The sequence below is a fragment of the Loxodonta africana genome, chromosome 18 (assembly GCF_030014295.1).
Source record: "Loxodonta africana isolate mLoxAfr1 chromosome 18, mLoxAfr1.hap2, whole genome shotgun sequence".
NCBI classification, from domain to species: Eukaryota; Metazoa; Chordata; class Mammalia; order Proboscidea; family Elephantidae; genus Loxodonta; species Loxodonta africana.
In genome coordinates, this window is record NC_087359.1 from 34,222,994 (window position 1) to 34,345,319 (window position 122,326).

General features: G+C 49.5%; 6 protein-coding genes and 1 long non-coding RNA gene across 13 annotated transcripts; 4 read left to right on the plus strand and 3 right to left on the minus strand.

Annotated features, from left to right (window-relative positions):
• Positions 1-17,958: 17,958 nt before the first annotated feature.
• On the plus strand, positions 17,959-44,580 carry ZNF385C (zinc finger protein 385C). Of its 2 annotated transcripts, none has more exons than XM_064271083.1 (8): positions 17,959-18,208; positions 36,603-36,751; positions 38,778-38,888; positions 41,247-41,412; positions 42,229-42,522; positions 43,082-43,278; positions 43,604-43,714; positions 44,178-44,580. In XM_064271083.1, exons 1-8 carry the CDS (start codon positions 17,959-17,961, stop codon positions 44,409-44,411), a joined length of 1,512 nt encoding a protein of 503 aa, XP_064127153.1. In that variant the 3' UTR covers positions 44,412-44,580. The 2 variants fall into 2 exon arrangements, with proteins under 2 accessions (XP_064127153.1, XP_064127154.1); XM_064271084.1 differs by having other exon boundaries at positions 42,232-42,522.
• Positions 26,848-36,281, plus strand: C18H17orf113 (chromosome 18 C17orf113 homolog). 2 transcript variants are annotated; one of them, XM_023553696.2, is made up of 3 exons: positions 26,848-26,904; positions 31,584-32,320; positions 33,580-36,281. In XM_023553696.2, exons 2-3 carry the CDS (start codon positions 31,778-31,780, stop codon positions 35,062-35,064), a joined length of 2,028 nt encoding a protein of 675 aa, XP_023409464.1. In that variant the 5' UTR covers positions 26,848-26,904; positions 31,584-31,777; the 3' UTR covers positions 35,065-36,281. The 2 variants fall into 2 exon arrangements, with proteins under 2 accessions (XP_023409464.1, XP_064127150.1); XM_064271080.1 differs by lacking the exon at positions 26,848-26,904 and having other exon boundaries at positions 27,057-32,320.
• Positions 44,581-45,525: 945 nt separating the features above from the next.
• On the minus strand, positions 45,526-52,324 carry NKIRAS2 (NFKB inhibitor interacting Ras like 2). 2 transcript variants are annotated; one of them, XM_010594458.3, is made up of 4 exons: positions 51,746-52,324; positions 48,459-48,566; positions 47,803-48,044; positions 45,526-47,184 (listed from the first exon to the last, which is right to left on the minus strand). In XM_010594458.3, exons 2-4 carry the CDS (start codon positions 48,550-48,552, stop codon positions 46,945-46,947), a joined length of 576 nt encoding a protein of 191 aa, XP_010592760.1. In that variant the 5' UTR covers positions 48,553-48,566; positions 51,746-52,324; the 3' UTR covers positions 45,526-46,944. The 2 variants fall into 2 exon arrangements, with proteins under 2 accessions (XP_010592760.1, XP_003414281.1); XM_003414233.4 differs by lacking the exon at positions 51,746-52,324 and adding an exon at positions 49,563-49,699 and having other exon boundaries at positions 45,528-47,184.
• Positions 52,325-52,417: 93 nt separating this feature from the next.
• On the plus strand, positions 52,418-80,148 carry DNAJC7 (DnaJ heat shock protein family (Hsp40) member C7). Of its 3 annotated transcripts, XM_023553695.2 has the most exons (15): positions 52,454-52,548; positions 56,278-56,436; positions 63,449-63,537; positions 64,293-64,417; positions 65,000-65,113; positions 65,649-65,723; positions 69,680-69,798; positions 70,687-70,840; positions 71,373-71,537; positions 72,381-72,472; positions 75,433-75,506; positions 75,866-76,012; positions 76,229-76,381; positions 77,200-77,262; positions 77,641-80,148. In XM_023553695.2, the coding sequence occupies exons 2-15, from the start codon at positions 56,408-56,410 to the stop codon at positions 77,676-77,678; spliced, it is 1,437 nt and encodes a 478-aa protein (XP_023409463.1). In that variant the 5' UTR covers positions 52,454-52,548; positions 56,278-56,407; the 3' UTR covers positions 77,679-80,148. The 3 variants fall into 3 exon arrangements, with proteins under 3 accessions (XP_003414280.1, XP_023409463.1, XP_064127151.1); XM_003414232.3 differs by lacking the exon at positions 56,278-56,436 and having other exon boundaries at positions 52,418-52,548; XM_064271081.1 differs by lacking the exons at positions 52,454-52,548; positions 56,278-56,436 and adding an exon at positions 52,625-52,645.
• Positions 79,168-86,563, minus strand: CNP (2',3'-cyclic nucleotide 3' phosphodiesterase). Of its 2 annotated transcripts, none has more exons than XM_010594455.3 (4): positions 86,430-86,563; positions 84,068-84,734; positions 82,015-82,154; positions 79,168-80,656 (listed from the first exon to the last, which is right to left on the minus strand). In XM_010594455.3, exons 1-4 carry the CDS (start codon positions 86,430-86,432, stop codon positions 80,207-80,209), a joined length of 1,260 nt encoding a protein of 419 aa, XP_010592757.2. In that variant the 5' UTR covers positions 86,433-86,563; the 3' UTR covers positions 79,168-80,206. The 2 variants fall into 2 exon arrangements, with proteins under 2 accessions (XP_010592757.2, XP_010592758.1); XM_010594456.3 differs by lacking the exon at positions 86,430-86,563 and adding an exon at positions 86,254-86,414.
• Positions 86,564-86,717: 154 nt separating this feature from the next.
• On the minus strand, positions 86,718-121,656 carry ODAD4 (outer dynein arm docking complex subunit 4). Its single transcript, XM_064271085.1, has 12 exons — positions 121,412-121,656; positions 119,600-119,731; positions 119,216-119,366; positions 118,289-118,350; positions 117,881-118,046; positions 116,285-116,509; positions 115,870-116,077; positions 103,920-104,006; positions 99,602-99,798; positions 96,385-96,485; positions 91,409-91,493; positions 86,718-88,850 (listed from the first exon to the last, which is right to left on the minus strand). The coding sequence occupies exons 1-12, from the start codon at positions 121,523-121,525 to the stop codon at positions 88,306-88,308; spliced, it is 2,073 nt and encodes a 690-aa protein (XP_064127155.1). The 5' UTR covers positions 121,526-121,656; the 3' UTR covers positions 86,718-88,305.
• Positions 95,495-106,267, plus strand: LOC135228086 (uncharacterized). Its single transcript, XR_010318347.1, has 2 exons — positions 95,495-96,689; positions 100,361-106,267. It is a non-coding gene; the product is annotated as an uncharacterized LOC135228086 (long non-coding RNA).
• Positions 121,657-122,326: the final 670 nt, after the last annotated feature.

The window sequence follows — 122,326 nt, forward strand, 5'->3', positions numbered from 1 at the left end:
GAGCCTGGGCTCAAACCCATGTTTCCTCCTCCCCACAGTCAGGTCTCTTCCAGGGCCATGTCAAGCTGCTCCTTGGGCAAAAGGAACCATAGACTGCAGTCATTTCTCTGCCCTCCCTACATCTCAGCCTCATCCCCCTTCTCCTCCATCTTCGGAGACCTGGGATCGAGACCCCCAGGCCCTGTATTCCCTGTTAGGAAAGGAGTGTAGGGGCAGGTAGCATTCCTGTGACCTTGTTCTGAGATCCACTGTCCTAGTTAGCAGCTTCCTGAGGGGAGAGCGACACAAAAAGCTTTTAGAGATGGTTTCAACCATCTGGATGCTAATTGGGGATGTGACTGTCCCTAGGTTGAGGCTGGGGATAAGCTATTCCAGGTCCGCAGGATGAGGTGTGGGGGTGGGGAGGCCAGAAGGGGGATCAGGAAGTTTCCCCAAATAGCCTGGCCAACAGCCAAATGAGGGAGCCAGGCTGCAGGGGGCAGCCCAGCTAGGGGGGCAGCTGGCCAGTTGGCACATAGACCTTGACCAAGGGGCAAAACCGAAGCAGGACTAATTTTGTCTCCTCTTTTCTCTCCCACTGAACTGGGCTTCCCTGGAACTTGGTGCTGTGAGTACGGGGGGGATAGAGGTAGAAAAGCATGTCTCCACCCTGACCCTCTCCTCTTCCAGGGGCCCTGTAAGTCTCTACTCCCCTGTCCACTGTCACCCCCAGTGACAATGACTTATTCATTCATTCAGTAAATGAATGAGCACCTACTAAGTGTTAACATTTGCTAGGCCCTATCCTGGGGATTCAGGAATCTCTGGATGGTACATTTAAATGCTCTGCTACTAACCTATAGGGTCACTATGAGTCGGAATCGACTCAACGGCACTGTGCTGGGTTTGGGCTACTAACCGAAAGGTTGGCCTTTCGAACCCACCCGGAAGCACCCTGGAAGAAAGGCCTGGTGATCTGCTTCTGAAAGGTCACAGTCATGAAAACTCTGTGGAGCTCATTTCTACTCTGCGTCACATGGGGTTGCCATGAGTCAGAAACTCACTGGCAACTGGAATTTTTCGACCCTGGGATTCAAGGAGAAATGAGATAAGATGCTGCCAGTGGGAGGGAGAGAAGGTAGGAAGGAAATCTACCTTCGGGTGGTGATAAAGGAAGGCCTCTCATGGAGGTGATATTTCAGTATCAGCCATGAGAAGGGGGTGGTAGGAGTCAGGAGGAACAGAGCACTCCAGGCAGAGAGGACAGGCTTTGGAAGGCTCTGAGGGGAGAGAGCACTTGCTGCTCCCAAACCATAGAAAGAGGCCAGTGTGGCTGGAATATCGTAGGCAAGGTAGGGAGTGGTACAAAAACACAGTGGAGGGACACAGAATATTTTGACCTGGATATTTTGACCCCAAGGATGTTTTGAATGCAAACATTTTAAACTAAAACACACCAACATGGAAGGTTTTTTACAGAAAGTATTTTCCAGTTTGAACTATATTTATCTAAGTTGATTCTTTGTTCAGATTTCCACCCCTCCCCCCGCTACAGTTAAACAAATGTCTATTTTTTCCTTCCATTTTAATTTTATGGAAATGACTTTCATAGGGATCCATTCTGTATAAGTTTTGCTGCTGCGGTTTGACCTGTCAGGCAATTTGGGAGCCACCAGCTCCTGACCCTAGTCCCTGCCACTGTGCGTCTGCCCAGCCGGTTTATGGGAGATTTCAGCGTGGTCAAGATTTGACTCATCAGTTGGTCCATTTTAGTCAGTCACGAGTTTCCCTCTCTCCAGCTCTAGCCGCTGTCAGTGTCACTTCTACCTGTCATATTCTTAGGTGAAGAGTTCATGTCGACATCTCAGTTAATCTGTGGGAGGGATCTGGTGGGGGGGTGGGTTGGGAGAGGAGACAGGTTTTGGGGGAGGTGGGTAGGGGACCAATCTTCCTGGCTGGGGTAATGATTCTCCTGAAGGAGATGCCTTTGGAGGTTTTAGGCAGGGGAGTGACATGATCAGATTTGACTTTTTAAAAGCTCATTCCAACTATATGGAGACAGGGGGGATGGGAGCCAGTGAGGAGGCCAATATGCCAATCCAGATGGTGAAGAGAAGTAAATGATTCGAAGAAAGCCTAAACCCGTTGCTGTGGAGTCGATTCTGACTCATGGCGACTCCATGTGTTACAGAGCAGAAGTGCTTCCTAGGTTTTCTTGGCCTTAATCATCAGGCCTCTCTTCTGTGGTGCTGCTGGCTGGGTGCATTCAAACCACCAACCTTTTGGTAAGTAGTTGAGTACAAACTGTTTGCAACACCCAGAGACCTATGAAGAAAGATTAGGGAGGTAGAAAGGACAGGGTAATCCCTGTCCCAATCCCCAGGATCCTGGCATGGCCCTCCCCAGCACCCAGAATGACCTTACTGTCATCCCCCATATCCTCAGCTCCTACCCCTCCTTTCCTCATAGTATTCAAGGCAGCCCCAAGGCCTGGACACCCCAGAGTGTGGCCACTAGGAGTTTGTACAGGGTGGGGACCAGGAACTGGGGTGTTTTCCTTGGGGCTCCCTCCCATCCAGGCTCCTGACTGAATGTGGCAGAGGGGCAGAGGAAGTGGCCAGGGATGCCCTGTGAGGCGGAGGGGGGCGGGGGGGCCGCGGGGGATGGCTTTTGGATCTGCCTGCCCTGAGTCACGTGGTCGGAGCAGTGAGGGCAGCCCAAGACCTGGCGGTGAAACAGACCCAGACACAAGGCGCTTGTCCAGCCCATGGCTCCGAGCTCAGGGTGTGATCCTGGGCAGGGGCACAAAGGGGCCTCTGTCCGCATGGCCACCGTGCCCATCTCAGCTAGGCTGAGGGCCTAAGGAGTGAGAGGGTGGGCCTGGGGGGTGCTTGAAGAGGGAAGTAATACAGATCCAAGTGTCAACTGAGGCAAGTCAGTTCCTCTCCCTGATCCTCATTCTCCTCACCTGTAAAATGGGATCTTAATCCCAAGCCCAGCCTCTCAGACCTGGCACATCGTCAGGATGCAGGTCGTTGACTGACTGACTGAGGCATCAAGGCACCTTCCTAGAATATTTTTTAAATTTTATTTAACAAATACATATAGTGATTACCATGTGCCTGTTTGCTAAACACTTTCCAAATATTGACCATTTAAGTCTCATAGTGACTCTCTGAGAGCAGAGGTAGTTCAGTAGTAGAATTCTCACCTTCTGTGTGGGAGACCAGGTTTGACTCCTGGCCACCCTCTGTTAGTGGAGGCTTGCGTGCTGCTATGATATAGAACAGGTTTCACGGGGAGCTTCTGGAGTAAGATGAACTAGGAAGAAAGGCCTGGCAGTCTACTTCTGAAAATCAACCAATGAAAACCCTATGGAACACAATGATCCAATCCCCAACCAATTGTGAGGATAGCACAGGACTGGGCAGTATTTCATTCTGTTGTGCATGGGTCGCCATGAGTTGGGGGCTGACTTGAGAGCAGCTAACAATAATGACCCCCTGGATTCCTGGTGGCACAGTGGTTAAGAGCTTGGCTGCTAACCAAAATGTCAGCAGTTTGAATCCGCCAGCCCAGTGCTCCTTGGAAACTCTATGGGGCATTTGTACTCTGTCCCTTAGGGTCACTGTGAGTTGGAATCAACTGGAAATTAGTTTGGTTTGGTTTTTAGGAGAGGTATTATTATTTTTATCTCTATTTTACAGATTGGGAAACTGAGGCACAGAGGTGCCCAGGTGTCCAGGAGCAGAGGTGGCAGAGGTGGTATTTGAACCCAGGCAGTATGGCTACACTATGCTGCTTCCAGAAAGAAAAGGATGGGGGTCCCTTAGGCCAGGCACCTGAAGACTTTTGTTCACAGTTGGATCCCCAGAGTGTAGGATGGGTCTGGTATAAGCAGGTGTTCAACAAATGTTTACTGAATGAATTTATTGAGCCTTTCCTCTGTGCCAGGCACAAAGAGACACACTCTCCTCATACCATCTCTTAATCCTCCCAACAACCCTATGGGCCCCATTTTACAGATCAGAGAGGTCCGATGGTCCAGAGCCCAGGCTTTGTCCCGTGCCCAGCACTGCCCCCTATGAAGGAGGCCTTTCAAAACCAGCTGAAAGGGTCCAGGAAATGCCCCAAGATGGGCTGTGTCAACACTAGCCATGCCCTGCAGGTGGGGGATGGCTTCCCACAGCAGAAGTGGGCCATGGCCATTCCACCATCTCCCTCAGCCAATGGGCTTCCAGGTTCTCCCCTCCCTCTGACTCCTGCCCTAGGTAACCCCGAATTTTCAGGGTCATCCTCAGCCTTCTGAAGTTGGGATGGGTTAGGTTCAGTTTCTCAGACTGAGAAGGGGAAGGGACCCCAAGGCCCAGTGGGGTGGGCTAAGGTGAGAGGATCCTGCTAGACAAACCAGCTAAATAAAGCACCAGGAAATTAAAGGTGGGTCAGTGAAACTCAAAGATGTTAATTTCTGCAGGGTTGATCCTGGCTGGTAATCAGGGCCTCTCCCAGCATCTTCTGAATGCCGCTCTTTAAGTAAGAGGGAAGGGAGCCAGGGTCCCAGTGAGGACCCCTAGGCCGCTCACCCTTTGCCTTTCCTTCCACCGGGCAATATGGGAAGTCCCCCCAATAAGATGACTACCATCTGGACTGTTGCCATTGCGGCTGACATTGCAGGGGATGGGGCTACCTCTGTGGCTGGGCACCCCAGTTCCTAGCCTCCTTTCCTCCAGCTCCAGCCTCTTCTGCACACCCCAGACAGCTCTGCTGAGCTGGTGAGGAGGTTGAAATAATTTCCATTGCGCTGGCAACAAACACAACTTGGATACTGTCCGGAGCTGGGAAAGAATGGGGAGAAGGCTGGCAGCTCTAGGAGGCAAGATGGTGGGCAGGAGGGGAGGAACTTAGCCTGGACAACAGCATGGGCACCCTGGACTGGGAGAAGGCATCAAATTCAAGACATTTTTGGAATTCCACCCAGACCCATTTTTCTTCCCTCTCTTTTTGCCCCATTAGTTTCCAATACACAGCTGTGAGGAAGTTCTTTCTGCAGTCTCATCACTGTCCCTCCTGCTGTAACTAATGATGTTATCCCTCGTATTGAGATGAACTTTCACAACTTGCAGGGTATTTTCTATATGTCCTTTTTTATTAGTTATTGTTGTTAATGTTATCCCCATTTTACAGATGAGAGAATTGGGGTCCAGAGAAAAGAAGCACAAGTGGCAGAGTCATAATGTGCATGTGGTGTGTCTTATTCCAAGTTACTCTTCAAATTATACCCCCCCACACACACACACACTCGCCCCTCTCCCATGGCTCTTCCCCCTTCTATTTCACCACAACTCAGAAGCAGCCCAGACCCACCCCGGCAGGTCATCCTGCCCATTCCCCTGCCTCTAGCCTGGCACAGTGGGACCTCCGTCTGGCCTGTGTCTGGATCTCTGCTGGCCATGGTCCAGGACAGGGTGATGGTGGCAAAGTTGGTGAAGTCAAGGATGTCAGCTGCTGCTGCTTCTTTTTGAGCAAAGACTTTTAAAGGTTAATGTGATAATCTCATCCTGATTACTGCAAACTGAGGACCTCGGGGCTGTCCAAAACTCTATTACTGGCCTCACACGGGGAGGGGGAGACTTAACTGGGCCCTCCCAGCTGCTCTGCCCTCATCCTCATTCTCACTGAAAAGAATAGATGCATTTTAGTGGAAAGGAGGTTTTTCTAGATTGTGGATGATTCAGGCTACCTACTTGGAGACCTGGGCCAGGGCACCCCAACCCTTCCCTTCTAGGTTTGAGAATTTAATATTCTAGAAACATGCCACCCATTAGTCTGATAGTGAGGGCCTACTGTGTGCCAGGCACTGTGCTAAGGAGGGACCAGGCCTCGGATGGGAGGCTGGGCAAAGGGCACAGAAAGTCAGCCCAGCCAGGGACCCAGGAAGTCATCACACCCCCCACCCCATTTCACTGGCTGGGTAACCAAGGCCCGTTGCCGTTGTCTCCACATCACCCCCACTCAGAAGGAAACCAATTAGCACCGTGTCTGGTTCTGTGTTCCCAGCGCCTGTCTCATTATTTGGGGATTTATGTCCCGGTCACTGTGAAGGACGACTGTCCAGGTTTCCATTGGAGGAGCCTGGCCAGAGTTGGAGCCTGGCGGTGGTGGCAGGAGGTGGTGCCGTCCTGCTTGGGGCAGGATGGGGATTTGATTTCAGGGGGATTTGCAACCAGTGGGGAGACGCCCTGGGCACATGGTGGCTCTGGGCTATTTTAGGAGGCCAAAGACTGCTCCCACGGGGGGAGGGGGGTCACAGTGGACTCGAAGCCCATTAGTGAGTCCGCCCTTTTGGTGGGAGTGAAAGGAACCATCATGGATGGAACAGACTGACCCTGGGTTGGGGCTTCTCCAACTCTCCTGAAACCCAGGGGCCCAGAATTACACTGTACCTCCCACCCCCATCTGGGCTGTGAGCCCAATAGGAGAAGTGGGTGGATGGGCAGGGGTCCCTGGCTCCTTGCCTAGGCCCCTTTGCTGCACACTTTGCACAGTGGGGCCCTGGCTGTAATTATGATGATAATGACATTTATTATAATAAGCCTATGTCTTTGTAGAAGTTGTATTTATTGAGCACTCTGAAAAGGCTTCGTGGGGCAAAGAAAAGGGCATAGCCTTAAAGCCAGGCACACCCGGGCTCTTGTTCAGTACAGGTCACTCCCGAGCTGAGTAATGTTGGTTGCATAAGTCCCTTCACCTCTCTGAGCCTCAGTGTCCTTGTCTCTAAAGCAGGGACCAGGAGCACCTAATTAACAACGGTTGTATTATTAACAGGGCACATATTATGTCATGCACCCTGCAATGTTGTTAGGTATTGATTGCTCTGTTTTTCAGATAAGGCAACTGAGGCTCAGAGAGGGAAAGTAACTCACCTAAGCTCACACAGAGAGAGGTGGAACAAGAAGTCTGATCCATTTGTTCGCAGCACAATGAGAGTTGAGTCATTACACAAAAAATCAGCAGTGCGCTGCACTGGTTGCCTTTGTGTGGCAGGCACTGTTCTAGGGCTGGAGACTCATCCACAGACCAGACAGAGGAAGAGGAGATCATGGGATGAGAATGGGCAGCAGTGAGGCCTGGAAAGGCTGAATGGGACACTCAGTGGCTTTATCTAGGCTAAGGGTCATTTTTTACCTGGGGGGAGGACAATGACTAGGAGGCCTGTATCCTGGGCGAGGGGGAGATGGGCAAGGGAGTCCCAGCACCATGTGGCACCTCCAGCTCTCCATATTAGGAAGAGATTTTCTGCTTTTTCTTCCTCCTCACACCACCTTTACAGGGGAAAAAGTCACTGGGCATATTGGGATAAGGTCTTTAGAGGCACCATGGCTTAGCAGAAAGAGAGCTTGGACTTTAAAGTCAGCCAAAGTGGTTCAAATCCCAACTCCATCACTATCTAGCTCCTATCTAGCTTTTGACCTTCAGCCCAAACCCACTGCCATTCAATCAATTCAGACTCATGGTAACCCTAAAGGACAGAGTAGAACTTCCCCATAGGGTTTCCAAAACTGTAATCTTTAGAGAACCAGACTGCCACATCTTTCTCCTGCAGAGTGGCTGGTGGGTTCGAAACTCGGACCTTTCAGTTAGCAGCTGAGCACTTAACCACTGCACCACCAGACCTCCTTTGCGTGACATTGTTTGGGTAAATTAACCTCTCAGAGCCTCCCTTTCCTTATCTCCAAAACGAGGGTAATACGGACCTTACAGGGTTATTGTTATTGTTAGTTGCTGTTGCGTCAGTTCCACCTCATGGCAACCCCGTGTACGTCAGAGTAGAACTGCACTCCAGAGGGCTTTCAAGGCTGTGAGCTTGCAGAAGCAGATGGACAGGGCTGTCTTCCGGGGCATCTCTGGGGGGCGGGTTTGAACTGCCTGCCACCGTTTCAGCTAGTAGCTGAGTGCTTAACTGTTTGCACCAGCTGGGTGTTATCGAGAGAGTAAAATGAGTCAGTAAAGGTGTGGAAAGGCCCGCAATACATGGCAATGTTTTGTCTGGATGCGTGGCTGGAGTTTAGGGATGTGTTATTCCCAGGTATCTAGGTGAAGCCACGTCTTTGTGGGTGGCACTAAGCTGGGGAGAGCTGGCACCTGTGGTCCTGCTGAATGATATCAACAGGCTGGGCACAACGGGAGAGCCAGCAAGCCTGACATAAAGTCTGGTATTCACGGCTCTAGAAATCACTGGCTGCTCTGGGACTGGGGGGACAGGGGAGGAGTCCGAACTTACCAGTACATCACATGAAAACAGTCCTAGGGGGTTTCATTGTCCCTCGGCTCTTTAGAGAGCTAACTCGAGAGTGTAGGAAAGTTAACCAGTGGGCAGCATAGATAGACGACAAGGTCAAGGATGGCTGGGAGGGGGATGGGGTGGGATATGACTGAAATGATAAAATGCCTGGAAACCATTTGTTCAGCAAATATGTGTTAAGTTGTTTAATTAGGGTCAGTTGGCCACATTGACACTGCAGTGAACTACTGGGCAGACAAGTAAACACAGGACCGGGACTGCCCTTGGGGGCTGCATCTAGTTGGGGAGCTGGGGCAGGGATTTGGGGGCAACAGTTCAACACAGTGTGATAAGTACAGTGTGGGACCCATGTAGGAGGGGCATCCATATCTTTGAAGGCTTCCTGGAGGAGCAGACCATGTCAGGGGAAGAAAAGTTGAGAAAAACGTGCTTTTTAGCGGGGAGAAGAGGCCTCTCAGGAAGCCCCTGCCAGGCGGGTTTAGCTGGCTGTGGACGGCAATGTGTGCTTCTTCGGCACCGCGAGGGAGCAGATCTCGGACCAGAGGGTGGGCAGCACAGGAAAGCAGTTTAGCCCCCTATATTGATCAACTTTCTAGCTGTGAGAACTATCCACCAATGGAACAGGCTGTCTCATGAGGCAGTGAGCTCCCCGCCATTGGCGTATTCAAGCAGAGGCCAGAGGGTAACTGGTCAGGGCTGCTACAAAAGGGACAAGTTGACCTCTAAGATCCCTTCCAAGTCTGAGCAACTGCAGTTTTCCATGGACAGACTCAGGATGTGGACTGGGACAGCAGAGGTGTGACCGGATCAAGTTAGAGGTGGGGTGTGCTGTGGGGATGACGAGGCACACATGGTGTCCCATGACTGTCGTCCCTGCCCTGGATTTATTTTTTTGGAGGGGTGGGGAGTAGCTACTTCATTGAGATATAATTCACATACCATACAATTGACCTATTTAAAGTGTACGATTCAACATGGTTTTACTTTTAAGGTGGAAATGAATTCATTTAGTCATTCAACAACTATTTATTGAGCACCTATTAGGTATGTGGAGTCCCTGGGTGCTACCAATGATTGATGCACTTAGCTGCTAACTGAAATGTTGGAAGTTTGAGTGCATCCAGGCATGCCTCAGAAGAAAGTCCTGGAGATCTACTTCCAAAAAATCCGTCATTGAAAACCCTGTGGAGCACAGTTCTCTGACATACACGGGGTCGCCGTGAGTCAGCATTAACTCCATGACTATATATATATATATACATATTTTTTTTTTTAAATATGTGTGCATCAAGCTTTGCATTGGAAGCTTTGGACATCTGGAAAATAAATGCTCTGTCCTCATGGGGGAGACAGAAAAATGCCCAAACAAAAGAATTACAACTGGGGAGATAGATGCTCTAAGAGGGAAATAACCCGGGGGCCTGGGCCAAGACTAATGAAGCTGGGGGAAGAGGGCTGGGGAGGTGGCATTTGAGCTGAGGCCTGAGCAACAAAGAGACAGCCCTGTGAAGGTCAGAGGAGCATTCTAGGCATAGGGAACAGCCAGGACAAAGGCCCAGAGGCAGGAGTGAGTTTAGGGGTGGGAGGAACAGGAAGAAATGCTGGAAGACTGAATGGTAGCCCAGAGCCCTGCCCCCATGTTTGAAGCCTCACTGGGGCTCCCCACCAGGGACTTCATCGCTGCATGGCCTGGCCCACAAGAGGCCTACACCCAGCACGAGGTAGCGGGAGATCCATCGACATCTTTGGATGCAAGAGCCATTTCTGTCCCCTTTCTTTGGCTCTTAGCCTCTTAGGCCGGTATTGCCTCCCCCAGTAACGGAGAGGTGGCAGGGCTCTTAGGAGGTCATGCCAACACCCCGTGCCTTGGCTGGGTGGCTTACCCCACTTTGGTGCACCTACCCCTACATACCTATAAATGACCCCAAGCCCCACACACCAGTAAATGTCCTTCGCAGCCCCACACACCTGTAGATGACCCCCCCTCAGCCCCACACACCAGTAGATGGCCCCCCTAGCACACACTCCAGTAGGTGACATCTTCTAGCAGGCCCTCTGGCAGTCTCCTGACCTCCAGAGCTAGCTCCTAGGAACAAACAATCTAGAGTCTCCTGTTTGCAGCTCACTTCCTGTGTGACTTTGGGCCAGTTACTTAAAATCCTCAACCTTTTGCTTCCTGGTCTGTAAAATAGGGATCAATCCACACTGCGAGGAGTGGTTATGAGGATTGAATACAATCCCTGCCTGGCACCCAGTGGGTGCCCTGTGAATGTCAGCTTCCTTCTCCCTGAGGTCCGGAGAAGAGAGGCCGGCTTACACATGGTGGGAGGGAGATCACAGTTTACCGGTGGCTGGTAGCCAGTTTAGGTCCTTCCCCAAACCCTGGGACCTCTGGGGACCCACTGGTCCTCAGAGCCTGGCTGGCCAGGGGTATAGAATAGCCTCACCAATGGACCCAGCCCTTCTGCCCGGGGAGCCCCCGGGACTCCCACGGCGCAGCCCCTCTCCCGGCCCGCGGCAGGCCTGGGCCCCGCTCCGGGTGGCGCGGCTCCTGGCACCTGCTTCGCGCCGGGCCGCCCAGGGGCGGGCTCGGGAGCTGCAGCGGCTGCCCCGGGACGTGCGGGGCCGGGGACTCGCCAGCCAGGCACCCCTGGGAGCCGCCACTCCGAATCGCCACGGGCAGCCCAACGCGGCCCCGCGGGTCCGGAGGGCTCCTCAGGTAGGCGCGGGCGCCGGACCCGAGACCGTACGCCTGGCTCCACATCCCCCGCCCGCGCGCGCGACGAGGGCGAGCCAAGGGAGGGGGCCCGCGCGCGGTGGGGGCGTAGGTGTCTCTGTAAGACCCTGGCCCACTTTGTGTATAGGGAAGTTGGGGAACCAGAGCGGAAACTAATGTTGGGCGGGGCGGGCGGGGGGCGGGAGGGAGGCCGGCAAAGGTGATGGCAAGGACTCCCAGATCTCATTAGGAGCAGGGAGGATGACACCCCTCCACACCCGAGTGAGGGGACCATTCTCTCTGGAGACAGGGCTCGGCCAAGTAGCCCACCTTCTTTTCCTAAATAGTTGAGAGAATCCAAAAGCAATCCACCCCTATCAGCTCAAGAGGTGGAATAGAATGGAAGGAGTGGGGGAAGGAAGAGTCTTGTCTTTTTGAGGCCCGCAAAGAGCACATCTGCCACACCCCTCTGCCCTCACCCCATCATTCACGGTCATTGGAGGCTTTCCCACCTCTCTCCCACCCCTCACCCCCCTACTCCAAGCGGAATGCCTCCTATTCACCCAGAGGAATAGGTGGGACCTTCCTGGCCTTAGAAGGAGGCAGCAGTCTTCCTTACCCTCCCGCTACCCCCCTCACCCCCCAAACAGCCCCAGGACCTCTTAACCTTCCTCCCTCTGGCTCCTAGGACTCATTGCCCCAGCCCTGACTTGGGGGTGCTGGCTGGTGGGGCCCCTGTAGACAGTGAGTAGGGTTTGGGAGGAATGACCCCTCTTGGTCCTATGGGATGTTGGGCTGGGAGAGCAGGCAGTGGAGCAGGCTGAGCTGTGCAAGGATCCTGAGCTGTGTCAGGGGCGCAGGAGGCAGGGGTCTCCTGCATGCTGAGCTATCAGGGCTAGAAGACAGGTTTCCTAGGGCTTGCCTAGCAGCAGGGACAGGAAAAGGGGATACGGAGGCTAACACCCCTCCCTAACCCCCACCACCCCCTTAGAGGCAGCTGCTCTGTGTGGCCATTGTGAGTCCTGCAAGGAGACATGCAGGTTAGGTAGCAAGAAGCACTTCTTTCCTCAGGGAGGCTTGAGGGCCTTTTGCGGGGGAGGGGGGGGACTCACAGCCCAGGGGAGGCAGCCCCCATCTTTGGGGGTGTCAGAAGGGGATGAGGTTCTCTGGACCACCCAACCAACAGGGTCCAGAGGACAGAGCAGACTGGGGAAGGGGAAGTTGGCGACAGTGACCTTATCACTGGACCATCGCTCTCCCTCACCTCCTATGCCCTCTCTCTCTCCCTTCTTTGGAGCTGACGTGTTAACTTTCAGCACCTCTTGGCCCGCTCACTTCTGAAATCCCTAGCACCCAGAAGTCTCCAGAAGAAGGTGACAGGCTTCCTCTGTCACCACCGCAGAAGGAAACACAGATGTGGCTGCCTTGGGCTTGCCCATTGGAAACTCCCACCTGGCCCCTGGCACTTGGACCAGCTGTGGCCCAAACCCCAGGGCCTCCTGCTCTGCCACTCAGGAGCATGCTGAGTGGAGATTGGCCTGGCCTGACCCCACTCAGGCCATCCACTCCTCTAGGTGGAGTCTCTGGCTCCTCTGTGGGGTCTCAGGCTGTGATCCTGGGTGACTCCAGCTCCATGGGATGACTGGGGTGGGTGGCCACACACTGAGGTGCACTGTTCTTACTTCCTCAGCTGGGGAGAGGGTAGTGGGGAGCTGATAGGGAAGTGAGGCCAAAATGCTCAGTGGTGACTCCTCTGGGGCACTGAGGAAGCAACAAGGCCCAGCAGTGCTTACAGTGTGCTGGGACAAGAGTGTGCAAGGTCTTTCTTCTCCCAGACACTTCCATCTGGAGCTGGGTCAGTGGGGAAAAGTGGGAACCCACACCTGCTCGTGACCCTGTGAGTGACTGGGATGGGCCCACCAGGATCTGAACCCCTTGCCCTTATCATAGAATGGGGGAGAGCTGGCTTTCTTCAACTACTTCAGGGCAAATCTCTTCTCAGCTCTAAGCCTCAGTTTCCAAATTTATAAAGCCCGTCAGGGTTGTTATGAGGATTCATGGAGGCAGTGTTTCTGCAATGTCCACAAGGTAATGGGCACTCAGCCCTGGCTGTTCTTTCTCCACACCCATCTGCCTTTTTCTTCAAACACCCTTCGTGTAAAGCACCTGGCACACAGAACCAAAACAAAAACAAATCAAACCCATTGCCATAGCGTCGATTCTGACTCATAGTGACCCTATAGGACAGGGCAGAACTGCCCCATAGGGTTTCCAAGGCTGTAAATCTTTATGGAAGCAGACTGCCATGTCTTCCTCCCATGGAGTGGCTAGTGTATTCGAATTGCTGACTTGTTGGTTGCCTGCCGAGCACTTAACCACTGCACCACCAGGACTCCTTGGCACATAGTAAGCGCTCAATAAATGCGGTTGTTATAAAGGGGAGGTGGCCTCCTCACTGGGTGGTAGAGAGAAAGGCAGGGACCTGTTCTTGAGGCAGACACTGTACAGCTTGACGCCCCACCCACCCCACCACTGTCACCTTAGAGGCACCTGCTCTGTGTTGCCACTGCAAAGGACCCGAGGGATTAGCCAAGCCCAACCCGCTTTCTTTAGAGCCTGGAAACTGAAGCCCAGAGGGGCAGGGACAGGCCCAGGTTGGCCAGCCAGCCAGGATGCCTTCTCTGAGACAGGGCCTGGGGTCCTGGCCGGGGGACAGAGTGTGCTGGGGAGACAGGAGGGTGGCTGTTGGCAGATGTGGGGGAAAATGCCAGGGTATAATTGGGCTCTTTAAGGGTTTGGTGAGGGAGCCCTTCATGCCTTGCCAAAGGCTGGGGAAGGGCCTGGAACCTTCCTCTTCCCATTAACCCTTTGGGAGATGCAGCCTTTTCCTCAGGACCCCTTCTCCAGGCTGCAGGTGAAACAAGCCTCCCACTCTATGCTTGATGGACTCCAAGCCCCATCTCTCCATCCCACTCTGGGTGGCCAGGGCAGGGAATTCCCCCGCTTCAGTACCTGAGGACCTCTCAAGACCCAGGGCTCTGAAGTCCATTTGCTCCCCAGCCAGAAGTGCCGGAGATGAGGCATGGGAGCCCTGCCCCACCTTATCTCCGTGTTGATGGACTCACAGGAAGACAGGCAGACAGAAACCCTCACCTCCGTCAGCACTCCAGCTCTGGTGTGAGCCTGCCTTCAAGTGTGGCTCTCTCCCATGGGTCTCACTCTCACCCTTCCTGCTGCAGCCTCAGCCCATCTCTCAGGAAAGAGGGAGAAGAGAGGGAGGTTTAACCCCTTCCTATGTAAATCACAGACAGACAGACATATGGGTAGATGCATGCTTCTTTTCTGTACTTTCACCCTGTCCTTTCCCTTTCTTCACACCCCCCCCTTCCTCCCAGCTTCTCTAGCTGTGGTCCCCCCACTCTTCCTGCCCCGGATGTGCTACCTCCCTGCCTGGCACCTGGCCCCTCCAGGAACCCTTCTCTGAGTCTGTAAATTCCACCCACACGCCACCCGCTCCTCCCCATCCCAGCAGTTCAAATCAGGGGTTGTTGGGCTTTAAGAGAAGGTGGGATACAGCAGTTGCTAAGAACTTTGGCTCTGGAGTCAGACAAACATAGGTTCAAGTCTGACCACAAAACCTCCCAAAGCCTGTTTTCTAATCTCTGACATGGGATAACAGGTTAATCATAGTTCCCTCTCCTGGGGTTGTTGTGAAGTTTAAAAGATCCTGCTTGTGAAGCACTGGCACAGAGTAAGCACTCAATAAATGGGGTTGTTATTTATAAGGGGAGGTGGATTAGGTGGCTGGGTGGTGAAGAGGGAGGCAGGGAAGCTTCTAGAATCAGTCAGCTCTTGCACTGTACTTCCGTGGTATTTTGAAGCAAGTCCACTCCCCTACTTTGGGACACAGTTTCCTCAACTGTTAAAGGGAGTGTGTGGACCAGGTCCTGTCCAAGTGTAGGTTCAGCTAGGGTGAGTCATCCTGGCTCTGAATAGGGTCCAGGGCCGGGGCGGGGAGGGGGGGCGGCGGGCGATGTGCTGACCTTGCTGATGCTCGAGACAGGGATTGAACAGACCTGCGTGTACCCTAATAATTGCCCACCCCTCCAAATTTCTGGCTGGGAGCCCTGGCTTAGCTTGAGCAGTGTAGCTCCTGAGCGGACAGCTGGCCCAGGCAGGGCACACTGCAGCAGGCCCAGCGGCCTGGCTGGGGGGACACACTTTGCCCCGGAATCCTGGCGGGCCCTGTGAGCCCAGAGGCTGTATATCACCATGGTTTAATCAGCTGTGTGGCAGATATTTGTCTGCTTTCTTGGGCCATGTCCCTAGCCTGCAAGTCATAAATTGCTTTGGGATTTCAAAATACCCCGTCCCCTCCCTGGCAGGGCAGGCAGCTCTCCATGGCATGGCCAGGAAAATCACATTCCCCTGAAGCTTCATCCCCACAGTAGGTTGGACCCTCCCTCACCCCACCTAACGCTTGCACCTGGGACTTTCTTCCTGCCCCCTCCTTCCTGCTGGGAGGGTGGAGGGAAGACTTGTGAAGGCAGGAGGATAGGTTTAGTGACCACTCACTGGAGGTGAGAGGGTATAGAATGTTAGTGGGGGGCTTCATGCAGCACCGGGGGGCCTTTCACGAGGTGATGGTAGTAGCCCTCCAGTGTGCCCTCTGTGGGCAGAGCCATGTCCTGGACCCCAGACATGATGCACTGAAGCCTGGCCTGGTTCGGAGGGGCAGCTTAATTGCCCCATGAATGTGGAGGAGTGGAGGTCTGCCCTGCCCACTGGGATACTGGGTCTCAACCTCTGTCTTCCCACTGGATGCTCGCTGGATCACCTGGAGGCGATTTTTGGTACTGCAGCCCCAGCCACACCAACCCACAGCAAGGATGGAGTCCTCAAATCACCTGTGACCTCCTATGACCACACAAGGGTCAGACCCACAATAAGTCTCAGATGTTCACTGGCAGTCCCATCCCATGATATGAGCACAGTGACACCCACAATGTGACACAGCTAACCATGACATGCACACAGAGTCAAGACACAGATTCACCTCAATAAACAATGGGATAACAGAGACACTCATAGTGACCAGGTACACTATGACAGACAACAAGGTGACAGACTAGATGACTCCACTCACAAGCCTCAAAGTACAGATACACTGCTGATTAAGAGCAAAAAACCAAAAAAACCAAACCAGTTGCCGCTGAGTCGATCTTGACTCATGACAACCCCATCTGTACAGAGTAAAACTGTGCCATAGGATTTTTCCAAGGCTGTGACCCTTCAGAAGCAGGTCTCCAGGCCTTTTTTCCAAGGTACCTCTAAGTGGTTTCCACCTGCCAAACTTTTGGCTAGTAGTTGAGCACTTAACTGTGCCACCCAGGAACTCACTGATTAATAATAGCTGACTTTTATAGGACACTGAGAAATGTTTTATGTAGATTAAATCATTCAGTGCTTACAATGTGCTGACTTAAGAACTGTATTTATCACCCCCATTTTACAGACGTACAGATGAGGGAACTGAAGCTCGGGTTACACAACCAGAAAGGGGCAGAGCTGAGATCCAACCCCAGGTGTGAATCAATACAGAGCTTGTCCTCTCAATTGCCGTGCCCCTCTGATCCATTCACAGGCCGTCCCCACACATATAATCACAGACACAGCTTACGTGGGACCACTGCTCAGGTGTGGGCTCCACGGCTGGAGGTCCTTCTGAGAACATGGCATCGCTTGGTTGGTCTGAGCCTAAGGTCACAGGATATGTCCTTCAGGGAGAGATGAGCTCTGCCACACTTCACCCAGGCCCTAGCCTTGTTGTCCCCCAGTCTGAGGGAGAGATCTGAGGGAAAGGCCCTGCCCTCAGGAAATCTCTAGGTTGATGAAGGAGACACAGGCCCTGCCCTCAGGAAGTCTCCAGGCTGATGAGGGAGACACAGGCCCCACCCTCAGGAAGCCCCAATCTGAAGCAGAAGCAGAAAGCACACACAGATTTGGGAAGGAAGTAGAAATTAACACAGTTTAGCCTGAGAAAGGGAGCCGGGCAGCCCCCTAACTGAGCTGGTTAGAGGCAGATGAGTCAGGCAGGGAACGTTTCCAAGACGTGAGTTGGAAAGGAAAGACTGTGGAAGATGGGGGGCCTGGGGGCGATGTGAGGGCCCTGGGGGGCGCAGGTTTGCCTGTGTGTGCCTATACAGAATACATGAACCATTGCTACAACCTGGGCGGCCAAGACAGCAGGGGGTATTTGGAGCCACATACATAGGATTGCTTCCCACACTGTCACTGTTTGCAAATGTCACCCAGCCAGGCATGGGCACAGGAGGGTTGGTTTTGGTAATCATCCTTCCTGTAAGTGGCTGCTGCAACTTCAGCGAGTGCCACATGCCCCCCTGTCACAGGATCTTCAGGTCAGTGCCTGCCTCCGGGCTGAGAATAGGGTTCCAGCTTCCCAAAATGTGACTCCACTGACCTCGCCGCTGCATCTCTGTCCATGCCCACCTTGTCTCCAAGACCCGAGTCTGTCTCTGAGCTTTGCTCTGTGGCCCTCTGAGTCCCCGGGTGTCTCAGCTGACACACTTCCAGATATTACTGTATTTTAATACTGCTTTGCTCAAAATGGAAACCCTGGTGGTACAGTCGAGAGTTACGACTGCTAACCAAAAGTTCCACAGTTCAAATCCACCAGCCACTCCTTGGAAATGCTATGGGGCAGTTCTACTCTGTCCTATAGGGTTGCTATGAGTCAGAATTGACTTGACTGCAATGGGGTTGGTTTTTGCTCAAAATAGATGCCTTTATGCTCCCTTCTGCCATCTTTGGTTTGGGGGAGTCTCTGGAAGCTGGGGTGTTTCAGCTGGGATATCGGGCTCAGGCATCTCCAAGTCTTGAACCCCTCATTCACAACCACTACGCTCTCATCTTGTTTGTCTCCTTCCCCACCTGCTCAGGTATGAAGCGGCCACTGAGCCCATCTACCCCTGATGAGAAGGAGCCCCCCATATCTGGAGTTGTTGAGCGCCCCCCTCACCCCTCGGAACCACCGAAGCCCAAGCGGGAAAGAAAACGGCCATCGTACACACTCTGCGATGTCTGTAATATCCAGCTGAACTCAGCAGCCCAGGCCCAGGTGCACTGTGGGGGACGGGCCCACCAGAGGCGGCTTCGGCAGCTCAGCTTGGGGAAGACTCCCTCAGGGCCAGGTCAGTGTGGAGGGCACTGTTCCCACAAACTTTGTTCTGGGCCCCTGGAAAAGATCTCTCTGTCTGGGCCACTGTATGGGGCTCTGGGTCTGAGGCCTCCCTTTGTGGGGACTTTTTGGTCTGGCGTGCCCTCAATGGGGTCTTTGAGTCTGGGGCTCCCTCACCTACCCTATCAAATTTTGTTTTATACCCTGACAACCCTTCTTCGGGGTTTCTCTGGATCTGAGGGTCTCTAGGTCTGAGGCTTCCTCTTGAGGTCTTTTTGGGTCCTTCAGAAGCAGGAGATACAACAGCATTTCCTGTCTGGAGCCCCCTGGCAGGAATAGTCTTTCGGACAAGGGCTTCACCTGCGGGTACCCCAGGCTTCTGCTCTGTCTCTGACTGAGGGACCAGGGGAAGCCCCTCCTCCTTTGGCCACTGGACTCCTGGCCAGAGTTTCTGCCTGTGCCTGGTTGGGTTGACTTTCCAGAGGTTTGGCTACAAGTACTGGAGGGACAGCTGGCTGCAAGGCGGATTTCTGGGCAAAATGGGTGAATGCCTCCTTGAGAGTGATTCCAGCTGACAGCACATAAGGGCCATGGGGAGAATAAGAAGAGCCGGGCTGCTGCTGGCAGGGAGACAGATTCAGAACCTAGCCCAGTGTGGGTAGGTGGGGAGGGCTGAAACTTCCACCTGGCTTCTGGGGGCCACCACCGGAAACTCACCTTGCAGCCCCACCTTTAGATTTGCCCTTGGGCTGTACTCTGAACTCAAGTCTTCAGGACTGCCTGATCTTTTGGTGAATATTCATGGTGCATCCACTATGTTCTCTGCACCATGCTGGGGGCTGGAGATAAATAAGGCTCAGTCTCCCCCCCGCAAGGATGAATCTGTCTTTTGGGATGAGACCGACCATGGGACATCCTCCCACCCCTGTACAAGGGAGAAAGGGCGGTTCCACGGCGGGGGCGGGGGGGCTGTGGGGGTGGGGGGAGCCAGGACAGACCTCCTGAAGGAGGCGGGACATGGAACCTTGGGACATGGGCAAGGGGGAAGGGGTATTCCAGGCAGAGGTCATTGTACAGGCAACGGTCGGGGGAGTGCTCTGCTGGCCAGTACCAACTCCCTTCACCTAAGTGTGTGGGGCTGTACGCCAGCGTGTGACTCTCAACAAAAGTGTATCGGACTATATGGGTGCCTCTGGAATGTGTGTGTCTGTCTGTCTGGGTTCAAAAATCCCTCCTTAATTCAAATATTTATTGACAACCTACTAGGTGCAAGCCACTGTGTTGGGAGATCATATTTTTAAAGGGCATCCTCCCTGCCTGTCAGAAAAGAGTTGCCTAAATAACTACACATGCAAATAAGTTTACTCCAAGATAATTGCAGGCTTAATAGATGTGGGTACAGGTGCTGCGAGAAGTCAGAGGAGGGAGAGATGAATTCTCAGAAGTCAGGGGCCGCTATGGAGATGTGACATTGAAGCTGGGTCTTGGAGAGGGGACAGGGGATCCCAGGCAGGGAAAACAGTCTGAGCAAATGCACAGAGCCCTGAGAGCCCATGGCTTTCTGGGAGCAGCAGGCAGTGTGCTAGGCATGTGGCAGGCATGGTGGGAGGTGAGCAGGAGCTACTGTGAGGACTGTGCAGCCAGGCTGGGGGTTTGGCCTTTGTTCCAAGGGTGATTGTTACCGTTGAAGGGTTTTGAGCAGGGACAGTTTGTGTTCTCAGTATCTCTGTCAAGCAGGAGGTATGTGAGGATGGGGTGGAGGAAACAGATTCTGGAGCCTTTTCTGCAGCAGAACCTGCAAGACTTGGTGACTGATGGGAGGTGGGAGTGGAGGTGGCGGGGAGGAAGGTGCCAAGGACCCAGCTTAGGCAATACTTGGAGGGCAGTTCAGTTATCAGAGAGGGGGATGCTGAGAGGGAAGCAGGACAGCAGGGCCAGTGTTGGATGGGACAGGCCAGTTCTGTGGTCCAAGGATGTCATTGGGCCCTTGTGACACAGCCTTCTCAGGTCTCACTTCCCAGGCAATGGTCCCTGTGGTACAAGCCCCTCCCTCTCTACCATTCCCACCATGCCTGGGAGGTGTGAGGAGAAAAGGCCACAGTTCCAGAATGCCCTTGGGCAAAGACAGGCTATCCAGAGGGATGAGACATCCCTCACCTGGCTTCCTTTTCCCCACAGCCACCCTCCTCTGATTACTGGGTAGGTTTGGGGGGGTCACCAAGAGACATGATGCCTAGTACTTCAGTCCAGACCATTAAGTTGGACCTCTTTGTCCACTCAATCATCTGTCCATCCATTATCTATCTGTCCAATATTTTTTAAACCCCCGCCCAGCCCTGTGCATGCCCCCATGCAGGATGCTGGGATACTCCACTGAGTAGAACTGTGTGCCTGCCCTCCAGGCACTTACAATCTAGAGAAGGAGATAGCCAGGGATCCAGACCTTTACAGCAGTACATGCTAAGGGAAGTGACATGGAAGGATGACAGTTGTGCCTAGGGCAGGCGCGAGAGATCTTGGATTTCTGGGAACCCTGGCTTTTTGGGGTTCCCACCTGAGAACCTCCTCTCCATTGGCCTGGTTAATTCTGTGCCTACTCCGGGCCATGACCCCCCAATGCCCCTCCCCTTCACTGGATCTCTCCTGTCTCCTTGGCTCTCTGAGAGTCACCCCCAGCCAGAGGATGGACACCTAGCAACTGCCCCTGAGGTGGGGAAAGGGGTTGAGAGGGAGCACATAGGGGACCATCAGCCACCCGTAGTACCTCTCCTAGCTTTGCCCCTGGTGGAGACCCGGCCCACTGGCCAAGCTCTACATAGCTACAGCAAAGTTGAGAGCCGTTGGGTGTGGCTGACTGGGGCACCATCTGCAAAATGGGTGGGAGGGCACACTTACTTTCAGGGTCGTGGGGAGGCTTGAGGCTAGCTCTTGTGAGGAGCCCTTACCACTGCTTCGTTCCTGCACACCCACTGTCTGCACTCCATACCACATGAGGTCTCGGTCCTTTGCAGGTAGAAATGAGGGATCTGAGGAGCTGGGGGCAGGGACCACCCTGTCATGCCTGATCGAGACTCCCTCTCTGGGAGGCCTCCTGAACTGTCACTTTGATTAGGGGCCTGTGGAGCTGGCAGCTTCCACAGTGACAGCCGCTCACAGGCAGTGGGGCAGAGACCCTCTCCTGCTCATGTCCTTCAGGCTGTCTGTGGAGAAGGGGAGGGAGACGTGGAGGAGAGGGTGGCTCTTCTGTCTCTGAGCTTCCTTGCCAATGCCCTGGGTCAGAGCCCTCCTTGCTCAGAGACACAAAGCTCCTTGAATTCTCACCCCCTAGCCCTGAATGACTCTGTCACATGGGGTTGCTATGAGTCGGAATCGACTCCATGACACCTAACTACAAGAAGCTCTGAGTGAGCCTGGAACACCTTCAAGGGGCCATGGGATGGGGAAACAGCGAGTACCCGACACTTTCCCATTCCCCTCCTCCAAGTCCTCCCCCAACTTCCCCTGCCCACCCCATCTGTCTCCCACACAGGAGGCCCTTTCATTCTTCAGGAATGTGTCTGGAGCCATCTTTCATCGCCCCCTACCCCCCATCCCTCCTCCCAGATAGGTGTGGGCATCAGCACCGCTCCTATAAGGCTGAATTCAATGACCTTACTGACCATCTCACACACATACACCTAAACAACTCTGGATGTTTCTCAAACAACTGCAGAGAGAGAAAGCTCTCCTCGCTCAATGCTCCTAGCTCTAACCTCTGATGTGGATGTTGGACCAGCACCTGGGGTGATACCTGGACAGGAGCTGTTACCTACCCCAGCCCCAGGCCGGGCATCTGTTTAGGAGCTGAACTATTTACAAAGTCCTCCCACACTCTCATCTCATTCCCTCCTCATACAGCCATCCTGGGAGCTGATGATGGCGCTCATTCCTCATTTTACCAGTTAGGATATTAGGGCTCAGAGAGATTAGGGAACGTACCCAAGGCCACATAGCCTTGGTTCCAAATCTGGGCATTTCAGACTCTAAATCCCCCATCACAGGTCCTAGCCCCTCCCACCTGAGAACAACATACGTTAACGGAGGCTGAGCGCTAACTTTTGGGGAGTGGGGAGAGGCTGCCAGAGAAGGAAGGCAAGCTCTCAGGACAGATGACTGCCCAAGCGCTTCAGGGCCCTCGGCCACTGTTCTGCCCTGTACCTTGGTATCCTCAGCGGAAAAACGGGAATATGCCAGCCATCTCTGGCCTCCGCCCTTTTGCCTAGGCTGGCTAGGGAGGGGGAGGGGGCCTCTTAAAGCCATCTTGGCCCTCCTCCTGTCTGGTGGGACTGGCCCAGCCAACTAATTCAGAGTGCATACACCTCCTGTCCCCCTCATCCATTGCAGCATGAGACTGAAGGGGAGAGAAGGGGACTTCGGGAATGACTTAAGCTCTGGTTTACAGAAATGGCCAGGGAGGCCTTGGGTGGGGAGTGCAGGGTAGACACTAACGGGGACAGGAAAGCAGAGGTGGAGTCAGGCTCTAAAGCATTTCAGGGCAAAGATGGATGCGGCTGCAGCAGACTGTCCTATGCTTTTGGAGGATGGAGGGGTGAGGGAGAGGTCAAAGGGGAGCAGGCCAAGGCAGTCCCCTACCCGCACCTTCATCAGTCTTCCATCTCCTCTCCAAATCTTTGACTCCAGAAGCCTCTGGCTGCCTTCTGGGATCTGGAGATCAAAGACCTTGAGCTCAGGTCACGCCTGAGTCGCTAGTTTGATGAGCTCCTTCCTCACCCCCTACTCCCCGCAGGTGGATTAATTTCAGTCCCATCAGGAGGCCCCGGAAGTCCTCCAGCCTGTCCCCTATCTCTTTAGTGTCTCCCTGGGTTGCTGGTTCCTCCTCAGCACCCCCTACATTCCTGGTCTTTGGGTGCCTGTTTCAAAGAAACTGGGCTCCCCCCAAGGCCATTGGAAGTCCTTCTTGACGTCTAACCAGTGCCTCCTGCTGTTATTCTTGGCTCCTTAAGTGGCAGGTGATCAAAGTGTCCACACTCTCCCTGGACACCCACTACTCTCTCCCTAGTGTGAACCTGACCATCAGCATTACCGCCTCCCCAGCCCCAGGGACCACAAGGCAAGGCCTGGCCTGTCTGGGTAGAGAATTAGGGGGCTTAGCTCAAATCCCTGGCCCACAGAAGACAAAGATTCCATCTGTGTCTCTGGGTGGGTTAATTAGCTCTGGGCTTGAGTTTCCTTCCTCTCCCTGAACAAGCAACTCCTTCCCCCCAGAGCCCCTTCCTAACAAACCTGTTTTCAGGAGCTGCCGCTGCCAGCCCCTCCCTGAGACCTTCTTTGTGGCTGGGGCATTGGCTGCTCCCAGATTACAGGTTATTGTCTGGTGGAGACAGGATGCTGAGGGGTGGGGGCTAGCACTGGGACCCGGGCTTGGAATGTGAGACAGGATCCAGCTGTGGGCTGGCTGTCTCCTTTCCTCCTGTTCCACCCTCCTCCCAGCCACCAGGTGCTCAGGTGAGTAGCCAGCCAGCCAGTTTTCTGGAAGAGGAGGGGGAAAAAGAAAACAGAGGAGAAAGGACTGGGAGGGGGCAGAGGAGGGTGTCAGGGGTTCTAGCTGATCAGGTGAATGCCACCCCCCTTCCTGGCATTGTCCAGGGAACAAGTCCAAGGGTCCATGTACTGGACTGAGAGGGGCAGGGCACCTGTGCTCCCTTCTCCCACCACCATGGCCAGGGCTCTGTGATGAAGTAATAATACCCCTCTGAGCCTCAGTCTCCCCTTCAGTAAAATGAGGTAAATATAAGGGCATGGCGGGCAGAGGATGAGGAAGGCTGGACAGGAGAACAAGTGCTTCTGCTGCAGCCAGCCCAGAGGTGAGAGAGCTCAAGCTTTCCAGCAGGCAGAGAAGGGACTGCATCAGCTCCTTCCCTGGAGGTCCCTGTGGGCAAAGGCAACTCATCCCTTCAGTGTGAGAGGCAAGGACCTATCCAGAGTGGCGGTCACCTCCCCACTGTCACCCTCCTCCTCGTATCCATATTTGTCCCTTACTGCCATGCCTGGGGAGAAATCCCCTGGTCTTCCCACCTGTGGTTGAGATAGGGAACTGGGGAATGGGCAGTTCCTTCCTGGCAAGGGAGGCAGGGCCCAGGAACACTGCTTCCCAGGCAGGACCAGGAGTCCCTCCCTCTCACCCTCCCCTCCTGTCCTCACATTCCCTCTGTCACTCTCTGGCTGGGTTTCATTTGCTCCTCAGCGCTGCTCTGTGGTGCTTCAGAAGGCAGAGAATGCTCTTGGGTGAGTGCTGAGGACTGCTGAGCGGCAGGCGGTGGGGGGAGGGAACGACAAGGGGGCCAACTAGGGTGGTCCCCTCCCCTGTCCCCAGCCTTATCCTTTTCCTGTTATTGTTGGCCTTCAAAAGTCATCTGTTCGGAGGCTCCAACAGCCAGTCAACCCTTGGTACCTTTTCCCAGGTCTGGGACTGGGCAGGGAAGCCCTCACTCAGGCTGCCCACAAAGATGGGGTGGGGTGGCAGGAATGGTTGGGGAGCTGGAGGTCCACCGTGCAGAAATCAGGAGTGCTGTACATCTGGGCAGCAGTATGTCCAGGAAACCTGTGTCCCCTGGTTCTGGGTATCAAATTGCACCTTCGGCCCCCTCCTTAAAGCCTCCAAGGAGTGGGGGTTGGGGGGAGAGGTCCTAGGGAGCTGAAGAGGGAGTTGTTAGGGCAGCAGAGAGAGAAAGGAGCCGATAGGGAGACAGACAGAAATCAAGGTGGGCTCCAACATGAGGTCCAGGCACTGTGCTTGAGGTCAAGGCCAAAGTCCCTGGCATCACAGGGAGACAGACATCACGCTCTTCAAGGGCTGTTTTTGGGAATCCCTTTCATGGAAGCAAATGTCTGAGGCAGTGAGGCCGGGTCTTCCTCCAGCATTGGAGGGGCCTGGAACATCAGCACAACCCGTGAGTGCTGAACAACCCGGAAGGGAGTTGGGGTGCTGGAGAATGTGGGCTAACAGTGGGTCCTGGTCCGACCCTCCCCCTCCTCACCTTTGGCTCTCCTTCTCTCCTGGATTCCCATTTTATTGGCAGAGTTTTGGTTTTATCTGTGACAGAAATGGCAGCTTTCTATTATTTGAAAAGTGTGTGTGTCTGTGTACCTCTGGGAGGAACCCAGCATCTGCCTCTATGACTTTGTCTGCCCATGTGTGAGAGTCAGACCGATAGACACACTCTAAGTTTGTCTCTATGAGCTTGTGTACGTGTCAGATGCATTTACTTTTATACAGGAAGTGTGTGCACACCCTAGGTCTGGGCATTTGTGTCTGTATATGATCCTGTGTATATACTTCTCTCTTTGGAAGGTGTGCACGCTGCACAGTGATCATTTTCCATTGTCTATGCATAGACATATACAGGGTCTGCGTGTCCCTGTGCACTGTTCCCTCGGGGCATATATAATCTGAGTGTGTCTTTGTTGCTCTTGCCAGCTGTGTGTACATGCGTGCTCGTGCGTAGCCTCTGGGCCAGTGTGGGTATTTGCCTCTCTCTGCCTGGGTACCACCTCCGTATGTGCACAGATCAGATGGTCTAACCATGGGAATGTGTGTGTGCCTTGGCATCTGTGACTGGGGCCTCAGTGTGTGTGTGTGTGTGTGTGTGTGTGTGTATGCATCATTTCCAGTCATGGCAAAATAGCAGGATGCTGTTCTCCCAAATCCTCTGCCTTGGGGCTGCAGTCATGGTGATATTTCAGGAGACACCTGCTCTGTGCCCCCACCCCAGCCTCGGTTAGACCTCTGGAGGTGGCTCCTTTTGTTCATATGTTTGACTGGAGTCAACAACCAGCCCTCCTGAGGCAGCCATCCACTGAGCTGAGGGTCCCACTGTGGACCCCTGGCCAGGGTTGGGGAGGGACTACTCTGCAGCAAGATGTCATGAGAGAAGACCCCCCCACCTGACCCTTTTGGGGGTGCAGACTTCTAGACCTGTCAGCCTGTCCAGTGCTGTCCTGGGGCAGGTGTGGAGGCTGAGATGTCTCCCCTCATTTGTGTGTAGCCGGGAGCCAAGTGGCAACACGTGTGTGTGCATGTGCTGTGATTTGGGGGCTATCCCAGCGGCGTGTGCACTTCCAACTTCTCAATGTAGCTCTGCCGCCCACTGCTGGAATGCCCTTCCCCTTGTACAGTTTCGCTCACCCTCTTGTGAAGCCTAAGTGACTCCACCGCAGTCCTTTAGCTAACTGCTGGCTCCTGCGTGATGCTGAAGCACTTTGTTCAGAACTCTGAGTTCTTGGGAGACTGTAACCTCCCAAGCACTCTACCTGTTTGCCTCTCACTGACCGTGAGCTCCTCTAGGACCGCGGGATAATGGGATGCGTGAAGGCACTCGTGTACCTCCAGCTCCCGGGGAAACCTCTTTCCTGCGGTTTATCCTCAGTCGTTCCTGCTGCAGCGCAGGCAGTGGGAGGAGGCTGCTGGTGATGCCCGGTAAGCGCGCGGGGTGCGAGCTGCGGCAGGTGGGCGCGGCCAGGTGAGCTCCGTCTGGGGCACCGCCCGCCCCGCCCCGCCCCGCCCCGCCCCGCCCGCCCGCGACCCCGGTCTGCGCCGGCTGCTGGCGCCTCTTCGCCCCGGTTACCGCTAGTGGCTGCTGTCGCTCAGCGGAGCCCAAAGAGACCGCGGCCAGAGCGTCCACCACCCAAGATGGTGGCTTCCGTGTCTCCGTGAGTGTGTGTGGGGCGGGGAGAGCCCAGGCGGGCTGGAAGCCGGGGCGGGGCGCCCCCTCCCGGAGCTTCTGGGCAGGGGGCAGGGGGCAGGCGACACGGGACCAGGGGCCCTGCGGGTGGGGCGGGGGCTGCAGAGTGGAGGCCCCGTGCCTCTGCGGGACCGATCCGAGGGCTCCTCCTTCACGCGCCCCCCAGAGGAAGTTCCCCAGTCCTCCTGTCCCAACCCCCGGGAGGATGGGCGAGGGGGTACAAGGGAGCCCCAACCTCACCCGGGCTGCCAGAGGAAGAGGTGCCCCACCCCTGCTTGGGTCTGGAGCATGGACTTCTCCGAGTGGGGTCCTGTTGGAGCCCAAAGGAGCCGGGGGAGGAGGCTGGGAACCACGATCCTGGGGCCAAATACATATACTGGGTTTGAGGTTTATATGCTGGGGTGGGCGTGGGAGGACTAGACCACTACACAGTCATCCCAGGGGTCTCTCAAGTTGCTCCACTTCTGTCTAGCTGGCCAGGGTGTGGAAAGGTGTGCAGACCTGAGTTAGTGACAAGTGTATCCTCGCGGTCACCCTTGGTCACAACTGAATCAACATAACCAGTTGCCATAGAGTTGATTCTAACTCATGGGGACCCCACGTGTGTCAGACAGAGTAGGACTGTGCTCCATAGGGTTTTCGCTGGCTGACTTTTTAGAAGTCGATCACCAGGCCTTTTTTCTGAGGTGCCTCTGGGGTGGTCCTCCAACCTTGTGGTTAGCAGCTGAGCACATTAACCTTTTGTTCCACCCAGAGACTCCAGACCAACATAATCATGATTTACATCCCACCCCACCCAGCCTGGTCCCCCTCAGGTTAGGGTGGGGGGAATGTCAGTGGATTCTGACCTGTTTTTTAAGAGCATGTCATCCAATAGAACTTTCTGGAATGATGTAAATACTCTATATCTGTGCTGTCCAATACATGTGGCTAGTGGCTACCATATTGGACAGTGCCGTTTTAGAATCATCGCCTTCCCATATCCATACCTACTTTCTTGCTCTTTCATCAAAAACGCCCTAGGTTTGAGACTCATTTTATTCCCCTGCAGAATGTAGCAGGATAGCCAGCTTCTGGGTAGGCAGAAAGGGTCTGACAAGCTTCCAGAAGGGTGTCACCCTGGGCTTGCGCCCCTTCCCATTCTTAGGTCCTGTGGATGGTGGGCTGGACAAGGTCACAGAATCACAGGCTCTTGGGAGGAAATGATGTCAAAGGCAGCTGTTTTAAGCACCCAACAGGTGCCCAAGCGCCCACTCCATTGCTTTCTCTATACTTAGAGCTTACTCTTCCTTAATCATTCATTTTCCAAATTTTATGGAGCACCTGCTGGGTACCAGGCACTGTGCCCAGCTCTGGGGTTCAGACATAAACAAGGTAGTTACCTTTCTGGCTCTCAGAGGATGTACATTTTAGGGAAAGAGAGACAGCCAGGCAACAGAGCTGTACAGAAAAAAGGAGAGATTTGTGAACTATGGGGAGTGCAAGAGAGGGAACGAATAGGGGATGGTGACAGAAAAGAAGAGAAGGGGGACTTCTGGGAAGGATAGTCTGGGAAGATTCCTCTGAAGAGAGGACCCTTAAGCTAAGACCAGAGGGGAAATGGAATAGGACAGCATGTGCAAAGGGCCTGGGGAGGAGGCCAGTATAGCTGGAAGGAGAAGGAAGCTCAAGTGGTCACTGGAGCAGCCAGTAAGGCCCAGGCATTAGGCAGAATCTTGCAGGCCTTGAAAGGGACTCTGGTGCTGGCCTTAGATCAAAAGTTAAGCAGATTAGTGACCTCATCTAGTACATTTTAAAAAGCCCCCTCTGGCTTCTGGGAACTAAATGGCTCCAAGAGGGCTAAGAGTGGAAACCTTTAATTCATTAGGAAGCAACTGATCTAGTCCAGGCAAGAGATGAAGGCAGCCTGGATGAGGATGATGGCCATGGTATGGAGAGAAGGGATGAGTTAGAGGTAGGTGTTGGAGGTGGAACCAACAGGACCTGTGGATGGAATAGGTCCTAGGAGTGAGAGACAGTGGGGGTTGAAGAAACGGTTTCTGGCTGGAGCACCTGGGCAGGTAGAGCATATTTTGCAGGAACAGATTGAGAGTTCCATTTGGACAAGTCAGGAAGGTGGTTGGATGGAGAGGCACGGTGCCCAGGGGAGTGGCCCAGTCTGGGGTTATACATGTGAGAGTAGTCAGCACAGATGGCTCTGAAATTCTTGGGCAGCTTGAGGTTGGGAAGAAGAAGAGGAGACGACATTGGAGGCTGAGGTGTGGCTAAGAAGGAGAAGGCAAAGCAGAGGATGTGGGGCTGTCCCTGGGAATCCACTCATCTCTCATCTGCCCTCATTTTACCACCCACTGCATGCCAGGCCTCATTTAGGGTGCTGTACCGGAGGGACAAGACAGCCACTGCTTCCTCAGAGTTCAGAAACAGGAAGTTTTTCATATAGCAAAATTCATCCTTTTATTCTTTTAAACAACCAGCTCTTACTGAGAGGCACCTACATGTCCAGCCCTGTACAGTCACTAAAACAAAAAAGCCAAACCAGTTGCTGTCAAGTCGATTTCGACCCATGCTAACCCCATGTGTGCAGACTAGAATTGCACTCCATAGGGTTTTTCAGGCTGTGACCTTTCCAAAGCAGATCTCCAAGACTTTCTTCTGAGTAGCCTCTGGGGTAAACAGACAAATGTGATCTTGGCCTTCCAGGAGCCAAGTGCAGAGATACATAGAGAATCCCTGTGTTCACCATATTGTGTCACTACGAGTTATGCACAGGAAATTACTGGAGACCAGAGGATGAGTACCAGCCCAGGGTGAAGGGATCAGGGAGGCAGAGGGGCTGCCTGAACTGCTCTCCAGGAATGAACCGAATTCGGTTAGGGAAAGAGGAGGCACAGAGGGTGAAGGCAGGAACGAGGGTAACAGCCCGGTATGGGTGGAATGGGAAGCCTTTGGAGTTGGCAGAGCAGACGGGAGTGGCTGGGGGCTCTGGGGTACTCAGAGGCTGGGGAGGGTCTTGTTGCTTCACAGTGAAGTTGGTAGACTTAAGCAGTGGGGCACCATGGAAGAGATGAAGCAAGGGAGTGACGTAGCTGGATTGGTGTTTGAACTTGCTCTCTCTGGCTGCTGGGTGGAGACAAATTTGGGGAATGAGACGTCTGCCAGCTGGTGGGAGAGGGGTGGTCAGGACAGGGTCTCAGGGTAGCCTTTGGGGTCAGGAGAACTTGGATTCTCATTCTGCCTCAGCCACGTACAAGTTGTGGAATCTCGGTTAAGTCACTTGGAGTCGCTAAGTCTCAGTTTTCTCCTCTCCAAATTGAGGATAAGTCCTCCCTCCCAGAGGACTTGCAAGAGTACCGTAGTCCTTGGGTTATGAATGCCCGACTTATGTACAACTGGTAGTTAGGAACCAACCCAGTAAAGGGTATTATATTAAAAACTCGACGTACATACAATGGTTTGTAATAACAAATGGGTGCTACTTTGTGACATGTATCAAAACATTATTATTATTGTATAATTATGTTAAAGATGTTTTAGTGTACCTGGAAGTGTTTCTTTAATTTTTTTTTTTAATGTATAAAAAGGTACAGTATGTACTAAATACTAAGACAAGCATTTGACTAACTGATGTTAGATACTAACCATACCTAACTGTTCCAACTTACACACAAATTTGGCTTAAAGACAGATTTAGGAACGGAATGCCTCATAATCCGGGGACTGCATGTAATTTCTCTCCTCATGGAATCATTGTCAAGTACTTGGCATAGGGTCCAGCTCGCTCATGCTGATAAATGGTTGTTGTTATTAGGTGTAGAGAGGAGGGGACAGATTTGAGAGAGAATTAGGAGATGGAGTTGGCAGGTTTGGGTCAGTAGCTGGACATGGCCTTCCGGTCCTGAATTGCTTGGGGTGGGGGCCTAGGGGAATGGCAGTGGGAGTGAGGTGAAGAGTAACCAGCAAACTGCCTTCCGCCCAAGCACCTCTCAGTTCTAGGTACCCCCTCACAGAACCACACTAAGGTGTGCATGAATGGTGAGTGTATGTGTGTGTGTGTGTGTGTGTGTGTGTGTGTTTAAGGAGGACCCCTCCAAAGAAAACAAATTCCAGTTCCTGTCCTGAGGCTCTGGAAGCAGTTCAGCTTAGTGCTACCTTCCTTCTGGTGGAATTCATGACAATGGGCAGAAGCGACCAGCTATCCCTTGGGCTAGAGGCAGGAGGTCTGAGTTTTAGTCCTGATTCAGCCACAAATTATTTTTAAGGCCTGAGAACCACTGTCTGTCTCCAGGACTCAGTTTTCCCATCTATAGAGTGTGGTTGCATAGATGGTGCCTAGTCCTTCTCCAGCTCTGACATTTTCAAGTTCTGAGCTGCTTCAGCAGTCAAAGCCAATGTCCTGGATGGAAAGAGACCCTCAGAGGGGGCGGGGTCCCCATTCCTCCATAGTAAAAAAAAAAATTTTTTTTTTTTTAAGAGTATTGGATAATTCACTATGGTCTTTTGCATGACTCCGCCCACTCCCAATAGCCCCTGCCCCATTGAGTCCAGTCCATCCTTGAGCTGGGGAGGGCTCAGTAGGCAGTGTGAACCGTATCACCCAACCCTAAACTGGACACCCTAACACCTCTCCCTTGTCTCTTTCATCTCTAGTCCCCCACCGGTGGAGCAGAAATAAGCTTTCCTGAATAAGTTAGATGGATGGTCCCCGTTAGCCTGGCGGGCTGCCCCCCTCCTGCCTTCCCACCACCTCCCCTTGCATAGGGAGGTGCCTCTGTGTGTGGGGGAGCCTGGGGAGACAAGAGAATTTGGGTGGGGGCTGGAGGTCCTCTGCCCAACAAGCAGGAATGGTGCCCCCTGGGAAGAAACCAGCTGGAGAGGCCTCCAACTCCAACAAAAAGTGCAAGCGTTATTTCAACGAGCACTGGAAAGAGGAGTTTACCTGGCTGGACTTTGACTACGAGCGGAAGCTGATGTTTTGCCTCGAGTGTCGCCAGGCCCTGGTGCGGAACAAGCATGGCAAAGCCGAGAACGCCTTCACTGTGGGCACTGACAACTTCCAGCGCCATGCCCTGCTGCGCCATGTGACCTCGGGAGCCCACCGCCAGGCTCTGGCCGTCAACCAGGGCCAGCCCACTTTCGAGGGCCAGGCTGAGGGAGGAGGGGCCTACCCAGGCCTGGTTTCCACCTCCACCTCTAGGGGCGTCAAGGTGGAGGTGGACCCCTCCAAAGTGGCTGTGCTGACCACCGTGTACTGCATGGCCAAGGAGGATGTGCCCGATGACCGCTGCTCTGCCCTGCTGGAGCTACAGAGATTCAACCTATGCCAGGCACTGCTGGGCACCGAGCACCACAATCATTACAGCCCCAGGAGGGTGAGGGATATGCAGGTGGGTGGCAGCCAGAGGCATGGGGAGGGCTTGGGGAGGGAGGTCATTGAGCCAAGTGGGCACAGCCCCAGCATGCCAGCCCTGCCCACCATGGGCCAGGGCACTTCATTCATGCCTCAACCCATCAGGGCCTTCACTGAGGGCCTTCTAGGTGCCAGGTCCTGGGCCAACTGTTGGGGATATAACAGTGATAAGGCCAGAGAAGGCCCTGTCCTCAGGGGCAAAGGGATACTCCCCTTACTACCTAGGCCAGAGGTTGCAAACTGGTGGCCCGGGGGCATAATTGGCCCACAGATGTGTTTTATTGATTCTCATAATGTTTTTTAAAAACTTAAATCAGTTTCAAACTTGAAAAATCAGGAGATTTTGTAGAAAAGTCCGGATTTGTGACTTCCACTGAAAAGCTGTAAGGAGCCATGGTGACACAAGAGTTTACCACTCAGCAAACCAAAAGGTTGATGATTCGAACCCACCTAGAGGCTTTGTGGGAGAAAGACCTGTCAATCTGCTCTCATAAAGATTACAGCCTAGAAAACCTTATGGGGCAGTTCTACTCTGTCACATGGGGTCGCTATAAGTCAAAATCGACTCAACGGCACCTAACAACAACAACTGAGAAGCTAGGCTACCATGCCTTTATGGCAAGAAGTGGTGGAGTTGGAAAGCAGGACATGGGCTTGCCAGGGTCTTCACCATCCCCTGTGGTTCCACTTTATGCTCAGTGTCACCTACACGGCCCTTGGAGGCATGCAAGTTGAAGTTTCTGTCCTAGGTACCAGCTGTGTGGGTCCTGGGGGGCTGGGGTAGGAGCAGGGGGCTGATCTTATCCTACAGAGAAATGACAGTGATTACACAGCCGGGACCCTGCATAACTGGTCAGGAGTTGGGAATAAATGTGTCAATCAGTTAACCCCCAACCTGGGTAGTGGAGTATGAATACCAGGAATAAGGCAGACTCTGGGGTGATGCTATAGAAAAACACAATGAAAAACTAGCCTTCCTAGAGCACTTTATGATTCATAAAGCACTTTTACATTTATGAGCTCATTTGAGCCTCACCACAACCCTGTGAGGAGATTGGGGCAGGTATTATTAGCCTGATTTTGAAGCTAAGGAAACTGAGGCTTAGAGAGGTGAAGTGACTTGCCCAAGGTCACACAGCCAGCAAATAGCAAAGCCACTACCCTGCACTCCTTGCCTCCCCCTCCAGAACAAGCCTAACTCTGTCCTCCCTCCCTTTCTCTCCCTGGCTGCCCTAGGTGGCCATTGCCAGTGTCTTGCACACGGAGGACTGTCAGCGCCTGAGGGCATCCCCATATGTGGGGCTGGTGCTGGATGAGACGAAGGACTGGCCTGAGTCCCACAGTCTGGCCCTGTTTGCCACTTCAGTGTCCCCCTGCGATGGCCAGCCTGCCACCACCTTTCTGGGCAGTGTGGAGCTACAGGAGGGTGAGGCCACTGCTGGTCACCTCCTGGACATCCTGCAGGCTTTCGGTGTGCCCGCACCCAAGCTGGCCTGGCTCAGCTCCAGCCTCCCCAGTGACCGCCTAAGCAGTGTGGGCCTGCAGCTCCGGGCTGCCTGCCCACTGCTTACTGAACTACACTGCCTCCCTGGCCGGACAGACCCCAAGCCCCCTTCCTACCTGGGTGAATATGAAAGCATACTGGATGCTCTATTCCGCCTGCACGGTGGCCCTAGTTCCCACATGGTCCCTGAGCTCCGGGCTGCACTGGACCTTGCAGCTATTGACTTGGCAGGGCCACGGACAGTGCCCTGGGCCTCAGCACTGCCCATCGTGGAAGCAGTGGCTGAGGCCTGGCCTCGTCTGGTGCCCACATTGGAGGCTGCAGCCCCAGCCTCTCCCACTGCTGGGGCGCTGGCCCTTGCTCTTCGCCAGTTCACCTTCATGGCCTTCACCCACTTGCTGCTGGACGCTCTGCCCTCTGTGCAGAAGCTCGCACTTGTCTTGCAGCCAGAGGAGCCAGACTTGGCCTTGCTGCAGCCCCTAGTGATGGCGACCGCTGCCTCCCTCCAAGCACAACGCAGCTCAGGTGGGGCCCGCCTCCAGGGCTTCCTTCAGGAACTGGCGACTTCAGGCCCCGAAGGGGGTGAGAGTCGCTGCACCTACCGCGGTGTGGAGCTGGCCGGCTACTCCGAGGCCGCTGTCCGGGGCTTCGACCGGCTGCGGGGGGCCTTCCTGGACTCCATGCGGACAGGACTGCGGGACTCCTACCCCGGGCCAGCGCTGGACGCCGTGGCCGCCTTTGCTGCCGTCTTCGACCCCCGGCGCTACCCACAGGCGCCGGAGGAGCTGGTCACTCACGGCGAGGGGGCGCTACGCCTGCTGCTGCGCGCCTTCGCGCCCGCAGTGGTGCGCCAGCGCGCGCTGGGTGACTTTGCGCTCTTCAAGCGCGTGGTGTGCAGCCTTGGGCGGCTAGGGCCGCGGGCGCTTTGCGCCAAGCTGGCATGCACGCACTCCGAGCTGCATGAGCTCTTCCCGGACTTCGCAGCTCTCGCCGCACTGGCCTTGGCCCTGCCCGCGGGCGCCGGCCTCCTTGACAAGGTCGGCCGCAGCCGGGAGCTGCGGTGGTGGGGGCCGGCGGGGGCCGGGGAAGGCCGCAGTGGCCAAGTGGTGAAGATCGCTGTGGACGGGCCCCCGCTGCAAGAGTTTGACTTTGCGCTGGCCATAGAGTTCCTAGAGAGTGGGTGGGGGAAGGGGCTCCTGGGGTCGCAGCTCATGTGAGGAGGCCCACTTTTTTCTCAATCCAGCCAGTCTGGGGCCCTGGGCACCCTATGGGCCAAGCCAGGCTTGACCGTGATGTTGCTCCCAGGCTGACCTACTAACTGTGGCTTCCCAGATGTTTGAGGCCTCCCGTCCACCTTCCCCGGGCTTCCTCTGCTCCATGCTAACCCTATCTTGTGGACTGTGAAGAGGAACCTGGGCAAGTAGGCAGAGATGCTGGGGTCTGGGGCCCCCTAAATGGCTCCTGTTCTCTCCAAAGTTTGGTGAGGAGTAGCCCATCCTTTCCCCTTCTGGTCTTGGTCCAAGTTTTGACTCTAGAAGAGTTCAGTCTTGGCTAGAAGGAGTAAAACTGGGTCCTGGGAAGTGGCAGTTTGAGGGGCAGAGAATGGGTCCTTCGCTGTTATTTAGCCCCACTCCTGGCAGTATCTCTTCTCTTCAGATATGACTGGGGAACTGGGACCTTCCTTATTCACTCTTGACACACAGCACAGCACCCCCTCTGCACATAAACAGTTCAAGGGCACAGCTGTGGAGACAGTGGTGGCCTCCTTCCTTCCACCCCCACAGGCTGCCTGATGGCCTTTCTGTATGTGGCCGTGTAGATAGACATAAATATTTAAATGTAAAATAAATCTATCCTACCTTTCGTAGTGTTAACACACAAAAATCTCAAAGGACTTCTTTTGGTTTTGAAATGACATGGTCTAAAAAAGTCCCAAATGGACTAAATTTCTAGTTTTTGTTCTTAAAGTCTGGTGGCTCTCCAAGTTCCTGGCCCTCCCCTGCCCTTGCCTTGAAGACCAAAGACTCCAGAACCACAGAGCTGTACCTCAGGGCCTGACCCAGGACTTTTGGAGGGGTTTTGCCTCCTTGGGAAAGCAATTGGGGCTTCCCTAGAGCTGGGGGGACACTCTCTTTCAGATTCTCGTGGTCTTCCCACCCCCTCCTGTCAGCCCTGACTATGAATGGTGTGGAGATCAGGAGAGGGGATAGAGAGTGAGAGAGGAGGGCAGTAGCCTGTCCCCAAGCATCCTGGGTTTGGTTTTAATTTACAATAAAGTGAAAACCCAGTGCATCTTGCAGTCTCCATGGTGATATGTGTGTCAGGGCCCTGCCCTGGCTCCTTTGCCCCCTCCTGTGGCCAGACTCCCTTTGGGGGTTAATTTCAGCCATTCTGCTGCCTCTATAAGTGGGGAAGGGTATTTCGCTTGGACTGGGAGCCTTGCCCTGTGGATGCTGCCTCTGGTTCCCCAGCTATGAGGAGAAAAAAAAAAAAAAGCCTGGCGGATTCAAACTGCTGACTTTCTGGTTAGGAGCCATAGCACTTAACCACTACACCATCAGGATGATGGAAATAGGCTATAGGGCCCAGGGGCCCCTTGCCCCGGGCTTGGGTGGGCTACTTTGTGAAGAGGGAAACAGGAGTTTCTGCCCTGGCTCCACACCCAAGAAGCCCATCAGCCTCTTGCTCTGGCTGCGGAGGTAGAAGAGGGCCCTGTGGCTCCCCGTTTCAGACCCTACCCTTCTTCCTCCTGCAGCAGGCCTGGCCTCCAGCACCCCCAACCCCCTGCTGGCCTCCCTGCCCCTGCCGGCCCGGCCTCTGCAGCCCCCGCTGGACTTCAAGCACTTGCTCGCCTTCCACTTCAATGGTGCAGCCCCGCTCAGTCTCTTCCCCAACTTCAGCACGGTACGGGATGGACTGGTGGGTGGGGGGCGCACAGCTGAACTGGTGGGTGGGCAGGGCAAGTGGACTCCGAGGGTCTGGTTCTCTGCAACTGGGTCTCTCCAGGAATTCATTCTCCAGCATCCCTGCGAGTGACTAGATGTTCCCCCAACAAGGACCTTTGGAACCAGCTCTTCCCTAGGCTAGGGAACAAAAATGGCGTCGCCTCCAACACCACAGCTACTGGTCCCGTGGGGCCTGTACAATCTAGTTTCACTTGAGTTTTGTATAGGGACAGCTATGGATGATCTCTGTGCGTCTGTGTGCAGCTTGGGTGTGCCTTCCTGTTTTAGTTTATGTCTGTGTAGGTCTCTGTTATTTGTGAATGTGTGTCAGTGTGTTGATGTCCAGCGTGTGTGTTTGTAAACAATTCTTACGTGTCTGTGTATCTGAGAGTTCTTCATGTCTCTGTGTGTGTGTACTATGTTTGCGTTTGGTATCTGACCTCTGAAGTGTGTTTTGGTGTGGTTTGGGGGACAACGAGTGTGTCTGTGGTTGTGTGCTGCCATTTGTGTGACAGGAGCCTGTGTATCTTTCTACGTGTCTCTGATTTGTAACTGTACCTGTAAACTTACGTGCTGTGTCTGTATACTAGTCTATGCATTTCCGTATGTGTATGTGTGTGAATGACAAGTGTAGGAAACCCTGGTGGCATAGTCATTACGGCTGCTAACCAAAAGGTTGGCAGTTCAAATCCGCCAGGTGCTCCTTGGAAACTCTATAGGGCACTTCTACTCTGTCCTATAGGGTTGCTATGAGTCAGAATCGACTCGACAGCAATGGGTTTGTCTTTTTTTTTTAATGTGGGTGAATGACAAGTATAGTGAGTACGAATTTTACTCCACTACGTAATTTCGAAAAATCAGATTTAATCATTGGTGAGCCCTACACTATCCTGATAAGCTGGTCAGAAATTCCACCTTGGTTACCGTTAGGAATTCCTCCCTCCCCACTCTTCAGAGTTGTGCAGAAGTGCTGAAGAGTCTTACTTGGTCCAGGATGTTTGGGAAGGGACCTACGATCTTTGGTCCCACCTGTTACCTGTTGACATATTCACTCTTCCAGGGTGTGGTCCCTCAAGGGTGAGGGAAACCACTGTTGTCCTAACGTGCTGGGAGCCTACAGGCCATTCCCTCTGAGGTTCTGTTCCCAGCCCCACCTGCCCTGGTACTGTGAGGGTTAGCACCTCTTCCTGTGTTCAGGGAAGTTTCCAAAACCATGCTGTTCTCCAAGCCTCTGAAGTCTTCTCATGGGAAGTTTTGGCGAGTTTCTCTTATAAGCCTAGACAACTTCTGCTTTTGGCCCAACCACCCAGGCCCCTGAGAAAGGGAGCTTGGTTTGATAGAATAAACAAATTTGTTCCCGTAGGAAAAAGCGCCACAAATTCATGTTCCAAAGGAAGAGTCCTGCTACTCAGGGAAGCCTTGGCCTCTACTCGCTGCCCCTCACAACCCCCTCCCCCAGCCACTCTCCCCAGAGAAGTCTTTGGAAGCCTCCGGCCCCTGGTTTCCCTGTCCAGGCAGAGCTGATAAAACAGGACGTACAGCCCACAGGTCCCAGCACAGAGGCTGCAATATGGGAAAGGAAACTCCAACAAAGAGGGGGTTCTTTGTCTCTCCCCCAAGTCTCTGTTCCAATAGTTGTGATTCTTGTGAATGAGGAAAAAAAAAACAAAACAAAACATAACGAGACAGTCCAGAGGGGCAGCGAGAGATGTCAAGGTGACCACCAGCACCTGCTAGATCATGGAGGTCACCCTGGCCATCCCCCTGCCTTCAAGCAGAAGCCCGGCCTGCCAGATAATGGAGCTCAGTCAGCCAGAGAAGGGCTGTGTCTTTTTCTGTGTCTAACACCCACAAGGATGGGAAAGTTCTTCCTAGAGTCTGTCCACAGTCGCTCCTCAATAGTCTTTAGTTTTGAGCATTTTGTACTGCCCCTTCCTTCCCAGAGTAGACTCCAGAGTTATTGTGGCCTCCCACCTCCTTCGCAGATGGACCCAGTCCAGAAAGCTGTCATCAGCCACACATTTGGGGTCCCCTCCCCTCTGAAGAAGAAGCTCTTCATTTCCTGTAACATCTGTCACCTGAGGTTCAACTCAGCGGTGAGAGGGGGTGGTGAAAGCAGGTCTGGGGAGGGGATTGGGCAGGAAAAGGGCTGGAGACCAGGGTTCCAGGGTCTCATTGGGAAGAATCAGTGGGAGGTGGGAGAGGGTGCCTGTATTTTCTATCCTGGTCACTGAAGAGATGGTCCTGGTCCTTTAACCACCCCATTCTTCTCTTTTCTTGGGATTCCTCTATCCTATTCCTCCATCCCTGCTGCCCAGCTCTAGTCCCTCTAGGATTCCCTTTCCTTATCTTATGCCTCTCTGTATGTTCTGGATCCTTCTGTAGAAGAGGAGACTACCTTTGCCCACTCTGGCTCCTGGTCTGAGACCACCTGGTATTCAGTAGAGTTCTCAGAGCACCTGAGAGCTTACAGAATGTTTGTCGTGCCCATCATCTTAGTTCTCATGACACATCTGTGAGGTATTATCATTCCCATTTTTCAGTTGAGGTAACCAAGCCTCAGTGAGGTTAAGTGACTTGCTTAAGGCCACACAGCTGGTGAGCAGCAGCGCTGGGATTTGAGCCCAGGCCTGAGTACTTTCTACCACAGCCTGCCCCTAGGTAGTGGAGGAGCCTCATTTGGGCCTCCCAGGGAAGGTTTGCCTTTTGTCCAGACAACTCTGGGTTTTGGGGGAGATGCCCTCAGCAGACTTGCTGTGGTCAAAGGATCCAGGAAGGGACTTGTTGTAGGGTTAAAAACACCACAAAGTTTAACAGTAAAGCAAAAAGAAAGCTTTATTCAGCATACATTCAAAGAGGCAAAAACAGTAAATGAACAAGCATGCTGCCAGAGCCATGTCTGCCCAAATCCAAGGAAATTTCCAGAATAGACAAAAGTGGGAAAACGAACAAGTATGTTGCTAGAGCCATGTCTGCCCGAGTCCAAAGAATATTACAGAACTGGCAAAAGTGGGAAAAGGGACAAGCATGCTGCCAGAGCCATGTCTGTCTGAGTCCAAGGAAATATTACAGAATAGTCAAGAATGGGAAAATGGACAAGCATGCTGCTAGAGCCACATTGGAGGAATCTTCTTACAGAGTCACCGGTATAGGTATATATTAACATTACAAATGGACAAAACCATTGAGAGCTTCACCTTTTCTCAGATTGGCTAGAAATCCTACATCTTGAATTGTCTTTCTTAACGATCATTGGTACAGGTTTCAGTAACAACAGTCGGGAGGGTCTTCACTGGCCCAACAAATCTCCCTATTCACTAAATGCTAACAGAAAAAGATAAGAGTGGAAAGTCTTTTGTGCTACGTTTTATGATTTCTTTATGTGAAAGTTTCCCTAAAAGATGTTTCCCAAGATTATCCTAGCTATTTTCTTTATACCTCAGGGCCCAGTTGGTATGTCCTTGTGAGTCCTTTTAAGTTCAGTTCCAGCTGGGTCACGTTTTAGGACAGGGGATAATGGCTCCAATATTATCTCCTAAATCAGACTGCAGGGACCCAGAGGGAGGTGGGCTAGGAAGTAGCAAGCAGGGACCCTTGATCGAAGGAGGGAGGACACTGACAGGCTAGATTTTGGGGTTCCCTCCAGGCTATCAGATTACAGCAGTTATGAGAAAGATGGACAGAGAGATGACTGCTTTAGGAGAGGTACTATGCCTTCATGCTGGGCCCCTGGCACAGTGCTTAAACCAAAAACCAAAACAAACCAGTTGCCATCAAGTCGATTCTGACTCATAACGACCCTACAGAGAGCTGCCCCATAGAGTTTCCAAGGAGCGTCCAGCGGATTTGAACTACTGACCTTTTGGTTAGCAGCCGTAGCACTTAACCACTATGCCACTAGGGTTTCTAGCACAGTGCTTGGCAAACAGCAAATGCTCAATAACTATTAGTTGAAAAAATGGGCAAAGGGATGAATGTTTTGGGGTGCACATACCCCAGGGTATGAGGACTGCTCTGTTTTCTCCATTCGTTTATTTGTAAACGCGTAACTAACAGTGACTGAGCACCTACTGTAGACGCTAGGCACTTGTCATTCATGTTCCTATTTAATTCTCTTAACTCTATGTGGCCGGTATTGTCACCGCAAAGTTTACAGGTAAGGAAACTGAGGCTTAGAGAGGTGAACTGATTTGCTCAAATATATGCAGCTAGTAAGTGGCTGAGTGAGAATGTGAAGCCAGAGGCTGCTTCCCTTGGAGCTAATGTATGAGAAGGCATTCTGTCAGCGTCAAAGCCAACACATGCTGCGATGATGATGATGGCAGCCACAGAGACTCCCCCTGTGTGGCCTGAGCCCCGCCTCCCTCTGACCTGGCCCCAGGCCAGAGCTGGCACATGGATGAGGCACGTGGACTCAGTGAATGAATGGTGACACCATACCCTTCCCTCCCCAGAACCAGGCTGAAGCACATTATAAAGGCCACAAACACGCCAGAAAAGTCAAGGCTGTCGAGGCCGCCAAAAGCAAGCAGAAGCCGCAAACCCTGGCCCGGGATGGGGCAGTGGTGTCCCCAGCCCCAACTCCAGCCAGTGGGGCCCCCAGAGAGCTGCAGAGCACAGGTCAGTTCTGGACTCTTCTCTACCCTCTCCCTCTCCAAATCTGGTTTCTGATGAGTGGTTGAGATTTCTACTTATTACTTTTGCTTGGGTTGAAGTGTTCCACACATACAGGAAAGGCACAGGTCAATGGACTTCCCCAATCAGAATATGCCCAGATCACGAAACAGCCTGGTACCAGCACCCTAGAAGCCCCCTTGGGCTCCTTTCCAGGCACCACCCCTCCCACAGGGTAACCACGATCCTGACTTTTCTCAGCAAAGATCCGCTTCACCTGGTTTTGGTGAATCATGCAGTGTGTAGGCTTTTGCTGTTTGGCTGTTTTTGTACCTCATTATGGGTGTAAGATTCAGCCACGTTGTTGCGTATAGCTGGCTTGTTCTTTTCCATTGCTGCATCGTATCCCATCGCATGAACATACCACTATTTTTATCTGTTCTCCTGCTGATGGACATTTGGGTAGTTTCCAGTTTTATGTGGTTATGAATAGTGCTGCTGGGAAGATTCTACTACGTGTCTTTTGGGTAATTCTGCTTATTGAACAATTAGGAAATAACTGTAGAATATCAGGACTACAAGGGCTTTGTGAGACCGCCTGTTCAACTTTATGATTTCAGATGGGGAAACCGAGGCCCAAAGAGGCCCAAGTCTGCCCATTGAGTTGGTGGGAGAGTTGGGTGTGGAATTTGGCACAGGTCATTCCAACACCAGGGAGCCTTCACTCTGCCATGCCACCCCCATCATGTCAGTGTTAAAGTCATGGTCTCAAGAATCCACTTGGGGCCCTGCACTCTTACTTAATGTCTCCCATCTCCCCAGCAGCCCCTGCAGCCCCTTCTCCAGGTCCCCCACTCCAATCACCACTGATTCTGGACCCCATGCCCAGGGAGCCAACCCACTCAAACCTCTTGGATGCTGCCTCCTCTTCCTCTCCTTCCTCCTGCCCACCCTGCTCCCCAGAACCTGGGCGAGAGGCCCCAGGGCCTGAGCCAGCGGCAGCTGCAGCAGGAAGCAGTGTGAATGGGGAGGGCAGGACCGAGAAGGGGCGCCTCTACTGCCCCACGTGTAAGGTGACAGTGAACTCCACCTCCCAGTTACAGGCTCACAACACAGGTACGTGCTCCCCACCAGCCAGTGTCCGGGGGGGAGGACAGGGGCAGGGAGACTCACCCTCCCCAGGTGTGGGCAGGCTTGAGTTCCTGGGCACTTTCCTCAAGGGCCTGGCAACGCAAGTATTGTGCTCAGCTGTTCTTGAGTGGGCATTCCTGGGTCTCCTCCGTAATCCCTGGGGAGGGGGAATTGGGAAGAGAAGCCTGGGGCAGCAAGAACTGAAGGTCACTAAACCTCTGGAGGGTCACTCCAGAGACAGCAGGAGATGCCGGCTCCATCTCCCCTTAGGCCAGAACCAGGGAAGGGATGGACACTGGAGCAAAGGGGAAGCCACCCAGTCACACTACAAAGGCCCTTCTCGGGGGAGGCTGGCACAAAATGGGAGAAGCTTGGGAGAACCTTGTGGAGACACGATGAGAAATCTCACTGGGTAGAGAGGATGGGCATGCAGCGCAGCTGCCAGGTGTATGGGACAGCCAAGCTGTGCCAGTTTGGAGGGGGTCTCTGCGGCCCTTACTCCCCTTTGTGGGTGCTGACAGGCCGTCTTTTTCCCTCCCCCCAGGAGCTAAGCATCGGTGGATGGTGGAAGGCCAGCGAGAGGCTCCCCACAGGGGCCGGGGCCGCCCAGTGCCCCGCAGAGGGGCCGGACACAAGGCCAAGCGTGTGACAGGGGTCCGAGGGGGTCGGCAGGGCCCCAACCCCCATTTCCACTGTGCTCTCTGCCAGCTCCAGGTCAACTCAGAGACTCAACTCAAGCAGGTGAAAGAAGCGAGATGGGACTGGAGCTGGAGGAGGGATGAGGGGTGTGCAGGCCTGGAGATGAAGCCTGAGAGAAGATGGGGGTAGGGGCAGAGCAGAGAGGCACTGGAGGAAGAGGGGTGAGGCTAGTTGGGTGGGGACTCCTTGAGGGCAAAGACCAAGCGCCACCTCTCCTTCCCAGGGCCTACCCGGGGCGAGTACCCAGTAAGTGCGTTCAATACGTGAATTACGGGTAGAGGAAAGGTGAGGTAGAAGTCAGGATAGTTTTGGGGTCCCTGGACTTCCTCATCCTGTTCCTAGTCTGTCTGTCTTGTCTATCCATCAGCACATGAGCAGCAAGAGGCACAAAGACCGCCTGGCTGGGAAACCCCCCAAAACCTCTAGCCAGCACAGCAAGCTACAGAAGCACGCAGCGCTGGCCGTGAGTATCCTCAAGGTATCTGTCTCCAGGGTACACAGCTGGGACCTGGGTCAAAAACAGAGAGGAAGGCTCAGTTGGGGGACTTCGGGGTGAGACAGGAAGGAAGCCACTCCCTTGGGGGCTGCCTGGGCAGGCAAAGAGCTGGGGCTCAGTTTTTGGCTGTCGTGGGATCTGCCCTGAGGAATTTCCGGGGAGGTGGGCTGGGGTAGTAAACTTAGGGGCAGGAGCAAGGGGTGGGTGGGCATCTCCTGGAGACCATCTCCACTCCTCCCCCCATATTCTCCTCCCTCTGGGCAGGAAGACAGGTGGTGGAGAAAGCCCTTTGGAATGGATGTTTGGGGGTGGGAAGGAGGAGGATTTAGATTTGGAACCCTAAAAGGCACGTTTTCCCTGTGGCAAAAAGCCCAAGGATGGTGCTCAGGGACTGGTGGTATTTCTGGGGTCAGGGACTGTGTCTGTTTCTTTCCCTTCTTTGTAGTCAAAACTGGCCTTGCAGAAGCAACTCACCAAGACGCTGGCAGCCCGCTTCCTGCCCAGTCCACTCCCCACCGCGGCTGCCATCTGTGCCCTGCCAGGGCCCTTAGCCCTGCGGCCTGCCCCTACCACAGCCACTACCCTCTTCCCAGCTCCGATCCTGGGCCCAGCTCTGTTCCGTACCCCAACAGGAGCCATCCGCCCTGCCACAGGACCCATCGTCTTCGCCCCCTATTAGCCCTCCTGGGGAGGCCAGGGCTGACTTCCCTGCAACTGGTCACCCAGGCTCCTCCTCACCCCCAGAGGGCCTTTGTTTCTACACCTACAGTCTAGCAGGTCCTGCCCAAAAAGGAAGAGCTGGACTAGTTTGAAGGGCAGGAACCCCTCACTTCCTGTCTGAACTGGGGATTAAGTCAGTATCCCCTGGTCTCAAGACCATCCCCAACCTCCTAGGGGTAGTCCTGGATACCCCTGCATTTTCCAGCCCGGTTTCCGGTTTCCAGGGAGCTGACTGATAATTCTCAAAGATCTATGCAAAATCCCTGCCCCAGCCTCACGGTGCTCTCATCTAAGCCCTAAACCCATGTGCCTCTCCCAGCCTGGGGACAGTCTCTGACCTCCATTTCCATGCTGGGGAGGAGGCCCTGGATTCTCTGGAGAATCACTGGAGATGAGATTGGGTCTCAAGCTGGTCTGAGTTCAGGGCTATCCGGAACAAGGTGATCATGGGAACGTGGGGGGACTGTGGAGGAGAAAGGGAAAGCTCGAAGCCCTCTGGCCAAGCAGTGCTCAGGTGCGCCGGAGGCTGGGGCTGAAAGCTTTTGGGGGCCTCATCTGGTTTAACTGGATGGGGTTAGGACAGGGATAGGTAAGAGTGTTCTGGCCAGGCCCAGTTTGAATACAGGAAATGATCAACCCTACAAAAGCCCCCTTCTCCTGACTTTTCATTGATTCCCCCTGAATCCCAGCTTTTTTGGGGGGGAGTGCCTAGGTCACCCTCAGATTATGGACCCAGCTAACACTAAATCCCCCAGGACTCCCTAATGAAGAGCTTTTCCCTATAACTCTGTACCCGAAGCTGGTCCCAGCACTAAATTCAGCTTTCCCTCCTTCTCCCAACCAGCAACCCCAAGCCCCCATTGTGAAGCTGAGGGTTGGGACCCAATCTGATAAACTCAAGACCCATTTTCAAGCTGTTAAAGGCAGCGTTACAGACCCCATCCCACCCTAGCACTGCCCTCCTCACCCCACAATATGGGACTTTGCCAGTACCCACCTGTATCCTAGTATTTTTAGATATTTCCAATGGGAGAACAAACAGGGAGGGAAGGGAAACTTTTTGATAACAAGCAGTTGTGATTTTATTGTGTCCAATCATCAATAAATGAACTTTACACCGGAGCCTGTACGTGCCCTACCTGCCCAGCCCAAGGTCACCTGCCCCTTCTTAGCTCTCCTGTTTGGGGGAGAAAAGGCGTGTACTGGAGTTTGCCTTGCTATAGTGTTTCACCTGTGCTAGGTGTGTACATCAGAAGTATTAAGTAGGCACAAGCTGTGGGTTATAAGCTCACAACCCATACGAGTCCTGACAGGAGTCCAGTCAGCTCCCTGGAAGGTGCTATTGGTCTGCCTGTTCTGTTCAGGCATCTGAGGTAAGAAGGAAGGGCTAAAGGAGCACCTTGGCTAGCCTTCACCACGGTGGCAGGCATATAAATACAAGTAATTTATAAATAGAAGTCTAGCCATTAGCTTAAAACAACCGGGGAAGGAGTAAAGACCAGCCCCCACGGGGAAGTGGGGTAGGTGTGAAGACTGGCTGATTGGGCACTGAGTGGCCACAGTGGCAACTAAGACTGGATAGTGCACTCCTGCCCCCTGGTGGCTGAAAGGAGAGTAGTGTCCCAGCCTCCCTGGCTGGTAGGCATAGCACCTTGAAGAGGAAGCAGCAAGGGGTATAGATAGTCACAGATGGCCGAAAGCCAAGGGCCTTATAAAATCAAAGAGCTGGAAAGGATCTAAAAGATCATCTAGTCAACTCCCATCACCTTATAGATGAGAAAGTAAAGCCCAGAAAGAGTAAAGGCCTTACTAGGTCACCAAGCCAGCTGGTGACTCCCAGCCATTTTTCCAATCCACCTCAACCATTGAGGCCCATCTGCTTTCCTGAGCAGGAAAAGAAACATCTGGGGAAAGGAGTTAAAACACTTCCCAGGAGGCTACCTTCTTCCAGCTAAGGGAAAGACAGGAGAAAGGTCGGGTGTCTGTTGAAGACGCTCCCTAACACCAGCATACACACGCATGTGTGCACATCCACATGCACATCTACGATGCCTAGACGTTTCCCTGGAGTCCAGGCTGCTGTCATAACTCTGCGTGTGTTGCTGGCAGGAAGTCCAGGGGCTGGGGTCCGAGTAATACGAACCAGACCCTAGACTTGGCACTTCTGAATGGTTGCTCTGCTTCTGTTTGGGGGAGGTGGGAGGGACACTGACCTACAGCTGTCCCAGGTCACAGTGAAGCAGGTATGATGAAAGCTGGACTGGAAGTGGGGTTGGGGGGAGGACTAATCTAGATTATTTGCACTTCCCAGAGCTGGGAGGGAGCAAAGGTGGCCTGAGACCCCGACAGCCCAGCTGGCTGGCCTAGTGGGGAGCTGCTCTGCTGACCTTCGGAAAGATACCTTGCCTACCCCGCTTTCCCCCGCCAGCTCATCTTCCCGAGCCCCAGAAACTGGGATGGGGCTGGAAGGGCGATGAAGTGATGGCAGCTCTTCAGCCATCCAAGGAGCCACTGCCCTTGTTCTTGCGGCTGAGAGGAAAGGCGGACTTGCTCTGGGGCTGGGTCATCTTGCTAGCCAGGTAGATGAAGGGCTCCAGGAGGGAGCGACGGTCGGCCACCGATACCTCCCACAGCTTCACCTTCTCTGACTTGGCCCAATGCTGAGCCACATCTGGGTCCACACGCCGCTGCTCCTGCAGGTCACACTTGTTGCCGAGGACCACGATGGTGACCTAGGAAAGAAGGGACAGCCAGACCTGTAGATACACTAAGGACCTCAAGAATGGGGGTGTGCCTGGTTACCAGCCAGGGATTCTAGGAGAAGGAAAGGCTGATGTCTCAAATCCAACTAGATTAGCAACCATGGATTGGCAGAGGGAAATGTTGTTTTTTCCACCCTGTTCAAATGCTGGCTTCCTCTGAGTCTCCCTCCAGGAACTCCATGTCAAGCCCTGTATCACCCATTCCTGCTTACTACTTACAGTTGGTTAGTTTCTACTTAAACTTCTGGAAGCATTCCCAGAACGCCTACAGCTTAAAGAAAAATTTTGGAGAAGAGAAGGGGCTTCATAGCTAAGAGCACAGAATCATCATGAAAATAAGACTATTAGGACTTCATGTGTTAGCTCAGACGCCCCTTAAACTTAAGAAAAGCCTCTTTGGTTAACCTGCCTCACCATGTGGCAACCTCTAGGGGTGAAGGCACCCTCCAGTGGCCTCCACTCCTGCCCCTATCTCCTAACCCACCTCCTGGGAAATGAGTGAAAAATGGAGTCATGCCAGGCCTCCCAAAGCCAGCCCAGAGCCCACTCTCCCCACCGGGGCTCCCACCACAAGCCTAGGCCACGCACCTCCTTCTTGTCCTTTGATTTGTCAATCTCCTTCTTGAGTAGCTCTACACGCTGAAAGGACTCTCGGCTATCCGTGCTGTAGACCAGGACGTAGCCGTCAGTGCAGGAGAAGCAGTGCCGGGGCAGCTCAGCCCCATCTCGGAGTCCCCGGGTGTCATAAAAACGCACTTGTTCCCGCACACCCCGGTCTGTCTCAATGGACCCCACATAGATGTCCTCCTGTGTCTCAATCATCTCAGAACCTGGGTAAAATGAGGCGAAGGGGGGAGGGAGATGGGAAACACGAGTGATTGAGTATATCCTCATAGGCTGGCCAGACAGGGAGAGGAAGTAATGTGAGGGCTGAAGAGAGAAGGCCAGGGACTGAGAGTCTGGCGGGACTGGAGTGATTCTGGGGAACGGATGTTAACCTCATGCTAACACCATGCTGGGCAAAAGTGAGACTTGAGGGCTTTCCTCTTTATCTTGGATATTGGGCTTTCTCCCTCTGGATTTGCGGTGAGGATGTTCTTTCACTGTGGTATGACTGAGGGTTGCAACATAGGTTTTACTCTTCAGGTTGCAAAAACCCACCAAGAGCAGCTTTCAACCTCGCCTTGCTGGGGTCAAATCTCCCTCCTTATTCTTCAACCTCTTCCATCCCCACCAACACTCACCAACTACATGGTTCCCATATAGAAGCTGCTCCAGGATTGAAGTTTTGCCCACAGATGCCTGGCCACAGACGACCACCTTGCAGCTCTTCCCCATAGTTTGCCTTTGACCTTGAGAAACAGAAGCACATGGGGTGAGGTGAGGAAAAAGGATCAAAACAGAGGGTAGACATCCTGTAACAGAGAGACCAAATTCTGAACCAAATGCATAGCCTCAGGGATTCAGCACCATCCTCTACTCATATCGGGTGTACCGAACTGACCTATCCACATCCACATCTAGACAGTGAGCTGCATTTTACTCATCTTTGTTATTCTCAGTACATGACCCAGTACCTTGTCTAGCAAGTGCTCAGTAAATGTTGCGGTAAAGGGGGAGGAGAGCCACTGGTTTAACCACTAGCCAAGTTCCTTTCTGTGCACAGGATGTGGAGAAGACTAGTTAATGATGGCCCCCTTCCCTGGCCCAGTTTCCTCCTTTTAACCACAAACCGATAAAATAAGCAGGAATTCTACTTTTGTGGATCTATCTTAATCCACCTCCTCCCTGGGGAAGACTGAGCAAATCAATGAGGATAATTAGCTTTCCCGTAGGATTTATCTGGACAACAATTAATTTCCTGTAAATCCCTGTCAAGTTCATGGCTATGATGAAGAACATCGGATAAATTAGGAAAGAGTGAAGGAACCTAAGGAAAAAAAGCATCGGAAAGGAGATAATTTTTGCGCAGGTGGATAATATTAAAGTCCTTGAGTTGAGATGTCCTCCAGAGAAGGCCCGAACACAGAAACCCCTTCTTAGAGAAGGCACACCAGACAAAGATTCCCCCAGAGAGCAGAGATAAGAGAGACCAGTCCCAAAGGGGGCCCTCGCAAAAACCTCTCCAGAGGAAGTTCCTGACACAGATCCCTCCAACGTGGGCCCTATATAGAGAGCTTCCCAATTAAGGGATACCCCCAAAGAGACTCCCAAAGGGGTCTCCGCCACAGATTGCCCCACGAGGGGCGCCCCAGTAGGAATCATAAGCAGAGACCTGCCACCTAAAACGGCCCGGAGGCGGTAATCAACTCCTGGCGCTGAAAGTGACCGGCCTCCCAGCTTCGTACCTTCCCGGGCCCTCGCAGCTCCCCAGCCGGGCCCCTGGGAAGTGCACCGGGGCCAGACGTGGGACAGCACGGTCGCACAAACTCCCCTCTTCCTCCCGGGTCGTTCCGGGCTCGGTCTGGCCTCGCCCCCGTCGCGTGCCCCTCCCCCACGCCAGCTTCCGTCGCGCGAGACGAACTCCAGCCGCTGAGAGCGAGCGCCACCCGTACAGCGCCCCCAGAGGCCGGCGGGGGAAATGACGGTCAGGACCTGGCCTAGCTGCGCGCGGGAGCGCGCGGTTCTGGGCTCCCAAGACCCAGGACGTTGTACAGGTGTCTCTGCTGCCCAGATGTTCTCTAAAGGCTACCATAGCACAGTAACCCTTCGTTTATTCAATTATTTATTGTTTTTTGAGTTACTCTGTGCCAGGTGCAGGGCCACGTGCTGGGAAAAAAGTGCACAATTAAGACATAGTAGCTGCCCACCAGAGCTTCCCCTTCTGTAAGAGCTAGACATGTAAACCAACAATTACAGTACAGCATGGTAAGTACTATTACAGAGGTGCTATAGGAGCACAGCAAACGGGCGTCTATCTTGGGGTCAGCGAGCCTTAAGGAGAACTAACTGGAAGAGGTAGAATTTTTAAAAAGCTTGGAGGGAAAGGGTGTTCTGAGAGGAGGAAACATGATAGAAGTCATAGCATTTTCTGGAACTAATAATACTTGGGTTCAATATTGATAGTAGAGCCCTGAGATAATCTTTAAACCTTAAACCAAAAATAGCCCCTAAAATCTTAAAATCAAACAATAATTTAGCTTAACTAGCAAAAAAAATGTCTGCCTTGAGCAGTATGCTCTTTTAAGATCTATATAGGATTAAAGTGACGACAGCAAGTTGAAAGCTTAGATAGGAACCTTAGGGGCAGTGAATTTATGTTAATAGGGAGGATCACTCAGAAAAGGAAAGTGAGATGGTTGTACAAGCAGAAGAATGTAATCATTGTCACTGAATTGTACATGTAGAAACAGTTGAATTGGTGTATGTTTTGCACTGTATATTCTAAACAACAAAATAAATAAAGTTTAAAAAATATATTGATCATAGAAGGGAGCCAGAAGTCAAAGGCTTTGGGTGGTAGGCAGAGATGGAACTGTATCCTTTCCACCGTTGGAAGTCATTGATAGGTTTTATGCCAGTCAAGTGACATGATCAGTTTTCAGATTCAAGGAGGTCATTTCTGGCTGAAGATCGAATATTGGAGATGAGACTGGAGGACCAGTTAGGAGACTACTGCAGTATTCTAAGTTGAAAAAAATGATGAGAGACTGAATTGTGATGGAAAGTAGATTTGGGAGATATTTGGTGAGAGAATCAATAAGATTTGGTGATAAGATGGGAGTCAGGAGTGAGAGAGAGGAGGAAATTCATGGTGTCTTCCATCTTTCTCATTTGGTGACAGAGTGAATGGTGAATCCATTCAAAGATAGGGAATTCAGGAAGCGATAAGTACAGCATTTGTTTTTCTCTGTTGTTGAGGAGTAGGGAGAAAATGGTAAGTTTACATATCTTAGTCTTGGAGAATTGTGACACATCTGAGATGTCCAGTAGGTAGTTGGATATATAGATCTAGAATTGAAAAGAGAGGCTGAAGATAGATATTTTGGGAGTCAATAACAGATGACATTAAAGTTGTACGAGTAGGTAAGTTGGCTTATAGAGATCACAAAGTGGGAAGATGGTCAAAGACAGGTCTGCCTCCCGCATTAGACTGTAACAGGGCAAGAGGTCTGACTCTGTGTGCCCTCTCAACCTAACAGCAGGCACTTTGTAGAAGGTTATCGAATGACTGGCTAGATGAATGACCCAAAGACCACTGTACTGCCTTCTTAAACTCAACCCACACTGAACCTCTCCTATCCTTCTCTATCCAATGGTTGGTTGTAGGAAGTAGATCCTTTTAAAATTACCTTGCTTCCTTGTTATTTTTGTTCCCCTTAATTTTTGACCTCAGAAACTCCTTTCCCAATTTAATTAAAGTCCACAAATATTGGCTTGGGTGAGGGAGGGAGTTCCAAGACGATTAAGCTGTGCCCTTGTCCTCTCTGAGTTCCCAAACCAGACTGCATTCAGCAGAACAAGCGTGCTGAGCCGGAAGTTTATATGAGGGGTGGGAGCCCTGGGGACACTGTGGAGCAGGGAACCTCACCTTATAAACTCCAGGGCAGGGACTGGGGCGCCGTGCTACCCTCCTTAGGCTTAATGCTGAGATGGCAGTCTCAGGCGGTTGACATGAAAGCAGCTTCATAAAAGGGTCAGCGTCATTAGGGTGATGAACCAGTTGGTGCTTGGAGATCGGAAGGGGATGAAAGGCGCGGGGTGAAGACGCCCTGCGTTCCCCTGGCTTGGTTGGGCAGGGCTTCCAGGGACCGATGAAAGCTGGGGGACTGGGCTCAAAGTGTCTCTTCTTGCTTTTCCCAGGAGGAAGCTCTGGTTACTCTCCAAGGTCGGGAAGGTAGTATTGGGGGCTCTTACCCTCCAGACTTCTGGGTAACCCGATCCCTACCCGGCCCAGACTCCCCTGGGCCTTACAGGAGACTCTCTAGGGTTGGAAACTGCTATGGCAACAAGGCCCTTGAAACTCTGAGGAAAGCCAAGGCCTGGAGGAGTGACAAGTCCTTGTAACTCCTTGCGACCCACGGGCAAAGTGGCGCCCCCTACACACAGAAGCCGTCCCTGGGCTTCCGCCCCAGCGCGGAGACCACCGTGGACCTCCGGGGGCGGGAGGCCACTCTGGCCCCAAGCAGAGCCTCTCGCTGGTAGACGGGCCCGAGGGAGCCCCTCTGGGCGCGGCGCCGCTCAGCTGCTCGATGCTCCGGCCGGAAGTGTTCTTCACCGCCCGCCTCCTACCCGGCTCTCTGGTCCCGGCGGTAAGATGGCGGCTGCCGCTGAGTGCGATGTGGTAATGGCGGCGACCGAGCCAGAGCTGCTCGAGGACGAAGAGGCAAAGAGGTAACCCGGCGGCAGGGTAGTGAACTACCTTCACTAACTTCAGCTCTGTGGTTCAGGGAAGCCGGTCCCTGCTATGGTTCAGCCCCCAGCTGTTAAGGTGATGCCCCGCCCTCTGCGAGCCCCCCTTGCCTCTGAGATCAGGTCCGGATGGACCCCGTGAAGGGGCGCTCAGGGGGTCGGCCTTCCTATCCAGCTTCCGCCTGGGGGCGGGGGGTGGCGGGGAGCTGAGGCACGGCCTTGTTCTCCATCTGGGAGGAAGGTGGTCCTAATGATAGAGGCCAGGTCTCGGAGGGGATCTCAGAGAGCTGTTGCAGGGTGGGGGAGGCGGTGAGGCGACGTAAGGCAATCCTTACATTGCTCCCGACCCCCGCCTTTTCTTGTTAACTTCAGTGCATTGTTCTCGGTTAGTACTTTGCGTCTCCGGAGTTCTCGTTTTCCTCACGTCATTTCCCTAGTAATCACATTCCGGTGATTACTTACTAGTCTGGGTCTGCGGTGATTATGTGTCTCCGTTATTGATTTTGGTCAGCTCCGCTACCCCCTGGTTACACTAGAAGATGATAAAGGAGGAAGAGTGAAGGGGTTTGTCTCATGCTCTACACGTCAACCCCCCCTGCCCCCAGTCCTTCCTGAGTGGGATCCCCATTCCTCCCAGGACTATTCTTTCTTAAATTAAGCTGCAAAGGAGGAGGGAAACTGTTTGGGAGCTGTTGGCACTGCTGGGCAGCTGCAGTGACTCGAGATTGCCAGACCGGACTAGCCGAGGAGCTGCTGAGTGAGTGAGTTTCGAGAACACTCTGGATTCTGGCTACAGCTAAGGCAGGGTATTGGAAGTGGGGTTGGAACACAGTTGTGGGTAGTCATACTTGTTCAAATTCTAAAGCAGAATTGACAAAAAGGTTCTGGAAGTTTGGAGCCCTTTCCTTATGAACTGCAGATTATTTCAGTCCTTTGTTCAGGATTGACTACAATGTCCTCAGTCTTCTTCCCGCATATTTCATATCTATACCAAGCCCATTATGGCTCCAGTCCGAGTGACTTGAGGTGGAATGTAGAATTTGTTCCTGAAATCTGAAATCAGAATTCTTGAGATTTCTACAAGTTAGAAACATAAGAGGTACTGGATGAGACAGAATGAATAGTTTTCAAGCTTAAAGGACGTTACCACAGTCAGTGCCTCAAGTTCCTGACTTCCTGGAAGCTGAGAGGCTTGACAGAATGTGGTAGGTCCCTGGGCTATCAGAGGAGGCAGGATACCAGAGTTCAATTTCTGTCTCTGTTCTTAGTTTTGAGTTTTTACATCTTTTCCTAATTCTTTCCCGCATCATCAGCTCATATACATCATTAAGGGGGAAAAACTACCGTACCCCCAACACAGCTTAAATGAAATGTAAGAATTTACTTTACTTGCATTGAGAAAGAATTCTGCGGTTCTTTGTGCGATAACTAGGGACTTGGGCTATGTGTAATTTAAAAAATTCGTCCTACTCAGTGTAAATCTCTTAACGTAGGGTTGTGTCTAATTTGGATTTTACTTCAAAGTCCCCTGTCAACTAAAGCAAATCTTTTTCCTTTAAAAAATCACAGTTTGACTTTCTGCTGTATAAGGCATCCTTAGGAGGGTAAACATTAGGCTTATTAGCTTCCAAAAGCAGTATTTATGTATAGTTTCCAACGCTGGAAGTGGAGCAGGGATTTAGAAGCTTTGGAGGGAGGTTGTCATACATTTTTTCACATTTCTTGGAATCATCTTGTGTATCTGTAGCAGAGGACAGGCAGGGACATTCCTTACAAGTGCACTTTTACAATCTGGCTTGGTTAGAGCCTTTTGGCCAGGTTCCTGTCTTTCTTGTTACAGCCCTACTACCAGTTCACTTGGGGACACAGGAGTTGATGGGTCTCTTGGGTTGTTTTTGTGAGGTCCAACATGTGAGTCCTTGCTAGAGTCCAACAAGGAGTCCTTCCTTGCTTGCATCTTGGCTCGAGGGCGTCCTCCTGCTAAATTGTCACAGGTGGCAAAACGAGAGGCACTTCCAAGACACAGGTCATCACAGTTGCAGCATTTTAAATGGCTACACACCTCATTTCCTCAACTTTGGTGTCCCTAGAGAGAAAAAAAGTAGATGTCAATTTTTTTGCCTGTCACTCTGGCAAAGTTCTTTTCCCCCCGTAGCAACCGAGAGGCTAAAATAAAAGGTGGATTATTTGGCACTCCAAAATAGATTAGGGTTCTGTGCATGAAAATGATTTGTTTCTCTTTGCCTGCCAGAACAGATGAAGCTACCTAGGAGCCAGAGTGTTAAATATCAGAGGTTTTACATTTCAGTTAATTTATGGTACTAGCCTTACATTTTCCTGGGAAGTTGCTGGCTACTTTACCTTTCGTGTGGATAGTCCTTGAGATAGTTGCCATCCTGTCTAGTTATGGCTCTCTGGTCATATCCCCTGGGCTGGGGAGTAGCTGAGTTTCTGTAGGTAGTTTTTATTGTGCTAAAGTTGAGGAATTTAAGTTGTTCATCAGCAGAGGAAACACTCTGTCCTGGCATATGTATACCAAGCAGTGGCTGGACAATCAAGTCTCAAAGAACCATGCAAGCCATAGACTTAGGAGCCAGAACATTGTTACCTAATTCCTTGAACTGCTCTCTGTATTGGTTTTCCTGATGGAAGCAAGTAAGAACAATTCTTAGGCTCTTTTTTTTTAATCTTAATATCTGGGTAGTATAAAACCTTTGTGAATTAGGATTTTTTCTTTTATTTGGGTCCACATTGCTGGTAGGAAGAACTGAATCCAGAGTCCATATCCCAGGGTCTGTTTACTGCAGCTTAAGAGATTTTGGAGTTCATGGCCTTATTTAACTGAAAAGCTTGTGGGGATGCCTTTCCCTCCTCCTTCTTCCTTACGCTATTTTAGATATTTAGGAAATTGTGCCCCTAATCTTTCTCTTGAAGTTCCAGGGCAAGCAGCTAGACAGTTTAGCAAAGCTGAATTGTAATTTATCTTGGACCTTGGACCCAAATCAGTGAGAAACACTGCTTCTCACCCTTCATTTTCGTTTGGGTGTACTTTTAAGTGTGGGATCAAGGAGCCCTGGTGGTGTGAATGGTTAAGTGCTCTACTGCTAACCAAAAGGTTGGCAGTTCAAACTCACCCAGAGGCTCTGCTGGAGAAAGACTTGATGAACTGCTTCTGTAAAGACAGTAGCCAAGAAAACTATGGGGCAGTTCTACTTTGTCACGTGGGGTCACTGTGAGTCAGAACCGATTTGACAGCACACAATAACAAGTGTGGCATCAGGGACGAAGAAGTGGAAGATGGGACAAATGAGTCATGGTAAGGAAGGAGTAAACCTAGGAATACAGAATCCTGCATACCAGCAAATTAATTGAACCCTGATACTATTAAATCTCAGAGTTGTTAGATAACCGTGGTAATTGGAGCAAAGGTAGAGTACTGAGGAAGGGCATCTGTCTTCTTTACTGCTTTACATCAGACCCACGTATTACCCAGAGCTGCGTAAATTTCAGTAATTTTGATAAAAGTTTGGGCCAAGTGAGTGACAGTTGCTCTAGTGTCTAGTCCATTCCCAACGACCAGAACTCTGATTGGCTTAAGGCCCAGCCCTGTTGTACATTCCAGCCAATCAGAGATAGTTTAGTCATTGAAACTAGTATTTTAAAAGTTTTTAAAGCTGAGTACTGGGCACTTGCTTTGCTTTCTTTCACTAGGACTTTAGAAGATTGGAGAACAATGGTCAACGGCTGCCTAGGTGCCTTGAGGCCTGATGCACAGTCGCTCTGAGAGCCCATTTCTCCCATATTCAACTAATGTTTGGTCCCCTTTCTCCAGTGCTGAGTGATGTGGAAGTTCCTTAGAGGTCGTTCCAGGTATTCCTTTAAACTATCTGAATTTCAGCTGTAAGAGCAGGATTCACAATGCAGTTATTTCAGCAGCCTCTTCATTTATTGGACTGACAATATTTTTTTTTCCCCCAACCAGATCAAAACGGTGGTTCCTGTGTTTTACCCCACTCCTGGTAGGACTATGAGTGGCTGAGGCTTTTGGGAATGGTAACATGTGAGGGAATATTTGACTCTCAGCTTCTGATTTTGAGGCCTAGTTTTCTGTTAGCATGTGACTTACGGTTTGTGTGAGGAGGCTAGATTGTCAGATGAAGTGTTAACTGTCTTTTCTGATTCTAATATAGAAGAACAAAATATCTGACTTTTGGGGAGGTTTGTGCCTTCAGAGTATCTGCAGGGAAGCTAGTTTCTCAGAAGCAGCAGTTCCACTCCCCATTCGTAAATGAATGTTAGGTAGATGCCAGCCCACAGGTGGTGACACCTTCCCCTTAAGGAACTAGCATAACTTTAAAACTCACATTTCAGGCAGCTGTTTCCACATGAATGTCCATCTGCCTGAAGTGATTGGATTTCTTTGAGGAAGGAAGAATTACGTTGGTTGGTTGCCTTTTTTTTTTTTAACCATTGAATAAGACAGCCATTTCCAGCATGCTGCCTGGTGTCTTTCCCTACTCAAGCAGTAGGGAGTGCTACTGCTTTATATAGACTGTCTCTGTCTCTCCTTCTGGCCCTGCCACTGGTGAGTCTTCTCCCTGAATGTCCAGATACATGGCAGTTTCACTGGGGTGTCAGTTTTCTTCATCATCTTTGTCTCTTACTTTCTTTCTTTGGGTGGGGCTGGGGGTAGGGGAAGGAAGCAGGGTTGTTTAATTGTGCCTTAAAGTGAAAGCAGAAGCTGGTTTTTCTGTAAGAAATTAGATAAAGGAAGGTGAGTGCCAACAAGTATGGTAGGATAGAGCCCACCCTCAGTTTTTTCTGGACCATTAAAAAAAAAAATTATTTATTTATTTTTTTTTTATAAAAGAAGCCTTTATTTGCACTCAGCATATAGTGCCTTGTATTTAGCAGGCACTCACATGTTTGTGGAATTGTTCCAAGTGATTTCGTTTATGGCTTCCACTTATCTATATGAAACTAAATATTTCAGCCCCTAGATTAGTAGAAGATAAAGAAACGGGATGACTTGTTTTTGGCAGGATGTACTAGAACACTGGCTCCTGGGCCCCTTTTACTCTATTCTCTCCTGAAGGTCAGGCAGAGTACAACATGAAACTGGCCCTGTGACATGCCACTGGGGACAAGAGGTCTTGGACTGTGGGAAGGAGGAAGGAATTTCTACTCTGAGACTGGCCAAGATCCCGTAAATTCTGACGGGTGGAGGACATTTGTAGCTCAGCGTACAACTAGTGAACTTGACTGAATAAAAGAAACGGGGCACAATAATCCTAGAGTAAGAGTGACTTTTTGGAAGGAATATATATAATAGGAATGCACAAAACATATTGTCGTTGTTAACAGCATTAATCCCTGCGGATAGAAAAGGAAAGGTATCTTTTTCTAAGGTTCTTAGGGTCGCTATGAGTCAGAATCAACTCAGCGTCAATGAGTTGTTTTTTGTTTTTTTTTTCTGCCAGTAAAATACTCTCCAGACTCAAAGGCCCCTAAACACACCTTTAAGGAGCCTTGGTGGCGCAATGATTAAGTGCTCACCTGCTAACCAGAGGTTGGTGGTTTGTACCCACCAGTGGCTTCACAGGAGAAAGGACTTGGCAGTCTGCTCCCGTGAAAAATTACAGCCTTGGAAACCTTATGGGGCAGTTGTACTCGGTCATGTAGGGTCGCTATGAGTTGGAATTGTCTCGACGGTGCACAACAATAACAAACATCTCTGCTCTAGCAAAATATATCATTTCGTCATGAGTTGTATAATTTTAGCAAAACTTTTTTTCTTCCACTTCAGGAGTAGCATCAAGAATATGCAAAAAAAAGGAAAAGCCTCATTCAAGCTGTTGTGTCTTTAAGCTATATTAATGCTATTGGAAGGACTAAACTTTATTAAAAATATATTAATCTAGCCAAGTATTTACTTGAAATAAGTAAAAGCAGCATGTTATGTTTTTTGTCATACAAAAAAATCTGATCAGCATTTCCTAGGTTGCAAATGTTGCAGGACAGTGAAACCATGCCAGTCTTTATTTTTCATGCTCTGGGGTAGAGTAAATCTTAAAATGATACTGTACAGACGATAAAGAATCTCCTTTTTTAATAATCTGCAAAAATGTAACATATCAAGCAATTGCAGAGAGCCCAACCATGTTAAGGACTTTTTTGAAAACTACCGCCCACTTAGTGCAGATGGAATAAAGCTGCTGAATACCTCTTTAATTGCTAAAAGACAAGTTACCCTGAGGCAAAGATTTTGCTTAAGTGTTCAGCTTGGAAGTATTTAGAAAGAAAATGGAAATTTTTATAGGGTATCTAATTTGGGGCACGTTGTAATGTCAACTATGGCGTTTTAACGTGTATTTAATTTCACTGCGCTGTAAATGTGCACAGTTGGCTGACGATCACAAGCCTAAATTGTTTGGTTTGATCACATGATGCTGAGCCGTGCTAAGACCTGTGTGATATCAAATGACTCCCTTGGCAGTGCTTGTTGGAGTAATTAGCATCAGTGATGAATGAATGCTAAACTGGGAGAGAGAGACTATAACTGCATGATCAGAGGATATGCAGATTTTAACACTTAACGTTGGATAGAAAAGCAGGTTTTTAAAGCTGCAGTTTTTTGGCTGGCTAGGTTATTTCTGAAAAATAAAGAAATGCATTTTAAAATAACAAAGCAGTCTTCATCTGTGTCCGTCAGAGGGAAGGGCAATGTTTTGGGAATTCCTTCCGTCATACCTTTAAAGAGGGCAGATTGAAAACCTTTCAGTAACTTTTCACAAGAAGTTTTTGCTTCGTAATAAAGTGAAAGGGGATGATGGAGGTAGAGCCATTCCTGTCACCTCTGGGTAAATCAGCTGGGAAGCTTATTTTGCTTACCACTCACCCAAGGGTTAAGATGGGGAACCAGATAAATTAGTTTTACTCTAAAAACCTTGACACTGACAGGATCTAGTGGAAGAAGCATTAGGACTAGGAGGTAGGAAACCTGTGCAGTGCCTCACTAGCTCTTCCTTTGTTGAGGACAGGTGATGTCATCACTGTAACCACTTCGGAGGGCCATTGTGAGGACCGTCATTGGAAGTGCTTTGAAAATCTGGGAAAGTATTAGAGATACAGTACAGTTGTTAATAGTACCATCAGGTCTGCTATGGCCAAGTCTGTTTTTTTGCTGTGCTGTTACATTTCAGGCTTTAGTCTGAATTTTATTTCTGGCCCATAAAATAACCTAGTTTAATTTAGTCCCCTTTTTTGGAATCTTTCCTTTTTTTAAGTTGGTCCGTGTGAACCCACTTAATCCTTAATTCTTCTGTTCTCATTACTGATTTGTTTCAGTAGGTCTGTGTTGTCACCTGACTTAATTATCATAGGACTAAATATTACTAGCTGAATTTACCCTGGCAGAGAGTGGAGTGACAGATGCTCCCGTCCACTCACTCTCAGTTACAGTGTTAACCAGCTCTTCTCCTTCTTTTCTAGTCCCACGCCTTTGACATCTCATCCTTCAGTTCCTTTGCTGTAAGGGCAGCTCCAACAAGCTGCAGCTCTCTCTCAGACTCCCAAGGCAGGACTTGAATGGATATGGCCCTGGAATTGTTCCTGATGTAGCCTTGTTCAGTTCTTCCTGCTGGCATGCTGGATTCCAAAGATCCACTCTTCCCTCGGCCAGTCTGGCAGGGTCAGGCCCATTGCTTAAGCTTATCCTGTATTTAGTGGGGAGCTTCAAAATGGAGGAGGGACTCTACTTTGGGTATTGGACCTGGAGGCAAAATGTAAGTGTTCAGTCTAAAAGTACTAAGTGCCCATTCTTTAGACAGCTGTTAATCAAACAAATTCTATGAAAATAAGTCCTTTTCATGAGGCAATTGTGTGGGAATAGCTAATTCTGGCCTGATGCTGTGCAATGTGAGGTTAAAAACATGGTAACTTATCACAACACAATTCTTCTTGTTCTTTCTGCTGTGGGCTGATTCTAAATTACTTGCTTTGTTTGCTCTAGAATGGAATCTACTCACCATTTACTAAAATGAAATGCATTTCTTGGGGGGAGGCAAAGTCCAGTTCACTAGGCCTTGCATCTTAAAGAGGAAGGAGCATAGACCACAGAGGAGCTCCACTCCTTCTGTGGCTAATTCTTGGGGATGTCATTAACTTGTTTAAATCCAGATTTCACTTCGGGGGTTGAATTTCATATGCTAGGACTATTCCGTATCTTGGCGTAAAGAAATTGGTTTATATTCATTGCTCATGTCTTATTCCAGCAGTACAGATTAATTTTTTAAAATATTTAGCATTTAAAAAAATTTTAGCATTAAAAAAATGTGTACATATATGTTTAGCATTAGAGAGAAAAAGTAGAAAGTGCACAAGCTTTGGAATCTGACAGGTGTGAGTTTACCTCTTGACTTTGGGCAAGTTATTTGCCCTCCTTTGAAAAATGGGGGTAACGACAGTCACCTTACTGGTTGTCTGGAGATAATGATGTATGCAAAGTACCCGATAATTATTAATAATCTTCCATAGTAATTATCTTTGCATTTTTACTAGACGTCAATGCTGAACTCACCTCCATGGGAGTTATGTTTCAGGAAATACGGGGCACATTTCAGCAGCTCTGTAGGTTGTTTCACCTTTGACTAACAAGCTTTATACTGTTCACACATCATCTACCCAAGTACCTAGAGCCTTTAGTTTTCCTTAAGGATTTGTGCATTTTTAACCAGTAGCCATCTGAGGAAGAGGCTGGATCCTCTCAGGTATAGTTTGGGGCTACTTTGGAATTTACAACTCAGTTTCTTCACAACTCAATTTTGGAAGTCCTATGTTGGCGAAGCCCTTTCTTCAAATCTCTTGGCATGTCTGCTCTTAAAGCATAGGTTCTCATAGTTTTTATAGTACAAGCCCAAACCCACTGCCTGCCATTGGGTTGATTGCAATTCATAGCAACCCTACAGGACAGAGTAGAACTGCCCCATAGGGTTCCCAAGGCTGTAAACTTTTACAGAAGCAGACTGCCACATATTTCTGCTGCAGAGAGGCTGGTGAGTTTGACTCGCCAAGCTTTTGGTTAGCAGCCAGGCGCTTTAACCACTGTACCACCAGGACTCCTTATTTTTATGGTACCTCGCTTAATTTAGCATTACAGGGTGATGTGCACCATGTAGAAAGACAGCAGCTGGGGAATCCTTCTTAAAGGACTTTTCATAGCAGGTGGTTTCTTTTGGCATTGTAACAGTTGGTGTAATAAAATTACTCAAGCGGATTTATGTCCATCACAGTTCAAATCTGTCAACATTTATAGGTCATTCCTGTTTTCCTTCCTTCTTCTCCCAGCCTTTTCATGTTAGTAGGGCTTGCCAGAACTGTGATGGAGAAGAATGGAAAGGGAGGATCACCTCAATAAATGGAGGGCAGCTTTGCCAATTTGTAGTTTAAAATACGTAAGTAAATAAGTCACAGACCTTCCCAGTGCTGTGTCCATAGATCTGTGGTGTAAACTGCGATACCATAGCCAAGGTTAAGAACTGTGACTTTTGTCCCCACTTTAGGCAGCCCTTGAACTGGGTTATTTTGCGTGTATGTGCGTGGAGGGCAGGAAGAAAAACAAATATTCTTCCTTACAACAAAAATACTTAAAAATTTAGTTGGCTGCAGTAATCATTTCAGCAAAGAATTATCTTCAGGTGTCACTCAAGTTGGTCAATAGGATGGTTTTGGATATTTTTGATAGAAGCTACTAGTTTGTTGTTCTTTTAAAACATTATTGGTTCTGATGAAGAGTGAGCAAATTAAATCAGGTGTACACTGGAGAGTGTGTTGGCAACTCTTGACTGGAGGGGGGATGGGAAGAGAGAGAGAGGGAAGATGGCAAAATTGGCACGAAACGAGAGACTGAAAGGGCTGACTCAATAGGGGGAGAGCAAGTGGGAAAAGGGAGTAAGATGTATGTAAACCTACATGTGACAGACTGATTGGAATGGTAAATGTTCACTTGAAGCTTAATAAAAATTAATTAAAAAAAAAAACAAAAAAACATTATTAGTTGTGTCTAATTTGATTCTAGTTCCTTGGTCAGGACTATAATTCCCAGTATGTAGCATTGTTCCATTGGGAAAGTACAATTTGTTTAATGGCACAGCTTCAAAAAATGAATTAAAGGGTAGGGAAAAATTCTGATATTAAACCGCCTGCTAGATGTGCAAGGTAATGGAGGGATGATAAGGGGGACAGTAAGTGCTCACGTATATGTGTCAGGCAGAAGGAACACCAACAAATGGGCACTTCTTATAGCATGACACTGGTAGTCAATACTTTATGTGTCCCTGTTATCCAGGTTTGTAGTCTCCGCTGTCTCTCACCTTTGTCTCCCATGTTAAACATCAATATAGTGTGCTTTTAACTCCTTTGCCACCTGCTTTTGCTCTGCTTGTCCTTCCAGTGACAAATGCATGAGCTATTTTTCAAGACAGTCATTGAAATCAGGTGCCCCTGAATGGAATTACCTGTAACCAATTTTCTTTATGTTTGCTAAAGGGGCAACAGTTGTGGCACCGTGGAAAGAAAATAGTTATAAAAAATTCAGTTGCTGTGAGGGAATCTCTATAAATTTTCTGCCCTAAGGGAGGGCAGGAAACATGAGAGGGATTCTCTTGATTTAGCTTGAATATATCTAAGTGACAAAAAATAGCATCTGAAGAACTTGGATTCTTTCATCAGCTCCTCCTTTTGGCCCATGAGCCTATTCAGCAGTCTGTAAATTCCTTCTGATACCACTAACTTCTGGCTTGCTGTGCCTGGGCCTGTAGACAAAAGATTACAGAGGTTATTCCCTAGGTATAGTAACATGATTCTCTTTCTTTTTCCTTTTTAGGGAAGCGGAGTCTTTCAAGGAACAAGGAAATGCATACTATGCCAAGAAAGATTACAATGAAGCTTATAACTATTACACGAAAGCCATAGGTGAGAAGAACCTGATGCTTATGCTGGAAAATACACATTTGCTGAATATTATTATAAATAGGGTGCCCTGGTGGCTCAGTGGTTAAAAGTTGGGCTGCTAATCAAAAGATCGGCAATTCAGATCCACCTAGTGCTCCTTGGAAACCCTGTGGGGCAGTTCTACTCTGACCTATAGATTGCTATGAGTTGGAATCGACTCGGTGTGTTGTTTTCGTTTTTTATTTTGGTATTATAAGTAGATCCTCTCTAAAAAGTAGACTTTTGTCTAATGGGCTGGTACCTGCTATTATGTGAATTCCTTTAGGCTTAATGACCTCATGAGAGTATAAACCAAAAAAACCCATTGGCGTTGTTGCATGGATTCTGACTCTTAGACCCCCTATAGGACAGAGTAGAACTGCTAGGCTGTTTCACCATCTCCAACTCAAGAAATGCAAATTCCTTTTTATTATACAAAGCATAGTCATTAAGAAGATAAATATGTTGATTCTTCCCCCAAAAAAGATAGTGCCCTTCAAAGCTAAATATAAATGATATTTTAATCGCCTTTTTAAATTGGTTGTTAACCGTTGCTGCTGTCTATTTGCACAGATAGTAAAAAAAAAAAATATTGGAGTAGCCTTTAGAAGAGCGTGTGTCAGCATTCCTATTCCGGTTTGTTTGCCTTGATGTAGTTCTGAGGAAGATGGCTCCTGAGTTTTTGAGGCAATGACCCATGTTAAACTTTGTTTTACGTTCTTCTGCCTTTCCTGCAGATATGTGTCCTAAAAATGCTAGCTATTATGGTAATCGAGCAGCCACCTTGATGATGCTTGGAAGATTCCGGGAAGCTCTAGGAGATGCACAGCAGTCAGTGAGGTTGGACGACAGCTTTGTTCGGGTATGTAACAGGGCTACTTGGGGAAGACTGAGTTGCTGCAGTTGAGTTCCTCTAGCCCAGGGTTTCTCAAACCTGCCACTATTGACATTTGAGGCCAGATAATTCTTGGTTGTGGAGGGTTATCCTGTGCATTGTAAGAGGTTTAGCACATCCTTGGCCTCTTCTCACTAGGTATCAGTGGCACTTTTCCCCTCAGTTGTGATAACCTGACATTACTAAACATACCTGGGGAGAGGAGCCCTGGTGGCTAACCAAAAGGTTAGCAGTTCGAACTCACCCAGTGGCACTGCAGGAGAAAGACCTGGCAGTCTGGTTCCATAAAGTTTATAGCCAAGAAATCCCTATGGGGCAGTTGTACTCTGTCACGTAGGATTGCTACGAGTTAGAGTCACCTTGACAGCACCCAACAACAACAGTAACAGCAGTGGCTTTCTACATCCTAATCACAAGTAAGTATATCTGGGGAGCGAAGTCATCCCTGGCTGAGGACCACTGCTGCAGGCATTTTTATCACATACTGGTTTTGTGTGTGTGTTTATTTTTCTGTTTGACCAGTCATGTTCCTTTTTTTCCTTCTTCCAGGGACACCTACGAGAGGGCAAGTGCCACCTTTTTCTAGGGAATGCCATGGCTGCATGTCGAAGTTTCCAGAGAGCTCTAGAACTGGATCACAAAAACACTCAGGCAAAACAGGAGGTATAATCTGATCCTGTCTGTATCAAAAGAGGCAGTGTGGTATATTTGGGAAAAATCGTGGCTTAGTAAAAGAAGTCTATGAAAATTAGAGGGTTTCTGAGATGGTTGGGGGACAGGCAGTTACTTCAAGGAACTGATCTGAATGACATTAAGGAAGTCAAGTAAAGTCAAATCTTGGTTAAATTGATAGCAATTAAAACTTGTTTTACCTATGACCTTCCATCTCCATATACACCCAGGGTGCCCCCGGAGTGTTGAGTGAAAAACCCAAAACTTCTGCCTAGCTCATCGCAATGCGTTGCCTTTATTTGGTGTGTATATCAGGGTGTGAGGCCTGTATTTCTATCTTTAAGTTTGAGCTGAGGTGAAGGTTGGGCTGTAGCCTTTTCTGTTAAGGAGCCTTGGCTGCATCTCTGTCAACACGATTTGTTCTGGTGTTCTTGAAAGGACAGATGCCTCAAGGCCTTACTGATTTTTGTGTTTGTTTAATCTAGAACTTCATTATAACTTCTCTGTATCTGATTTCCCGGTATAGTTCAAGAATGCGAATGCAGTCATAGAATATGAGAAAATAGCAGAAACAGATTTTGAGAAGCGGGATTTTCGGAAGGTAAAGTACGGCTATGAATGAGTCTCATCTCACCTTTCTCACAAAGTTCTTATTTCGTGTGTGTAATCGTGATAATTAAGAATGCCGTGATTCAGATCTAGAGTAAATTATCACTTTGATTTGGCTTTGACTTTATGTATTTTTTGGTCAAGATACTTATTTTCTTATTTACATTTGGTTTTATGATAAAAAGCATAATGAGTTTGTTACTTAAACATGTTCAAACTGTTAATGTAAGGTAGTGGTCTAATAGAGTGTGCTAGCGAACAGGGGAAGCCAGTTGGAATTATTTGTTGGGTACAAATAATCCAATTTTATGTAATGACAGCTGACTTTAACTCTTGCTTTATATGAAACGGGATGGAGCTATAAATCAAGGACAGGGAGAGGCCCCTTTTGCATTTTTGAGTACTGAATGTAACCTGTTGTCACCATCTTTTTGACCTTAGTCCTTTCTACAGACAGGTGTCCCTTATGGAGCTATGAGATAGTTCTTGCAAATTTACATGTCAAAGGAGTTGACAAACTGGAAACATGGGAAAGGTAGAAAAGTTGTAGATGTTTTTCCTGTTCTTGTAATGGTTATGCCTGAGCTGTATAACTCCTGGTTCTCTTCTTAGATGGTGCTTAGAAATAGCTTTCACTAGAATTTCAAAAGGGAGGAGACAAAAGGCCCAGAAAGGAGAGATTTTTAGGATCACTTAAAAGAAGTTTGTAAGTACCATCTGAGGAAGGGAGTTAGTTGTTACCTCATATGTGGGAATTTGCCCAGTGCTTTCTGTAGCAGGTGCTCAATAAATGTTTGATAACAGGGTAAAGTAAGAATCATCCTTAAAAGTTACACACTGCAAAGGTCATATATTTGGTAACAAATCTAGCTTATACAGAGGCCCAGCATTAGCTTATTAGCATTCCTCATCTGTCCATTGGTTTTAATAACCACAGTGTCTTTGTGATGTGATTCATAAGTTTCCTTTTTTTTTTTTCTGACTCTGTGTGCGTGTGTGTGGAAAGAGATTCTATCTCCTGTCATGTTTTCTGAGGTTTACATAGGCAAAAGCTTTGTCTTGAAAGGCAGTCTTTTGGGTTTCTTTTCTCTCTTGCCCACTCTGGAGCTAGAATCCCCAGTTTGTGACAGAATCCTCTGTTTGTGACATTCCAGGCCCCCCCCCCACCACTGTAGCTCATGGTGATGTCACAAATGAAGAATTATGATCCTGGCAGGGGAAACAGATGAACTTGGAAGAAACAAAGATATTCTTTGCCTGCAGCTGTCCCTAGCCATGGGAGGTGGGGGTGGGAGAGAAGCACTGAGCCTCCAGCTGATAGTCCCCATGATTAGCAGAGTCATCTCTGTCCTGGATGGCAGGAAGGCTGCAGGATGTGGCCGGGTACATGTCGGGTAAACCCTCCCCATCCTGCTGAAAAGTCCAGCACCATGGCTCTACGTAACACCTGAGTTTTGATATCGTTCTTCGGGCTTCCGGGACAATAGGCCGTGCCTTTGAGGGGAAGCATCCCTATCGCTGCTCTGCTGACACCTGCCCCTCCGCCCTTTCTGTTTACTTTTTTGTAAAGGCGGTATTTGTGGTTCAAAAACTGGAAAGTATCCTAGGCATATACTCAAAGAATTGGAACTGATACACAAATACTTACACATGAATGTTCACAGCAGCACTGTTGACAATAGCCAGAAGGTGGAAACAGACCAAATGGCCATAAGCACAGGAATGGATAAACAAATTATGATGTATCCATACCAGGAAAAAAAAAAACCAAACCTGTTGCAGTCAAATCGATTCTGACTCATAGTAATCCCTATAGGACAGAGTGGAACTGCCTCATAGGATTTCAAAGGAGCACCTGCTGGATTCGAACTGCCAACCTTTTGGTTAGCAGCCATAGCTCTTAACCACTGTGCCACCAGTGTTTCCATATCCATACGGTGGAGCATTACTCAGCCATAAAAAGGAATGAAGTACTGATACATGCTACAGTGTGGATGAACCTTGAAAATATGCTAAGTGAAAGAATCCAGACACAGAACGTCACAGATTGTAAATCTTTAGAGATGGAAAGCAGATTGGTGGTGGCAAGGGGCTGGGGGTAAGGAATGGGAAGTGACTACTTAATGGGTGGGGGGTTTCCTTTTGTGGTGATGAAAATGTGGAACCAGATGGAGGTGGTGGCTGTACAACATCGTGAATGTACTAAATGCTACGGAATTGTTCACTTTAATATGGTCGACTTTATGTTATGTGAATGTCACCTCAATGAGGGGACAAGTTAGAAAACATTAAAGATATTTAGTGATGAATATTCCCCTAAGCTTGTCTTCCATCTGCCAAGTGTCCACCTGCCCCATAAGGTAGACACTGTTCTTGTTTCTTTTATTTCCTTTCACGGTTTTGTTGTGCATATACAAGCAAATACAAATATAAATTATTGGGTTTTTTTTTTTTTTTTTTTTTTGCATGAAAGGCGATACGTGTACACATTGTTCTGTACCTTGTTTGTTTGTTTTCCAGTTTTCCCACTAAATAGATCTTGGAAGTCTTTCCATATTAGTGCATGGAGAGCTTCCTCATTCTTTTTTAGAGCCACATAGTATCCTATTCTGTGAATGTGTATGTTAGCTAACCAGTCTCTTACTGATGGAAATTTGAGTTATTTGTGCTTCTGAGTTTTCAGACTTCATCTTTCCTGATGCCCATGGCCAGATTCTGAGAGGGAATGTGTGCCCCTTACTCTGAATTTCTCCTTTGGGTCCTTTGTTCTTGGGAGAGAATAGCAATCAACAACGGTCTCCCAGTAAGCCTTAGGAATAGCAACTAAACCAAAAATGAAACTGAGACAGCAAACTTCTGAAGAGAGAAAATGGAAGTATATGAATACCCTTGATGATGCCGAAAGTCCATTTTATTTTTATTTATTTGTTTGTTTTTTTGGTGGTTTTTGTCTTTTGGCTTGTATAGCATGTTGGGAATAGTAATCTGATATAGTCTATTCAGAACCATTTAACATGAACGGTTTTATTGGTGTATTTTTATTACTAAAACCTGGGTGGAGGAGGGGCCGCCAGGGCACTCAATGAGATGTGAGCCCCACGCACATGGAAGAGGGAACTGTGAGCCATTTCAGTAACACAGGGAGCAGCAAATACATACAAGGCTATTTTTGCCAGTCCTTGCCGAAACAGGCTAAAACCAAACCCATTGCCATCGAGTTGATTCTGACTCATAGCAGCCCAGTAGGACAGAGTAGAACTGCCCCATAGGGTTTTCAAGGCTGTAATTTTTCCAGGAGCAGACTGCGCCATCTTTTTCTCCTGTGGAGTGGCTAGTGGGTACAAACTGCCAACCTTTTTTTGGTTAGCAGCTGAGTGCTTAACCACTGTACCACCAGGGCTCCTAAACAGACTAAGCATGGTGAATTATGCAGAGTAGCAAATAACAGCATTTCTGCATTAGAAAGATGTGAGTTTTGACCACAGTTACTATGGATATGATTCATTATGGAGGCAGTTTAGCTTGCCAATCCTGGTTACAGGCTCTGAAGTTTTCGTATCTAAATTCCAGTCTTGTTTGCCGTATGTATTAGCTTTGACGGCTTTAAACAAGTTACTTAATCTCTTGGTGCTTTAGTTTTCTCATCAGTAAAGTAAGGTAATAGTATTACCTACTTCATAAAGCTGTTATAAGGATTAGATGAGTTAATATATAAAGTCCTCAGTAAAGGTTTGCTGTTGTCATTATCATCTGGATCAACTCATTTCAATGGTATAATTAAGTGAATTAGATGTTTTTAAGCTCCGATATTACTGATACTACTTCCTAGTTTAAAAGTGAACCAGGAAGCTTCTTTTAGCTTTTAGCCTGTTGCCCGTGACTGAACTAAAGTGAAGATATTTCTGGAGTCCAGGCTGAAGAGCCTTATTGTTTTCTTTCCCCCCATAGGTTGTTTTCTGCATGGATCGTGCCCTGGAATTTGCCCCTGCCTGCCATCGCTTCAAAATCCTCAAAGCAGAATGTTTAGCAATGCTGGGTCGTTATCCGGAAGCACAGTCTGTGGCCAGGTATGAAATCAAGCCAATTCAGTATTGAAATGGCAGGTACTACCAGATTGATGCTATATGGCAGCTCTCTAGAACAGGAGCTACCATATGGCCTGTGGCTAGGCTAGCCAGGGCTGACTGGATCTTCCTGGGGCTTAAAGCCAAAAAGGTTAGACCAGATTTAAAAACCTACAGGGTATATGGGAGTATAGTAGATTTTTGAACTGTATGTGAAACAACGGATGTGGGTTGTGTTAGTTTTTTAAATGTAGTCCTTTTCCTTAGGGTACTTCTACTCCAGGGGTTGTTAGCAAACTCTTGGCCAGATAGTAAATATTTTAGGCTTTGCAAGCCATAAGTTGTCTGCCTTGATAATGCAAAAGCAGCCATAGATAATAGATAAATGAATGGGCATGTCTGTGTTTCGATAAAACTTTATTTACAAAAACAGATAGCAGGCAGGATTTGGCCCATGGGCTGTAGTTTGCTGACCACTATTATAGTGTGATAAGGATTATGAGACACCAGCAGTGTATTAAAGATAAACATAGGTATTTTATTCTGAGGAGGTAGGTCCCTGTGTTTGACTGTTTACCTAGAGGTTGGTGGTTTGAACCCACCTAGTGGCACCATGGAAGAAAGGCCTGGTGATCTGCTTCTGTAAAGATTGCAGCCAAGAAAACCATATGGAGCAGTTCTACCCTGTAATACCTAGGGTCACCGTGAGTTGGGATTGACTCAACAGAAACAGGAATTCTAGAAGGTTTGGGAGGAGTTCTTGAGAAGCTATCTCCCTTTGAATACTTTCAATATTAGACATATGTTCAGTGAAAAAATTGGCCACAAATGGCAGTAATGGTGGGGATATACCAAACCACAGCTGAATGTGCCCCTTTCTGGCTCTTGCAGTGACATTTTACGAATGGATTCCACCAATGCGGATGCTCTGTATGTACGAGGTCTTTGCCTTTATTATGAAGATTGTATTGAGAAGGCGGTTCAGTTTTTTATACAGGCTCTCAGGATGGCTCCTGACCATGATAAGGCCTGTGTTGCTTGCAGAGTAAGTTCTAGGCACCAGATCTGTGCGGGGAAGGAAGCCTCCCCTTTGGGCCTTTAAGATGGTTAGAGCAGAAGGTTTTAGAATCACAAGAAATATGTCTCCTCTTACCACTTTGCAAAGATGTTTGGTCTTTTCATTAGAAATTATTTTAGGACTTTTACTTAGTCAAAGGTAAGATCATGTGCTCACACAGGATCGAGTCCTTTTAATACCTAAGTGTGTGCTTTTTTTTGTGTGTGCTTTTTTAATTTTTTTCTTCCCTCAGCTGAAGAAAAGATAGGAATGTTTGCCTTGGGAAGTCAAGGCAAGCCCTGGGTTCCGTAGATCTCGTTGGTATTTTGTTTTAATCCTGGTTTCCCCTGTCCACTCTGTAGGAAGCACAGTGAGCAACAAAGGAAAGTGGCCCAGGTGGTGAGGTGGGGGCTGTGTGATGCTGAATACTGGGATCCGAGAAAGTGAAAGTAGACTGGCCTCTCTGTGCAATGTCAGCCTTCCGGATGTGTAACTGACCTCCCCTTGCCTTTCTTCATAGAATGCCAAAGCACTTAAAGCAAAGAAGGAAGATGGGAATAAAGCGTTTAAAGAAGGAAATTATAAACTAGCATATGAACTGTACACAGAAGCCCTGGGAATAGACCCCAACAATATAAAAACAAATGCTAAACTCTACTGTAATCGGGGTACGGTTAATTCCAAGGTAAGCACTTGGTCTGGATCTTGGGGCCTATGGAGATATTTTTAAGGGATGTTAAAGAAGTCTTGAGAAATCTGCCCAATGAGGGCAAGCCAGGTGACAGGAGGAAAATTGTTTGGGTTACTATCTCAGATTGTTAGGAGCTATCTTCTGAGAGTCAAGCTTTAATTGTTCTTTTCTGTAGACATTTGGCATCACTTGAGGGACAATTTGGAAGGATAGTCCCACTTGTTCTTCAAGGTCCCTTTCCCCCAGCAAGAGAGTGGCTGGGGACTTCAGAGTGATTTTAAGCCAAGTATTACTGCTTCTTGATTAAACAAGGAATTGTTTCTTTTTTAATAGTGATTTGGGGGGGATTAGAATGTGAGGCAGGCTTAGTTTTTCTCCCTCCAACATAACTGACCGTCACCACACTCAGTTGAAAATGGACTGAGTGCCGTTGTGGCCCTAAACCCATAAGCAGGCTCCTTGCCCTTGCAGATTTTTGTAGTTAAAAATCACAGTAATTCTAGTCCCTTTAGTCGGCCTCTGGAAAAAATGCAGGGCAGGAATGCTCCTATTTCTTTGTCCTGGGGGGCACTTAACGTGGAACAATAGAGGTGGTTTATCCTGGCAGACAGGTGTGCCTGGCTTGCATCGTGTAGAGAAGAAACCAATTCCAAATTTCGGAAGGCCGCCTAATGCCTTAGTCCTCTGAGATACTGGTTTTCCCACTGACCAGGAACAAGTATGACAATTAGGGGGCCAGCATGACTGATCATCTTAGAATTCTGAAGCCATGCTCACAGCTCTGGGCTCCCTCGGTCACCACAGATGTGAAGTATGACTGCTCTCTCTCTCCTGAAGCTTAGGAAACTAGATGATGCAATAGAAGACTGCACAAATGCAGTGAAGCTCGATGACACGTATATAAAAGCCTACTTGAGAAGAGCTCAGTGGTAAGTGCCGCTGGGGGGAGAGGGGAAGAGGTAGTTGCAGATGGCCTACCAGGGGAATTGCATTGTGGATGCCGGAAGCAGACCCAGGGATATTGTGAGGTCATTTGGTCCTTCCCCCTGCCTCTAGGTGGGATTGTTCCAGTCCTAGACTATCTTTATAGACCTCCAGCGGAGGAGATTGCACAAGCTCCCTCAGTCTCCCATGCCTGTGTCTAACGCCCCTCACGGTCAGTAAGTTTCCTCTGATACCTGACCCAAATTCCTTTTGTTAAAGATAAATTCATTTTCTTTGGAGATTTTGTGTTGTACACTTTTGCTCTAACTTGGCACAGTGCTTGGCACATAGTAGGTGCTCACTCAGTAAATGTTTTATTGAATGAATGTATGGTGCTTGAAAGGAAGAAATAAAATATCTCTTGGAGACAGTTGAGAGTTGTGCTGATCCTGTTTGTTGTGGGTGAGGGTTATAGTTAGAAGGGATTTCAAGTTACTCTGGCTCAGCCTCCAAGCAGTACAAGGAGCCGCCTTTTGAAATATCCTGGATAGGTTGTCTGAGTGTTTTGAGCAGAGGGGGCTCCCTGGCCGAGAAGGCAGTTCACAAGCCAGGATATGCCTACCTGTAGTGCCCAGGCTTGTGTTAGAGTCAGGGTGTTCCCCAGCATACTTGTTCATCTGACTCTTGGACCCACCAGACTATTTTCTCCAGACAGGAGCATTAACAAGAGCTAGGAGAGACCTGCTCAGAAATCCTTCTCTTCTAATTCCAGATTATTCCTCAGACAGAGAAGAACCTCTTATCTTTAAAGTTCCTAAAGGAAGACATATTTTATACCAGTCCTCCAACACCTGTTCGTCCTTACTGTGAAATGTCATATCCAAAGAATGCATGCTGTTGGTGATGCCCAGACCCAGGAGCAGTGCACTGAGCTCCTAGTATCATCAGTGGTGCAGACTGGCTCGTGGACTGGCTCCCATTTAGTCCGTACCCTTCCCCCCAAATAATCCACTCTTAAAAAAAAATTAGGAAAACTGCTGCTGTGTGTGGTGCTTTTTATTAAAAGTGAATTTTTAAGTAGATGACTAAGCCTGTCAGAAACAAAAGTGGAAGCTTTGGAAGACAAAAGAGTGCCCTTTGACCCAGCCAGAGGCTTATTTCAACAGAAGCAAAATGGTATATAAGTGAAGATGTTTTCTGCAATTTTGTTTATAGTAGCAAAAAAGGGGAATCACCTAAATGTCTGGAGCTTCGGAGGGGAATGGCTGATCTGTGACACTGTTAACTCTGAATAATATATGACCAGCTCTGTGGCGTACTCTGCCATCTTTGAACAGGAAATGGGAAGAGAGAAGAAAATTTGTTAGGAGGATAGTGGGAGGGAGGATTATTTTCTTCATCATGTTTGTGCAATAAATAAAAGTCAGGAGTTGCTTTGATAAGACAACTCCTTACCTTTGTGGTAGAAACAGAACTGTCCTCTGAGTGGCTCTCCCTTGAGATGCCACCACAGGGGGAAAGCATGCACCATTTGGGACAGTTGGCTGAGTATTAGAGCCATGGCCTCAGTACCTGGGATTGACCAGAAGTCCTGGAGATTAGTTCAGCCTGAGGCCTGCCCACTGCCCCAGTCTGGCTCAGTTTACCCTAATGTTGGGAAAATGCCAGATCTTTGCGACATCTCCCATCGTAGGCTAGAGTTCTCCCTTTTTCTCTAAAGCTCTACTTACTTTTTCATGTTTCTTTTTCTTCAGCTTTTTAAATTTTAAAGTATAAGGATGTCCTTGAATTAAAAAAAAAAGTTGTGAAGATGGAAATCGCTGTTGAATACATTACATATGGACCAGGAGATATCATCAGGGTTACTCATTTTGCAGATTTTTCTCCTCCCAGTGCTATCAGTTATCCATGTTCTTCCTCAAAGCTGCGAAGCTTTAACTCTTATTACATATGTGGGCTCTTGGGACTCCTAGTAGTGTTTGCAATGTGTGTTTGCCACCTGTGTTTTGTCACCATTTTTTTAAAAAGTCCTAAATTGAGATGTTGCCTAAAATCTTAGGCCTCTCTTGCCAGCCACACGAGTAGCACTCCCCTACCCGGGTCCCTGAGCCTGGGCTTGTGTGGTAGCAGTGTAATAAACTGAATCTCATTTGTGCAGCAGCCAGCTGCACTGCAGGGTCGCTTTGCACTCCCCAGCTGATGGCATCTGCCTCGGAACTCCAACCGGTCTGTTTAATTGGTGGGCTGCTCTTGGTGCCTGTGATCTTACGGACAATGCCACTTGCTTCTGTGGAAGAGAAACTTAAAGGTCTGGCAACTAGCCTGTCAAACTAGATTCTTCCCATCTTGGGCCGGAGGCCCCTCCTTTCTTCTGTGCTGCTGAAATAGCCTGTGTTTAGAGTCTCCTTATCTTTCTAGCTTACCTGTATTTCTCAGATTGATTGGTCTTAATGGAAGCATTTGCCAGCCACCACCTTGAACTGTTGAGTTAATCCTCCTCATAGCTCACTAACCCCACTTGTGCTCTGGCTCGGAGCCCACCCTGCATGTTTATGGCACTGTAGGTGCTTTCATAGCCATCATTTCACTTGATAATTTTTCTTCTGTTTGTTTTGATCCCAAGTCATCACCTAGGTGCCTTCACATTGCCTTTCCTATGGCAGTCCCGATGTCTGTCTGGTGGCTCTGTGTCAGATCAAAAGAATCTTTGTCCCCTTAATTGCTTTCCACTCAGATCAAAGCATCACTTTGCTGGATGGGTTTAAGTGCTATGAAGTTTGTTTTTTCTTTTCCTTGAGGAATTGGTTGCTAAGTATTTCTCTTAATGCTAGATTAAGGGCTCCTGTTTGATGAAGCATCTTACCAAAATGTGCGTCTTGCTTGAGCCATGCCTCTTCCCCCAGAGTGATACCGAAGGCCATTGTGTTATGTTTGAGCCCGGGACTAATCTGTATTTCCTTCTCAGTTACATGGACACAGAACAGTATGAAGAAGCAGTGCGGGACTATGAAAAAGTGTATCAGACAGAGAAGACAAAAGGTAAAGCGGTTTGAGATCATTGGTTTCTCAGAGAGCTGTGTTGTCTTACTTATAGGCCCTAAAGCTGGGCAAAGGGGTAGTTTGATTCAGGGATCAGAGATGTACTTGGGGCTTCTTTGATCAACGGCTAGGAAGAAGTAAACAGATCCTGGCTATTTTCTGATCCCAGATCCTTTACTATTTGGTGGGGAGATGTGAGGACCCCAAGTATGAGCAGATTTTTTTAATCTCCAGAACAAAGCACTATAAAATCCCTCAGTGTGATTAGCAAGGCTCAAAATGCCAAGGCTGCTGGGCTGGGACTCAGCAAGGGAAGCCAGAATCAGATTTGTCCACTGACACCAGATGTCTCCCTCTAGAACACAAACAACTCCTAAAAAATGCACAGCTGGAATTGAAGAAGAGTAAGAGGAAAGATTACTACAAGATCCTGGGAGTGGACAAGAATGCCTCTGAGGACGAGATCAAGAAAGCTTATCGGAAGCGGGCCTTGATGCACCATCCAGGTAGAGCGGGTCAAGGAAGGGGCTGGGAAAGAACAAGCAGGCCAGGCCCTTTGCCAGTCCCAGCCTAGAGTGAGAGCCTCGGAGAGGCGTTTCAGCCGGGGACAAGGTTAAGTCCCATAGTCTCCAATTCCAAAATCAGATACGAAGTGGTATTTCTTAAACTTTTGTTTTCTTGAGACTGATTTCATCTGCGTTCTCCCACGCCCCTCCCTCCAGATCGGCACAGTGGAGCCAGTGCTGAAGTGCAGAAGGAGGAGGAGAAGAAGTTCAAGGAAGTTGGAGAAGCCTTCACTATCCTCTCAGATCCTAAGAAAAAAACTCGCTATGACAGTGGACAAGACTTGGATGAGGAGGGCATGAACATGGGAGGTGAGTTGGTGGGGGTAGCTTGGGAGGACTCTGAGGGCTGTGGAATGTAGAATTTTTTCCAGAGGTTCTCCAAAGGGAGAGTCTGTATATAATCAGCTAGACTCAGTGGTTTGTGAATTGTACACTTGATGAGCACCCGTGACGTGTGAGGTGTGTTCCAAGTGCTGGAGATGCAGAGATGACTCACACAGGTTCCCCGACCTCCAGGAGCCCACAGGCCTGATCCCACCACCAGCCTAGAGGGCTGATAGCCATGCATTCAAATGCAGGACAGCATAGCAGCAGGTGCAGAGCGGGCAGCAGGGAGGTCCTGTGCTAACACTGGCCAGGGGGAGCTTAAGAATGGCGACACATGGCACCTTTGGGGGACTGCAGGTGGCTCAGTAGGGGATATGGGGTAGGGTCCTAGAGGGAGGTGGTGGTGAGAGAGAAGGCTGGAGGAATTGGCTCAGACCTCAGAAGCCTTAAAGGTCTGCAGTAAGGAATACGGGCTTTATCCTGTCGGCTAGACTTTTCCCCACTGCAGAGTGAATGCTGACCAAGGTTTACGTGTGTCAAGTATTCCTGTAGGCCTTCACAGATCTTACTTTCCCACAGAGACTTGGGAGTGTATTCTGATAGTGGGGTCAAGTGATAAGTTTACATAGGGTGGGGCAGATTTGCTCACCTCCAGTCTAAAGTGTTGGAAAAGGAATGAAGTGATAATACTGGGGAAAGGTTTGGAGACCCATTCTCAGGGTCATGGTTAAGTTCTTCCTCAGAAACTTCTAATTTCGTCACTTTTTTCTTCCTTTTGTGTTACTTGCCCTGTTCCGCAGATTTTGACGCAAATAATATCTTCAAGGCGTTCTTCGGTGGTCCCGGAGGCTTCAGCTTTGAAGGTGGGTATGCCAAGTAGACACGGTGACTCCTCAGTTCGGAAGCTCTTTGGGGTCCCATGAGTGGAGGCAGCTGAATTCTCATCTAGCAGGACATCCACCCACTCAAGTGTAGATTTAGCAGAGGATGGAGGAGGGGAGGTTCCCAGGTGCACCTTGCCTTGGTACCGCCCCTTGGGCAGGGAGGCATTGCTGTTTCGAAGCTGAAGCTGCAGCTGCACTCTCTCTCGTCCTCACACCCCAGGACCAGGCTGCTTGACACCCTGTAGAGTTGATTTTTGTGTTTGAATGAAGGCTTCTCCATAGTCAGCAACTGGTTTGAAAAGTCGTCTTCCCTAGAAAATCCACAGCTAGCTAACAAGCCCTTGTTTTCCCTTCCAGCATCTGGTCCAGGGAATTTCTTTTTTCAGTTTGGCTAATGAAAGGAAACCAGTCACCCAGAACCCAGGAAATGCAGACTTGCTCAGTTTAACCTTGAATATGGACACAATTCAACTCCTCCCTTCATCATGTCTCCGTGTACTTAGAGCAGTTTCATTTTCTTGGTTGGATACCTCTGTCTGTGTGAGTGGGGTGAAGGAAAGGGAGCCAGCGCTGAAGACTGCGGGTAGGGGTGGGAGGCAGGGGGTGGAGAGGGAGGCAGCTTGTGAATTTTTGTTGTACTGTTTAACTTTATTAAAAAAGAAGAAAAAATGAAGAGAATAAAATGTTTTGACCCTTTCTGGCCCTTTGCTCTGGCAGCTGCTTTGTGTCACCCCCAAGTCAGTGGGCCAGAGCCGAGTCCTCACCATGTCTGATCCCGACATGGACTTAAGACTCAGCAGGCTGGTCCGCAGGGGCAGTAGCACCCAGAGTCTGGTGGCAGGTGGGGTGCTGAGCAGGCCCCAGGTGTGCTCCTGAGCCCAGCCTGATATCAGTCATGGGGGGGGTGGTACTAAGCATCAGGCTGGGCGAATCTAGTCAGGGGAGGTCTGCACAGACCCTCATGGTTCCTGTTGTCAGTTTTGGGCTAGACTAAGAGGGGGATGAAAGCCTGCCTCCCCAGCTGCTTTCAAAGTAGGCCAAAGCTGGCCAGCTCCTGGAGTCCAGGGGTCTGGCTGCTGACATCACACTCCACAGCTGAAGACACCATTCTTAGCAAACGCCCTTGCCTTCTCCACTGGTTTCCCTTTCTGCGTGAAGGTGGCAAGCTGGGGCAGGAAGCTATGGTGCGGGCTGTGCTCTTCAGGTCAAGCTTGGCGCCTGTGGTCACACCCTTAGGGGCTCCACACAGGAGCATTTGAAGCTTTGGATGACACATTTTTGGTGCTTTGGTAGTCAAAGTAGTCAGGGAAGAGCGTTCAACCAGGTAACTTATGATTTCTCTTCCTTCTGAGCCCCTGCCCCTCTTTCCAGTCTCCACCCTCTGGTGGCAAGGCAGTGGTGAGATGATGACCGTTAGGCCTGGGAAGTCCCCGTTTTGGCGAACCAAGTCCTATTGGCCTAGAAGGGATCTTCAATCTCAGTTCTTTCCTAACATTTGAAGTAGCACCGACCTGAGGTGGCCAGAGCGGCCTTTGCAACTAGGAACTTTGGTTTTGTTGCAAAGTCTGATTGGATGGGGCTGGGGACACCTGTGGGTCCCTTGTACTGGTTAATTGGGGGATGAGTGGCTTTGTGCTCCATGTCCCTCATACCCAGCCAACCCCCTCCTTCTGGTGAGTGTAAGACCAGCCTCTCTCCTTTCTGCCTCTGCATGAAAGCCAACACTGTTCAGCTGCCCAACCTCACCACAGCTGTGCCCAGCCAGCAGCGGGGAGACAGGACCGATGGCCCCAAGCTGTGGGACAAAGCCAGTCCTAATGCACCCAGCCCTAGCCCAAGGGAAGACCTAGCTGGGCACAGAAGAGGAGAGACACTGCACACAGCTCGGATTAACATGATTTATTTCATTATCCAGTCTTAGAAGTTGCTGCAGTTGGGCAAAGCCAGGATAGGAACTCAGATCCCAAGTACTTCTGCTGAGTAACCACCTGATTAGCAAGGCCCTGTTACGGTGCAGAGAGGGCAGTGGGGGGCGCATCTAACAGTGTTAAAAATCCCTTGCCAAAGAAACAAGTGGACCAGACCCATAACAGCCAGAGGTCTGTTCCACTGGCTCTTGGTACCCACCAGCCCCCTTTAGAGGAGGCATGAGGTCTCCAGGGGCACTGTGGAGGCAAGATGAGCTGGGCAGATAGCCAGACTAGCACGTCCCCACCAATGGACTGTGCTGGCCCACAGTATTCCTACCACTCAGTAGAGCCCCACCACTGGAAGGATGGCTAACCCACCCCCTTCCTGTGGCGACGGCAGCCAGCAGCCTTGGATGTGGCTTCATTTTATTCTCTTTTCTTCCCTAGTTATCAACCTGCTACCTAGTTAAGGTGTGAAGGAGAAGGGGATAGGGACCTAGGACCAAAGGTGGGAGGTTAACCCCTTTTATTTACCCTGGTAAACAGCTCCTGCCTTCCTGGGGCTGTGCTGATTAGGAAAGGGATCAAATCCGAGGGATCCCCCACCCCAGAGCCACGACTAGTGCTCCACAGCAGTGTCACCACCGCCAGCCCCACTGCCTTCTGCCACCACCAGCAGGGTATCTGCAACTCTCAGGTGTCCCCAGCGAGGCAGCAGCAGAGCTAGGGGCATGGGCTGGGCTAACCAGTAACTGGAAGCAGGGCTCGTCAGCTTTGGTCCAGGTTCCTGAATGGTGCCTACCCACACACCCCTGCCCCCCACCCCCGGGCTTTTGTGTTGAGGGCTTAGGTGTTAGAGGAAGAGAGTGAATGGGACGAGAAAATCAGTTATTTTACAAGTTTTAAAAAGTTACAGGAAGTTAACTTCGAGTAAAAAAAAAAAAAAAAAACCTTATCAAGCAGAGAGATGTCTCCCCCACCCCCAGAGTGAGGGGCAGGTGGCAAGAGGGCACTCAGGCGATGGCGCAGGACTGCAGGGCGCCCCCCTTCCGGCTGCTGTGTGTGGGCACAAGTCTGCCCTTCCCGTAGTACCCCGTGAAGATGGCCCTGACCTCCATCTTCTTGGCCAGGCTCAGCATCCAGCGCCCATTGCCCAAGGAGTAGAGCTTGCCCCGGTGGAGCTCACCCACCTCCTCGCCATGGTTGCCCGCCTTCTCCTGCCGCACAATCTCGAGGAGGTCAATGCCTGTCTGCACGGCCTCCACGTCACTCGCACAGCCTAGGGTGATGTGCGCGCGGCTTCCCCGAGGCAAGGTGTCAGAGGGTGACAGCTTGTCCACGTCATTTGGCCACAACAGCAGCTCCCGCTCGCTCAATTCCACCCGGGCCCCAGCCGTCTTGGGTGTCACAAAGAGGGCAGAGATGGTCAGCGTGAAAGCCTTGCAGTATGATTTCTTCACGACCTGGGGAGAGTGGGTAGGGGGGGAGCCTAGCTAGAGGTGTCTCTCAAGAGAGGGACTGTTGACGGTGGGTGGGTCACCCCCAGAGCAGAGAGCAGAGGTTGTGCTTAAAGGCACACCATCCACAAACGTCTATGATGAGCACCTGTGTGTTGGACACCTGCAGTGTCCCACTACCCTGGTCAGACTCATGTGCAGAGGTGCACGGAGAGGTGGGGGAGAGCAGGGGTCAAAAGCCAGACCATGTGAGTTCAGAACCAGCCTGCACCACTTGCTAGTTGTGTGGTTTTGAGCAAGTTTCTTAACCTCCTCTGTGCCTTGGCTTATTGACCTGTAAAGAGGGATAGTACTAGAAACTATGTCAGAGTTCACGTGAGGATTAAAGGAGTGAAAAGATCAGAAAGCCCTTAGTGCAGCATCAGGCAGGTAGCAAGTGCCACTGTGAATACTACAGGCAGTAGCCTGGAGGGCAGGATGAGACAGATAAATACCTTCAATCTAAATCCACCCTGTACACTTTGGTTTGTATCCGATTATATCTGATTCTTTGAGAAAACTTGTCTCTCCAATGTGACCATAAAAGTTTCACTATTTTTGCTCGTAATTCTTAGTTCCAACAGTTGTCTGGCATGTCACAGGTGCTTCGTAAATATCACTGAATGAACGAGTGGTTAGACATGGTAGTGGAAAGTAATACAGTGGTGAATAAAACCAAAACCTCCTTGCCATCAGGGAGCTTCCATTCCAGCTGGAGAAAACCAGTAAAAAATAAGTAAAATAATTGTGTGAACCTAGGCAGAGAAGGGGAATGTCAGGGAAGGCCTCGCCGAGAAGGTGACACTGAAGGAGACTGGAGACTGAGTCATGCGCATCTGGGCAACATGTCGGGTGTTTAAGGAACGCTATCAGTGGCTGCGGGCACAGGATACTGGCTGTGTGGTGGGGAAAGGTAGCCCTAAGCCAATATGCTTTATTATCCCACAGTACTCCCTAACTCTGGGGCATAGCCAGGCCTCAGACCTGCGGACAAGAACCTCAGAGCACCAGGCTCCTTGGGGGGCAAAGCCTTTGGAACTTAATGCAGGCTTAGAAAGGCCAGAACAGGAGCCTACTGCAGACCAGCATTCTCTGTGAATCTGAAGAAGGAAAGGCATTCATGGGCAGGCAATACTGCCCGATTGGCTGCTCAAAAAAGGCAACCAGAATTTTTTTGCAGCTATGCCTGGGGAAGGGAGAGCTGGAGGGAAGAGGTGCCACTGGTCTTGAGCTGCTGTCAAGTTTCTGGTAGGTCCTTGCCTTGTACTGATAACCCTCCCCTCTTGCCCTCCCCACCTCAGCCAGCATCCCCGGGGGGAACTCACATCCTGCTGGGCGTATTCGTCTGCCCCAGCGGCCTTCCCGTAGTCGCAGAACTTGGTTGTACAGTGCAGCATGCCCGGGGGTCTCTTCCCAAAGTAGGTGACCAGTTCAATCTTCTCCCTGGGCTCATCCCCAGAGACAACTGCGGGGAGAGTGGTAGTCAGATAGGGGAGTGGGGCCATACCAACACCGATCACCAAGACCACAGAGGCCCAGAGGGAAGCAACTGAGCAGTAAGCATAAATTCTTGAACAGTCTACTACAATTCATTCATTAGTTAGGTGGTCAAACAGTACTTTCAGAGCTATATTAAAGTGTTCTCTGATTTTACTTCTGTAGATGTTTACATCTCTGCCCCGGACTTGAAAACTCTCAGGCACTTGTGGGCAGTACAGGCCAAGTCACAAAAAGTGAGGTAGAATGAAAAAAGAGGGTTGGAAGCATGGTGGTCCAGGGGAAGGATTACAGGCTTCACAGCCAAAAAGAACATCATCAGCATCCCAGCCGTGCTACTGGATAGCTGTTTGACCTTGGGCAAGTGGTCCTGTCAATCAGGTACAGCAACTGGTGGGACCACTCGGGGAACTATTAGTACCACCCCATTTCACTTGGGCCCATCTGGATGAGAAGTTACATGACCCCGTAATAAACACCTTGCAGGGCTGTTTTTAGATGAGAGCCTTTAACGGGCCTGGTGCAAGAAAGGGTCCTGGGATCTAATGGGGTAGCACTATGTGGCCTGTAGACACAATGAGGTTTGGAGTATCTGATCTCAATTTCCAGACTCCAAGCCTGTGGCTGTCCTCAGTCACTAGGTTTTTTCTGTTTATCCCCAAGTTGAATCCCTCTAAGGACTTCCCACACACTCCATAGGGGCAGAGGACATCTACTCTGAGCAGGCCTTGTTTTTGCCCCATTACATTTCCCCTGCTATATTCCAGGCAGAAAGGGATTCTATCTTTTAATGGTAAAAGCTTCCAGAGGCAGTTACTTCCCAAGGCAGAGCTACCAGCTCTGAGCAGGAGCCCGGCTCTTGAGGGCTCTTCTCTGGAGCTATTCACACATACGGGGTTCACTTCTGGCCAGTGCCCTGCAGGCACTCAGGTTCCCTGATCTCCCAGCGGCTCACGCTTTAGGAGCTGAGAGTTTTCTGAGGACTTAGGCACAAATTACCTGCCTCTGAGCCATACAAGCTAATCTAAAGAAACATGGGTGGGGATGGTTCAAGTAGGAAGATCATCTAAAATGTGGGGAACTGGAAATGGGTTAAAGACACAGTGGGTGACAGCTTCAATAAGGCCCCTGGAGGAGAAGGAGGGCCACCAAGAGCCTTCCTTGTCCCAAACCTACCCTCTCGTTAGCACAAACGGCCCTTGCAGGAGAGTACCTGCCCAGAGGCCAGGGCTCCACACTCACGGTGGCTTTGGGCAGATCCCACAGCCCTCTGATTCCCTGTCTGCAAAACAAGAGATCTGGGACTCGGTTTGAGGCTCTTTCCCTGGAGCCCAGGAATCCCACGGAGCTATACTGGGGGCCAAGAGGAGGGTGGGCAGCCCAAGATCTGGGAATCATCCCCAGGAAAGTCAGAACAGTCCTATTAATTTTTTTTACACCTTAGGCTTCCATGTACTATTTTGTTTTAAAAAATGGTTCTGCTGCTCAAAATGATTTTGAAAACATTGGACCAGATTCTCCAAGGTTATATCATATGGTGACGTTATTTCCTCTTGTGACAGCCATTTGTTTTTCCCACCTCTGAGGCAGGGACAGTGGCCCAGATCCAGACTGGGAGAAGGAAAAGAGGAGGGCAAGTGCTCCGGGAAGCACCTGCCCCCACATTCCCACTGTACTGCCACTACCCAAGGCCACCTCTATGAAGCACCGATTTGCTTCTGCCTCGTACCAGCTGAGGCCCCAACTGCCTTTTCCGCTTGGCTCCCAATCCTTTAAGAACAATGGTACTGTCCATGCAGCACCTGGTGTCCAGTGTTTGCTGGGCGAGAGAATGAGGCTCAGGGGCCCAGCTTCCCTGTCACCCCCAGCCCTGCCACCTACAGTGTCGAAGCTCCTTCTTGAAAGCCTTGTGGTTCCCCAGCTCCTCCAGGAAGGTCTGGCCAGCCTTGTGGAGGCTCTCTGAACTCTTCTTGGACAGGAACCAGCCAAAGTAGAGTGGCAGGAAGTCCTTCTCCAGCCCAGGCTTCAGCTTCTTCAGGTCATCAGCTGACAGGTGCCACTGGTTCTTCTCCTTGAGCTGGGCACAGTCCAGCCGCCACGCTGTCTTGGGCTCCACCAACACCACCTGGTACTGGTACTGGTCAGCCACTTCAAAGAGCTGCTCCAGCCGCTCCCGCTCATGGTGGGTGTCATCCAGCACAAGCACTCTGATGTCCCGGCGGCAGTAGGCAGCCAGGTCCTCATCCAGCTGCTTGTACTCCTCAGAGAAGGCTCCTCGACTACCAGGGGTAATCTTGTAGGCATCGGCAGACAGCACCTTGGTGCCATCACGGTACTTGTCCCTGATGACACGTGCCAGCGTGGACTTGCCGCTCCCTGGCAGGCCACGCAAGATGAAGAGCGTCTTGCACTCTTGCAGCGTGGCCACCGTCTCCTCATCCGTTAGAAAAGGAAACTGCAGCTCAGGCTTGTCCTTGGCCCCTGAGGATGACATTTTGCGGAAGATCTTAGGCAAGAATGTGTGGCTCTTTCGGGAGAAACCTCTGTTCTGTGTGAGGAAGAGAAGAACAGATGTCAGCCCAGGTCACCAGCAGCCACCCCACCAGCCCTGCCCCTTGTCTCTGGCCTTGTTCTAACCTGGCTCCCCTGCCCTGGTTTATAAGCATCCCTAGGGTTGAAAGCGCCTTCCCGAGTGGTGAAGTAGTGAACTTTTCTAGGGCCTACCATGCCCCTTGGAGTCCCTGGGTGGTACGGTTAATGCACCCAGCTACAGACAAAAAGTTGGAAGTTCAAATCCACCCAAAGGTGCCTTGGAAGAAAGGCCTGGCAATCTATCCCCTCCCCCCAAAATCAGCTATTGTAAACCCTATAGTCCACAGTTCTACTCTGAGATACAAGAGGTCACAATAAGTCAGAGGAGATTGGGTGGCAACTGGAAAAAAAAAAAATGCCCCTCCTTTTAGTCCCCTTGAGTACCTGTCTACTGGGGGCAGAGGATGGAGAGGGAAGCTGCACCCAGCCTGCCTATACTCTCGCTTCCCTCCAGCTAGAGCGGTACCCCAAGGATTACCCACTCCTTCCACCTCCAAAAGGAAGCCGTGTTGACATGCATGCGGGGGAGGGCCTAAAGCCTGTGGTTCTAGGGCCTGGCCCCAATTTTTATATTCTTGGCAACTATTAAGGATGTCCTCTTCGAGAGTGGGGTTTCTCTATCTGGGCAGACACAGCTGTCCTGGCTCAGAGTGTGTACTGGGGAGCAGGGAGGAGGGTTACCAAAATACTGCCTCCCTGCCCCCAACAATTGCAGCAACGGATAATACTCTCTTGTCTGGGATGGGGGGACAATGGCCCCACAGACAGGCTGGTAGGGGGCAGGGCAGTAGAACGCTGGACAAAGAGCCTCATTCACCATGCCTGCCACCTCTTCCTGCCCTCTCTCTGGCCCCACAAAGTCATGGCCTTTGTGCCTGTCGTAGAATTGGGCGGCACAGGCACCTGGGTTCAGGGGCTAGCTCTGCCCACTGCTTTGCTATGTGTCCCCAGCACATCTCCAAGCCACTTGTTTTCCTATCTGCTAAAAGCTACAACCCCAAAACCCGTTGCGGTGAAGTCCATTACGACTCACAGTGACCCTGTAGGGCAGAGCAGAACTACCCCACAGGGTTTCCAAGGCTGTAAGTCTTTACTGAAAGAGGCTGCCACAACCTTCTTCCCCAGAGCCGCTGGTGGGTTTGAACCGCCCTCTGGTTAGCAGCCCAGCTCTTAACAACTGCGCCATCAGGGATCCTTAAAAGCCACAAGTGACAACCGAAAACTATAAACCGTCCTCTCTTCCAAAGGGCTCCGCCTCCCTGAGCGGCTCTCTGCTGGCATGCTGTTTTGGGAGACAGGCCCTTGGGCGCGGGAAGGCGACGAATGGCTGCCGGAGCGTGGGCCAGCGCAGGGGTCGGAACCAGGCCGGGGGCCCCGTCGCTGTAGACCCCAGGTCGCACCCACGCCACCTAGGTCTCCCCCTCGTTTCCTCCTTCAGCCACCACTCCTCCCAAACCTCCCCATTTCTTCCCTACCTTAGGACTGCATCCGGTTCCCAAAAAAGCTTGAGCTCAACTCCGGAACCTCGATCCTCATTTGCATGCCACTTCCTCCCGAGAACCCGAAAATACTCTGGTTTTCCGTTCCGACGCTACCCCTCTGCCCGGCCCAGTCCTCTCCCTCCCCGCTCGGCCTTCACCCTTCTGCTCACCATGATGAGGAAGAGGGGCCGCCGTCGCCGCCTTTGCAGGCACTCGCTCTCCGGGACCGCCCGCCTACGCGGAGGGACACGGGAGTTCAGCGGCGACACGACGCCAGCCGGGCCGCTTTACATACCCCGGGGGGCGGGGCGACGCGGACGGGCGGGCGGTGCCGAGGGCTGGGACGGGGCGGGGAGGGGCGGGGAGAGCGATACTCTGCGCGCAGGCGCGCGGAATCGAAACTCACAGCGGCCCGGCGCTGGAGGCCCCCGCGTGCCCGGCCGCCGGCGGGTGTGCACCTGTGCTCTCCGAGACCTGCGGCGGCCCAGGGAGCTTGTTCGGCCTCTGTTCTTGCGCTTGTTAATGCTTAACTCTATTTAGGGAAGCAACCAGCCCCACCGCCAGACCAAGGCTAGGCCTAGGATGGGACGAGTGAGGCAGGGTCGTGCAAGGGCAGGGTCAGAACCTGTCTGTAAAACGTTGGCATTTTATTCAGCATGGAGTTTTGCATTAATTGTAATTTTTTTTCCAATTTTGCATTGAAATATTACCTGTCTCGATTACTGAGTGTTTTGGCGCCACCTTGAGTCCCTTAAGTGCTTGGCTCCTAACCTAAGGGTTGATGGTTCAGTCCACTCAGAGGCAACTTGGAAGAAAGGCCTGGGATCAACTTCTGAGATCTAGTCATTGAAAACCCTGTGGAGCACAGTTCTACTCTGAGACACGTGAGGTCACCATAAGTCAGAATCACTCCACAGCAACTGGTTTGGTGTTTTGTGTTTACTTTTGGCCCAAAGCAGTACCTTACTCATCTCACTCCAGTCCCCTCCTCTACCCCAGCCTAAAGTCAGCTGCAACTCCACGCTTTCGAGTGGGTGTGGAGACGGAACGAAAAGGACAGAGCATGGTGGAATCCTGACTCGTTCTCTAAGGTCAGCTGCTCAGTTGCCACCTCCTCTGTGACCCACTCAACACTCCGTTTGATTTTCTAGCCTTTGCTGTGTGCCTTCTTATTTAACCCTCGTGCCAACCCCTGAGGCAGGTATCCCATTTTACAGAGGTGGAAACAAGCTTGGAGAGCTCGATTTACTTGGTCATGCCACCAGGAGTCATACCCGTGAAGTCCAGCTACTGTCCCAGCTCCCAGGGCCAGCCCCGTTTCTTTCTTTCAAAGGAGCCACCTTTCTTCCTCTGGGCTCCTGGGGCAAAATGGCCCCTTATCAGTCCCAGCATTCATTTCACTCTGCTTTGAAGGCTTTACAAGTCGGCCTCCTCCATGGCATGATAGCTGAGCCTGTCCTGTTATCACTTCTCCATAAAGCCTCCTACAGTGTCCTGCACACAGCAGGGGCTCTGAAAAATAAACCAATGGCCAGTGGTTGGCAAACCCGTGGCCATTCCCAAGCCTTTCTCTTTCTCCTCCTGTTAAGCTTCCTGGGTTCTTTGGAGCTCACCTGTTTCTTCACCCTCCTGGAAACATTTCTTAGCACCTTTCTCTTCCATGAGGTCCTAGTACAGGGCCTGGGGGGAGAGGGCTATGTTGCACACCTTGGTCACACTCTTGGTCAGGCCTTGTTCGGGGTTCTGGGACAAGAGTTCAGCTTGGGAAGTGGTACCCACACCAGCATCACTGATTCATTCGCTCAGGCTCTTCTGAGACTGGGTGGGAGTGAGGGGGCAAAAAAATAAACTCAGGGCTTGTAAGAGTGAAAATATATATATTTAAAGGGAAAATGGTGACAGAAAGAAGCAGAGGTGACCAGTAGGGCCCAGTCCCCCATTTTTTTCCTATTAAAGACAAATCTCAGCTTGAAAATCCAGTTTAATAAGATTCCCATCATCGCTGTGAACTCCAGCCTCCTGATCCTAATGCCTGTTAACAAGGCTTTATTCATCTTCCTTTACATCTTTTTTCATCTCTTCAGGATTTTCTGTGTTGCCCATCTCTCCTGGCACTGGCAAGTCTTCTGACTCTCTTCTGTCTGCTTCTGCCCGTTTGCTTCCTTCCGATTCGCTTCCACTTAACCCTTCTGAGAGCCTGTGGCCTATTTCTCCTGAGGGCCTCCTGTAGATTTCCGTTGCTTGTCTTCTGCCCACTTCTGATAGCTTCCTGCCTGTTTCTCCCGACTCTCTTCTGCCTAATTCTCCAGGCAGTCTTTTGCCGACTTCTCCTGAATCTCTTCCTTCCATTGCCCCCAGTTCTGTTCTTCCTGAGGAGCTGGTGTTTTCTGTTTCCAGTCTCTGCCTGCTCCCTTCCAGCTCAAGTGCTGAGCTCTTCAGGTCTGCCTCGAACAGCTCGTCATCTGGCTCCATATGTTCTCTCTCCCACTGCTTCATCACCTTCTCAGGTTCCTCTTTCGCTCGTTTCATTTTCTTCTCTTCATTAAGTCTCTTTGCCATCATTGTGGCATCATCCAATGCCATGGTCTCTTCTGGAAGAACGTGAGAAAGAAGGGAAGATGAAAGTTTGTTCATCTTTGGGCCTAGGTGAGCCCCCTGCTATGGAGGCCTGTGCATCTGAGAGACAGCCAAGAAAAAGGCCCTGAGAATGCCCATGTTCGCAGGCTCTGTAAATCGGTGGTTGATAGCACACCTTCCACAAAGAAGAGAAAGGGAACCACCGTTTACTGAGCACGAACCCTGTTCCAGGCATCATGTGAGGTGCCATGCAGGTCACACCATTTAATCGTCACAATGCTGCACAGTGCCCTTGATCAGATTTTACGGTCAAGGGACATGAGGTTGACTGAAGAGAAATCACATGCAACAGTCACCATGCAAGTAAATAAACAGCAGAGTCAGAATTTGAACCTAGGACAGTCTAACTCTAGAGCACGGTTCTCTTTTTCCTATAAGATTTCTTTGTTCCTGGGGAGCACATTCCTTCTTTGCTGGGTGGTCTCCTGTGAACATCTGAGTAGGCTGCTAGCAGCTAGAGAGCTATTTACAACCAAAGGGATCCTTGCTCCGTGCTTTTCGCATTGAGAAGAATCAGCAGTCCCCTCCTGAGTACACTCTCTTCCTGGAAGTCCCTGGTCCCTAAGAAGCCTGCAGTGCCTCTTAGAGGCCTCACAGGCAGGAGAAGGCCGCCACTGCGCATGAAAACATGGGCCATGCTGCCACCTGCTGTCCTGAGAGGGAAGTGCCCAGCAGCCGCCCCTGGCCGCAGGGCCTTCTGAGGAGTTTTTGGGAGGATATGAGGCCTGTCCCAGGAGAGGGGAGAGATGAAGGGAGGAGAGGCTGCTTGAAGCATCTGCTGTTTCCCTGCTGACTCTTCATATCTAGTGCTCCTGTGCCTTCTTAGAGAAGCTCCAAGGGTACGTGGAGCCAGAGACAGAGTCCCTCCCTGATGGGACCCACCCACCATACGACAGGCACTCCCCTGTAATAAATGGCTGTCATCTGGCTGCTCAGCTGCCCAGAACCCACCCCCAGGTTCCTGGTGCCTTGCCTGGATCAGAGAGGATTTCAGCCTCAGAGCCTGGAGGGCTGTAGCTACAAATCTGCTCTATGGGAAGAAGAGGTCCCCAGGGCTGGGCTCTGTCCCATGTGGGTGCACAAAGGCCCCACCCCACCACTCCGGCTCCCCTTTTCTGCAGTCTGGCTGGCAGGAGGGCAGCACAGGGGACAGCCAGAGTGGTACAGAACCACATACAAGCTCTAGTTCTTGAGTCTGACTGCCTGAGACTAAAAACCACGGCGGGACCTTTAACCTCTCTCTACATCTTTGTCCTCTGCGTGAAATCAAACCACTACTTATTCACAGTGTTTCTGGGGGCATCCAATGAGCTCATGTGCATAAAGCCCTAAGAGAGTGTTTGGCACGCAGGAAGCTCTGAGTAGAGCAGTGATTATGCCCCTCTGGGGTCTCTGGGGTCCTTCTCTGCTGATTCAGGTCGGGCTGGGTTCTCAACCACCTGCCTCCCCTTCCCTCACCCTTTCCACAGAGTGGGCTGGGAGATGCCAGCGCACCTTGACAGCCCACTCAATATGGGGTCTGCTGGCCTGTTCACTCCCTGGAGGCCTGTGAGAAAGAGCGCCATAAGGCCAGACCACCAAGTGGAGCAAGGCCGTCAGGTAAAACCAGAGCCGCCTTGGCACCACACCCCACCCCCGTGCCACTCCCACGCCTGTCCCACCCTCTACTGGTCCAAGAGCAGTGCCACCCAGCGGAAAAGGGTGCCCGATGTGGATCAACGCCCAGCTCCAGCCCTTCCTGTCCGTGGGCCCTGGGCAGGTTAGTCAACATCGCTCAACCTCCATTTCTCTCCAAAACAATACCAGCCTTCTCAGGTGGTGGGTTCTGAATGAGGTCATTTCTGTCTGGGGCTTAACCTGGCACATAGCAAGGACCCCAAAGTGTGAGTTACTACCAGGCCTGTGTCTTCGCTCCTGCTGTTCACTGTCAGAATCGCCCTCCCGCTTCCACCTCTCACTCAGAGAACTCCTAGTTCACAAAACTTCTGGAGCCTGAGTCAGGTGATTCTTCCTCTTCGAAGCCTTCCTCATCTCCCCAGAAACCCAGCGCTCCTTCATATGCACTCTCAGAGCAATGCATTTCCAACTCTACAACAGCGCTGAAGGGGAATCCCCTTTGCTGACAACCCTGTCTTCCCCTCTGAGCTGTGGGCTCCTCTGGGCAGGGACCGAGCCAGCCTCTGTCTCCCCAGAATCTAACACCTTCCTGGCACATGACAAGTGCTTCTCAAATATCTAATGAATTAACTGAAGGACTCAATGAGTGGGTTCTCCAGCCAGACGGCCTGGGTTCAAACCCCAGCGCAAGGTGGGCTGGACCCTCTCCCTGCTCTCCCCCAGGGAGCAAGGGTGCTGACCAGAAAGGCTGAGGCTGGGGCAGTGCTGAAATCAGAAGGCGCGGGGGCAGTGCCCCCGGCCTGGGGGAGCTGCTGGGAAGTACTGCTAGGACAGACGGAAGAGAAAGCAGAGGGAGAGCTCCAAAGCTGCCTTTTTCAGGGTCCCAGGAACTCACCTTTCTCTCTCTTTTCTTTGAGGTTCTCCCTGTAGTTAGTTTTCTTCAGCTCTTCAATGATGCCCTTGTTGGCATCATCCAAGGCCTGTGGGTGGCAGAGCAAGCCGGTGAACTCTCTTAACCCCAGTTTGGCAGTTACCCTTTTTCCTTTCTCTATCCCAACCCCCGCTCCCAGAAGGCAAGGCCCTGGTTTAACCCTGCGCACCTCAGTTTCCTTCTGGCTCCTACGAAGCCTCCTCCCTAAGGTTAACTGATGCTTACTGAGCTGGGGTTATCTACACTAAGTGGTGTGAAGGATACACGCTGTCAGATAACTCCAATTCATTTCTCTTGCGCATAGGCATGTATTTGGGGTTGTGTCTGTCTACAAATTTCTGCCTTTTTACCAAAAGCTGGTCTTGGCTCTCGCCAATGCAAAAAAGCAATTCAAGCCCCTAAGCACTCAGCAAGGCAATGAGCAGACCAGGGGACTCAGAAACGTACTGTTATGGATTGCATTGTGTCCCCCAAAAATGTGTATCAACTTAGCTGGGGCCTGACTCCCGGTATTGTGTGGTTTCCACCATTTTGTGATCTGGTGTGATTTTTCTGTATGTTGTAAACCCTAATCTCTATGATATCAATGAGGCAGGATTAGAGCCAGTTATGTTAATAAGGCAGAACTCAATCTACAGGATTAGGTTGTATTTTGAGTCAGTCTCTTTTGAGATATAAAAGAGAGAAGCGAGCAGAGAGGAGAGGGACCTCATGGCACCAAGAAAGAAGTGCCAGGAAGAGAACGTGTCCGTTGGACTCAGGGTTCCTGTGCAGAGAAGCTCCTAGACCAGGGGCAGATTGATGGCAAAGACCTTTCCCCAGAGCCAACAGAGAGAAAAGGCCTTCCCCTGGAGCTGGTGCCCTGAATTCAGACTTCTAGCCTCCTAAACTGTGACAGAATAAACTTCTGTTTATCAAAGCCATCCACTTGTGGTATTTCTGTCACAGCAGCACCGGGTAACCAAGATATACACTATAGGGTAGGGGAGCTGGCCTGCTTTCAGAAAGGGCCTCCTGGGTGTTTGCAGTTTCCCCAACTCAAGTACACATTCTATAGGGGCTGGACCTTAGCCTATAAGCATCTTGAGTGTGGTGCTCCCTTCTTCCTTGCAGCAGTCAGCACAGGGCAGAGCCCAAGGAGGCACTCGATAAACATTTCCCGAAAGACCTGAACACGCTCTGCCTGTGTGGGTTTGCTCGCCATAAGCCTCCTGCCTGCAGATGCCAGTCCAGGAGGGTGAGGGGTCAGGACCTGGTCTCATGAGGAGTCATTGAGGGTGGCAGAGTTTGGCATCCTCTCAACCCTTCAAAGCCCTGCCAGTCTTCAAGGTGACTTTAAACCCTCCTCAGCCTGCCTCCCCACTGAGGCTCTCTCACCTTTGTACTCCCCTCACCTGTTATCAGAGTCCTTGGGTGGTGCAAATAGTAAATGTGCTCCGCTGCTAACTGAAAGGCTGGAGGTTCAAGTCTACCTCTGGGTACCTTGGAAGCAATCCCTGGAGATCTGCTAACTGAAAGGCTGGAGGTTCAAGTCTACCTCTGGGTGCCTTGGAAGCAATCCCTGGAGATCTGCTAACTGAAAGGCTGGAGGTTCAAGTCTACCTCTGGGTGCCTTGGAAGCAATCCCTGGAGATCTATTTCTGAAAATTCAGTGATTGAGAACCCTACGGAGCGCAGTTCTACTCTGACATACATAGGGTAGCCATGAGTCTGAACGGACCGGCTTTAGTCCCCTATCCCGCTGGTCATAAACAAGCGCTTGTGCAAAAGCTGACACCAAGCTTCCTGAGGGCCAGAACCACCATGGTCAAGTCACCTTTGTGCTGGGCAGCCCAGAACAGCCTTGAGCTCAGTAAATATCTGCTGAACTGAATTGCCATGCTCTCTCTCTCCAGATATTTGCACGGCGATCACGTGGCAGAGGCCAGGTGTGTGAATCTTGGAGCACACGGTAGGGCTTCAGGAAGGGTTGGCACTCTTCCTCTGGAAGCCAGGGTTAGTGGCAAGGTGTAGATTACAGGGAGCCACCTCCCCTCCATAGAAGGAAAAAGACAGCAATGTGATAGGCCAAAGCTGCCCTGGGAGGTAAGGAAGCAGAAGCTATACTGCCACCTGTTGGGGGGCTCGCGGTTAGATGGATGACTTTTGTGTGGCCTTTCCCACCATGGCCTTCTAACTCCCACCCAAGTGACTGGGCAGGACTGTGCAGATAGGGTAACTGTAGCCCACCAAAGGGATTGGTCAGTTTTGCCATCCCGCTGGGCTTGAGGTGAGCCATCCAGAGGCAGGAGAGAGAGGATCCCGCCACCATCAAGGAAGAATAGCCAGGAATGAATGGACTGCACATCCTTTGGACCCTGGATCCTTTCAGTTAGAAGCCCCTGGATCCAGGAGAGAGAGAGAGCTCCAGAAACAGTGGCAGAGAAACAACAGCAGGAGACAGCCTGGTGGGATTCCTGGCCCACAGAGCAAGAAAGCTGAGCGCCTTTGGGCACTGACTTGCTGGCGGAGTAGAGCGCTTCTGGGCACTTATTGGCAGAGCTAAAATTGCTTTGTAACACTTGCCTGAGCAGGGCAGAGGCCTAGGGCGAAAGAGGCGTGCCTGCAAGCACAGCTGGGAAGAGGCTGTCCTGATGGAAGAACTGTATCCTGAGGGTTCTTGAACCTGAAAAGTTACCTGTTACTTCCCTAATTAACCCCATAATCGTGAGTATTGTCTGTGAGTTCTGCGTGGCTGTTGCAATGGGTTATCGAACCCAGTAGAGAAGGAGAGAGGGCTGTGGAACAACTGGTGTCAGGATTGGTAAAGAGGGCTGAGAGAGGAGGCATTTCTGACCTATGCCTCAGGAATCAGCCTTGGGCTGTTGATCTGGATTCTCCTTCCCCCTCCCGAAGAGAGAGGAGGCCAGACTCTGCCCCTACACCATTTTTTTTTTTTTTAACAGGGATCTTGGGAAGGATTTCTTCACAGGATAGGGAAGTGTCAGCCTCACCTAAGTCCTCACAGCCAGCAAACCCATGAACTTGCCTCCTAAAAGACCAAGCTGGTCAGGTTGCTTCTCTGCCGTTTCAGTCCTTCAGGTCTAACCGGGTCTGCCAAATGTCTGAAGTCACTGTCACCTTGCCATAGTGAACCTCACTGGCCCTTGGATCCAGGCCTAGGGTCTCTTTTCTGCCTCCCACAGATCCTTGTGCCCCCCAACCCCGGCCCCAGCTCTCACACTTCCGTGCTCTTGCCCCTTCTCGGTTGGCCTCGCCAAGCCCTGTCTTTCTTGTCCTTAAAGCCCAGCATGAGGTCCACCTCTGACTAGGAGCATCCCCAGGGTGCCTCTTCCCAGGGACTGCTGTATCGTCAGTCTGGTCCCTGAGGCCATGCCCCTTGTGCCAGGCTGGCCTCCCTCAACCACAGGGCCAACCTCCCTGAGGACAGGGGCTCTGTTAATTCACTCCAGCAGATGTTTACTGGGGTCCAACCACACTCCAGAATTTCTACATGGGAAGGACTTAGGGGCAGTAGTCGGGGATGCTTAGGGTGCTGTGCTAAGTACCTGTGAGTCCGGGAGGTGAGTGGGCTGACTGTCCTGGGGTTATATAGCTATCTGGAGTGGCTCCACGAGCGGTGGGGAGCCTAAGCTTCTCCAGGCTTCCTCTGGCTTCACCCCTGGTCTCTGCCTCATGACGCTTATGTTTAAGCCAGCACCGTGTAATAGAACTTTCTGCGATGATGGAAATGTTCTATATCTGTACTACACGGTAGCCCTGAGCCACATGTGGCTATGGAGCACTTGAAATGTAGCTAGTGTGACTGAGAAACTGAGTTTTAAATTTCATTTACTTTTAATTAATTTGAATTTAAATAGCCACAGGTGGCTAGTGGCTGCCTTATTGAGCAGTGCAGACCTAACCCGTTGCCCTCAAGTCGCTTCCGGCTCATAGTGACCCTATAGGACAGAGTAGAACTGCTGCATAACGTTTCCAAGGAGCGCCTGGTGGATTTGAACTGTCGACCTTTTCATTAGCAGCCATAGCGCTTAACCACTAAGCCACCATGGTTTCCAGTGCAGGTCTAGGCCATTGTAATACAGTATAATGTGACTTTGACAGGGACATATGGCGGGGTGTGGGAGCCAGAGGAGAGACAGGCACCTCACTCAGACTGAGATGGTCAGAGAAGGCCTCCTGGAAGCGGTGACAGATAACATCGAAGCTGAAACCTAAAGGTTGCATGGGAGTCAGTCAGGTGAAGGAGGTGGGAGGGGAGGGTTTAGAATATTCCAGGCAGGATTATCAGCATACAGGGAAGCCCAGAGGCATAAGAAAGCCTATCAGGGAACGACAGGAAGCTCTGAAGCTCTGGGTGTGGCTGCAGTGCAAGGTGGTCGTGGCATGGGGACTAACCAACTGGAAGGCTGGACGAGCCTATGGGGAGAGGTTACCTAAGGCTTTCCTGGCCCAGCAGGAGAAGAGATTCCAGGAAACCAATAAAGGGTTTAAGCAAGAGAGTGAGGAAATCGGACTGTATTTCTTCTTGTCTCCTAGGGGAGCGGGTTTCAAACTGGGAGTCCTAAAATCAATTTAGAAGGTTTCGACCAGCATTAAATAAAACGAAATGGAATAGAAAATATGAGAACTCAGAATACACAGTAAATGTTAAGTATTGTTTTGTAAAACATTTCTATTTTTTTTTTGTTTGTTTTTGATAAAAATATGTGTACTGGGTCACTATATTAAAGAGATTTGGCCGCTGATGGCAGCAGCAAACATCTGAAAGCCACTGCCCCACCTGAAATGTGTCCCATAGTTGGTGAGTCGTAAATGTGGAATGGCTGACTGAGAAGGCTGAGGGAGCCGGCGCCTGCTGGGTGGAAAGGCTGATGCCGACGCTGGCCGACTGCCACCCCAGCTCCCCACCCTGAGGCCCAGCTAGTGGAAATGCTCACACTAATGATGGCCTGCTGCGCGTCGTTGTTATGGACAATCTTCGCTCTCTCCAGGGCCTTCTCAAAGTTGCTAACGGCTGACTCAAAGTCTTTCAGCTTCACTGGAGAGCAAGGAGAGAAGGCACAGGTAGATGGCGACACTGTGCTGCACGATGCAGCTGCCTCACAGCCACCCAGCCACTCCCCGAGACAGGGGCACCATCACTGAGCCACTCTGCACCGCCCTTTCCGTATTCCTGGGCCTACCTACCACCGAGGACCTGAAGCTGGGAACCTGAACCTTGGATTTCAGGCCAGAGGAAGGGGTCAGTGAGGGAAGGGGGCCTTGTGTCGGGGTATTTGTACATACATGTGTGTCTGCGGTCGGGGAGATAACCTTCTCTCTAGCAGTATTGCCCATCTTTAGATTGCTCCAGAGGAGAAAATTCCTATTTTTAAAATGTTTGTTCAAATTTTTCAAAAGCACTGCACAGGCCACAGCCTCAGTGACCTGGCTGTGACTACGGGCCAGCGGCTGGAACCTCAGCTCTGGAGTCTAGCTCCCACACTGTGCAGTCAGAAGCTGGAGAGGAATAAGTGGCTTGGCCACGCCCACACAGCCAGTTAGTGGAGGGGGTGGAACTGGAATGATTGATTGCTTTTTGCTCTTTATGAGAACTTAATTTCAAGAAGGAAGGAGAAAAATGTTCACCAGCCAGCCTGGGAGGCACACACCCCAGTTCTTCACACCGGGGCTCTGTTTTATAACTCAGTATACCCGAGATCCACCCTTCCTAAGAACTGCTTTGGGATCCATGGGAAAGGAGGGCCTTGTGCTCATAAGTAAAACTTCAAAAAGCCATATGACATTTGAAAAGAGATTCTAGTGTGCATTCTGAGAACACACGGAGTCACGCTAAATGAGGTCAGTATACTTTTTTTTTTTTTTTTCAAAAAAAAAAGGGCAGTTGAGGATTCACTCAGAGACAAAGGACTCTGACACTGAAAGCCTGCAAAGGAGCCACAAGGCTTCTCTGAGGGAGTCAAACATTAAGGGCAATTTCTTTAGTTTTTAACTGAATGCGTGGCCTGATGTTATCTGGATTGAGGGGGCTGTTTTCTTCTTCATGTCCCTCCTCTGCACGTGTACAAATCTACACATTTACATCTATGTCTCTTTAGAGCCATAAGCATGCTTTACTAAGGACTATGCAGTCTCCCCCTCACTGTTAGAGACACTGGCAGGAAGTCGTCAGGTGAGAGGGGAAGAAGGAAGAAGGTAAATAATTTGAGTGCTTCTAGACGCCAGATTCTGTTTTAAGCGCATTAAGTGTTCTTTCTCACCACAACCCTATAGGTAACCTGTTGTGGTCAGGTCAATTCCAGCTCACAGCGACCCGTAGGGCGGAGGAGAACTGCCCCGTGGGGTTTCTAAGGCTGTATATCTTTATGAAAGCAGACTGCCACATCTTTCTCCTGAGGAGTGGCTGGTGGGTTTGAACGGCAGACCTTCTGGTTAACAGATGAGCACTCAACCGCTGTGCCATCAGGGCTCCACCGTAGAGGTAGGTACTGCGGTTACCCCTATTGAAAGACGAAGAAGCTGAAGCACAGGGTGGCAACCTGCCCAGGGCCCCTGAGCCGGGAGATGCCCCGGGTCCCCAGCTGGGCTGTGGTGCTTCTGGAGCCCAGTGGCTCCCCGGCTGCTGATTCGATTCCACCCCAGAGTAGGTAAGTAAGGCCAGCAGTTAGTGACCTGGTTCTCCAGGGGCCCTTAGGACCCAAGTCCTCAGAAGGGACTCAGGACAAAGTCAGCCCTGCGGAGTAAGCCCTACCTCCCCTACAGCATGTAGGCAGCCCCCTAAGATGGGAAAGACTTTTGGGAAAAGCCACAGGGATCATGTCTTTCCCAGCTGAAAGCTTTCAGTAGTTTCCTTATATTTTCAGAAGAGAATCTAACTAGGCCCACGAGACCCTGCAGCTCTGACCCCTTCTCAGCTCCTCCCCTTTGCACGAGCTGTAGCCCACCCTGGTCTCCTTCAGCTTCTCAGATAAGCTAAGCTCCTGCCCACCTTCCTAAGGGCTGTTTCTCTGGCTGCTGGAAAGCTCTGTCCACAGCTGTTTGAACAGCTGGTGCCTTCTCATCCTTAAAGCTTCTGCTTAAAAGTTACCTCTTCAGACGCAAGGGCCGGAAACTATTCTCAGTTTTGCTCACTACTGTATGCCCAACTTGGCATCTAGAAGGGGCCCGGTAAGTATTTGTGGAAGGAATAAATGCAGGAATTAATGATTATACCCCTAATTCTAGCACCTGTCACGTTTCCTCCCTCACTGGGCATTAGCTTCGTGTCTGGAGGAGGGGCAGCTCAGCACAGTGACTAAGAGCCTGAGCTCGGGAGGCAGACAGAGCTGGGTTCTAGTCCCAGCTCCACTGCTTACTAGTTCAGTGATCTGGGGCAATTTCTTTTTCAGCTTTGTATTATAAAATATTTCAAACATACATAAAAGTCAAAGGAATAATAGAATGAATCTCCATAACCATTACCCAGCTTTAACAATTATCAATATGTGGCTAATCTTGTTTTATCTGTGTACGCCCCTACCCTCTGCCTCTAGCTGGTTATTTTTTTACAACTTTATTGAGATATAATCTACATATTATAAAATTCACCTATTGTAAGTATACAGTTCAATGATTTTTAGTAAATTTACAGAGTTGGGCAACCATGACCACAACCCAGTTTTAGAACATTTCCGTCATTTCAAAAGTTCCCTCATGTGACCTGGGGCAACCTGCTGAACCGTTCAGTGCCTCAGTTTCCCCATCTATAAAATGAGAACAATAATGTCTACATCACTGTCTTATATAACGATTAAATTCGAGAATGCCTGTGCAAAAAGTACCATGGGGAGAGGAAGCGGCTCAGTACATGGACACAGTTACAGTGATGACGTGATGCTGGTCTGCGCTGCAGCTGAGCTCCTCAAGAGCAGCTCTAGGGCGCCCGAGGTCTGATCATGCTTTGCTTCAAGTCGGAACGGAACATGTGCTGGTGGAAATCCAGTGGTTTATCCCCACTCTCAGAATTAATCTGGGGGGGGACACACTGGGGAGGTAAGCTCAGCTCGCAGAATTCCCAGCCCTGGCGTGGCAGGTGGCACAAGATAAGGGTAGGAGGCTAATGGTAAGGAGTTCAGGGGTCTGGGCAAAGTGGGGTGGTTGTCTGTGAGCCCATACCTTGTGCCTGCGCTACCAGGACGCTGGCGTTCAGCTGCCACTCAACATCCCCTTCCTCCTCAGCATACTGCTGGGACTTCTCACCATAGGACTGGGCCTGCCAGGGCTGCTCCAGCTCCAGGTAGCAGCGGCCGATCTCATGGAACAACCAGGTCTTCTCCAGGGTGGTTTTTGCCAGTGGGATCTTCTCCTCCCACCTGGGGATGCAAAGGACCAGGGTCAGCTTCTTCCACCCAAACCCTGAACCTGGCCATAGGGGCCCAAGGCTTCCTGCTGAGATGCAGCATAAACATTTTTCCCCAACAACCAGTCCTTTTAGATACAGGGGTGGAGTTAATCATCACGAAAATATTTTAAAACTACCAAAGATATTTTGATACGTCTATGGGATCAAATTTGATACAAGTTGAAAATGTTTACAAAACGGTGTTTGAAATAACACAAAAGCAATGTCTAAGAATATTGTTAAATGAAATAACTTGGATGCAAGACTGTGGAAAGGACACTCACATCTCAGAGAAAACCAACACAGAAAAAACAAAATATCTATAAAAGTAAGATTAGGATTAGAATTAGTACTTGTCCTTGGGTGGTGGGACCATGAATAACTTTTTCCTCTACTTTTCTGTATTTTTCAAATTAATATCTAAATAATAAACACATATATATTGTAAGCATATTTTATTATAAAAAGACACAAATGGGTGGTGATATAGTTCATATTCTTCCTTCTATATGTCTCTGTCTTTTGTCATTTAGACACAAGAGGCCATTCAGGAACCCAGATGACACATAGCAGAAGGCTGCTGGTGAACATAGAACAAGTCCGTGTCAATCAAGGAGTGGGGACCTGAAGGACAACTTCTCTCCTGGCTAAACATCAGGGAGCTAAGCAAATGGGCCCGAGGAGCTGGCTCTCCTGGAGCCAGCCGGTCTCCCAGTCAGGGTCTTACCGCCGAGTCTCCCTGGGGCTGAGCCCATCCCACTCTAGCAGTAAACCAGCCCAGGGCTGGACATCAAAAGTCTGGCAGTTGGGCTATTTGGAGAGCTCTGGCACAGTTGTCAGTGGCCCCGCATGACCACCGAGAGTCCGAGACTAGGCTCAAAAGGCCAATTGGTCCACCAGTTCCTGAAATTGCCCAGCGGTAAGAATCACCTGGACTGCTTGTTAAGTTCCTGAGCTCTAACCCAGACCTGAAGAATCAGAAGTTCCCAGGGAGAGGCCCAGTAATTCATGCATTTGTTAAGTGCTCCCGGTGATTCGTATCACTGGGAAAGCTTAAAATGCTGATCCTATTCCAACAATTTAATTCATGAGCCCCAGATTAAAAACTGACTTGCCCATGATCTCATACACAGAAAACCTTAAGGGATCCTCAAGAAAACTACTGAAACTAATAGAAGAGTTCAGCAGAGTGTCAGGACACAAGATAAACATACAAAGATCAGTTGGATTCCTCTACACCAACAAAAAGAACATCGAAGAGGAAATCACCAAATCAATGCCATTTACAGTAGCCCCCAAGAAGATAAAATACTTAGGAATAAATCTTACCAGAGATGTAAAAGACTTATACAAAGAAAACTACAAAACACTTCTGCAAGAAACCAAAAGAGACTTACATAAGTGGAAAAACATACCTCGCTCACGGATAGGAAGACAACATTATAAAAATGCCTATTCCACTAAAAGCGATCTATACATTAAATGCAATTCCGATTCAAATTCCAACGACATTCTTTAATGAGATGCAGAAACAAATCACCAACTTCATGTGGAAGGGTAAGAGGCCCCGGATAAACAAGGCATTACCGAAAAAGAAGAACAAAGTGGGAGGCCTTACTCTACCTGATTTTAGAGCCTATTATACCACCACAGTAGTCAAAACAGCCTGGTACTGGTACAACAACACATACATGGACCAATGGAACAGAATTGAGAATCCAGACATAAATCCATCCATATATGAGCAGTTGATGTTTGACAAAGGCCCCAAAACAGTTAAATGGGGAAAAGACAATCTTTTTAACAAACAGTGCGGGCATAACTGGATATCCATCTGCAAAAAAATGAAACAAGACCCATACCTCACTCCATGCACAAAAACAAGCTCAAAATGGATCAAAGACCTAAATATAAAATCTAAAACGATAAAGATCATGGAAGAAAAAATAACGAGCATGTTAGGAGCCCAAATACATGGCATAAACTGTATACAAAACATTACTAACAATGCAGAAGAAAAACTAGATAACTGGGAGCTCCTAAAAATCAAACACCTATGCTCATCCAAAGACTTCACCAAAAGAGTAAAAAGACTACCCACAGACTGGGAAAAAGTTTTTAGCTATGACATTTCTGATTAGCGCCTGATCTCTAAAATCTACATGATACTGCAAAAACTCAACTGCAAAAAGACAAATAACCCAATTAAAAAATGGGCAAAAGATACAAATATACACTTCACTAAAGAAAACATTCAGGTAGCTAACAGATATATGAGGAAATGTTCACAATCATTTGCCATTAGGGAAATGCAGATCAAAACTACAATGAGATTTCATCTCACTCCAACAAGGCTGGCATTAATCCAAAAAACACAAAATAATAAATGTTGGACAGGCTGTGGAGAGATTGGAACACTTCTACACTGCTGGTGGGAATGTCAAATGGTACAACCACTTTGGAAATTAATTTGGCGTTTCCTTACAAAGCTAGAAATAGAACTACCATATGATCCAGCAATCCCACTCCTTGGAATATATCCTAGAGAAATAAGAGCCTTTACACGAACAGATACATGCACGCCCATGTTCGTTGCAGCACTGTTTACAATAGCAAAAAGATGGAAGCAACCATGGTGCCCATCAACGGATGAATGGATAAATAAATTATGGTATATTCACACAATGGAATACTATGCATCGATAAAGAACAGTGATGAATCTGTGAAACATTTCATAACATGGAGGAATCTGGATGGCATTATGCTGAGTGAAATTAGTTGCAAAAGGACAAATATAAGACCACTATTATAAGAACTCAAGAAATAGTTTAAACAGATAAGAAAATATTCTTTGATGCTTATGAGACGTGTGAGGGATGGAGGATGGGGGGATATTCACTAGTTAGATACTAGGTAGGAACTACTTTGGGTGATGGGAAAGAAAACACACAATACAGGCGAGGTCAGCACAACTGGACCAAACTAAAAGCGAAGAAGTTTCTGGAGTAAACTGATGCTTTGAAGGCCAGCATAGCAGGGACGGGGGTTTGGGGACCATATTTTCAGGGGACACCTAAGTCAACTGGCATAATAAAATCTATTAAGAAAACATTCTGCATCCCACCTTGGAGGGAGCTATTTGGGGTCTTAAACGCTAGCAAGCGGCCATCTAAGATGCATCAATTGGTCTCAACCCACCTGTATCAAAGGAGAACGAAAAACACCAAGGATACAAGGTAATTATGAGCCCAAGAGACAGAAAGGGCCACATAAACCAGAGACTATATCAGCCTGAGACCAGAAGAGCTAGATGGTGTCTGGCTACAACCGATGACTACCCTGGCAGGGACCACAACAGAGAACCCCTAAGGGAGCAGGGGAGCAGTGGGATGCAGACCCCAAATTCTCATAAAAAGACCAGACTTAATGGTCTGACTAAGACTAGAAGGACCCCGGAGGTCATGGTCCCCAGACCTTCTGTTAGCCCAAGACAGGAACCATTCCCAAAGCCAACTCTTCAGACAGGGATTGGACTGGACAATGGGTTGGAGAGGGATGCTGGTGAGGAGTGAGCTTCTTGGATCAGGTGGACACTTGAGACTATGTTGACATCTCCTGCCTGGAGGGGAGATGAGAAGGTAGAGGGGGTTAGAAGCTGGTGAAATGGACACGAAAAGAGAGAGTGGAGGGAGGGAGTGGGCTGTCTCATTAGGCGGAGAGCAACTGGGAGTATGTAGCAAGGTGTATATAAGTTTTTGTGTGAGAGACTGACTTGATTTGTAGACTTTCACTTAAAGCACAATAAAAATTAAAAAAAAAAAAAAGTAAATGGTGCCATGGAACGGCAACTATGTCTTCACTCATACAGTATCTGTGCCTGGATTAGCCAAATAAAAACCACAATGGCTGTAAAAAAAAAAAAAAAAAAAAACTGACTTGCCCACGATTTTCTGGCAGAGGCAGAGCCAGGAGCCAAAGCCAGGTCTTCCAATGCCTCTTTGCCTGGCATCTTGGCCCCAGGCTGTAAGCCCACTGTGGAGCTGGAAGTGCTGGTCCCATGGTGGGGTGGGAGGCAGTCCTTGGTCACTCACGTGTCAATGGCTTGCTGGAATTTCCCAACTCTAGCAAAAACCCTGCCGATATTGTCGAGGGCTCTGGATTTGGCATCAGGAAGGTCACTGCGGGGAAGAAGCAAAATAAATTGTTCACTAGAAATTGGCTGTTCTTGGCACCATGGAAAGAGAAAAGAAGGCAAAGACGGGCCCTGGCCTGCAGAATCCATTTGGAGGGACAATGCCTGTGCAAGGCTGTGGCACACAGGACCCTCATGCCCTGTGGCTGGGAATGAATTTATTGGGACCTTTCTGGAGGGTAATCGATAAAAATGTCACTTTGATTCTGTGATTCTCCTTCTAGGAATTTACCTCAAGAAAATAATGTGACAAGAACATCTGTTAAAGTGCTGTTCATAAGAATGAAAATTAGAAACAACCTAAACGTTATCAAAGCCCTAGCAATGACAATTTTTGTGTATGAAAAAATATCCATGATATAAACTCATGGTGACCCTATAGGACAGGGTAGGACTCCCCATGGGATTTCCAAGACTGTAAATCTTTATGGAAGCAGACTGCTACATCTTTGTCCCACGGAGCAGCTGGTAGGTTCAAACTGCTGACCCTTCAGTTACCAGCCGAGCACTTAACCAGTGTACCACCAGGGCTCCTTTATCCATGATATATTAAGATGAAGATCAGACAACCAGACAGTATATGATGTATACTGTCTGTCATGGATTGAATTGTGTCTCCCAGAAATATGTTATCAATTTGGTTAAGCCACCATTTACAGTATTGTGTGACTGTCCACCATTTTGTCATCTGATGTGATTTTCCTATGTGTTGTAAATCCTACCTCTATGATGTTGATGAGATGGGATTAGTGGCAGTTATATTAATGAGGCAGAACTCAATCTACAAATTTGGATTGTGTCTTGAGCCAACCTCTTTATCCCTTTGAAAAGAGAAGCGAGCAGAGAGAGACAGGGACCTCATACCACCAAGAAAGAAGTGCCAGGAGAAGAGCACATCCTTTGCACCCGGGGTCTCTGTGCTGAGAAGCAACTAGTCCAGGGGAAGATTAATGACAAGGGCCTTCTTCCAGAGCCGACAGAGAGAGAAAGCCTTCCCCTGGAGCTGACGCCCTGAATTTGGACTTCTGTCTATCAGACTGTGAGAGAATAAATTTCTCTTCGTTAAAGCCATCCACTTGTATTTCTGTTACAGCAGCACTAGATAACCAAGATACTGTCCCATTTATGTTAAAAATAAACCCCTGAAACTATTGTCTTGAGATAATCTTTAAACCTTAAACCAAAAATATCCCCTGAAGTCAGTCTTCTTAAAACTAAAGTGTTGTTGTTGTTGTTGTTAGATGCCATCGAGTCAATTCCAACTCATAGCAATCCCTATGTACAACAGAACAAAACATTGCCTGGTCCTGAGCCATCCTTACAATCGTTATGCTCAAGCCCATTGTTGCAGCCACTGTGTCGATCCATCTCATTGAGGGTCTTCCTCTTTTTCAATGACCCTCTACCAAGCCTGATGTCCTTCTTCAGGGACAGATCCCTCCTGCTAACATGTCCAAAGTATGTGAGATGAAGTCTTGCCGTCCTGGCTTCTAAGAAGCATTCTGGCTGTACTTCTTCCAAGACAGATTTGTTCATTCTTCTGGCAGTCCATGGTATATTCAATATTCTTTGTCAACACCATAATTCAAAGGCATCAATTCTTCTTCGGTCTTCTTTACTCATTGTCCAGCTTTTGCATGCATATGAAGTGACTGAAAAACCATGGCTTGGGTGAGGCATATCTCAGTCCTCAAAATGACATTTTTGCTGGCTCCCGAAAACCCTTTTAATTCACTACTTAAGCTACTCCTAAGGTTTACCCTTCAGCCAAAGATTAGGCAGCCCCACAAAGCAAAACGAGACTAAATGGGCACACCAGCCCAAGGGCAAGGACGAGAAAGCAGGAGGGAACAGGAAAGCCGGAAGAACGGAAACGGGGAACCCAAGGTCAAGAAGGGGAGAGTGTTGACATGTCACGGGGCTGGCAACCAATGTCATAAAACAGTATGTGTATTAATTGTTTAACGAGAAACTAATTTGCTCTGTAAATCTTCATCTAAAGCACACACAAAAAAATGACATTCTTGCTTTTTCATACTTTAAAGAGGTCTTTTGCAGCATGTTTGCCCAATGCAATGTGTTGTTTGACTTCTTGACTGCTGCTTCCATGGGCGTTGATTGTAAATCCAAGAAAAATGAAATCCTTGACAACTTTTCTCAGTTTATCGTGATGTTGCTTAATGGTCCAGTTGTGAGAATTTTTGTTTTCTTTATGTTCAGGTGTAATCCATATCGAAGGTTGTAGTCTTTGATCTTCATCAATAAGTGCTTCAAGTCCTCTTCTCTTTCAGCAAGCAAGGTTGTATCATCTGCATATCATAGGTTGTTAATGAGTCTTCCTCCAACCCTGATGCTGCGCTCTTCCTCATATAGTCCAGCTTCTCAGATTATTTGCTCAGCATACAGCTTGAACAAATACAGTGAAAGGATACAACCCTAACGCACATCTTTCTTGATTTTAAACCATGCAGTATCCCCTTGTTCTGCCTCTTGGTCTATGTACAGTTTCCTCAGGAGCACAATTAAGTGTTTTGGAATTCCCATTCTTTGCAATGTTATCCATAATTTGTTATGATCCACACAGCTGAATGCCTTTGCATACTCAATAAAACACAAGTAAACATCTTTCTGGTGTTCTTGCTTTCAGCCAAGATCCATCTGACATCAGCAATGATATCTCTCGTTCCATGTCCTCTTCTGAACCCAGCTTGAGTTTCTGGCAGTTCCCTGTCGGTGTACTGCTGCAATCATTTTTGAATTACCTTCAGCAAAATTTTACTTGCGTGTGACATTAATGATATTGTCTTAGTTATCTAGTGCTGCTATAACAGAAATACCACAAGTGGATGGCTTCAATAAACGGAAGTTTATTCTTTCACAGTCTAGTAGGCTAGAAGTCCAAATTCAGGGTGTAAGTTCCAGGGGAAGGCTTCTTTTGTCAGCTCTGGAGGAAGATCCTTGTCATCAAGCTCCCGGACTAGGAGCTTCTCAGCACAGGAACCTCAGATCCGAAGGATATGTTCTGCTCCCAGAGCTGCTTTCTTGCTGGTTTGAGGTCCCCCTTTCTCTCTGCTTGCTTCTCTCTTAATATCTCAAAAGAGATTGGCTCAAGTTGTAGATTGAGTTGATATAACTGCTGCTAATCCCATCTCATTAATGTCATAGAGATAGAATTAACAACACATAGGTAAATCACATTAGATGACAAAATGGTGGACAGTCACACAATACTGGGAATCATAACCCAGCCAAGTTGACAGATGTTTTTGGAGGACACAATTCAATCCATGACAGATACTGTTCGATAATTTCCACATTCTATTGATCACCTTTCTTTGGAATCGGCACAAATGTGGATCTTTTTCAGTTGGTTGGCCAGGTAGCTGTCTTCTAAATTTCTTGACATAAACCAGCGAGCACCTCCAGCATGTCATCCATTTGCTGAAACATCTCAATTGGTATTTCATCAATCCCTGGAGCCTTGTTTTTTACCAATGCCTTTGTGCAGCTTGGACTTCTTCCTTCAGTACCATCAGTTCTTGATCATATGCTGCCTCCTGAAATGGTTGAACATCGACCAATTATTTTTGGTACAGTGACTCTGTATTCCTTTCATCTTCTTTGATGCTTCCTGCACGGTTCTATATTTTCCCCCTAGAATCCCTCAATATTGCAACTCGAGGCTTGCATTTTTTCTTCAGTTCTTTCAGCTTGAAAAATGCTGAGCATGTTCTTCCCTTTTGGTTTTCTACCTCCATGTCTTTGCACATTTCGTTATAATACTTTAATGTCTTTTCCAGCTGCCCTTTGAAATCTTCTTTTCAGCTTCATCATTTCTTCTCTTTAGCCACTCTACGTTCAAGAGCAAGTTTCAGAGTCTCTTCTGACATCCATTTTGGTCTTTTCTTTCTTTCCTGTCTTTTTAACGACCTCTTGCTTTCTTCATGTATGATGGCCTTGATGTCATTCCACAAATTGTCTTGTCTTCCATCATAAGTGTTCAATGAATCAAATTTATTTTTGAGATGGTCTCTAAATATAGGTGGGATATACTCAAGGTCATATTTTGGCTCTGGTAAATTTGCCCTAATTTTCCTAAGTTTCAACTTAAACTTGTAGATGAGCAATTGATGATCTGTTCCACGGTCAGTCCCTGGCTTTGTTCTGATTGATGATATTGAGCTTCTCCATCATCTCTTTGCACAGATATACTTGATTAAATTCCTATGTATTCTATTTGGCAAGGTCCATGTGTATACCCACCTTTACACTGTTGAAAAAAGGTATTTGCAATGAAGAAGTCGTTGGTCTTGAAAAATTCTGTCATGCGATATCCAGCATCTTTTCTATCACCAATGCCATATTTTCCAAGTACAGATCGTTCTTCGTTTTCAACTTTCATATCCCAGTCACCAGTGGTTATCAACGCATCTTGATTGCATGTTTGATCAACTTCAGATTGCAGAAGTTGGCAAAGATCTTCAATTTCTTCATCTTTGGCCTTAGTGGTTGGTATGTAAATTTGAATAATACTCATATTAACTGGTCTTCCTGGTAGGTGTAGGATATTGCCCTATCACTGACAGTGTTGTACTTTAGGATAGATCTTGAAATGTTCTTTTTGATGATGACTGTGATGCCATTCCTCTTCAATTTGTCATTCCTGGCATAAGACCATATAATTGCCCAATTCAAAATGGCCAGTGCCATAACAAAGTGTATTAAGAAAACGTTCTGCATCCCACTTTGGTGAGTGGCGTCTGGGGTTTTAAAAGTGAGCAAATGGCCATCTAAGATGCATCAATTGGTCTAAAACCACCTGGAAGCAAAGGAGAATGAAGAACACCAAAGACACAAGGAAAACACGATCCCAAGAGACAGAAAGGGCTACATAAACCAGAGACTCCATTAGCCCAAGACTGGAAGAAGTAGATGGTGCCCAGCTACCACCAATGACTGCCCTGACAGGGAACACAACAGAGAATCCCTGATGCAGCAGGAGAAAAGTGGGATGCAGAACTCAAATTCTAGTAAAAAGACCAGACCTAATGGTCTGACTGAGACTAAAGGGACCCCAGAGGACATGGCCCCTGGACTCTCTGTTGGCACAAAACTAAAACCCTTCCCAAAGCCAACTCTTCAAAGATTAGACTGGACTATAAGACATAAAATGATACTAGTGAGGAGTGTGATTTTTAGCTCAAGTAGATACATGAGACTATGTGGGCAGCTCCTGCTGGAAGGCGAGATGAGAGGGCAGAGGCAGATAGAAGCTGGTTAAATGGACTGGGGAAATACAGGGTGGAGAGGAGGAATGTGCTGTCACATTATAGGGAGAGCAACTAGGGCTGCATAACAATGTGTGTATAAGTTTTTGTATGAGAAACTGACTTGAATTGTAAACTTTCACTTAAAGCACAATAATAATTTTAAAAAAGGCCAATACCAGTTCATTTCAGCTCACTAATATTGATCTTTATGTGTTCCATCCATTTTTGATGATTTCCAATTTTCCTAGATTCATACTCTGTACATTTTCATATTCTGATAATTGGATGTTTGCAGCTGTTTCTTCTCATTTTGAGTTGTGCCGCATCAGCAAATGAAGGTCCTTAAAGTTTCACTCAAACCTGTCAATAAAGTCGACTCTAAGGAAGTAGCTCTTCTCCAGTTGTACTTTGAGTTCCTTCCAAATTGAGGGAGCCCTGCTGACGCAATGGTTAAGAGTTCTGCTGCTAATAAGAGGTTGGCAGTTTGAATCCACCAGTCACTCCTTGGAAACCCTACGGGGCAGTTCAACTCTGTCCTACAGGGTCACTATGAGTCAGAATTGACTCGAAGGCAATGGGTTTCGAACCTGAGGGTCTCATCTTCTGGTACTGTATCAAACAATGCTCTGCTACTATTCATAAGCTTTTCACTGGCCAATTTTTCAGAAGTAGACCACTAGGTCCTTCTTCCTAGTCTGTCTTAGTCCGGAAGCTGTGCTGAAATCTGTCCACCATGGGTGACCCTGCTGGTATTTGAAATACCGGTGGCATAGCTCTCAGCATCACAACAACACACAAGCCACTACAGTACCACAAACTGTCAGACAAATGATGGGTTCACTTTATAGCCTTGTCTACTATTTGGCTGAAAAGTGGTCTCCAGGAGTGGGTTCAGTTCCAGGTTTGAAGGGTGTCTATGGGCCATAGTCTTGGGATTCCACCAGTCTCTACCAGACCAGTAAGTCTGGTCTTTTTTATGAATCTGAATTTTATTCTACATTTTTCTCCCACCCTGTCCTAGATCCTCTATTGTGATCCTGATCAGAGTGGTCAGTAGTGGTAGCCTGGCACCACCTAGTTCTTCTGGTCTCTTCAGGCTAGTGGAGGCTGTGGTTCACGTGGTCCATTAGTCTTTGGACTAATTGTTTCCTCGAGACTTTGATTTTCTTCACTCTTCTTTGCTCCGGATGGGGGGAGACCAATTGTTTTATCTTAAATTGGTGTATGGTTTGCTGTGTATAATCTCAACAACAACAAAATAAATAAAATTTTAAAAATATATGTGGGTTTTTTAAAAAGGGAGAATGTAAATCAAACTCTTAACAATGATTACACAGGGGAAATGATATTACGAGGGAGGCTTTCAATTTATTTATATTATTTAACATTTTTACAGTACTCATGTATCAGAAAAAAAAAAATTAAGACAACTGCTGCCCCCCAGTGGTTCTTTATCATTAGCATATGAACATGCATAAAACCCATAGAGTTTCCAAGGAGCACCTGGTGGATTCAAACTGCCAACCTTTTGGTTAGCAGCCGTAGCACTTAACCATTACGCCACCAGGGTTTCTATGAACATGTACAGATGTCTTAAAAAATACCTCTCCCCCGCAAAAAAAATTAATAAATAAAATCCTCCCCCCACCACAGAATCCCTCTAACCAGCACATTCTCTCACTCTCCCCCACTCAGGCTAGTGTCTTCACTTTCTCTTTGTTCCTCAAGCCCTAGGGAACCAGCATACCAGCAGTCCAGGAGCTTCTGCCCCCACCACACCACTGACACCTGGCTTCCCTGGGGCAAAGGTTAGGCAGAGGTTAACTGTCCAGTGTGAGGGCCTGGCTCCCTAACCTGCTTGACCTCTCTTCAGCCTGAGTCTTCCAGGAGACCCTCCTCTGGTTCACTCCCCCTCTGTTGCCAGGGAGTCCTTACTAACATGTAAATTGGATGAAACCAGTCTTCTGCCTAAGGCCCTTTCCTGTATCCCACAGAAAAGCTCTTGAATACCTACAAGTGGCACTGCAGCAGTGTTTGTGATGGCCAAACTGGAACCAACCTACGTGTCCACCCACAGGGATGCGGCTAATAAGTTACCTTACATGGTGACTTTCTATGAAGCCACTCAAAGAATCAGACCCTTTTCAAGGCGTATTCTTTTTTTAAAAAAGCAATACAAAAATGAAATGTTTTTGTTTTAAAAATCCTATGTAAGCCCAATGGAACAGAATGGAGAATCCAGAAATAAATCCATCCACATATGAGCAGTTGATATTTGACAAAGGCCCAGTGTCAGTTAATTGGGGAAAAGATAGTCTTTTTAACAAATGGTGCTGGCATAACTGGATATCCACCTGCAAAAAAATGAAACAGGACCCATACCTCACTCCATGCAGAAAAACAAGCTCAAAATGGATCAAAGACCTAAACATAAAGTCTAAAACGATAAAGATCATGGAAGAAAAAACAGGGACAATGTTAGGAGCTGGTAGGAATGTCAAATGGTACAACCACCTTGGAAATCAATTTGGCACTTCCTTAAAAAGCTAGTAATAGAGCTACCATATGATCCAGCAATCCCACTCCTTGGAATATATCCTAGAGAAATAAGAGCCTTTACACGAACAGATACATGCATACCCATGTTCATGGTAGCATTGTTTACAATAGAAAAAAGATAGAAGCAACCAAGGTGCCCATCAATGGGTGAATGGATAAACTATGGTATATTCACACAATGGAATACTACGCATCGATAAAGAACAATGTTGAATCCATGAAACATTTCGTAACATGGAGAAATCTGGAAGACATTATGCTGAGTGAAATCAGTCAATTGAAAAAGGACAAATATTGTATGAGACCATTATAAGAACCGGAGAAACAGTTTAAGCAGAGAAGAAAATATTCTTTGATGGTTATGAAGGGGGGAGGGCAGGAAGGAGGGAGGAGTATTCGCTAACTAGATAGTAAATAAGTTTCATTTTAGGTGAAGGGAAAGGCGATACACAATACAGGAGAGGTAAACACAAATGGACTAAACCAAAAACAAAGAAGTTTGCTTAATAAACTGAACACTTCAAAGGCCAGTGTAGCAGGGGTGGGGGTTTGAGGACCATGGTTTCAGGGGACATCTAAGTCAATTGGCATAATAAAATCTATTAAGAAAACATTCTGCATCCCACTTTGGAGAGTGGCATTTGCGGTCTTAAACGCTAGCAAGCAGCCACCTAAGATCCATCAATTGGTCTCAAGCCATCTGGAACAAGGAAGAATGAAGAACACCAAAGTCACAAAATAATTATGAGCCTAAGAGACAAAAAGGCCCACATAAACTAGAGACTACATCAGCCTGAGACCAGAAGAGCTAGATGGTGCCCGGCCACAGCCGATGAGTGCCCTGACAGGGAACTCAACAGAGAAACCCTGAGGGAGCAGGAGAGCAGTGGGATGCAGACCCCAAATTCTCGTAAAAAGACCAGATGTAATGGTCAGACTGGGACTGGAGGGACCCCAGAGGCCATGGACCCCAGACCCTCTGTTACCCCAGGGCAGGAACCATTCCCAAAGCCAACTCTCCAGACAGGGATTGGACTGGAATAGGGGATGGAAAATGAGACTGGTGAAGAACAAGCTTCTTGGATCAAGTCGACACATGAGACTATGTTGGCATATTTTGTATGGAGGGGAGATGAGAGGGCAGAGGTGGCCAGAAGCTACCTGAATGTACACGAGGAGAGAGAGTGGAGGGAAGTACTGTGCTATCTTATCAGAGGGAGAGCAATTAGAAGTGTATAGCAAGCGTATGTAAATTTTTGTATGAGAGACTGACCTGATTGGTAAACTTTCACTTAAAGCTCAATAAAAATTAATTTAAAAAAATGTAAATATATGCAAGATGGTGGAGTAAAAAGCTCCATGCTTCCACCCCCCCACAGAAACATCAAGAAACAAACTCTTACAACCAATTTTGTGTATTAATTTTGCTAATATATATATAATGTAATAAAAATAAAAAAACATGTTAAAAAAAAAAACAAAACCTAGGTATCCCATTGCCATCAAGTTGATTCTGACTCGTAATGACCTACATACATACACACATACATATCTATATACATATACATGTATGTATGTGTGTATGTGGAGCCCTGGTGGCAGAGTGGTTAAGCGGTCAGCTGCTAACCAAAAGGTCTGCAGTTCAAATCCACCAGTCGCTCCTTGGAAACCCTATGGGGCAGTTCTACTCTGTCCTATAGGGTCACTATGAGTCAGAATCGACTCGACGGCAATGAGTTTGTTTGTTTTTATAATGTGTGTATATATGTATGTATGCATTAATATATATGTGTATTTTTTAGGTAAATACATTGAAAATGGCTAGAAGGACTCATCCAAAAGTGGTCCCAAGGAGGTGAGGGAGTGGCATGGGAGTAGGGGGAGCTTTCGAGTTTTGCTCTGAGCACCACACATTTTGAGTCAAGTACAACTTGTGCAAAACAAGCTCCTTCCTCGGCCCACAGCCCCCCCACTCCCCACTGGCCCTAGTCCCCGCCCTGCCCCACTACCTGCAGCTCTCCCCTCAATGCCTCCATCCCCGTGGCGTCTCTCTGCTGAGGGTGCCTTTTCCCCCTGTCTCGTCCACCTTGCTGAAGTGCCTGTCCTCGCTGAATCCCCCAGCTCCCAGGGGGCTTCCACCTGCCTCTCCCTGGGGACCCTCAGCCATACTTTGCACCTGCTGCATCACAGCACCTCTGATGTTGCTCCCCCCTTCCAGAGCGGGTGCTCAGTTAGGGTTTGATGAATGAATTGATAAATTGTAATATGTTCATTTACTCATAGTAACATGTAACAAGAAATCAAAACAATAATGAGAAGCATGCAATCAAATCATTTACAAAGTATTCTGAGAAATCAATGAGGGCTGGTGTCCTTGAAGAAGGCTACTTCCACACCTTGGGATTTGAGCGCCGTGAAGGACCGACAGTAGGCTTTGATGGCAGCAAAGGGAGGTGGCCAGGCCTGTCAGGTCAGGTGAGAGGTTGGACAAGGAGGGGTGTGACTTGAGTGGAATGAGGGACACACACAAGGCCCATGCAGACTGGAGTGGTAGGGTGAGGCCTGCTTGTGAATGTCAGAAAGGAACTAATAACTCTGTCAAGAAGAGTAGAACATACAGAGTCCACCTACATCTTCTACCTCTTGGGTTTATTGTTAAGATACTGTACCACCGACAGTATGTGCTGCTGGCAGGCGGGGACCTGTACAACTGTAACTGAAGAAATGGGCATGTGCTGAAAATTATTATTTTTACAGGGTATTGTACGAGGTGGTCTGAATCGATTTTTTTTTTTTTAAGATACAATTAAGATTTTTAAAATTTTCTGTGTCCAAAGGAGTTTGGATGTTATTCAGCAGGGAATGAATGGCCAAGGCCCTTTTGTCAGCAGGGGAAGGAGAGGTGATAGATGAAAAGCAGTGTGTTTGGCGGTGATGTATGGGACCAGCTAGAAAGAGACAGCAGAGGCACAGAGGGCAGCAGTGGCTGGGCTGTGGCAACCAACCAAGTAGCTGTCGTCAGGTCAACTGCAACGCATGGCAACCCCACGTATGTCAAAGTAGAACTGTGCTCCATAGGATTTTCAATGGCTGATTTCTCAGAAGTATGTTGCCAAGCCTTTCTTCTAAGGCACCTCTGAGTGGACTTGAACCACTGAACTTTTGGTTAGCATCCTAGTGTGTTAACTGTTGAATCACCCAGGGACACCTCCCTACTGTGAGGTAGGTGCTATTTTTATGCCCATTTTACAGATGAGACACTGAGGCTGAGAGGTTACATGACTTGCCAAAGATTCCACAGCTAAGAGGTGCAGGTTTCAAAGCCCAAGTCTGCCTGATTCCAGAGTCCGTGCTCTTGGTGGGCCCATGGTTTAGGAGGCCCTGCTTGAGCCTACCCTGCCTGCTTCTTCCAGTCTCCTCTAGGGTATTCTCTCCCTGGCCATAGTCTGTGCTCTCCAGCCTTACACTTCCTCTTGCCTCAGGGCCTTCCCGCAGACTAGGCATGCTCCCTGACCCCAGTCCAGTCCTCCTGGAATAGGTTTTCCACAGCACTGGATTCTGTACTTTTCCTTCATGATACTTATCACAATTACAATTAATTAGCTATGTCACTTGCCTTTGATGTCGGCAGGGCAATGACCCTTGTGTCTGTTCACTGTTGTGTTCCCTGTGCTAGCAGCATCTGGCAGGTCTGGGGCTTGATGAATGCTTGTTGAGATGATGTAAGAATGAAAATATCCCTAAGAACCAGACAACTGGGAGCTTTGTGGAGTCTTGGGCCACTACCCTCCCCTTTGTGGTAAAAAAGCTTACAGGCTCAGTTTGCCCCTTACCCTCAGCCCTGGGCAAATGGCCCCTACCTCTGGAAAATCTACCTCAGGCATGCAGGGCAGAAAGTAGGGGTCAAGCAAGGTAGCTTAGTCACCAACTGCCCTGGCAGAAGGCTGAGATGCTGCCCCAGGCCCCCCACCTCTGCCAGCCCCTGGGCCCTGGCCGCCTGGCCTTCCCCGGGATACTCACTACTCCCTGGCGATCTCTAGGTCCTTTCTGTGACTCTGCAGGGCTGCCGCCATCTGCCCCAGCTCAACCTGGGCATTCCCTATGCAGCTGTACAAGTTTCCAACCAGCTCGTCCTTGTTGGGTACCTCTTCTTTGTTCCACTCCAGTACCCTCTTCAGCACTTTCTCAGCCTTCTGAAGGCTCCCTTCAGCACTGCCGCTGGTCAGCACTGGGGAGGATAAGAGCTGATGTGGGGTGGGGGTAGCCTCCTCATTCCTCAGGGCTGAAGGGATAATCACTCCCCTGGAAGATGCCATCTACAGGTCAGGGGCCAGGGGCTCAGGCTACTGTATCCCTCCTTCCTGCCCTACCTGGCCAAGGCCCAGGGTCCAGGTCCTCTGGAGGCATCTACCAACCCCGTTAGGGTACCACCTACACATGTCAATGTCCTCGAGGCTCTTGAGGATGTAATGGCCTGTCTGCGAGGGACGGCGTTTGCGGTCACGTAGCCATTTCTCTTGCATCAGTTTCCGGTCCCGCTCCCTGGCGTAGATCGGCTTCTGCTGCCTCCAGAAGTCACTACGGGTATCCAGATAGTTGATGCCGGTCATGATGAGGTCCTCCACGGTCAGACCGCGCTTGATGGTGCCTTTAATCAGGTCTGTGGAGAACGGGTGACGGAACACCCAGGTAGAACAGGTGTCTAAGGGAGACGCCTCCTCTTACCTTGGGGTCCCTGCTGCGGGGCCCCTGTGGAGAGCTCTCCCTAGGTTGCGAAAACAGGAAAGCAAGAAGAGCATGTGGGTGGCACAGTGGGCCTATCCAGGCAAGGAGGGGGCCAGAGACTCCCTGTTGGCCCTCCCAAGGTAGAGCTAAGAGAAGAGGCCCCTTATAGCAAGATATGGGGAGCTAGCAGAAGGGATGGCTGGTGGGCAGCATTTTAAGAAGCTTCCAGCCCTCCCTCTAGGATCTCTCATTTGGAGCTGTGTCCTCAGAGATGACCGAGTCTAAATGCATGACCGGGCCCAGAATACCAGTGTCAAGTGATTTCCCAGGTGCCAAATGAGTCAATGCATGCTGGGAGCTGGAGGGGGTGTGCCTAAGTTTTGCCCGCTCTCCTGCCCAGAGGTTCGAGCTGGCAGCATAGCTGCCTCAGGCCATGTGAGTAATGTTCAGGCCACCCTCCCCTTCACAGAGGCAAGCCCAGGCAGTTCCTCTCAGGGGAGGACAGTTCCTCTCAGTGCAGGCCTGTCACTGAGGAGACTGCCAGTGGAGAGGCTGCCCAGTGACAAACCTGCAAGGAATCCTGCATTTGACCTTAGGAAGTCAGTTCTGGGAAAAGGCATATTTGATACAAGGGTGATTCCTGCTCAGGCTTATGAGCTAATGGCAAGACCTCCAACCCGTGTTTATATGAGACACTGATTTCAAGGCTCTGTCCTGTTTTTTGTTGCTGACAGCATAGTGTGATGGAAAAGCATTGAACTGTAGGTTAGTAGGCCTGGGTTCCGGTGTCAACTCCACCACTAACCTGCTTGTCACCTTGGACAAGTTACTCCCCATTCTCGGTCTGTTTCCTCATCTATAAAAGGAGGGATGGACCAGATATTGTTTCAGGATGTTCTAGTACTAATATCCTAGGACCTGCCTTCTACCTCTTCTCAGCTGGATTCCTTTGCCCACTGTAGGGACTGAGGGCCCAGAATACCGCCATCAGGGACTACGGTGGTAACGGAGTCCAAATCTCTGTCGTGCCCTCCCAGGGTACCCAAGTGGTGAAGACCACTGGCTCTGAAAGTGAACTTCTTGGACTCAACTCTGAGCCGTATCACTTTCTACCCATGTGTGATCTTAGGTGAGTTAGTTTACCTTTCTGAGGCTTAATGTCCTTATCTGTAAAATGAGGATGATAGTAAAACCTGTCACAGGTCCATGTCAGCTAATATTGTATCAGGGGCTCTGGCTCATGCGTAAGCATCCACCCCAGATTTCCTTTGCCCAAGTCCCCTGTTGCAAACCAAGTGTCTGAAACCTTCGTCCAGTAGGAGCTTCTCCAGATACTCCTTGTCCACATAGAGCTCCCCCAGGAGCTGGCGGACAGTCTTCTCACTCTTGAGCGAGCCCTTCCGCTTGCTCTCTCTCTTGGTGTCATGCAAGAACTGTCTCATGGGATGAGGCTTCTGCTGGGCTTTCATATTCTGGGAATATAGAGCAATCACCAATAGAGTTTCAACAAGCTCAGCATACCCAGCCATGGCCCCAGTCTGTGATCCCAGATTCTTCCTCTAGGACCGCTGTGTGGGCTGAGAACCATTACGTGTATCAAAGACATTGGCTGTCACCTGGTCTGGGAACTGTTAGGCTTCCAAGACCCCTCCGGAGTCTTATGGCCACCTGGCCTCCCCTCAGAGAGATGCAGCCACAGTACCAGGGCCCTTACCTCAGCCTGCTTGCTTAAGAAAGAAAGATCCCCTCTGTTCTCCAGCTTGATTGAAGAAGGACCTGCAAGGACAAAAGTGGGTGTTCAGGTCGGCCAGGCCCCCAGGTATGACCTACCACATATTTTTATGTGGAAATGGCTGACTTTGGCAGGGGTATGGTGGAGGCTGTGGAATGCTGGACCTGAGGTAGCCTCATAGGCAAATGGTGTAGGCTGTATTCAACACTCTCCTAGGAGCAAGACAGCCTCCACTAGCCCAAGGCCTTGACGGCCAGATTTCCAAACAGAGGGAGGCCCTGGGCACATGGGGAGCTCTCCAGGTCTGGGACCATTCCCACACTCTGCTGCCCACAGATCTGAAAACTGTGGCAAGCTCTCACTCCCCTACCGCCTCCCCCTGCCATTGAGCTGATGAGCAAGGCCAGCTCCTGGAGTGCATACACTGAGGGAGTTAGACAGCGGCTAGGCCTGACCCTGTTCTGCACCATGACATCAGGCCAAAGACAGGCCTACTTTGAAACAGCTTTGAGGAAAACCAGATGCTGCATGCTTAGAACAGTAGATCGGGGTCTGGTCTTCCAAGGGGGCAATTCCTAATCCTCAGCAAAATCATCGGCAGCGAAATCCAAATAACGTGACTCCCTATACTCCTGGTGGAGCCCTGGTGGCACAGTGGTTAACAGCTCGGCTGCTAACCAAATGGTTGGCAGTTCAAATCTACTACCCGCTCCTTGGAAACCCTGTGGAACAGTTCTACTCTGTCCTATAGGGTCACTATGAGCCAGTATTGACTCAAGGGCAACTTTTTTTTTTTTTTTTTTTAATAGTCCTGGTGATGACTGTTCACCCACTGTACCTCAGGACTTCCCCTAAACTTAAGAGTCCAAGAGCCTTCCCAGAAAAGGGCATAGACCTATGGTCACTCACTTCCCACTGAGTTGTTGATGGCTTCCTGGGCTTTCTGAATTCCAACTTTGAATTCCCGGTCAGGTCGCAGCTTATAGCCTCGATGATAGAACACCAAGGCAAACTCAAAGTCTCCCATGGTGTACAGTGTCTCAGCCTTTTGTAAAATCCCCTGGAATGAGAAGAAGTCTAATCAAGGTGGATAGACAAGGCTTTATAGGACTTAGCAATGGTGGAACAGAAGGGTCCTGAGTTGAGGGTTAAAGTTGGGAGCTGGGCAAGTGACCCATGAAGAGAAAATTACATCAAACCCTAGGCTGGTTCTTCAATTACTTACAACCAGGGGCTGCTGCAGGGAATAGCGGTGCTGAAAGCAAGATTGAATCCTCCCAGCCATCTACTCACCTTGCAGAAAGTTGGATCACCCTGGAGTGAAGCCTCAGCATCCTTCAGGGATTTCTCTAAATCTCCCATCTTCAGGAAACACTTGGAGCGGGCAACCAGGCAGTTCTTATCTCCATTCTGAAGGTGAAGAGCCTGAAAAAGGAACCACTCAGGGTTGACAGGCACCATGGAGGGCAAGGTATATGCTCTCCTGGAAAGGCCAGCCCCAGGGTTTTAAGGGGACTCTTCAGGCCAGCAACCAGGCCTCTGGATCTTATCAAATGCAAAGCTGCGCAACACTGATCTTTGCTCAGTCAACCTGACTATCTGCATGTGGCTCAGGGCCAACGAGGACCAATCACAGGCTGTTGTGGAAGCCATTGGTTGAGATGTGGGAATAAGCTATTCTGTGGATATACTGGCTTTCCACCAACACCTGGGATCCCCCCGGTCCACTCAGGCAACAGAACCTTAGGAGCTGTTTAGTGCACACCGAATTCATCCACCTGAAATGGATGCACAACACATTCAGAACCAATTTCCAAGGCTGACATGGAGTTGCCATTAGGCGGAATCGACTCAACGGCACACAGCAACAGCAGCAACATGACAAGAAAGCCAAGAGAACTGAACCTGTGGTGCTGGCCCCAGTGCCGGGGTGGAACAATTCTCCCATGTCTTTTCTTCTCCTCTGCTTGGGATAATCACCATACTCTGTAGTGTACTGTCTTTCCTGAGGCATCAAATTGTACCCACCCCTCTAAGACCTTCCTACTTTTCTAAGAAGCAGAAGTAGCTACCATCTTTCCTTTCGTGGAAAAAGGCCACTTCTTACTCCAGGCTACCTTCCCACAGGGTGTTCTTTTCTCTCTGCCTGAATTTCTGGAATATGGTACATGTTGGCTGATTGGTCAATCATTCTGGTTTTAGCATATGGTTAGTAATTGAAAGGGACAAAAGACTCTTGGTAGCTTGACTTCAGAGGGAATCTTGGGACTGATTAGAGGACTATTCTATCACTCCATGTGGGATAAGAAGTGGACCATTTGTAGCAAGAGAAATTGTCATAAGAATAACTTATAGCTTACTGGGGAGGGAGAATAGTATGCTGATTAGCACCTGAGCACTGGAGTTTGAGAGCTTAGGTTTGAAACCTTCCTCTGCTACTCGTTAGTTTAGTGACCTTGGGCATGTTACTCAACCTCTTTATCAGTTCCTCATCTGTAAAATGGGGCAAGCTCCTTTAGCAGTGTGTCCGATAGCTTAAAACAGCACAGGGGGCAATACTGAGGTTAGTTATAATAACGTTAGTTATTTAGCCAGTTGCTGAGTTGATTTTGACTCATGGCAGCCCCATGTGTGTCAGAGGAGAACTGTGCTCCACAGGGTTTTCAAAGGCTTTTTCTAAAGTAGATTGCCAGGTCTTTGTTCCGAGGTGCCTCTGGTGGGCTTGAACCACCTTTTTTATGAACTCTGTGTGCTGGAGACTTTATCACTTCTACACGCAGCCTTCCAAGCCAATCTCCTAGCCAATGTTCGGATATTGAGACTGCTCTGTGGAAGGAAGCCAGTTAATCACGAATCATTTAAGGAAAGATGTAGGGAAAGGAGTCACTGCTAATCCAAAGAATGGTTATTAATAATTGGGAGGAAAGTAAGTGGGAACTGGCAGAAAATCACCGAGGGTGGGGCTTATCAGTAACCGATGGGGCTAATCAGTGGCATATAAATCAGGAACTAGGAAATAGTAGAAACAATAGTAACTAACTGAACGTGGTTCTACAGGTATCATTCATTAGGACAGGTGATTAATAGGTTCAGAACGCCACTCACATTGCTGAAGCTCTGGGCAGCTTTAGTGAATTCGCCGCATAGATAGAGCCGCTCGCCCTCCGCCATGTACGAGGGAAAGGTGCTTCGCAGGCTCTCATTTTCTGGGTCCGACATAGTAACCCGATTTGGAAACGCTGAAGCGAATACAAGCAGGAAAAGAAGCCCTAGAACTTCGGTCTAGTTTGTAGCAGCTCCGTCTCTTAGCAACCGGGAGACGTAGAGGTACTTCCGGCCCCCGCCCCATGCTGTGCCCTGAATCCCGGAGCGCGACCACTGCCCGTGTGCGCATGCGTCCGTGCTGCCGCTCGCTGGGCTGGGGAGTGGTGCGCGCGTGGCCGGCGGCTGCAAGGCTCCTGCGCTTGGAAAGTGTTGTTGCACGCTCCATCGATTCTCCCCGGAATTGCAACGTGTCCAGAATTTACCGTGAAGGCTCGCGTATCGGCAGCCAAGAAAACAAAAAGGGGGTTGGGGGCAAAGTTCCAAATGGGAGTAAGGCATACGTGGCAAGGATAATGAGCACCGCGTGCCGCCATCGGAAAGAGAGCGCTGGGTTTTTAGTCAGAGTACTTGGGCTGCCTTCACGCGCTCCTGTCACTTCCTAACTGCGTGACCCTGCGCGAGACACAATAACTTCTGAGCCTTAAATTTTCCAACTGCCAAACAGGGATATGAAGATTTAAATAATTATACATAGAAAATAGGAGTCCCTGTTGGGTGGGAAACCCTGGTCGTGTAGTGGTTAAGAGCTATGGGTGGTAACCAAAAGGTTGACAGTTCTAGTCCACCAGGTGTTCCTAGGAAACTCTATGGGGCAATTCTACTCTGCCCTATACGGTCGCTATGAGTCAGACTCCACGGCAATGGGTTTGGTTTTTTTTTTTTTTGGTGGCACGAATGGTTAAGCGCTCACTACTG

What these genes read in the sequence shown, in the direction of transcription:
- ZNF385C (XM_064271083.1), top strand. Translation starts at nt 17,959, where the DNA reads ATGAAGCGGCCACTGAGCCCATCTACCCCTGATGAGAAGGAGCCCCCC. An exon ending in ACCTGAGGTTCAACTCAGCG is followed by an intron (nt 38,889 to 41,246) that starts GTGAGAGGGGGT and finishes TTCCCTCCCCAG; the next exon opens with AACCAGGCTGAAGCACATTA. An exon ending in TGGCCGTGAGTATCCTCAAG is followed by an intron (nt 43,715 to 44,177) that starts GTATCTGTCTCC and finishes CCTTCTTTGTAG; the next exon opens with TCAAAACTGGCCTTGCAGAA.
- C18H17orf113 (XM_023553696.2), top strand. Translation starts at nt 31,778, where the DNA reads ATGGTGCCCCCTGGGAAGAAACCAGCTGGAGAGGCCTCCAACTCCAAC. An exon ending in GGAGGGTGAGGGATATGCAG is followed by an intron (nt 32,321 to 33,579) that starts GTGGGTGGCAGC and finishes TGGCTGCCCTAG; the next exon opens with GTGGCCATTGCCAGTGTCTT.
- NKIRAS2 (XM_010594458.3), bottom strand. Translation starts at nt 48,552, where the DNA reads ATGGGGAAGAGCTGCAAGGTGGTCGTCTGTGGCCAGGCATCTGTGGGC. An exon ending in ATATGGGAACCATGTAGTTG is followed by an intron (nt 48,045 to 48,458) that starts GTGAGTGTTGGT and finishes CATTTTACCCAG; the next exon opens with GTTCTGAGATGATTGAGACA. An exon ending in AATCAAAGGACAAGAAGGAG is followed by an intron (nt 47,185 to 47,802) that starts GTGCGTGGCCTA and finishes CTTCTTTCCTAG; the next exon opens with GTCACCATCGTGGTCCTCGG.
- DNAJC7 (XM_003414232.3), top strand. Translation starts at nt 52,472, where the DNA reads ATGGCGGCTGCCGCTGAGTGCGATGTGGTAATGGCGGCGACCGAGCCA. An exon ending in GAGGACGAAGAGGCAAAGAG is followed by an intron (nt 52,549 to 63,448) that starts GTAACCCGGCGG and finishes TTTCCTTTTTAG; the next exon opens with GGAAGCGGAGTCTTTCAAGG. An exon ending in CGGAGGCTTCAGCTTTGAAG is followed by an intron (nt 77,263 to 77,640) that starts GTGGGTATGCCA and finishes TTTCCCTTCCAG; the next exon opens with CATCTGGTCCAGGGAATTTC.
- CNP (XM_010594455.3), bottom strand. An exon ending in CAAGAAGGAGCTTCGACACT is followed by an intron (nt 82,155 to 84,067) that starts GTAGGTGGCAGG and finishes CTCTCCCCGCAG; the next exon opens with TTGTCTCTGGGGATGAGCCC. An exon ending in ACGAATACGCCCAGCAGGAT is followed by an intron (nt 80,657 to 82,014) that starts GTGAGTTCCCCC and finishes CACTCTCCCCAG; the next exon opens with GTCGTGAAGAAATCATACTG.
- ODAD4 (XM_064271085.1), bottom strand. Translation starts at nt 121,525, where the DNA reads ATGTCGGACCCAGAAAATGAGAGCCTGCGAAGCACCTTTCCCTCGTAC. An exon ending in TTCCAGCAAGCCATTGACAC is followed by an intron (nt 99,799 to 103,919) that starts GTGAGTGACCAA and finishes TTGCATCCCCAG; the next exon opens with GTGGGAGGAGAAGATCCCAC. An exon ending in CGCAGCAGGCCATCATTAGT is followed by an intron (nt 91,494 to 96,384) that starts GTGAGCATTTCC and finishes TGCCACCCACAG; the next exon opens with GCCTTGGATGATGCCAACAA.